Genomic DNA, 108,111 nt, shown 5'->3' on the forward strand with positions numbered 1-108,111 from the left:
GAAAGGGCAAATCCCCCCAGCTGGGCTGGCTGTGGGGAACCAGCACTGAGATGTGAGGGCTGGGGAGGGGGTCTGCAGAGAACTGGAGACACAGGGTATCCAGGATCAGGAGGATCTCGGGGTTTGGCCTCAGTGCCAAAACAGTGAAACTTGAATGGGCTCTTTAGGGTCACATCTGAGTCAGTTGTGAATGTCAGGGAATGGAGGTCACATAACTTCTCTTCTTTTTTTTTTAATTCTTTTTGTCTTTGAACACACTCAAGCTGATTTTTAAAAATCTAATTTCCCTTCCTTCCTCTTGTGTCTGTTGGCTCTCATGATTCCCAGTGCACCTTCAAGGAGAGTCACAGAATCACAGGGTGATGGAACAGTTTAGCTTGGGAGGGATTTCTGGAGGCCATCTGGTCCAAACCATGCTCAAGCAAGTCCTTGTCCAGTAAAGTCTTGAACACCCCTAAGAAGAGAAATCCCACAGCCTCTCTCTGGGCACCTGTCCCAGTATTTGATCAAGCTCATGTTGAAGAAAAGTTCTATTTCTAACTTGAATTTCCATGTTCCAACTCAGATCCATTGCTTCCCATCCCACCATCATGGACATCCTTGAAAAATCTCCATGTTCTTTGTGTGCTCCCATAAGGTGGTTGCTGTCAGCAATGGGACCCCTTCTGAGCCTGCTCTTCTCCAGGAGGAACAAGCCCAGTTCTCTCCAATTCTCCTGGTGTGTCCTGAGCTCCAGGGCTCCAGTCAGCCTGGTGGCCTTCAGTGGCCTCCAGACTTGCTCCAGTCTGTTTCTTGCAAGGGGGGTCCAAAGAGGACACAGTGCCATGAGGAGCCTGTCTCCACCTGCTCCTCACCTTCCACGAGGCAGCTCTAGGCAGCCACGAGATCCCATCTCAGCCTCTCTTCTCCAGGCTGGACAAACCCATCTTTCTCAGCATCCCCACAGATCTCCTGCCCTAACTGTCCTGGTGCTCTTAGCTGGATCCTTCTGGAGCTGAAGCTGCTGCTCTGCACAGGGACCCCACACAGCCCTGCAGCTGCTGTCTCCCTATGGAGGTGAAGAATCCCTTCCCTCACCCTCCTGGCTGCATTTTTCCAGATGCAGCCTGGAATGCAGCCACAAACAGAACTGTGGCTGTTCCAGAACCAAACATTGACCAAGGCCAGGCTGGACAGGGCTTGGGAGCAGCATGGTCTAGTGGAGGGTGTCCCTGCCCATGGCAGGGGGATGGAAGAAGATGGTCTTTGAAGAAAGATTTCTCATTCAGAGAAACACAGAATCCTGGAAAGGTTTGTAAAATGGTCTCACAGAAAATGCCAGACCTTTCTTTCAAATCTTTCTGGCTGCTGGGCTGCAGGAGCCCTCCTAACTCAGAACACTGCAGGCATTCATCCCAGGGAAAAGGGAGGTCTGGCATTTTCTGTACACATCCATGGTGTGAGTGCTCCTAGAGCAGAGAGGGGCTCCAAGTGAGACCATTTTACATCAGTGGCACTTCATGATGCCCAGAACTCCCTTGAGATTGCTGCAAGGGCCACCATGGTGCCAGGGGGGCCACAGTGGGTGTTGCACAAGGGCAGCGTGGCAGTGGCAGGGCAGGGGTGTCAGGAGGCACTGGAGTGGACCTTGGTGAAGTTCAGGGCTCAGTTTCCCAGAGCACTGGAGTACCTCTTCCCTGAAGGGTCTGTGGGGTTCCCAGGGGCTGCTGAGCTCAATGTCAGCTCTGAAGGGAATGATTTACACCTGATGTTTGATTTCCATCCAGGAGGTGAAAGTCACCTGGGTGTTTACTCACCAGTTGAGCTCTGTGGAGATGCCCCAAGAACGTCATTCCCTGGGGAAACACTGCACACTGAATTGTGGTCATTTCAAAGCATTTGCTTATTGGCACCAAATTATTTGCTTTGCCTCTGGAGAAGGCTCTTCACCTGTGTGACTTCATTGCCTGAGGACTGATCACTTGATGGTGGAGAGCAAATAAGCCCTGAGCCACTGGTCCTGCTGCCAAGCAGAGGACAAGTGCAGAGCTTTGGGTCTCATGCCTCCACCCCCTCACCTGCCCAACCCTATAACTTTCAGGCTGGACACCCCTCCAGCCAGGCCAAAACCACCCAGCTCTGTGCTCCACAGGTCCCCACAGAGACAGCATGGGTGAGTGTAGGGTGGGATGGATGGGATGGGATGGGATGGGATGGGATGGGATGGGATGGGATGGGATGGGATGGGATGGGATGGGACCTCTGTGTGTGCCTGCAGCTCACAGGGTGTCCCAGCACTCTGCTGTGGGGTCTGTCCTCCCCACACCCTGGATATCCTGGTGCTGAGCCCTTGTCTGTGCCTGCTCTGCCCTGTGCTGAGCCTGCATGCTCTGCCATTTCCAGGTAGTACCAGTGTAGCCCTGGAGCACCACACAGACCAATTTACAAGCTTTGTATTTACCATTCTTTGCAGTTTTCAGTTCTCCAAAGAAAGTGTTAAATACTCTAGTGTAGAAAAGGGATTTTTTAGATTTTCCTGCTGAACGTGTGATATTGAACAGGTACCCAGATCTGGAGGTCAGATGCTCAATGGCACATTGTTGTCCCCAGCACAGCACCCACAAGAGGCTGATCCTCCTTTGCATCTCCTTCCTATGCAGAGTTTTCATGACCAGTCCCAGGGGAAGGGCTGGAGTGGGGGGGAGCATTTCTTCCCTGGGGGCCTCAAGGAAAAATGTCTTTAAACATGTCCTTAAACACAAGTATATCAACACACCCAATGTTATGTAGGAGCTGAGAAGTGAATCAGTTGGAGTGAAGTGTGTTTAAAAGACTTGCTGTAAAACTGTAACCAGCACGATAGGCTGGGACATCTCTGAGCATCCCCAGAATGGGGTGTTTGTCTCTAGGGTGGCTGTGGTTCCACACAGTGGTTCCAGGCTGCCATCCATGATCATTTTCCTTCTCAGGCATCCCAGAGAATGGTGCCAAACCCAGGTACCCCTGGGAAATGCAATAGGTGTTGGCTCTGCTTGGTTTTGAAGAGTGAGGGGTTCACACTGGTAATCTGCCAGGTGAGCTGTGAGTGTCTTATCAGCAACAGAATTCCCCATGGGCAGGCAGCTCCACAGTGTCCCACTCCTTAGGAATCAGGACAAACTTTCTGCTATTTTACTTAGCTTGAATACTGCAAAAAGTGTGCTGGTTTTTCCTAGTGCTCTGACCAGCTGTCCTCATATGGAAACCTTGAAGCAGCCACACAACCAACATCACCACAGAAAGGGCATCATTTACCCCAGACCCACTCTGATCCTGGAGGGCTGTGCTGCCTTCATTTGCCATGCTGCTGCACACACACAGCCCTGCCTGGGGCTTGTTCTCACCCCAGGGTCCTGCTGCCCACAGCCCCAGGGCAGTCCCAGCTCAAACCACTGCTGAGGGCACACCTGGAGTGCTGTGTCCAGTTCTGGGCCCTCAGCTTGGGAAGGACATGGAGGGGCTGGAGCACATCCAGAGGCTGGAGAGGGGCAAGGAACACAAACCCTGTGAGGAGCCACTGAGGGAGCTGGGGGTGCTCAGCCTGGAGAAAAGGAGACTCAGGGGTGACCTCATCACTCTACAACTCCCTGAAAGGTGCCTGTGCTCAGCTGGGGCTGGGCTCTCTCTCCAGCAGCACTGACACAACCAGAGCACACAGCCTCAAGCTGCACCAAGGGAAATACAGGTTGGATATTAGGAAAAAAGTTTTTTACAGAAAGGTTGATAAAGTTCTGGAATGGCTGCCCAGGGAGGTGGTGGAGTCCCCATCCCTGGGGGTGTTTAACAAAGCCTGGATGTGGCACTGGGTGCCAGGGTTTAGCTGAGGTGCTGGGGCTGGGTTGGACTTGATGATCTTGAAGGTCTCTTCCATCCTGGTCATCCTGTGAATTCTGTGATTCTGTGAATTCTGTGCCATGGGAGCTGGGCAGAAAGGGGATTCCTCCCTCTGTGTTCACCCTGCTTGTTATGCCTAGTCCCAAGTCTTGAGTTTTATAGGGGTTTCTGATTGTGGACACTTTGAGTTTGGACAAGGTTTTGGCACTTCTTTGGTCTCAAATACCACTACAGCAGGTGCCACCACTAATGACTCCTGCTAATGTGTACAGGAGAGCTCATCTAAATGAACTCATCTACATGGGGCTCATGGCTCTGAGGGAGCTCTACACAGTTTAATTTTCCTGTTTTACTCTGAATGGGGTTAGTGGCTTTCCAATAGAAGAGTTCTGATCTCTTTCTTCCAATCCCTTCCCATTTCAGCTACCCAGGGCCTTTGTCTCCTGCTTTTGACCTGCCTGCTGGCCCTGGCAGCATCTTTTCCTGATGTTGACATAAGGAACTTGTACCTCCTCAATGGCACCATGGATGACATTATGAATGCTCCCCCAGAGCCCTCCCAGCTTGGTAAGTATGGCCCTGCAGCAGGGAGAGGCTAACAAGGTCCTGATCAGTCAGATCCTACGGAGCCTACATCCTCACCAGCCTGCCCACACGTCTGTCACACCAAGGAAGGACTAAATACTGATCTGAGTGTCCTACTGGAACAAGAGTAACCTTAGGGTGCCCCTCTGCTTGCTGCCTGTCTCACCTCCTGCATGGCATGAAGTTCTTCTGTCCATAAGGGACAGAAGAACAGCCCAAAGCTCAGAGCTCACAGCATCCCATGAGAAAGGACAAGTTGGCAGCAAGGCAAGCCCAGAGTCTTGTGGGCCATGTGCTCTACCTTGGAGAAGGGTTAAAGATGGTTCCAGTGTGTTTTGAGATCATGGAGGAGGTGAGACAGTGCCAGCTGAGACTGGAGGCAGGGAGCAGGTATTTGAGGATGTCACCTGAGCAGCTGCAGGGTGAATTGTCTGTTGTAGAGAGGGGACAGGAGTGGCTTTTGTGATTTCATAAGCCTGTGACTGATCCTTGTGTTTTACAGCCATCAGTGGATACAGAGATGTCCTTGCATTAACTCATTCTAAACCACCCTCTCTTCCAGCAACATCCTTCAAATTCCCTTTTGAGCAGACACCTCTCCCAACTCCTGGCACCTGAGCCAGTTTTCCTCTGTCTGCTCTCACATTTCTTCCCTCCCTCTTTAATCCCTCTTCTTCCCAAGTCCCAGCTGCTGCTGCTGCACTCTGACACCCATCTTCCCAGTGCTGCCACCACCTTTAGGGGTTTTCCCCTGCACAGTATGCCCAAATCCCTTCCACCATAAAAGCATCAGCCTGACTCTAAGAACCATGTAAATTCCCTTAAATTACCAACGTGCTGATACCTGAAATTGGTGAATTCCTCTGGAATTAACACCAGTAACAGAAAAATATCATCTGGAGAAGACTGAGCTCTCCTAGCAGGCTTCTGACATGTCTACTCCCCACACTCACTCTGTCACTGACATATTTTCTGAAAAATACTTTTGCCAGGATTTTTCTCTTGAGAAGCCGAAACCCTCAGAAAAGAAATGTAAACTATAACTATCTGATGGCTGTGGGATGTGGTCTGGAGATGGTTTACCAACATGTGCATCTTTGATTGGTCTCACGTAGATTGTTTCTACTTGATGACCAATCACAGGTCCAGCTGTGTTGGGACTCTGGTCAGTCACAAAATTTTATTATTCATTCTTTTCTAGCTTTCTGATGTCGCCTTTCTCTTTTCCTTAGTATAGTTTTAGTATATGATTTTCTTTTAATATAATGTAATCATAAAATAATAAATCAGCCTTCTGAAGAGTCAAGATTCCCATCTCTTCCCTCGTCCTGGGGACCCTCAAACACCACCACACTCACTCCTGTCTCCTGTGTTACTTTAGATGATGGTGATGGACACGTCCGGCAGGCCAGGGACATCGCCCACCACCCTCCAGTGAGCCATGGTGAGTCTCTGCATCTCCTGGGGGCTTCCACCATCACTGGGCTCACCAAGAGCTCTCAGACAACTCTCCCATGTCTTACACCTGCACTGCCAGGAATATGTTGATTTTCTGATGGGCTGCAGCTACAACCTCAGGGGACTCTGCTGCCAGCTGTGTCCTGGGCTCAGTACTTGATGAGGGGCTTTTGCATGGGGAATTTCCCACATAAAGGTCCAAACTGGAAAGTGATGCCTCATTACTGGGAATTGGTGATTAGTCACTTCCTATTTTCAGTACACAGTTGGATGTGACAGAATTACTGAGCTGGCTGGGTCAACATTAACCCCTAAGGCCAAAGACAGGTCCTACCTGGGTGGGGACAGCTGGTGACAGAGGTACTGAAGTGGAGCAAATTCCTTCCCAGCAGTGTGTAGGTACACTCAGCTGTTTGTTGTATGAGGTGCAGACACGCTGGGGCATGGAAAGGCCATAATCAAATCCAACAAGTCAGGAAGTCTCCAAAGAGCTACTTGGGTAGGGCCAAAGAACAACAATGGCTTTGCCCTGTTGAGGTCCCAAGGACTGATTTAATTGTTAGAGATGTGGATGTGACAGCCACCCTCTCTCTGGGGCAAAGCACTAAACCTCTTGTGCTGTACCAGCAAGTGACTTTGTCCCCCAGATTTGCATTTGTCTGTGGTGATGCATCATCTGCACGACACAGGCAAATCACTGAGGCTCAGCCCAGCCTGCATGGGGGTCCCTGGGTGACAGAGATCCTGGCTTGGTCTCACCAGACATTTTCACAGTGAGTCCCCATCAGTTTGAATCCTGTCTTAGGAAAATGTGAAGCTCAACTCTTGTGATATTCACATACTCTTTGAACAGAGAGAGACATAATTCTGTCTCCCAGGATTTTTCCTGGGGAAGGTAGTGAGAAAGCTCAGAGAGAGAAGGGAATTAACACAATCCTTATCTCTGCTTGCTGCTCCTGTTGTTTGGCACATGTGGGATGTGCTATGGAGATTGTTTACTGAAAGGGATTTGTTAATTAGACTTTGTGATGGTTGTTTGGACTGTGAGACCAATTGGATCAAAGCTGTGTCATAACTGAAAGGGTCATGGGTTTTTCTTTTGTATAGTATAGTGTAGTACAGAGTATAGTATAGTATAGAATAGTAATAATATAATATAGTAATATTATATTATATTACTATAATATAATATTACTATATTATATTATTACTATAATAATAGTAATATATTATATGTTAATATCATATCATATCATATGTATAATTATATACTATATTATATTAATTATAATATAATATATAATAATATAATATTATTATATATAATAACATCATATAGTGTAATATAATACAGCTTAATAAGGCATTTGTTCAACCTTCTGAATCATTGGAGTCAGAGCACATTACTCCTGCATTGAGGGTGCCCTGATTTGATAAAGTCTTACATTGACCATGCAAGAGTTTATCAAATCATTGATCATGTAATATCTTTATTTACTCCTGTGAGCACATGGCAGGAATACAGCCTAGGAATGTGTGTGCAAAAGGATTCAGACACAAAAGAAACCCCCCACTCTCAGGGGCATTTAATAACCAGCTCTTGTTTCCAGCGTCAGGGTGGCCCAAGGACTGCAGTGAGATCCCCCGGGGAAGCCACAGCGGCGTGTACATCATCCAGCCCAAAGGGCTGCACCACCTGGTGGTGTACTGCGAGATGAACGTGACCCACGGGGGCTGGACCGTCATCCAGAGGAACCAGAGGGACACCCCTGTCACCTGGGCCGAGGCCTGGAGCACCTACAAGTTCGGCTTCGGGAACGTGCGCACCGAGTACTGGCTGGGCACCGAGTACATCCACCAGATTGCCAAGCAGAAGGTCTACCAGGTCAGGTTTGTCATCCAGGACTCTGCAGACAACCTCAGCTTCGCAGACTACAACCTGTTCAGCGTGGAGGACGAGGAGCACGGCTACCGCCTGAGGCTGGGCTCCTACAACGGCACAGCCGGGGATGCCATGACCTCAGACAATCCCAACAACATGCATGACAACATGAAATTCTCCACAAAGGACCAGGACCAGGACACTTACAGTAAGAACTGTGCCTACAGCTATGAGGGAGGGTGGTGGTACTCATCCTGTTACTCCGTGCGGCTGAATTACAAGGGGGGCCTGACATGGGGCAACCTGTGCAAGGGGAACTGCAAATCCTCTCTTATCCTCATTAAACCAGCTTCTTATTGTTAGTGCTTCCTCCTCCTCCTCCTGTCCACAGTGGACACTCTGCAAAGGCTCTGCACGGCCAAAGAGTGTGAGCCTCTCTGGAGCAGAGCGAGGAGCACAAGGGTAGCAGGGCTTTAATGAAATGCCACTTTACAGTCCCCCTCTCCAACTGCAGACTCCCCTCTGCTCAGCTCCATTCCCTGTGCTTGCCAATGATTCCTTGTTATTATGGTCATAATCAAGAATTAAAAAAACACTGATGAAATTTGTGGATTCCACATGTACCTTCCCTGTAGGAGGAAAACACACAGCCCTGGAGTTACATCAGAGTTTCCTTGCTGTCTCCAGAACTCACAGAAAGCAATGCCCCACATTCCATGTACTCTGAGCCTCTCTGCAGTGTTTGATAAGGCATCCAATAAACATGCTTGCTTGAGCTCATTCTTCAGTAATGACATCTGTTCTGTACCTCTGATCTTCTCCCCTGAGACCCAAGAAATCCCATGTCAGGAGTCAGAACTGGAGTCTTGAGGTTTATCATAGAATCACAGCCTGGTTTGGGTTGGAAGGGACCTTAAAACCCATCTCACTCCAAACCCCCCGCCATGGGTAGGGGCACCTTCCACTAAACCAGGTTACTCAGCCTGGAGAGAGAAAGCCTTGAATGTTTCTCAGGGATGTAAGAAAATTAAACCCAGTTACACTGTGATAAAGGCCCTGTGATCTGCACAGCATAGGGAGGGGATCCACACAGCAGAGCAGCTCCAGGATGGATTTGTGTTGGCTGGAAGACCAGCTGTCGTGTGCCAGGGTCAGAAGCTGGAAGAGAAAGGAGACATGGCTGTTAAAGGGGTCCTGGAATTTTTCTTCTAGGTTTCTAAATACCTGCAAACATTTAGTGACCCTGTGGCAGCAGTTCCTGGTCCCAGTAGGGCAGCTTTCCTTAGGGGACAAAGGGGCTGCACAAACATGCCATGACAGGGTGACCCAGGGACAGGGTGATACCGTGACAGGGGGCCCCAGTGACAAGGGTGCCCCGGTGACAGGGTGTCCCAGGGACAGGGTGCCCCAGGGATAGGGTATCCCATTGACAGGGTGCCCTGGTAACAGGGTGCCCCGGTGACAGGGTGCCCCAGGGAGAGGGTGCCACAGGGAGAGGGTGTCTCACAGCTCCCACCTCTCCTGAGCCAGTGGCTAACAGGGCACCAGGCTGTCCCAGGCTGTCCCAGGCTGTCCCAGGCTGTCCCAGGGGGTGCAGGGCAGCGAGGAGTGAAACCGTGGTGGCGGCAGGAGGGACTCGGTGTGCGGGACGTGCCCAGAGGGCTGCGGGTACACAGCGGGGAGCACGGGGTGTGCACTGAGGGTGCAGGGTGCCCAGAGCAGGGCGCAGGGTGAACAGAGAGGGGAGCAGGATCCGTGCAGTGGGGAGCAGGGTGTGCACAGCGGTTGCAGGTTGCCCAGAACGGGCGCAGGATGTGCACAGCCGAGAGGGAGCAGGGTGCTCACAGGGGGTACAGGGTGCCCAGAATGGGGTGCAGGATCCGTGCAGTGGGGTGGAGGGTGTGCACAGCGGGATTGCAGGTTGCCCAGAACGGGCGCAGGATGTGCACAGCCGAGAGGGAGCAGGGTGCTCACAGGGGGTACAGGGTGCCCAGAATGGGGTGCAGGATCCGTGCAGCGGGGAGCAGGGTGCGCACAGAGGGCTCGGGTTGCGCGCAGCGAGTGCAGGGTGCGCGGAGCGAGAGCAGCGCCCGTGTCCCCGGCGGGAGCCCTGCGGGATCGGTGCGGGATCGGTGCGGGGCGGGAGCGGTGGGGGATCGGTGCGGGGCGGGATCGCTGCGGTACAGGAGCCCTGCGGGATCGCTGTGGTGCGGGATCTCTGCGGTGCAGGAGCCCTGCGGGAGCGGTGCGGGATCTCTGCGGTGCAGGAGCCCTGCGGGAGCGGTGCGGGATCGCTGCGGTGCAGGAGCGCTGCGGGATCGCTCCGCGCTCCGCTGCGGCTCCTTTAAGACCGGCGGGGGCGGCGGGCGCGGGGCGGCGCGCGCGGCTCCCGGCGGCGCGGGCGGGGGTCCCGGTGCCGGTGCCGGTGCCGGTGCCGATCCCGGCCCATGTCCCGGCCCGCGGCGCCGCCCGGCTCCCCGCGCCGCCTCGGGGCGCTGAGCACGGCGCAGCTCCGGGCGCTGCTGCAGGACGAGCCGCGGCTGCAGCGCGCCGCCCGCCTCTGCAGGAAGGTACGGCCGGGGCCGGGGGGCCGGGGGCCGCTGTCCCGCCGCCGGCGGGGTCCAGCCGTGCGCCACTCGCTCCTCCGGGGCTGGCCCGGTGCGCAGGGCGGAGCCGCCCGCGGCCCGGAGCTGGCACTGCGGGGCCGGGGACCTCCCGCCGGCCCCATCGCCCGCTGCCCTCATCCTGACACCCGTAATCCCGGGGCTCCGGAGGAGCCGCAGAGCCACCGGCGGGGCGGGGGAGCCTCCGCCCGGGCGTCCCGACCGCGGCTGCGCGGGGCTCCCGGTGCGAAACCTCGGGCCACCAAAGCCAGGGCCACCAAAGCCAGGGCCACCAAAGCCAGGGCCACCAAGGCCCGTCCGCTGCCCCCGCATCCCGAGATGTGCCGAGGCCCCGGTCCTTCGCCCGCCCTCCAGCCCGGTCTCGTTTTCCGCAGCCGGGATGAGCCCCGCGCCCTCCCGGCTGCGCTGCGGAATCGGGCGCGGGTTATTGTGGAATCGCCCTCGGCCCCATTCCAGCCCCTTCCCTGGGTGGCCCCGAGTGCGGGCGGGGTGTGCGCAGCCAGGGGAGGGTGCGTGTCCCTTCCGTGACATCCTTGTCCTCTGCCGAGCGCTTTCCCTGCGGAGATTGCCGCGGTCGGGTTTAGCCTGGAGGTTGCGTAGCCCGGCTGCAGCCGCTGCATTCCCCCGGGATGCGCCCCCTTCCCAGGCAAAGCAGAGGATGGAGACACTGCAGAAAAAGGGGGTTCAGCCCCGGACGGGCACTGTCCCCCGCCCAGCAAGGTGCTGGATCTGACTGGTTCTGCCCATTTCTCTCATTGCTGACACATACGGCCCCAATCCCATTCCCACAGTTCCAGAGTCTCCAGCTGGAGCGGGAAATGTGTTTGGCTTCAAATTGCACCCAGGCCAAGGTGAATCTGTCCCTGCGCCCACGGCTGGAGGATGGGAAGGCCTCCCTGGCCATCAAGTACCAGGAGCTGCAGGAGATCCGAGAGGCCTGCTGGGACAAGCAGCAGCGCCTGGGTGAGTGGGGAGCAGCCCATGGGCTGAGGCACATCCACAGCAACCCCTGTTACTATGAGGCTCCAGGTGGGCTCAGCATTCTTGACCCTACCCCAGGGAGATGGTTCAGCCGTGGTCAGGAGTGGTGGGGGATGATGCTCCCTGTGACACAGCACATCCTTAGCTGGGACCAGCCATGGAATCACAGAATCATTTGGGTTGGAAGGCACCTTAAAGATCATCTCATTCCATCCTCTGCTGTGGGCAGGGACACCTTCCCTAGAGCAGGGTGCTCCAAGTCCAACCTGGCCCTGAACAATTACAAGGATGAGGCATCCACAGATTCTCTGGGCAACCTGTGGGATGGAAGCCTTGGTGTGCAGGTGGCTCCAGGGGTGTGTTTGGGGGGGTTTCAGTGCAAGGAGGGGGGCAGTGGATGCTTGAGGATGGGAAATTCAGCACCCCCAGCAGAGGGGGTATCCAGGGGAAGGTTGGCAGCCCCATCCCCTTGTGACACACAGAGGTTTACCTGGAGAAGTGGAGCCCACAGAGCGCCCTGGGCCAGCTCCAAGCCAGGCTTGATGCCTCGGAAGCAGAGTCAGAGGTGAGTTATTGAGACCCCTGTGCTGTCATCCCTTCCTTACCAGGGCCACGGGGTCCTCTCCATGCCCTCCCATGTGCCAGGGCCTGCAGAAGAGCCCAGGCTCCAAGGGGTGCTGTCCCACTGCCCATCCCACAGGCCCAGATAAAGCAGTTCCTGGCCCAGGAGCTGCCCCTCGAGTCCTTCCTGGAGTCCTTCTGCCAGAGCCGCACACGCTCCCACGTCTGCCGGACCCAGCTGGAGAAGCTGCAGGAGCTGCTGCAGAAGGAGCAGGTGCAGAAGGAGCAGGTGGGCAGGAAGGACCCTGCGGGGTGCCCAGGTGCCCCAGCTAGCATGGCACCAGCCCGCCTTGCCCCCTTGCAGAGCGGAGCAGCCCCCAAAGCCTTTGATCTGTCCTACGGCTTTGTGCCTGCCGTCCTCACCCCCTCGGAGGCCGCCGCGCCCTTTCCCGTGCCGGCTGCACCTCCCAAGCACCATCTCCCAGCCCTGGCACAGCAGCCATCATCTCCCTGCTCCGAGGTGCCCGGCCTGGGCTCTCCCCTGCGCCCCGTCGGACCCGTGCCCGTGCTCAGCGCCCAGCCCCGGGAGCAGGAGCCGCCGCACCGGTAGCGGGGCACGGTGGGGATGGCCCCGCTCCTGCCCCTGCCGGGGCCGGGCAGCAGCACCGAGGGCAGGAACAGGAGGGCTGGGGGTGCTGTGGGCACAGCTCCGAAGGGGCTGTGGGGTGGCACAGGGGGGAGCTCACACAGGGATGAAGGTCGGGGTTGGGGCAGAGGGTCCAGCATTGGGGAGGTGCCGGGGGGAGGGCTCTGCATCCACAGCAGGAGGAATGGGACAGGAACTGGGGGTGGGTGGCTTGTAGGGGTGTCAGTGGGCTTAGCTGGGAGGGATAGCAGGGAAAAGGCACAGGAGCACTGGGTGTGCCACATGCTTCCTAAATAAAGCCTCTTTCCATGCTCTGTGTGTGCTCTTTCCGTGCTCTGCCCCTTGCTCTGGCTATGAACAGCAGGATGAGACAGGAAAGGGTTTCCAGGGGGCACTTGCCAGGCTTGGAGGTGACTGGCAGCCAAGGAGAGCCTCCAGCCTGAGGAGCCCCCAGAGCTTTCCTTGGCACTTGGCTCAGGACATCACTGCCCTGGGGCAGTTGAGAGCTCCTGCAAGGGGTGCAGAGCCTGCCATGAGTGTGTGCTTCCCTCAGGAGAGGTGCCAAGGACCAGTTTGGCCCTGCACATGGGGAAGGTGCCCAGAGATGCCTCGTGCCAGCAGCAAAGCCCTCACCCCATGGAGGGTTATACCCCGTGGCCAGCTTGGGCTTGCTTGTGGTGATGTTTGCAGGGGTCCCAGGATGAGGGAAGAGATGAGAATGTTGACTCCATGTTTCAGAAGGCTGATTTATTATTTTGTTATATATATTATATTAAAATAAAATTATATATTAAAACTACACTAAAAGAATAGAAGAAAGGATTTCATCAGAAGGCTAGCAAAGGAAGGAAAGGAATGGAATCTTGTGGCTGACCAGAGAGTCTGAGACAGCTGGACTGTGATTGGCCATTAATTACAAACAACCACATGAGATCAATCACAGATGCACCTATTGCATTCCACAGCAGCAAATAATTATTGTTTACATTTCGTTTCTGAGGCCTCCCAGCTTCTCAGGAGAAAAATCTTGTCAAAAGGATTTTTCATAAAGTATGTCCGTGACACTTGCTCACAGCTTGGCAGCCACTGCTCACATCAGCCTGAACTTGTGTGGGATCTCATCCCTTTCCCATCCCAGCTCAAGGGATGAGATGTGCCTTTCCCATCCCCTCAGGGGCCACTGTGCCCTTTGTCATTGCTCACCCACCTCCCACCAGCCCTCACTGCAAAGAGTGGCAGGAGGCCTGAGCTCTCAGCCTGCTCCACCCCAGGCCCTTCTGTTCCTTTCCTTGGGATCACACAGTGGATGGTGAGTGCAGGGCTGCTGTTCCCCATCCCCCAGGGTGTTCCCCATCCCTGGTTCCTTCAGCTGCAGCCTCCTGGTGTTTGTTTCCTGCTGTGGCATGTCCATTGTGCTGGATTTAGCTTTTGGGTTGGTTTCAGACTCTTCTTGTCTGGCTCTGTAGAATTCTTTTCCTCTTTCCCAGCTGCCTGCCCAAACTGCATCTTGCCCCTGCTATGCAGACTGCTTGGAAATCATCCCAAGCAGCAGAAGGCCCTGGCTCAGGCCACAAACCACCCCAAAATACAGGTCATTAGCTTGCAGTGTCTGATCACCCTCCCCTACTGAGGCTACCTGGCCTTATGCCAAACATCAGCCCTCATTTATGGCTAATATTTCATTATTACCAGTTAAAGCAGGTTTAAAACTGGGATAAATATGGGACCAGCCACTGTGCCTTTATTGGCATGTGAGGAGGTGGTAGTCACTGCAATATTTGGAGTTTCACAAAGCACCTGCTGCTTTCCTGAGTCCCACTTTGGGCTCAGCCTGGCAGTGAAAGGCCTGTTTGCCAGCCAGGCTCTGTGCTCACCAGGCAGTGCTGGTGGGCTGCCACTGCCCTGCCACAGGGGACCAGGCACAGCACTGAGGCAGGAGATGGTGCACGAGCAGCAAAACCACCCAAAAACTATCCAGGCCCTCCAGTGCATCTCCCCAGGCAGTGCCCCCAGGGCTGGGCAGCCCCAGGCTGCCAGGGTGGCTCTGCCACCAGCTCCAGGACAAACATCCCTGCTCCCTTGCAGCTCCTGAGTCACCCCAGTGGCCCCATGAGTGGGGACTCAGGGTGAGGAGCTGCCCCTGCAGCCTGGGCAAGGTGAGTGTGTCCATGAGAGCTGCAGCACAAGAAGTGACAGCCTGAGCCCCAAGGAAAGCTGTGCTGCCATGGTCTGTCTGTCTGTCTGTCAGTCCACAGGAGCCCTGCAGCACCTCAGGCAAGTTCAGGAAGCACTGGGCAGGCCCTCACTACCCCATGGTCCTGCTGGGCTGGCCACCACCCCACTCGAGGGTGGAGAGCCTTGGGAAGCTTTGGGAAGGGGCCAAGCCAGGTGAGCCCCTGCCCTGGGGAGGTTCCTGCCACCCTGCAGCTGGTCCTGTCCAGTTTGGGGCTGGCCACCCCAGCTGTGGATCCTGGCAGGGGGTGCACCCTGTACCCCTGGGGATTGAGAGGTTTCTGCCCACTGCCACCAACAGCTCCAGGCCTGCACAGCCAGCAGGGACTGGGGACACGGGGCAGACAGGGACACTGGCTCACAGGCAGGGGCTGGCACTGGACAGGGTGACCCCTCTGCCCCTCTGCCTGCCCTGTGCCTCTCCCTGCCCTGCAGGATGGAGTCAAGGAGGGTAAAGGTGCTGCTGCTCACCCTGGGTGGGGGGGAGGAGGAGGAGGAGTTGCCCCTGGGTGTGCTCCTGCATTCATTGCTGCTGGGCCAGCCCAGCCCAGCCCCCCTGGCAGCTGGGGTGCAGCCAGAGCTGGGCTGGGAGCTGGGGGTGCCCCCCACCCCTGGCTCCAGGCTGGATAAGGAGCAGCCCCAGCCCAGGAGAGCCAGAACAGCTGGGAGAAGAGGGGTGCCCCCCAGTGCCCCCTGAGCCACAGCCCCAGACTGAGGGGTGCCAAAAGGGTACAAACCTGGGCTAGGACAGCCAGGAAGGGGGTGGCAGGGTGCCCCAGCTGGGGCCCCTGGAGCAGGCACGGGGCTGTTAATTGTCTATTAACAATTAACTCTATTAACCGAGGAATGGCCTCAGGGGATGCTGCTGAAGGGAGGGGGAGCTGCCCCCATCCTCGGGTGCTGCCAACCATGGCAGCCCTTCCCTGGAGCCACCAGCAGCAGCCCTGGGCTGCAGAGCTCTGCCCACACAGAGGGCTGGGGCTGTCCCAGGGGCTGTCCCCTCACCCCCAGCCCTGCCAGGGGGTGGGAGGAGGCTGATGGCCTCCCCTCACTGCTGCTCAGGGCTCTGCTCCCCAGCCTGCAGCTCCCTGCTCCTGCCCCTCACCAGCAAAGATCTGCCAGCAGCCAGGTTTGACCCCTTCCTTCCCAAAGAGCAGCCCAGCTCCAGGAGGAGGCCCTGAGACCCCACACTCCCAAGCACCCAGCAGCTATGGGGGGCAGCCCAGCACCCCAAACCTGCAGTAATGGGGATGTCAGCCCTTGAAAAGGGGCTGGGGCAGCAGTGAGGAGTGGGGTCTGCACTGAGCTTGGAGGGCCTCAGCACTGGGACCATCAGGCTCAATCCAGCTTGTTTAGATTTCCCTGGAGCCTCTGATCTCCTTAGCTTATCACACATCCAATCCCCATCTGTTAACTACTCAGATTTTGGTGCTTCCCTTTGTCTGCTGTCAGTGATTTAAGGGTGGGAATGAGCAACAGCAAAACAAGCCCTGGGGTGAAGGTGCAGGGCAGAGCAGTCCAGGCCTGGGTGGGTGGGCATGGGATGATGGCTGAGGCCCCACCAGCAACTCACCCTGGGACAAATGTCACCCTTTTGGTGACACACAGCTGGCAAAACCTGGTGCAAAGGACAAGCATCCAACATGGATACATATATCACTTGCAGCAAGTGAAATGGGGAGCCACAGGGAGAGGAAGTGAGGGGTAGGATGTGCTAGAATATCTGTAAAAATGGCCCCAGTGAGCTGGAGACTGAGGAGGAAGAAATCCCTGCTGTGAACATCACACTCCTCCCAGCAAAAGCCTCGGGATGCTCGTGGTGAAGTCCCCAGCTGAAACTGCCACCTCACACGGGCCAGGAGGGGCTGTGGAGAGCTCAGCTGCTGCTGCAGCCTGGTCCTGAACTGTGCTGCAGGGACTGGACACATCCCCAAGGCAGGAAAAGGACCTTGGGGAGTTCACAGCTGCTCCCTGCCATGCCCCTGCTGATGGCTGCCTTGCCCCAGCTGCAGGAAGGGGGCTCCTGTTCTCACAGGAACAACCCTGTGTGTGTCAATGTCCCCAGGGATGCATCCTGGCTGCTGAGATGTAAAGGCCACTGAGCTTTATCCTCTGTTTTATCTTCCTTTATCCTTCCTTCCATCTTTATCCTATCCTTTATCTTCCAGCCCATTACAGCTCACAGCCCTGGCACCATCCACCCCTGGCACCCTCACAGGCTGTGCTCAGCTCTCCTGGCAGCTCTCCATCAAGGAAACAACTGGAGAACAGCAAGAATGCCATGACATTGTTGACACAAGGAGAAAAGAGGCAGAACAGTGGCATGCTGGGAGCTGGGAGGCAAGGCTGGGCATTTGGACCAGCTCCAGCCACTTGGTGCCCAAGCTGCTGAAATCCTTCCCAGAGCAGAGGAGCAGTCAGGCCTGACAGGGCAAAGGTGACACTGCAGAGTTCAGGGCACCCTCCTCTGTCCAGGCAGCAGAGCTCAGGGGATGTCACCAGGGCACAGCCACCCCTGGGTGTCACCCAGGCAGCACAGAACAGCACCTCCAGAAGGGCCACCCTGCCCTGCTGACTGCATGCCCACCCTTCCCAGCAAGGCAGACAGAGCTCCCCTCCCTGGCCTCTTCTTCACTGGCTGAAGTCAGGGTGTGAAACTCCTGCCTGCCCCTTGTCACAGACATCTTTTCATTAAAAATCCTTTCCTTAGGATTTTTTCCTCCTGAGAAGCTGAGAGGCCTCAGGAACAAAATGGAAACAAGGATTATCTGCTGCTGTGGAATGCAACAGGTGCATCTGGGATTGGGCTCATGTGGTTGTTTCTAATTAATGGCCAAGTCAGCTGGCTCAGACAGAGAGTCTGAGACACAAACCTTTGTTATCATTCCTTCTTATTCTATTCTTAGCCAGCCTTCTGATGAAATCCTTTCTTCTATTCTTTTAGTATAGTTTTAGTGTAATATATATCATAAAATAATAAATCAGCCTCCTGAAAATGGAGTCAGATCCTCATCTCTTCCCTCAACCTGAGACCCCTGTGAACACGGTCACAGCCCCTCACCCCTGCTTTCCAGCAAGTGCAAGGAGTATTTACCACCCAGGCCCACCACAAGAAAGATGTGTCATTTTGTCACCAATTTGTGGCTGGATATCTTTAATCTTCAAGATACATCACAGAGACCTGAGGAGGAAGAGAAGAGCCAGCAGCAGGAACTCTAAACCCCCTGTTTGGGAGGGAGCCAGAGGAGTGCCATGGACACTGCTGGCTTTTCCAGCCTGCAGAGTAATGCTTCCTGCCAAATGCTGCCCAAAAAGCTGCCTCTGATCTTTTGAGTGATTTGTTTACAGAATGAAGATGAGCATGAAAATGCATCAGCAGGTGCCAGAGCCCCAACTCCAGAGAGTTCCCTTTGGCAGGGCACACCAGGCTCCTGTGTCCCACTGTGACATCCCAGTGCTGTGATCCCAGTGAAGGGACAGACTGGCACCAGGGAGGACCCTGGAAAGCTTCACTCTGCCCCTGGGCTGAGCTTAGCCCCAGCATGCAGCAGCCACTAGTGAGCAGCTGGAGGGGGCACAAGCTGCTGAGAGCAGGCAGGGAGCAATGCTGAACAATCCTGCACAGGCTGGAGAGGGGCCAAGGGCCAGTTTGGCCCTGCACATGGGGAAGCTTCTGGTGCCTTGTGCCAGCAGCAAAGCCCTCACCCCATGGAGGGTTACACCCTGTGGCCAGCTGGGCTTGCTCACAGCTTGGCAGCCACTGCTCACATCAGCCTGAACCTGTGTGGGATCTCATCCCTTTCCCATCCCAGCTCAAGGGATGAGATGTGCCTTTCCCATCCCCTCAGGGGCCACTGTGCCCTTTGTCATTGCTCACCCACCTCCCCCATCCCACCAGCCCTCACTGCAAAGAGTGGCAGGAGGCCTGAGCTCTCAGCCTGCTCCACCCCAGGCCCTTCTGTTCCTTTCCTTGGGATCACACAGTGGATGGTGAGTGCAGGGCTGCTGCTCCCCATCCCCCAGGGTGTTCCCCATCCCCTGGTTCCTCCAGCTGCAGCCTCCTGGTGTTTGTTTCCTGCTGTGGCATGTCCATTGTGCTGGATTTAGCTTTTGGGTTGGTTTCAGACTCTTCTTGTCTGGCTCTGTAGGATTCTTTTCCTCCTTCCCCACTGCCTGCCCAACCTGCATCTTGCCCCTGGGTGTCCCTGCTGTGCCAGGGCCCCAGGCTCTGAGCAGGATCACAGAAATGCACACTGCAGACACAGGGCATTCATTCACTTGTGACATTCTTGTGCTGGGACAAAACACAACCCAGGCTCTGGACAAGGCTTGGGCTCCTGCTCACCCCACTGACAGCAAACCCAGTGTCCCACACAGTCCTTGACACACTAAGGCCATGGCTAGGAAGCTTCTCTCCCTCCAGGCAGCAGCAGCATAGCACAGGTGAACCTTCACCCAAGGAGAAAGAAAAGGTTCTGAGAAATACAATCTTCAGTTCTTAAAACACTTCAGTATTTAAATAGGCAAATACTCTTGTGCAAATGATGCTCAGACACGTGTAAGACACAGAGAACAGCACTGGGTGCTCTCAGGTGCACCACAGCCAAAATCCTCACAGGGAGGGGTGGTGTGAAGCTCCTGGCAGGCCCCAGACAGGACAGAGGACTGCAGACACCAAAGTGCTGTCACACAGCTCGAGGCAGTGTCACACACTGACCAGGGCATGGGCTCAGGTTTCATTTTTCAGGTCTGATCTCAGCCTCCTGTACCTGCCATTCTCACAGGGTGGTGCAGCTGGGCCATCAGGAGCTCCAGAGATGTGACACCAGCAGGTGTGACAGCACAGGCCTGGCAGCAGCAGGAACCAGAGGCACAGCTGAACACACACAGCACCTCTGACAGCCTTTAATCTCTGCAGGCACCCAGGGTCACACAGCTGTGCCAAGGAGGGGACACATCCCAGTCCAGAGTCCAGGACTGTGCTCACTTGCCAGGCACTGTGCAGGAGGTGTTGGCTGAGGGGGCACATCAAGAGCTCCTGCAAGGTCACCCTGAGTGGCCTGGCCCAGGCTGTGTCCCCAGAGGCATCCAGAGGGCACAGACTATGCCAGCCAGGGCACTGTGTGTCTGAAGGTCACGCTGGCACAGGGGCCAGCTCTTGGCCTGTGACGCTGCCGGCCATTCCCCGTGCCTGAAGGTCACTCTGGCAGGGTGCAATGTCACAGCCCGAACAGCAGATGCGGGGCGGGGCAGGGCCCACCCCCAGCCCGCTGCCAGCCCCTGGTGACACCGCACAGCTGGGGGGACACCCCGGGGGCCGCCCCGCCGTCACTTGAGGCCGTAGATGAGAGCCACCCCCAGGACGAAGAGGAGCCCGATGGAGAGATCCGAGAGGGCCCGGAGGCGTCCCTGTGCCGCGTACTCCTCCCGCTGGAGCCTCAGCTGCTCCCTCCGCGCCCGCAGCATCTGCTCCCGCTGCAGTTGCTCCCCGTAGTGCGCACGGTAGAAGGCGTCGAAGTCGAAGGGGGTCGGGCCGGGCCCCGGGCGGGCGGCGGGGGCGCGGGGCGGTGACGGGGCGGCGGCGGGAGCGCGGCCCGAGGGCCGGGGCGCGTCGCGCAGCTCGGCGGCGCTCAGCAGCCCGCGGTCGTACTTGCTGCGGAGCGCGGCGCTGCCCAGCACCCGGTAGGCCTCGCTGACGGCGGCGAAGCGAGCGGCCGCGGCCGCGCTGCCCGCGTTGCGGTCGGGGTGGTAGCGGAAGGACTGCTCGTAGTACGCCGTCTTGATCTGCGCCGCCGTGGCCGTGGACGGCACTCCCAGCACCTCGTAGAGATCGCGGCGCGGCCGCGGGGCTCCGGCACCGCCCGTCTGCGCGGCCCGGGAGGGCGGCGGGGCGAGGCCGGGCCGCGGGGCCGCGGGGAGGAGCGGCCGCAGCCGCCCGAGCACCGCCGGGCCCATGGCGGCCTCAGCGCCCGCCCGCCGCCATCACCAGCGCCGCGGCGCGGAACTGTGACGTCACAGGCGGAGGAATGACGTTACAGACCAGCGCCCACCGGGCGGGCATGGCGCTGTCGCTGGGCAGTGACGTCACGCAGTCGCAGCATGGCGGGCAGCGGCCGCCGGCCCGAGCACCGCGGGCCACCCGAGCTGGTGAGCGGCGGTGGGGGACCGGGACCGTCTGGGGGAACCGGGAATGTCTGGGGGGACACCGGGCATGCCTGAGGGGGGAATCGGGCACGTCTGCGGGGACTGGGCACGTCTGCGGGGACTGGGCACGTCTGCGGGGGGGAACCGGGCACGTCTGCGGGGGGGAACCGGGCTCCGCTGGGGGGTCCGGCCCTCACCGCGCCCGCCGCTCTCTCGTTGCAGTTCTACGATGAGGCCGAGGCGCGGAAATACACCCAGAAGTACGGCAGGACCGGCGCTGCGGGTGTCGTGGGGCGGGGAGGGGACTCGCCATGGGGCGGACACCGGGGGCACCCACCGGGGGTAGGGGTCGGTCCTGGGCCCTGCCGGGAGTCCTGGGGTCCGGGAGTGAGGGGCAGGGTCGGGTCCTGAGGGAGGCGAGGGGTGCTCGGGCCCTGCCGTGCGGGCCCTGCCGCGGGCGGTGCGGGTCCGCTCTCGCAGTGCTCGGGATGCCGCCCGTCCCTCACGCTGTGCTGTGCCGCAGCTCCCGCGTGGTGGAGATCCAGTCGCAGATGTCGGAGCGGGCTGTGGAGCTGCTGGGGCTGCCCGAGGACCGTGCCTGCCTCCTGCTGGATGTGGGGTGAGCGGGGCTCTGCCCAATTCCATGGCATATCTGGGGCTGCAGGGGTGCACGGGCAAGGGGGTGGCCATGTCCCAGTGCCTTTTGTGGGCTGGGGAGGAGGGACAGGCTGCTGTAACGTTGGTGTGTGTGGCCAGCAGAGCCTCAGAGCAGCCCCATGAGCTCAGCTCTTTCCCCTTTCCCCCCTCTAGCTGTGGCTCTGGGCTGAGTGGGGATTACATCTCTGAGGAGGGTCACTACTGGATTGGCATGGACATCAGCCCTGCCATGCTGGGTGAGCACAACCTTCCCTGAGACCCTCAGAGGCCCCAGGGCTGGGAGCTGAGTGCCTGAGCTGTGCTGTGTTCTGTGCAGATGTGGCCGTGGAGAGGGAGGTGGAAGGAGATCTCCTCCTTGCAGATGTGGGCCATGGCATTCCCTTCAGGCCTGGCATGTTTGATGGCTGTATCAGGTGAGTCTGTGCCTGTAGCTGAGCTCTCCTGACACCCCCAGAACTGCACAGTCCTCGTGGTGCACACCTGGTAGATCACAGCTGAGAGGGACTGGCCTTGTCAGCCTTGGCTCATCACTCCAGGACAAACCTCCAGAACTCTGGATGGTAGAAACACCTTGTGACAGCTGCTTTCCAGGTGATGCTTGTCCTTTGTGCTGCTGAGCTAGGAATTTTGTTGAAGGGAAGAAAGTAAAGCTGGGGATATTATCAGGATGGCTGAGACCTGCTCCAAGGAGGAGAACAAAGTATAAAGTGGCAGAGCTTAGAGAAGTCAGTCCCTGGATCAAGGTTTGGTGTTTGGCTTTGGGATCAGGGGGACAGAGGGACTTACCTGCTCAGAGAACAGCTGGGAGGAAGCAAGGGCTGTCCTTTGCTGAGCTAAAAGCTCTGGTGTAAATTGTTCTTTGGGAAAACCTGCTTGGCCAGGCAAGGGACACAGCTGAGCTCTCCAGTGCTGCTCAGGAGCTGTAATGCTTGGAGTAGGAGTAATGGGGGGAACATTTAGGTGAGATAAAGAGAGGAAATTCTTCCCTGTGAGGGTAGGGAGGCCTCCAGGTTGCCCAGGGCAGCTGTGGCTGCTCCATCCCTGGATGTGTCCAAGGCCAGGTTGGACAGAGCTTGGAGCAACCTGGGATAGTGGGAGGTGTTCCTGCCCATGGCAAGGGCTGGAACAAGCTGACCTTTAGGGTCCCTTCCAACCCAAACCATTCTGTCATTCTATGATTTGAGCACTTGGACTAAAGGGGATGCTTGATGATGCTTTTGTCCTTTAACTTATGCACCTTGTTAAGTTTTGTGAGTCTCCAGAGGGGTTTGTGTAGCTATGAAACAGAAGGCAGAGCAACACAGAGGAAATGAAATGATTTCCCTGAGGCCCAGCACATGCCTAGTGCAGGAATTCAGCTCAAGGGAGGTGACAAGCTCTGTGAAGGAAACAATAACTCTGTCCTGAGGGTCTCATTTTCCCTCTCAGTATTTCTGCAGTGCAGTGGCTCTGTAATGCTGACAAGAAGTCACACAGCCCCCCCAAACGCCTCTACAGATTCTTCTCCACTCTCTACACTGCCCTGGTAAGTGCCACCCTCCACCAGCCACATCTCTGCTGCTCTTATGGCTTAGCTCTTTAGAAGATACTTCAAGTCAGGTTGTTTTAAGTAAATTAAGTCCTGCTCTGAAGCAGGACTGGCAGGAGCAGCCACTGCCTGCCTTCCTGCCTGGTGCTGCTGCTCATCAAGGTTGGACTTGATGGTCTTGGTGGTCTTTCCCAAACCTAGCAGTTCATGATTCTGGGATAGCTGCTGTTCCCCTGTGCCTCACTGGCTCTGTGGGCTGAGCAGCTCTCCTGGGAGCTTTGTCCTGGAGGTTTTGAGGAGGAGGGAGCTCATGTTTGGGGCTGGGATGGTGACCCAGAGGGGTCAGGGGAGTGATCAGCTCTGTCTCCTGCAGGCCCGAGGATCCCGAGCTGTGCTGCAGCTGTACCCCGAGAACTCAGAGCAGGTATCAGTCAGCTGGGAGGGGTTCTGGCACAGAAATAAATCATTTACTGTTTGCATCCTGTTCTTCCACATCCAGGCAGTGTCTCTGTCCCCCCCTGCCACTTCTAGAGCTCTTCAGGAGCCCATAAAAATAACCTGTAAGGAGGATACCTTGTGCAGGTTCTGTTGTTTCATAGATTTACAGGAATTTATAGGATTTGTAGATTTATGTGCTCTTTGTTGAAGGAGTGACAAAACTATTTTTTTTGTCCCTTTAAAAAAGAAATAAGTTCAGAAGTTTTTCTTCTTAATTAAGTGAAAAAAAATTTCATAAGACTTAAAAGACTTCACCTCAAATTTAAAAATAGCTAATTAGACAAAAGCCAAAAAGTCCTGCCTAAGCAATTTACTAGAAAAAGAAGAGAAGAAACTAATTGCTTTTGTGAGGTGTTCTACCAGGGGCAGGAGGGCCTCTTGCACCTAGCTCAGTTTTTCTCTGTAAAAAGTTTTGTTATTTTGCCTTTTATTAAAACCTTTTTGTTTCCAACACGACCACAGAAGCCCTCCTGCTGATTTTATGCCTTCTAAGATAGCTGAGCTATCTTAGGTGTGAAATAGATCTCCAAAAGCTTATGAAGCTGGTTTGAGGAAACACATATTTCATAGATTGTCTTGGGCTGAGTCTTAAAATTAAAATAGCAAGGAATTGGTGTGTGGATGGGAGTGCAGAACCAGGAGATGGGTGCAGAGCTTAGCAGGAGGAGGAGCAGTCCCTCTTGGGAATGCCCAGCCTGGTGTGGTGCTCCCAGAGGTCTCTTGGGCTTTCCTGGGGGATGGCTGCTCATTAACTTTGCACCTGCTGCTTTTCCCAGCTGGAGCTCATCACTGCCCAGGCCATGAGAGCTGGATTTACAGGGGGAATGGTGGTGGATTACCCCAACAGTGCCAAAGCCAAGAAGTGAGTCCTGCATCTCTGTCTGTGTTTGGGGTGAAGCCTGGGTTTAGCAGTGTTTTTTTGTTTTTTTCTTTTTGTTTTTCCCTTCCCCTGAGCTGTTCTCTCTCCCATTATGCAGTTCTGGACAGAGGTTAAAGCTTAGATCTGACTCTGTTATAAACCATCTCAGTCTTGCCTGGGGACTGAGACTCACATGCTGAATCCCACATTCATGCTCCTTATTCTTGTTCTTCCAGGTTCTTCCTCTGTCTCTTTGTTGGGACATCTGGCACATTACCAAAGGTGAGGCCTCCATGAGGCAGCAGAGCTGCTGTCCTGGGTGATGTGGAGGAGCTGTGGGCAGTGTGGGAGCCAAACAGCTCTGAGAGTGCAGATGTGACTTCACTGATACATTTTCTGCCAGTCACCAAGCCCTGCTCTCATATAACCAGAGACTGGTTTGGGTTGGAAGGGACCTTACAGCTCCTCTTGTTCCAAACCCCTGCCATGGCCAGGGACACCTTCCACTGTCCCAGGCTGCTCCAAGCCCTGTCCAAGCTGGCCTTGGGCACTTGCAGGGATGGGGCAGCCACAGCTGCTCTGGGCACCCTGTGCCAGGGGCTCACCACCCTCAGAGGGGAGAATTTCTTCCCATATCCAATCTAACCCTTCCCTCTTTAAAGCTGTTCTGCCTCTTTTTTTGCCATGATTTCTGAAAGACCAGTTTGTCCCTGCTCTGGTCCTTTGCAGATCCCTGCATTCCCCTTAGTTTTGATGAGCTGTGCCTGCTCCAGAGGAGAACACAAGTTCCCAATTTTGCTTTCCAGGGCCTTGGTACCGAGTGTGCCAGTGAGGAGCCACACCAGGCAAAGTTCACCAATGAGAGGTATCGTGGGGGGGTGAGGCTGCAGGGTCTCCCTGCACAGTGGGGGCCCTGGAGGGCTGAGCTTTACTGGGGACCACACTCCCACAATGGGAGGGGAAGGACAGGGAGGACTCACAGCAGCCCAGGAGACAACTGCTTTATCTTCCCAAGGGACATGGGGAACAAAACTCGTTATTTCCCAGGGGCTGTAGGTGATTACCTAGAGCTGTAGGTGAGCAGTCAGGTGTGCTTTCTGTCCTGCACTGGGCTCTTCAGCTGATGCCAGGGTCTGGCAGAGGGAATGTTTACAGTGCTCATGATGGCCATGGAGGCAGGCTGCAGTGCCTGAGTCCTGGCATTCCCTTTTTTTCTCCTGTCCAGGTCCTAGCAGTGGCCTGGGGGGTTTCTGCTGCTGGCCCTGTCTCTTCCCACAGCAGTGGTGCAGGGAGGAGCCCCTCTTGCAGCCATTGGGAGAGACAGAACAAAAACCAGAGGAATGTTGTCATGGCTGCCAGGAGCTTGTGGCTGCCATGTTTTCCTGCCTCTTACATTGCTGTTCTCTGCTCACTCAGTGTAAGGGCTGTCTGGTCTTGGAGAGCAGTAGCAGAGCTGGGAACGTTGTAGGAACCCTGAATTTGTCTGCCTTGCTTGGAGTAGAGCAGACAAGGGGAAGGTGGTTGTGCACGAGCCTGTAATGCCCTGAGACCCCAGAGAGCAGCATGGTGCTGGTGTGACACAGGGTATGGCCTGGGGGAATTCATGGGTCAGGATCCCTGAGCCAGGGCTGGAATCAGCCTCCTCCAGTGCTGGCTCAGCCTCTTGGCCAGGGGTGGTGGGAGGGAAACTCACTACTTCTGTGACCCAGTTCTGGGTGACAATCCTCTGGGGCAGAGAAATGTGCCCCCACACCTCAGTTCCTCTCCAGCTGCTGCCCCTCTCCCCCAGGACACGGTTCAGGAATGTCAAGGGCAAGTCTGTGAAGAAAAGCCGGGACTGGATCCTGGAGAAGAAGGAGCGCAGACGGCGCCAGGGCAAGTGAGTCCAGCTGAGTCCTGCCTCAGAGGCTGTCACCTGCTGTCACTGCCCAGCCTCCTGCCACAAACCTGCTCCCTTCCCCTCCCGAGTGCCCTGCAGGTGGTGCTGAGCTGTTCCCTGCTCTTCCCACAGGGAGGTGCGGGCAGACACGAAATACACGGGGCGGAAACGCCGTCCTCGCTTCTGAACTGCTCTGGACGCTGCTGCCATGGAAGGTGGCACGTGGGTGCCTCCAGAGAGCCTCCTGTGGATGGCACAGATGGCACCCCACACCTGGGGACTTGATGGAACTGGTCATTGTGGCTCTTAAAGGTGCAAACTGGCGCAGGTGCTGCCGAACAGCAAAGCTTCCAGCCCTGTTGCCCTGGTGAAGGTGCAGACAGCGCTCTGGCACTGCTGCTGGGCAGTGCTCTACAGTGCCATCACTTCCCTTCCTGAGTGCAGTGAGCCAGCTGAGCTCCAGGTAAGCCAGGATGTGATACCCAGTTCCTCACTAAAGAGTCAAAGAGTTGCAAGTGTTTGCTGGTGTCCTGTGTCCTGCCCTTGGTGCTGGGAATATTGAGGTGGGAATGGGGTACCTCATTCCCTGCCAGCTTCGCCTCTGCCTGCAGAGGGTCCACACTGTCAGGGTGTAGTTCCATGAGGACAAAGTTGCTCCTGACTCCTCAAGTGTTATTCCAGTAGCCATTTACTCTTGTTGGTGCTTGGCACCAAGCCCACCCCGTTTGCTTTAATGCTTCCAAGGGGCTGGGACTGACTGAACCCCCCCATCACCTCTTCCCTTCCCCTGAAACAAGGAGAGGTTCCAACCAGAGCTTTACAGTTACAAATGTTTATTCTACATAAAAATTCCACAAAATGGGAAGCTGTTTTGCACCCAAAGCCTCAGGAGAAGAAAGGAATGCTAGCAGGAAGGGAAAGAGGGAAGGAGAAGAGAGGCAACATACAGTGTCATCCAGCCCAGTGAGACAGAGCAAGCCAGGGTCAAGATCCACATAGAAAACAAGGACACTTAGCTCACAGTACAGCAACAGTAGAACTCCACGGGGGGCTCGGAAAGCCTTCAAGTACATTAATTACAAAAAAAAAAAACAAAGAAAAAACCAAAACCCAAAAGAAAAAACCAATCCCCAGTTCGAGTGCAAGCTGTGCGTGCCCCACACTGCTCATGGAATACTGCATCAACACGCTCCCGGCGTGGGGAGGGCAGGTGGCACCTGGAACAGAGGTGGTGGAACCCAAAGGACAAGCGGGTGCAGGTCGGGGGCTGGAAAGAAAAGGTGAAACGTCTTCCCAAAGCACAACCACGCTTTTGGTGATTTGGTCTGTACATGCAACGACAGGTAGGTGAAAAGGAACTCAATGGGGCTTCCCGTAGTGCAGGGGTAATTATTGCACCAAAACACCCTCCCCTCACAGCGAGGACAGTGTGAGCCTGCCTGTGGGGCAGCAGTGGCTCCTCGTCTCCCTGCCTTTGGAGCCCAGCACTGCTGCTGCCCACAGGATCCCAGCAAAGTGCCAGTGGCCCTGACTGGCCCCATCTGACTCCTGCTGCTGTGGGGGCTGCTGGCAGGGGTGGTGCCAACAAGGAGCAAGGGCCAAGAACCCCCCTTGAGGCAGTGCCTGGCCTTGTGCCTTGACAGGGGTGCCACAGCCCTGATGTCAGGTGAGCTTGTGCCACTAAAGCCGCTGCCTGGAAGAGAAAAAAGTCACCTTGTGCTAGCAGTTGGCATGGCTGCAGGGCAGGAGCCTGGGAGGAGGGCTCTCCTGCCTGCCCAGTGTTATTGCTTCCTGGAGGGGCCCTGGGGCTCTTGCTGGCCTGGCAGAGCAAGCATGGAGGGCAGTGGCAGGGAGCTGCTGAGGGACAGAAGCATGGCCACTCCCTTTTCCTGCAGCCAGACGTGTCCCCCTGGAGCAGAGCCCCTGCCCTTGCCTGCCTCCTAGCCCTGCCTGCACGGTCCTGGTGCCCCAAGCCCTTCAGTGCCTGCAGGCTGCAGTGCTGGAGCTCACATCAGTGCTGTGGGACTGTGAAAGAAGGGGGCTCTGGGCTGGGCTGTTCCCATGGCTGCACCCCGAGGGGCTGGGACTGGGCAGAGTGGGGAACCAGGCTGGACCCCCTTGCCCACGGGAGCTGCAAGCAGCAGGGGGCTCTGTGTGGGGGGACCAAGGTGACAGTGGCAGAGAAGCCGTGTCAGGGCTGGCCCTGGGGCAGGCAGCACTCTGTGGCTGCAGCCTCTGCCTCTCCCCTGCACCCAGGGGCACCACACACAGCCAGTGCCTGAGCCACAGCACCCTGCCAGCTTGTGGAGCAGCCCTGCCCTGGTGCTGGTGGGAGCTAGGAGGTGACACTGCCCAAGGCTGGAATACTGGCTGCCATCAAGTGTCCCTTTTCTGCTACCAGCCCCTGTCCCAGAGTGGCAGTGAGTCCTACCTGGGGACACCTGTGGTGCTTTGGCATGTGCACAGGCCAGCCAGAGCCCTGGGGTCTGCAGAGGAAGGTGAGGGCAGAGCCCTGTCCCTAGCCTGAGGCAAACGGGCATTGGCAGTTGCCAGTGAGACCCCACAGCAGCTGTGCCATGGGCATGGCAGAGGGCACAGGGCACCCAGGCTGTCCCACAGCTCCCCACTGAGCAGGTGCCTCACTGGATGGCTGGGCAGGAGGGCACGGTGCCAGGAGGTGGCAAACAGGCAGGCAGGCACTGGCCTGTTCAGAGCCAGACTGGAGACAGGAGGAGGGAGGCTGCTGCTCCTGGCTGGCAGGGGGCTGGATGCAGCAAGGGCTGCTCCTGGCACCACAACAGGAGAGAGCCCAACTGCTTCTAACCCCCAGCCATAGGTATGGAAAAGCAAGGCTGGAGCAGCCCTGCTCGCAGCTGAGTGCTGCCAGGGGCTGTGGACATCAGCAACAGCCCCAAACCCTGGCAGGCAGAGTCCAGCCTGTGGGCAAGAGCAGCCAGGGCACCGTGTGCCAGGGCTGAGAGCACTGCCATGAGGCTGTGCTGCAGGATGAGCAGCCAGGGAAATTCACTGGCCTTGGACTCTCTGTGCCACCCTGCCCTGTCAAGCCAGCATCCAGGAGCAGCACTGGCCCCCACGTGCCCTATTCCTGTCCCCAGGCAGCTGTGATGGCCCCAAGCAGCAGCTCCTTATCCCACACTGCTCCATCAGGCACCTCCAGCCTTTGGCACCCTACTGGGGCGAGGGCTCATGTAGGGAGGGGAGGAGTGGCAGGGTTGGAGCCCCAGAGCCAGACACAGTCACTGGCCAGGCAGGGCTGGGCAGAGCACACCCCTGGGGAAGGGCCCCGGAGAGAAGCAGCCCGAGGGAAGGTGTTTGCAAGCACAGATGCGGCCGACAGACATGAGAGCTGGAGGTGATGGGCAAGCTGGGGAGGCTGACTGGGCACCACACTCCCGAGGACCCCTGACCCCATCATCCCTCCCTCCCTCCCTGCTCCTGTCACTAACACTGCCCAGCACAGGTTGAGCAGCAGCAGCCCCCCCGCCCACCCAGCCGGTCCCAGCCTCCCCCCAGCCTGCAGCAGTGATGAGAGCTCGGGTTTCCCCCCACCAGGGTCCCCCTCGCAGCCATCACCAGGGCCGGCCCCCGCCCGCCCCGGGGCCGGAGCTCCCTCCACACAGACGCACCGCACCGCACACACAGCGTCACAAACAACCATGCATGAAACTGAAATGCTGCTGGGAGGCTCCGGGGCTGCGCGGGGGGCTCCGGGCGGCTGCAGCCCCACGGCACGCGCGGCTCCATCCATCGCACACTGACAGTCCCGGGGGCAGCCTAGCCGAAAATGCCGCCGAAGGTGGAGGCGATGACGATGCCCAGGATCACACAGCAGATTATGATCATGATCTTCTTCTGCTCACGTGTCCCAGCAGCAGCAGGGAGAGAGGGGAGAGGGGATGGTGAGTGTTGAGGCAGGGTGGACCCAGGAGTTCAGAATGGCAGTCTGTCCTGCTCCCCTTTGCCCATGGTGGACCCAGGAGTTCAGAACGGCAGTCTGTCCTGCTCCCCTTTGCCCATGGTGGACCCAGGAGTTCAGAATGGCAGCCTGTCCTGCTCCCCTTTGCCCATGATGGGCTCTGAGCAGCATCTTGGGAGACAGAAGGGCCCTGGCAGTCCTGGGCAGGGAGTGACACTCCTGCTTCTGCCCTGAGCTGGCCTTCAGGTCCCCAAGCTGACACAGGAGCAGGACAGACAGCTGGCACTGTGCTCAGACTCTGAGCTGAACCATGACCTTTCCCTGTTTTTACTTTGCACGGGCTGTGGCTCTCACAGCATGTTGCTATCTTATTGCAAAAGCTCCATATTTTCTTGGTGATTCCTCATGGGCAGCTTTTCACAGCACTGACTCTTCTTCACAGCACAACTCACTCTTTTTCAGCATTGGACACAGCTGTGGCCTGTTTAAGGGCAGGCTTGCTCCTAATTGGTAATTAGTACAGCTGCAACTCCTCAGAGGTGAGATTACTTTCTGAACTATTTTCTTACATTCCATTTTCCCACAACAGCCTGCCTGGTCTAGGGGTCTCCTTGTCCGTTTTCCTCCCCCCAAGCCGCACCCCTGCCCTATGGTTCATTGTCAGCTTTCACACAGTCTGTGCTGGGAGCTCTGCAACCCTCAGGACCTGGGCTGCTCCCAGTGGTGTGGGGCAATGAGGTCCCTGGGCACCTGCAAAGCTGTGCCAGGCTGCCTGGGGCAGGCACAGAGCCAGCCAGGCCCTGTGGCTGGGATGGAGGTATCAGCAGTGCAGGCAGGGGCAGATGGGCCCCAGCCAGAGCTGTGACTTGTAGCATCCCATGAACTCTCCTCCCTTGGTCAATCCCCAAGCCCTCAGCCTGGAAACATTAACTACTTACCACAGAGTCATCCCTCCCAAAGGGAAAAACAGTCTCCCCATGGATTTGGTGTCACAACTTCCTCTGGTTTCCCCTGTGGGAACCTTCTTCCTTGGTATCCCTGGTGGCCAGGTCCCTACTCCTGGAGACCAGGCCCCTCTGCCCCCCATCCCTTCCCCTTTATAAGCTGCCTGCTCCACATGTTTTTTCTCTTTCCCCGGGTTTGTCCTTAGGTGACTGTGTTACTCTGCTGGAATAAACCTTGCTAAAGAGCCTTTCCTGCCTCTATTGCTGAGCCAGTGAGTTTTGAGTGGAGGTCTGACTGCATTGCCTGAATGTCAACTCAGCCCTGCCTTTGGACAGGAGAGGCTTGCTGGGGACAAGGGACAGGCAGCAGCATTTTTAGTGACTGTAACACCGCATTTTTAGTGACTCACCCGTCTGGCTTTGCTCTGGTACTTCACCGCCTTTTTGGTGTCGGACACAGCTCTCTCCACGTAGTCCACCGAGTGCTCCACGTTGTACTCGATGCGGTCAATCATCTCTCCCTGCAGGGGGACACAGCCCGCCCGGCCGCGCAGAGCTGAGCTCCCTCCTGCTCTGCCGCTCCCTGCCTCCGGGGGGACGCTGCCCTGCCCAGCAGCCCTGCACAGAGACGAGAACCATCAGCTGCCTGCAGCTACTGCGTGTCTCCTGCCCTGGACTGCAGGTTCCATGCCAGAGCATCTCTGTGCACATCCCAGCGGGGAGACGAGCAAGGGTGAGGGACAAGGGAGCTCCCAGCCCAGTCCTGCTGCTGACCTGCCCAATATCTCAGGTGACACCAAAGCCCCAGTGGGATCTACACCAGCACCACACCACATGCTGCTGGAACAGGAGGCATGGCAGGGAGCAACGACAGTGCCAGCAGCACCATGAGGGATGCCCAGGAAACCACACACGAGCAGGGACCAGGGACCACCACTCCCATCCACACATGCACCGCACCGAGGGCAGGAGGGTCTGCAGCAAGGCCAGCCAGGACTGAAGGGGTCTGGAGCAAGGCCAGCCAGGACTGAAGAGCCCTCCAGGGACCTCTGCCCCTGCTGCAGGGGTAGGCTGGGACTGGGGGCTCCTCTGGGTGTGGGGACACGGGTTGGAGTGAGCTCCTCCAGCCTTGTTCACCTCCTTTGGCCCCATCCTGACCGGGCAGGCAAACAGCCAGGTCTGCAGCAGCTGGACAGGGCTGGCAGGAGTGGGAGGTTTGAAGCCCTGTGTCCTCCTGCATGGCATGGAGGGAATTGAGGCCACAGAGCCATGGGCTCATAGCCAGCAACTCTGCAATGCCCATTTCTCACCCTAATGCTGGAGAGCACAGGGAGGACAAACCTTGGGGTGCTGAGCACTGAGCCCCACCAACTGCTCCCTGTCTTGTGTAAAACTGCTGCTGCTTCTTCCTAGCTGTGCCATGCCAGGGCAGAGCAGAGCTGCCAGCCCTGCTGCCTGCCTGGTGCCCCTCTATTCCCAGTGCCAGCAGCTCTGAGCTTCTCACCCACAGGACAAGGGTGCTGGCACCCTCTCACCCACAGGACAAGGGTGTGCTGGCACCCTCTCACCCGCAGGACAAGGGTGCTGGCACTGTCCAACCCTCAGAGCAGGGCATGGAATCATGAATTCCCCACATATGTCCCCCACTGCAGCCAGGACAGGCCACCAACACCACGGTGCCCTGGTGACCCTTGGTGTCCTGCCACTGGCCATCCCAGTGCCATGCAAGCAGCAGCCATGCAGGAGCAGCCATGCAGAGCAGAGCATGCAGCACCAGGGGGCCTTTACCTGCCACCGACGTCTCCTCGGGCCATGGCAGCATGGCAGGCAAGAAGGGGGGTGAGCAATGACACAGGAGCCCGTGCCTGGCTCTAGGGACTGGTGCCACGGGCTGGCAGCACAGCCCAGGGGCCACCCCCAGCTCACCCAGCTGGGCCTGGTGCTCCAGGGAAGGTGAAGGGATCTCCCCCTGCATGGCAGCCACCCACTGCCCTCCTCCTGAACCCCACACTGAGCCTCCCACCCCACACACACACACACAGCACCCCAGCCCTGGGGAGCCCAGCTCAGCCCCATGGGAGCCATGCTGCTCCTGGATGTGGTTTTTCCCTCCCAGCACCCACCCAGGCAGGGGAGCAATGTTGTCCAGCCTCCCCACCCACCACAGGGAGCCCCCATCACCCTCCAAGCCCTGCAGGTGAGCCCTGGGCTGCAGCTTTTCCCCACCTGGCTCTCCACCAGCATGGCCATGTCCATGAACATGTCGTGCAGCTCTCGGATGCTGTTCTCCAGCTTGATGATCTCGCTGTGCCGTGTCTCAATCTCGTTCAGAGCCTGCTTGGTGATGTTTGAATCCATGATGATCTGCAGAGAAAACAAGGCCACTGAGCACCATGCTCACACCCAGCTCCAGCTGGGCTGAGCACTAAGACTCAGTCTGGGACTGAGAGGGATGAGCAGGAGCTGCAGAGCCCCTCCAAGCACCCCAAGCCAGGGGTTTGCAGCAGGGGGCTGGGATTCAGGCTGCTCCAGCAGATCCTCAGGCCAGACCTGAGCCCCCAGGCCCCCTCCTGCATGGGCTGTGTTCATTTCTCTGCACTGTGGCAGCACGTCCAGCAGCCATCCCTGGTGCTGGGGGCTGGCTCAGCTGCAGCAGAGCTTACCCCAGAGGAGAAGATGGCTGGGTTGCCGCTCTCCAGCATGTCCTCCAGCTCCTCGCTGGTGGTGGTCCTGCCAGCTGCAACCACACAACAACACAGGTCAGCCAAGAGCCCCCTGAACCCACCACAAGTCCCACAGGCTCCATGGTAATTGTCCCACGAGTGGAACAGAGCAGAGCTTTCAGCCCCAGGAGCACACAGGGCAGTTTGGAGGCTGCCCTCTCACAGCCTGGCTCTGACACACCTCATGTTAAGGGCATCAAGCTGCCAGCTTGGCTGAGCTCACACAGGAACACCCTCCTGGGCACACTGAGCACTCCTGCAGAGCAGGGAGCCCAGTGTCTGTGAAAGAGGAGGGATGGGGAAGGAGCCACAGGCAGGGGTGCTCTGGACAAACCCTGTCCCCAATGCCACCAGGACACTGGGCTCAGCTGGACTGCCCAGGTTCTGGCCCTGCTGCTGTAACCATGGCACAACAAGCAAGGCACAACTTCCCAAGAATATTTCTGGGATTCACATTCTCTAAAGCTCAGAAAAAGAAGAAATGCTTTTCTCATACAACATCCTTAAAAAACCCCAGAAAATGAAGTATAAAACCATCACCTGAAAATTGTTTATACTTAACAAGTTATCACATCCTTACAACTCCCTAAAAGATCTCTCACAAGCTGCTGTGAGGAACACTTGCTGTTTCTCTCTCTCTGTCCCATGGCATCCACATCCAACCACCAGAAGCCAGGCTCTGTCCTGCCCCCTCCATGGCTCTGGGGCCCTCCAGCCCCATGGCTCCTCTAAAAACAATTCACCCACACCTGGAGAAAAATGTGCTTCCTTCCCTTCCCCACCCCATGCAGCAGAGAGAGATCCTGACCCCTCCATGGGTGGCACTGATCCCTGCACTGAGTGCAGTGAATTTCTTGGGCTAGCAGCCACGTAGGACACGTGGAATTACAGCCAGACAGATGGAGATGCTGGGCAGGACACTGGGGGCTGCCCAGTGGGATGGAGAGGGTGGGCAGCTCACCTGAGACAGGACAAGTGACACCCACTGGTGTGAGCAGGGCAGTCAGGCAGGAGCAGCTGATGAAGTGACTCCACCAAGGCTGATGGAAGCAAAACCTGCAGAGCAGGGCTGGGGGCTGCAGATGCTCCCTGTGACACGCTGCCTGCAGCCTGTGGCACTGAAAAGGACAACAGCATCCTCCAGGGCACTCAGAGTGGGGAAATGGGAAGAGCCCAGCACAGCTCTGACACATGGGCAGAGGCTGGGGCTCTGTGTGAGGCTGGTCTGGACAACCACGACCTGGTTGTGACCCCAAAGCCCTGAGCAGCTGCTGGTTTGAGTCCCAAAAACAACCTGAGGGGGTTCACAGATGCATGTGAGGCTGAGCTTTGCCACTGTGTACTCACAGATTTCAGGATCAGTCAAGCTCCCACCTTGCCCAGCTCCAAGAAGGGTCCTCAGAGGAGAAGGGTCCCCAGGAGGAGAAGGGTCCCCAGCCCATTTCCAGACACCATTCCATGTTTTAGAGTGACAGAGCATCACTCCCACCAAGGATGATCCACCACAAGCCTTGCCAGCTTTCCTTGCTGTTGGCTGCTTGCTCTGGGCTGACCCTGCCCTGCTCCCAGGAAGGGAGAACAAGGGATCAAACAGCACAAAATTCCAAAGCCTCCTGTGGATGTGCCCAGCTCTGAGCAGCCACTGGCCCGGGTGCTGTCCATGGAGAGCTGCTTGCTCTGCAAATGCCAGCCCTGAAGGGCTCCAGGAGATGCCACATCCATCATGGGCAGAGGTGGGGTGGGATGTGGGAATCATTCTCATCCTCTCCTTCCTGCTGCCTCACTGCCCTAATGCAGAGCACAGGGCTGGTAAAAGCTGCACTGAGGTGAAGGATGAGAGCAAAGGCATCCCATGGACTAACAGCTGGGCAGGCACTGCTGGCCTGGCACAGCTGCTCAGGAAGAACTTGCTACAATGCTGAGCCAAGCCTGGGGCATGGAGGCTGCATCTCACCCACACCACCTGCCCAACAATAACCAATTGTTCAATATAACCAACCTGCAGGACCTCAGAGCACTTCCCAGGAAAGCCACTGCCTCTTAACTGGGCTTCCTGGCCTGCCATCAGCTCCTCCACAGCACTAAAATCAGCTCAAAGTGTCCTGGTACCTGCCTGATCTGCTGCTCACATTCCCACAGGGCCATGGCACAGTGAATGGATGGAGCAGTGAAAGGATGGAGCCACTGTGAGGGAGAAGAGCCTGGAGGAACACTCCTGCCCCAAAATTTGGTTAAACACCAGAAAATCCTGAGCATTGGACCTGTGCCTCCCCAGAGAGCTCCAGAGTACATCTGCCTCTTACTTGGCATCTCCAGCAATTAAAGTTTCTTGGGGAGAAGCAGCTCTGCCAACAAGACAAGCCCAGAGTGTGGAGGAGCAAACTCTGCCCTAAGGTGGCAGGGAGAGAACAGAGGGAGACAGTGCCCAGGCCACTGCAGAGCCAAACTCTGGGACAGGTGAGTGTGAAACCACTGAGGAGACTTCAAGGCACAGTAATGGCCCTGTAATGGCCAGCTGGGCAGAGTGACCACCCCAGTGAGCATCTCCCAGGGCATGGGGCAGCCCTGCCAGGGTGTGGGGGAAGCTCCCAGGGAAGCCTCTGGTGGCACAGCTCAGTCCCACAGCCCAGCTGACACTGGATGGCAGTGTGGCCAACCCTGCATGCAGATGTCTATAAATAGGGAGGTAGCTCAGGGCTGAAGGAGTCCAATGGTCCATGGCCAAATGAGGGCTCAGCTGGGCTCTCCAGGCTGGCAGCACCCCTGGGCTGGCAGCATCCCTGCACAGGCACCTGCAGAGCCACAGCTGGGGCTCACACTGAGGACAGGGAACCTTCCCAAGGCTGGGATCCTCTGCCCAGAGCTGGCTTTTCAACTCTTACAGACACAAATCCATACAATTTATGGAGAGATGGGCAATGCTGTCCTGTCCAGCTGTGTGTGAGGTAACAGGTACAATCTGGCCTACCTGGCTGTCACCCAGCTCACACAGCTCTGGCCCTGCCCAGGCTGGTATCAGGATGAGGATTCAGCCACAGAACCTTGCACACTGAATGCTCTCAGAGCTGCTCCTGGGTGGGCAGGGTGATGCTGATGGTTGCACAGCACAACCTCTGGCACACACAGACACAGCAGTGCCCACACAAGGAGAAGGGAACAGATCCTGAGGGGGCTGTGGGGAGCCCCAGGGGGTGGCTGCAGCCCAGGGCACTGACTCCACATCACCAACTCTGCCACTGTGCTACTCGCAGAGCCAGGTGTGGTGAGGATGGAGAAACTTGCTGGTGCTGGGGAGCCTGCCCAGAGCACCTGAGAAGTTCCTGCTCTCACACTCAAAACCCAAGTGATTCACTGGCTTTGCTGTCAGAGCTCCCAGCACTTTCTATCTTTGGACTCCTCAGCAGAAAACGAGAGCTGAGGATGTTGTGGAGATCTGTGCAGTCACAGCCCAGCTGAGCTCTGTCCCAGAGAGCCTGTGCAGGAGCAGCTGGGGCTGAAGCCCTGCCTGGGACACCCCGGGCCAAGCAGAGCCCCTGGTAAAACACCCATAAGCTGTTCCTTGGTGTCCCCCTGATTTTTGAAGATTTTCTAAGTCTTCTGATGTTGACATTTTTATAACAAACTTTCTCACACACTTTCTGTAAATAACTCATTGTTTTGCATTCCTTCATGGAGGAGGAGAAAGCTGATGGACTGCTGGTCTGTCCAGTGTCATTGGAGAGGTGGCACTGTCACCCTCCAATCCACTGTCACTCTTGGAAAACTATAAATGTTGGAGTCAGAAAATAAACCTCCCTTTTTTCTTCACCTTGAGAACAGCGATGTGCGCTTGTGTTCTTTCATGTCCTACAGCAACACCTTTGGATGAGTCTTTTTGCCAGGAAATCTTTTCCATTTCCTGATGGGGGAATCCAGCTCTGGCAAAGGGCTGTGCCCTCCCCAGCCCAGCTCTGCACCTCTTCTGTAGCAATGAGAAATGCACTCATCTCCCACACTCCTCCACACCTCCATCCTGAGGGGAACAGGAGTCCCTTGCTCTCAGGAACAGGGACACCTCTCCTAGAGCACACTTTGCTTTATGGGGGCTCCTGAGCTGCCCTGTCCCTGCACCCCAGGCTCTGTCAGGCACTGACAACCTGGCAGGATGGACAGAGCAGACAAAACAACAATATATCTTCAGGACTTAAGCAGAGCAGCAGAGACCTCCCAAAATTCAGTAGGAAAACAAGCGGAAGGTTTCTTTCAGGTCTGCATCCAGTCAAGGACAAGGCTGAGCCCTTCCAAACCTCCTCTCTCAGAGAGAGGCACAGGGATACCTTAAATTGCTGTTCACATGACAAGGCACTCCTCAGCTGTCTCTGCAGGGTGAGTCAGGCAGCTGGAGCAGTGACACATCCTGCTTTACAGCAAACTGGCAAGCTCTTGTTGAGCCCCGTGTCAGTCAGCCTTCCCGTGCAGCCCTGGGAGTATCAGGCATCACAAAGACTAATCTGAACAAAGATTAAGGCTTGCAGAGCTGTGTCTCCCTCCAGCCCTCCACAGAAATTCCCACAGCACCCAGATTCCCAGCACATTCCCACAGGTGACCACCAAGGACACCAGGTTGACTCACAAATCTCCCATCATTATTCACAGTGAGTTGTTGGAGGAAAGAAAAAACATCCATTTGGTTCTTGGGGAAAAAAAATGACTAAGTTCAGAGCCTTCCATTCTGAGCACAAACCCCACAACATGTCTGAAAGTGAGATTATTTGCAAAAATCTCCTTTAATTTCTGCATGCCCTGCCTTCCCCTTCCCCCTTGATTATTCCCCTAATTACATGGTTCTTCTTTGCTGGGATATCACCCCTTTGCTCTAAACTGTCACTGCCTGCCCAGAAGGACCATCAGGAGAGTGTTTCTAGAGAGGCAGGACTGGACTGCTCCTAAGGGATGGGCTCTGGCTGACTCAGAGATCCAAGTGCCACAGCAGTGTCACCTGGGTGAGGTGCCACCAGCCTCAGAGGTGTCACCTGAGGTCCACCCTTGGCCACAACACAATGGCTGCTAAGAGCCATCAGTCCTGGCCCAAAGAGGCAGCACTGAGGCTCCTGCTCCTCCTGTGCAAGGGAGACCATCAGGAGCAGGGAGTGCTCCCATCTCAAGAATTCCCTTCCCTGATTCCATGTTTAGCTAAGTTCATGCATGTGGAGCACCCTGAGGAAGGACAAGCACCCACAGGAATCAGGAATTCCTGTGAGCTTCTTGGAATAAAATTAGCTGCAAACACAGAAGGAATCCCTCTCCTTGTGATCCCTGTGCTCTTTCTGCAGCATTTTAGGATCCAATTTGCTGGATGCAGTTGCCACTGGAACTCAAGGTCTCACCCCACAGGAGCCATGTTCCAGCTGCTCCCAGGGGCTCCTGTGCATCCCAGGAGCTCTGAGGGAGTGTTCCAGATTACAGCAAGGCAAGCTGTATTCTATTACCACCTGTATGGCAGCTGTCTTGTCAAGTGGGCAGTTTGCCTTATCTGTGTCTCTGAGTGCTCACAATCACTCCTCCCTCTGGGGAGACATCTGCTGATAACAGCCATTGAATGTCCCTGCATGGCTGATAAGAACTACAGCATCCCATTGGGAGATGTGAGCCCAGAGGGAGGAGCCAAGCATTCCTACCTGGATATAATCTGGAGATTCTGGAACACCAGCACAGCTTCTGCACTGGATTCCCCAGAGGAACAGCAGCTGCCTCTTCTTCCACTGCATCTTCAGAGGCAGAGACTGCACCTTTCTCCAGGATCCCTGCTCCAGCAGAACCAGCCCTGACACTGCAGGAGGGCTGAGCCACAATTCCAATGGCACTGCTGCCAACACCCTGACCCACAGGCTGTCAGGTTGGGTTCTGACTCTGTCAGTGTTGGTTTGGTTTACTGCATTGTTTATTTTATCCTTTTATTTTTTTTCCCTATTAAAGAACTGTTCTTTCCTGCTCCCATATTTTTGCCAGAGAGCCCCTTAATTTAAAATTTATAGCAATTCAGAGGGAGGGGGTTTACATTTTCCATTTCAGGGGAGGCTCCTGCCTTCCTTAGCAGACACCGGTCTTTCCAAACTGAGACAGGGAGCAGCTCTGCTCCATTGGGAGTGCTCAGGCCGTGGCCCAGAGAGCCCAGTGCCCCACAGCAGGGTGGGTTACTCACTGATCTCCAGCTGCCTCTGGATCCTGCCCTTGCAGCGCTCCCGGTAGTCGGTCTGCGTGGCGTTGTACTCCGACATCACCTCCACGAACTTGCGGGACAGCGTGGAGTGCTGGGGGGACACAAGGGGACAGCAGGCTGAGAGTGGCACAGACATAGTGCCATAACACAGGAGTGTTATGAAAACTCCTCTGGCTAGGATCTTTCTCCTGAGAAGCTGAGAGGCCTCAGAAACGAAATGGAACCAATGGTTATCTGCTGCTGTGGAATGCAACAGGTGCATCTGGGATTGGTCTCATGTAATTGTTTCTAATTAATGGCCAATCACAGCCCAGCTGGCTCAGACTTGGTCAGTCACAAGATTTTATTATCATTCCATTCCTTTCTAGCCTCTTGATGAAATCCTTTCTTCTATTATTTTATAATGTATCATTTCAATAGAACCAATTATATATTATTCTAATATCTTACATATTCTACTCTTTTATAATATATCATTCCAATAGAATTCTTCTATTCTTTTATAATCTTGGTGTTTCTCATGGGCAGCTCCTCAGAGCACTGACTCTTTCTTCTTCACAAAGCAGCCACCAACCCCAGTTCCCCTCTCACCCAGCCACCCCTTTTATAGCATCTTCCTCTCACTGGTCACAGCTGTGGCCTGTTAAAGTCAGGCCTGCTCCTAATCTTTGCTAATTGGCCCAGCTGCAGCTCCTTAGGAGTGATATTACTTTCTACACTATCTTTATTTTCTTACATTCTATCCCCCTACAGAGGCCTCCTCTCCAGCACTTCTAGGATCCCTGAGCTGCCCCTTGCCCCCCTCCCCTCCCTGTCAGAGGCTCACCTGAGTTTTCCTTATCCGCAGGTCGGCCGATGACCTGTTCAGCCCCTCCTCTTGTTCGATGCTCTGCTCAATGCCTGAAGGGCACAAGGACACATTAGTTTCCTGTTGTGCCGTGATTTCAGGGTTTACCTCAGAAACCTGGGTCCCTCCCCTGATAATTCCCTCCCAGGTGTGCCAGTCACCTCCTCTTTCCCTCCCAGCACTGTCTGTCAGTCCTGGCATTCCAGAAGGGCACTGAGTGATTGGCAGATCCAAATGATGCCCTCTACCCCTGGGGGGCATTGGGCCATCCAGGTGTCCTTTGTCCCTTTGTCCCTCCCCTCCTGTACCTGCTTGGTGGCTCCCTGCCCCTTCCCTGCCCCTCTCCCCGGGGTTAAAGGAGCAGCAGCCACGGGCTCAGGGAGTTCTGTTGGAGCTGGTGCTGCATTCAGAGGCCAGAATAAAGCTCTGGATCCAAACCCTCCATCAGAACCAACTCCTTTCCTTCACCATCGCCTTAAAGCTTCTCCAACAGAGGGAAACCTGAGGAGCAGCCCCTGTTATGGGGGAAGCTCCATCCCAGCACCACCAGAGCTCCTGCAGGCCTGGACTTGTCCCCAGTGCCCAGCTGCAGCACCCAGCCAGGAAAAAGTGTCTGTGGGGTGAAACACCACACACCCAGGCAGCCAAAAGTGTCTGTGGGGTGAAACACCACACACCCAGCCAGCCAAAGGTGTCTGTGAGTGAAACACCACACACCCAGGCAGCCAAAAGTGTCTGTGGGGTCAAACACCACACACCCAGCCAGCCAAAAGTGTCTGTGGGGTCAAACACCACACACCCAGCCAAAAGTGTCTGTGGGGTCAAACACCACAGTTGCTGCTATCTGGTTCAGCACCAAGGGCCAGACAAGCTCAGGCACATCCTGTCTGGCTAGATTGGTAATTATTCCAATAGTTTGTGCTCTTTGGAGAACAACCACTGAATCATTCAGGCTGTAAAAGACCTCCAAAATAATCAAATCCAACTTTCCACTGATTACCTCAAGCCCATGAAGCCACTGTGCCAAATGCCAATGTGCTCATTTTTGGAACACTTCCAGGGATGGTGACTCCACCACTTTGCCAGAGTGGCTGCTCCAGTGCTTAACCAAAGGGAGGGGATTGTTTGGCAAAGGGATTGTGAAACACTGGATCAAGGAGCAGCTGGTGCTGGGCACTTCCCAAACCCTGACTCCAGCATTGAGCCTGGCAGCAAAGCCCTGCAAAGCACCTGGTGCCTGGCCACTGGCTGTGATCTGGGGCTGAAAGGGCAGCACTGTCACCCCCAGGCTGGTGAGCCAGGATTTCCACACAAAATCAATGTGGTGCTTAGGTCTGATTGCCAGTATTCAAACAAATTGTAGAGCTGCTTCTACCAGAGAGGCAGGAGGAGAAAATGCAGAGCTGAAGTGTCTGCAAAATACCAAACCTCAAAACTCCTCCAGGGAACCAAAAACCAGCAGCTCCTCCATGTCCTGGAGTGGCACAGGGAGCACCCACCATGCTGGCAGGAGTGCTGAGCAGCCATGGAGCAGCACAGGGATCTGCCCCTTTAATTAGGAAAATAATTGACATGAAAGCCTCAGTGTCCAACGCCTGAGGGCCATGGCAGGGAGGAGCAGGGTCATGTCCCACGGTGCTGTGGGCTGCAGTGTCACAGACATCTTTTATGGAAAATCCTTTCCTTAGGATTTTTCCTCCTGAGAAGCCTCGAGGCCTCAGGAACAAAATGTAACCAATGGTTATCTGCTGCTGTGGAATGCAACAGGTGCATCTGGGATTGGTCTCATGTGGTTGTTTGTAATTAATGGCCAATCACAGCCCAGCTGGCTCAGACAGAGAGTCCAAGCCACAAACCTTTGTTATCATTCCTTCCTTTTCTATTCTTAGCCAGCCTTCTGATGAAATCCTTTCTTCTATTCTTTTAGTATAGTATAGTTTTAATATAATATATATCATAAAATAATAAATCAGCCTTCTGAAACATGGAGTCAGATCCTCGTCTCTTCCCTCACCCTAAGATCCCTGCAAACACGGTCACACTGCAGGGCTGGCACAGAGCAGGACCAGCAATCCTGCCCCATGCCTGGCAGTGCCCAAGCCTTGCAGCAGCCTGGAGTACTGGGAGGTGTCCCTGCCCATGGCAGGGGTGAAATAAGATTATCTTTAAGGCTTTTTCCAACTCAAACCATCCCATCATTCCAGGATTCTATGAAACCTGTTCCTCAAGGCCAGCTCAGGACATACTAACTCAAAGACTTAATTTCAGGGGATTATAAAACTTGGAAGAAAGCTGCCATCAGCAGGCTGGCCAGTGTGCAGGGACACACCTGAACCAGCCATGTGAGCTGGTGGCATGTCAGAACTCAGGACATCCTTCTGGGTGTCCAGAGGTGCCAGGACCCCTGCCAGGGGGCTCAGAGACCCTGGCACACAGCCCAGAGCACTGTGGGTTTGATTGTGACCCGTGGAGCAAATTAACAGCTTTGTATGAAGACCTGAAAGTCACAGAAGTTTAAGTAGTGTAATAATAAAATTATCACTGGGTGAAAAAGTAGATTTTGGGGTTTTTAGAATAGGGGTTTTGGGGACAAGATGGAAGGACTTGGGCGTGTCTCCAGCCTTTCTTCTTCATCTTCTCTACCTCCATCTTCTGCTGTGATGTTGGCACTTTGGGATTGGTTTAGAGTAGAAACTCACTGTTTAACACAGGTGATAGGTATTGGAAAGTAATTGTAAACATGTTATATGTAGTTTTTAGTATAAAGAGATAACACTGCCCTGGGGGCAGGTAGAGTGCCTGGAACTGTCCTCCTGAGCAGACCTTGGCAGGACAGCAGAAAAAATTTTATAGATAAGAAACAATAAACAACTCTGAGACCAAGAACTGAAGAACTCTGACTCCTTCTTTGAACGTGTGGACCAAAACAGAGACTGTTCATGTGTCTCAGGGCTGCAATAAACTGCAACCATCCGAGATCTTGGCGTGCCTGGGTGGGCACACTGATAAAGCTCTTGGCAAGCAGCCAGAGTGGCATCCCTGGAGCTGGGCTGAAGAGCCCATTCCCAACAGTGGTGTCTCACAGCTCTCAGAGCCCAGCTGTCCCCAGCACTTTCCATCCTGGATCAGTCCCTCAAGCCCAGCACAGGGCAGGTTCCTCCTGCAGCAGGGCTCACCCCCAGCACAGCTCAGTGCATTTCATCAGTCCCTGGGCCTCCTGCACACCCACACAGAGCACTCCCCATTCCCATGGAATGCTATTGGCAAACACTGGGCATTTCTGATAACTAATAAAATCCCATTTTCCCAAGAAGCTAGCAATCAGAATTATGCCCTGCATGAGTAATGTCTGGCCTGAAGAAGTCAGTTTGTTGTCAGCAGCTGTTGTTTTTGATCAGCCCTGACTGTTTTCTGTCATTGATCATGCTGGCCAGGAGGCAATTTGGGACACAGCACAAGCACCAGTCATCTGCTGCTCCAGGTTAATATGACAGCAGAGAGGCTTTTCTGGAAGCAGGGAACAGGAGCCTGTCCTGCAATCCTTCAGGCTCTCAAAGTCCCTTACAAAACACTGAACGAAACACTTATGGAAAAAGTTTTTTTTTTTTTTTTTTTAAGGCCAAACCTTATCACCAGGATATCCCAGCACAGGGATCCCAGTGTGTCCAGGGCTATAGGAATGGATCCCTTGGACTGTGGAATAGATAAGATATCCCTGGCTCTCCTTTCTGGTTCTAGTTGAGATCATGTGTTAGGACAGAGGGAGCATAGGAACAAGGGGTTCAGGTCTCCTGGCCCTCACATGGGACATGGCCACACCAGGGGTGACCAAATACAGGGCTCTGGGCATATCTGAGTGCTCATGACTGCCAGACTCCCACAAAACCCTGGGATTAGTGAGGACACTGCTGCCTTGGGGGAAGCTCCAGCTCCTCTCCTACCCTTCAGACACAGCCAGGTCTTCTGCAGCAAAGCCAACCAAACTGATGTCCATACCACCACAGGCAAATCCGAGGTGCCAGGGGTGACCTGGCTCCTGTCTCAAGATGCTGCCATCCTCTCAGACTCCCTCAGTCCCCTGGGGCCCAGTCTTGGAATTCTGGGTTGTCTGAGTGCTCCAGCACAACCCTGACCATCAGTGGGCAGACAGCCCCCTCAGAGAGTGACTGACTCCTCCAATAGTGGAAACTGAGGGTCACATCCTGCAGCACCTCCCACAGCAGCACCTCCTCACCCACCCAGACCTGAACAGAACTTTAGGCCAAGCTGGGGGTTTGCCTAGTGTCCAAGCCCTGCCAGAGGTGTGGCACAGGACTCACTCAGAGCCCACCAGCTGCTCCTGGCCCCATTCCCTCAATTCCATTCTGGGAATGAGGCACAAGGGGACAAAAAGGGCAAGCAAAAGCATCTGGAGGGTACAGCAGGGAGGGAAGGTGATGCTGATCCCTGGGAGTATTTCCAGCCTGGGACAGGAGTGCTCCAGACAGAGCCAGAGCTCCATGCCAGGCAGTTTAGTTTAGTTTAGTTTAGTTTAGTTTAGTTTAGTTTGTCACCACTCACTCTTTAGTTTGGAGCGCACTTTGTTCGCCGTCTTCTTGATGTCAGACATCAGCTCCTCCAGCTCCTCTTTCGTTTCTGGGGAGAGAGCAAAGAGCAAATATGGGTGTGCTGCAGACACCACTGAAATCTGCTGCCCTGCAGAGCGTAGAGACCAGAGCTGGGAGCCCCCCTTCAACCCCCTGTCCTGGTTTGAAAAGGAAGTAAGTTTTTGGGAGTTTGTGGTCAAACCAATCAGTGCTGAAATTTGAATATTAGCACCTGGTGTGGCCACTGAGGACATGGATACACCTCTGAGAACACAGGGGGTTAAAAGCAGAGAACTCCAGAACTCCCCTAACTGGAAGGATTTTCAACCCCTGATTGAAAACACTCCCAATTCCCAGACTGGGAGCACTCCCACAATCCAGACTGGAAGCACTCCCACATCCAGACTGGAAAAATTTCCACCCCCAGACTGGGAACACTTCCACCCCCAGACTGGGAACCCTCCCACCCCCAGACTGGGAGCACTCCCACAATCCAGACTGGGAAAATTTCCACCCCCAGACTGGGAGCACTTGCATCCCCAGAATGGGAGCACTCCCACATCCAGACTGGGAGCACTCTCACAATCTAGGTGGGAACACTCCCACCACCCCATGCTCCATGCTGGACTCTCCTCACATTCCTGGGACCTCCAGCTGCTTCCAGCTCTGGGGCCCCAACACAAGTGTTAAATAGAACAAGAATACAAAAATAAGGTCAGGTTAGACATGGGGAGGAAATGTCAGATCCTGAGGGTGGGCAGGCCCTGGCACAGGGTGCCCAGAGCAGCTGTGGCAGCCCCTGCATCCCTGGCAGTGCCCAAGGCCAGGCTGGACAGGGCTGGGAGCAGCCTGGGACAGTGGAAGGTGTCCCTGCCCATGGCAGGGGGTGGAACCTTTCAAATTCCCTTCAAACCCAAACCATCTTGTGACCCTGTGATCACATCCAGGTTCTTCTCCCAGAAACCAGTGTGTCCTGAAAGAAGCCAGGATTGCAGCTGTGCCCCTCAGCAATCTGTGCTTCAGGAACTGCCAGAGCCCCTGGAGCAGCAAACCCAGATCACTGAGACCCACCTGGGGTCTGCCAGTGCAGCTCTCCCTGCTGCCACCCCAACACTCCCTCTTGATTTTGATGAGATCAAGACTTAATTAAATAAAACTTAGTTTAATAGAGCTGAGGCATATTGACTGACTCATGTCAATGGTTCTGATGCCAGCTGCCAGTCATAGGCATAATTAGACAATCCTGATGATGGGAATGTTCTGGGGGAAGGTCCTATCATTCTGGCAGCTATAAACATCCCCATCCCTGAGCTACAAGCTTCAGCACTATTGGGAAAAGGAGAGAAGGAATACATCTGTGAAGTCCTTCACCCCAGGATATTTGCTGTAGAAGGGGCATAAATGCAGTGGCAGGAATAGGAGATTTTCAGTTTAAGTTCTCATTTAAGTGACTATTTTTTTTTTCCCATTCTTAAAAAAAAACTTGTAATAATAAGAAATAAAGAAATAATAAGAAACGGTAATGTGAAGAAATTTCTTTAAAGAATTTATAGGATATATAAAAATTTCCAATAATAGGAAAGTAATAAAAATAAGAAACTGTTATAATAAGAATTTAAAAACTGTAATAATAAGGAATTAAATTTATTTCTTAATAAAGAAATAAAGCAGCCTGGGCTCAGTAACTCCCTGCAGCCATCCAGGCTGGGTAAGCAGACAAGGACCAGGAGTACAGGAGACAAGAGGAGACAAGAGGCTGCCATGGCCACAGGGATGGGCTGGGAGCTGGGATTGTTCACCTGGGAAGGGGAAAGCCAAGGGGGTCCCTACTGCTGTCTGAGACCACCCTGCAGGAGGGTGCAGAGAACCTGGGCCAGGTGTCCTGCTGGTCCCTGGAGGTGACATTCAGCTTCCTACTGAAGCTTGGGGGAGCACAGGAAGAGGACAAGCAGTGCTGGGGCAAGCAAAATGCAAATTAGATATTAAGAAAAAGAGCATCCATGATGGTGGTCAAATACCAGATGCAGAGAGGCTGAGGGATGTCTGTGGGATGTCTGAGGGATGTCTGAGGGATGTCTGTGGGATGTCTGAGGGATGTCTGTGGGATGTCTGAGGGATGTCTGAGGGATGTCTGAGGGATGTCTGTGGGATGTCTGAGGGATGTCTGAGGGATGTCTGTGGGATGTCTGAGGGATGTCTGTGGGATGTCTGAGGGATGTCTGTGGGATGTCTGAGGGATGTCTGTCCTTATGGATGTTCTGCACAGGGCTGAGCACTGGACCTGCTGGAGGGGACTGGCCAAGGTCCCTTCCCACCCACGTCCACCTTCAATTCTCCTGAACAATTTCTCCTAACTCACTGCCATGTGCTTTCCCTTCCCCCTGTCAGTTCAGGCTGAGGGATCCCCCCTCTGTCCTGCTCTGAGACCTCACCTGCAGACCTGCTGCCAGCTCTGGAGTCCCCAGCCCAGGAAGGATGTGGAGCTACTGGAGCAAGTGCAGAGAAGCCCATGGAGATGCCCCAAGGGCTGGAGCCCCCTGTGGAGCCAGGCTGGGAGAGCTGGGGGTGCTCAGCCTGGACAAGAGAAGGTCTCAGAGTCCCTTCCAGTGCCTAAAGGGGCTCCAGAGAGAGGCTGGGGACCAGGGATGACCTGGGAGAATGGCTCCCACTGCCAGAGGGCAGGGATGGATGGGATGTTGGGAAGAGATTTCTCCCTGTAAGGGTGGGCCCAGAGCAGCTGTGGCTGCCCCTGGATCCCTGGAGTGTTCAAGGTCAGGTTGGACAGGGCTTGACCAACCTGGGATAGTGGAAGGTGTCCCTGCCCATGGCAGGGGGATGAGATGGGATGAGATATGAGAGGAGATATGAGATGGTCTTTAAGGTCCATTATGAGCTGTGACATGCTGCTGTGAAGCTGCCACTGAGGACACAAAGGACAAGTGCAGAGCACAGCCTGTGCTGGCCACTCAGGGAGCCAGCAAGGGCCACAGGACCCCACTGGTGGAAGGAGGGGACAGGGAACAGGACTGGATGCCTCCCCTCAAACCATTTCCAACTGAGCAGCATGAAGAACACTCCTTCTGGCTGGATTTGAGTCACAGGCCGTGTGAGGATTACTTGGCGGCCTGGCAGGCACAGGCTGCCCAGACAATTATTTTCACATGCACAGTGTCTGTTTAAGTGACTCACTGAGATTATTTAACCATTCCCAGCCAGGGACACACAGCCATGGGAAGCTGGAGTACCACAACACTGCTGTGCCAGGGCCAGCATCCCTTCATGCCAGAGGGGCACTGAGGGGCCACGTGGGATGTTCCAGAGCAAGAGCCAAGCTCCCCACATCCCATAGGATCTCCTCTCCATTGCCACTGGCACTGAGCACAGCAAGAGCAGAGATGTCCCTGCCCATGGCCACGTGTCCCCAGTCTCTGCTGGGAGGGAGAAGGAGTCTTTGGTCCAAGACCCCTGAGAAGTCTTTGGTCTTGACACCCCTGAGGAGCCCCAGGGCCTGCTGTGACCTGCCTGGGAGGGAGGCCAGGCAGTGCAGGGAGCAGGCAGGGGCACAAACTCCTCCTCCTCCCTCTGCCAACAGCTCATGAGGCCCCTGTCTGACAGAGAGCAGACACTCAGCCCAGGCTGGTGACACTGCAGGCAGGCAGGAACAGGAAGGCAAAAGCAGATAGGAACAGGCAGGAACAGGCAGGTACAGGCAGGAGCAGGTAGGAATAGACAGGAATAGGCAGGAATAGGCAGGAACAGGCAGGAATAGACAGGAATAGGCAGGAATAGGCAGGAACAGGCAGGAATAGGCAGGAATAGGCAGCAGCAGGCAGGAACAGGCAGAAGCAGATAGGAATAGGCAGGAATAGGCAGGAGCAGGCAGGAGCAGGCAGGAGCAGGCAGGCAGGAACAGGAAGGCAGGAAGGAACAGACAGGACCAAGAGCAAGCAGGCAGGAGTAGACAGAAGCAGAAGGGAGGAAGAGGCACACAGGCAGGAGCAGGCAGGAGAAGACAGGAACAGGTAGGAGCAGGCAGGAATGAGCAGGCAAGCAGGAAGGAGCAGACAGGACAAAGAGCGAGCAGGCAGGAGTAAGCAGAAGCAGAAGCAGGAGGGAGGAACAGCAGGCAGGAAGGAGCAGGCAGGAATAGGCAGGAATAGGCAGGAGCAGGAAGGAGCAGGAAGGAGCAGGCAGGAATAGGCAGGAGAGCAGGCAGGTGCTGGCAGGCACAGCCCTCCACCCTCCACAGGTACTGTCACTCTATCTCTCTGGACATCATGGTGACAGTGACTTTGCTTGCAAGGTGCTCAGCCCTTGACTCTTTGCTGGGACTAAGAAACTTCACCTCAGCAACCTTCGAGTCTTTACTGACAATAACCACTAAAACATCATCAAGAAAAGTGCAAGTCCAAGCTAATTCCCAGCTGAGTTACCTGGCAAAGCTGCAAGGATCTTTTTGGCAAAGATTTAGCTATTTCAATAAAAAATGAAAGAAGATTGTGGGAACAGTTCCTTAAAGAAAATTTTAAACAAATAAACCTTTCTTGTTTATCTAGGAACTTTCATTCATGGAAGATTGGGTACTTTTTAAAGGTGAATGCAAAGAGGAAGCCCCACAAGGATCTGACCTCTGGGAGCAAATAATAAGGAATCATTCCAAGGAACTGTAGGGATCTGGCAGAAACATCTTCCATAGTGTTTAATGGCCTTAAAGCAACTCAAAAGGTTTTAAAAGGTACCAGAGATGAGATTGGCTAGAAAGGTCCAGTACCTGAGTCAGGACAATCCTCAGGACCACCACAGACTGGGGAATGGATGGATGATGGATGGATGGATGGATGGATGGATGGATGGATGGATGATGGATGGATGGATGGATGGATGGATGATGGATGGATGGATGATGGATGGATGGATGGATGGATGGATGGATGGATGATGGATGGATGGATGATGGATGGATGGATGGATGGATGGATGATGGATGGATGGATGGATGGATGGATGATGGATGGATGGATGATGGATGGATGGATGGATGGATGGATGATGGATGGATGGATGATGGATGGATGGATGGATGATGGAGGATGGATGGATGGATGGATGGATGGATGATGGATGGATGGATGGATGGATGGATGATGGATGGATGGATGGATGGATGATGGATGGATGGATGGATGGATGGATGGATGGATGGATGGATGGATGGGGGATGGATGGATGGATGGATGGATGGATGGATGGATGGATGGAGAGCAGCTCTGTGGAGAAGGACTTTCTAGCTGAAGTCTCATTTGCCAAAAGAGATTTGGGACATCAGTGACCTCTGTGCAGTCCTTCAGTTCCCAAAGGCTGACATTTATTCTTGGAAACAGAGCTCAGAGTTTCACATTGCAACTTATTGATTCAAGCTGTGGGAAACAAGAACAAAAGCATCAGATGCTGACTCAACCCTTTCCTAATTTTCTGGAATTTTTTTTCAACTCTGGCCAACACAGCCATTTGCAGCAGGTATGACAGAATGGGGAGCAGGCAGAGGGGGACAGGAGAGAACTGCTCAGCCCCTGCATCCCACCCTCAGCTGGGGCACCCAAATAAAACAGCATAATTCATGCAAGAAAAGGGCTGTGGATGGCTGCTCCCACCTGCTGCAAACGTGCCCATCTGTCAGAGCTTCTCAGCCCTGCAGCATCATCCCCAAAGCTGCTCTCCTGGAGCAATCAGCTGCCTGATGAGCAAACACTCCTTCCCTGTCCATAGCCTTCTTCTGCCTTGCCTATGGCTCTCCTTCCATTCATCCTGTTAGCTCCAGGGCAGCACCAGAGAAACAAATCCCCCTACTGCCTGCTCCACTCTGCTTGGAGCCACACACAAACCCCTGGCAGCTCCAGGATGGACAGAGGGCACTTGAGATGCAGTGCTGGGGCTCACATGGACCAAATCTGCCCCAGCCCTCCCACACACACTGAGGGCACAGGTACCAACTAAAGCTCCTCGGCTCTATTTTTGCAACACTGACTGCACTCATTGTCTTTACCTTCTTTAGTTCTCCCAATCGAACCCCACCTTGAATACTCCATTATTTTACTCAGAAGCAAGGTCAGTTTAATCAGTCAATAATTACCCAGCTCATTCCCTCTCTCTTTAGAATCAATGCTCTTCTACCTCCCAAGCTCCCAGTGCCCACTAGGTATGCCAGAAATTATTGGAAATCAACACTAATGGCAAAGGCACCGTCTTACTCAGCTCCTGGAAAACTTCCCAATCAATACCTTCAGGCAGACTGAATCCAGCAGTGCCTATTTTTGGTATCAACTGTTTAGCAACAAACTGATTTACTGCTGGAATGTTGGAATTTATTCAGCATAAGATAAATAATGTATTTCCCAAAAAAAGGGAAGTGTTTCCCATATGTTTGTGTCCTTTCTGCATTATTATCTCATTTTCATTTATTAATGTACCAAAATGGTTGAGAGGTTCTGCTCTTCTTTAAGCATCTCAAGAAAACTTCAGCTTGTCCTTCAGGCCACTGCTGGTGGGTTTTCTGGCTCCCTGTGACTCCCAGCTCCAGTTTCTGTGGCACTGGGAGAAGGTGGGAAAATATTCTCCTCTTCACCACCCATGGGAGAACACAGGCGAATGTAAATCCATGGCAAGTGAAACTCCAGGGTAGGAGGTACAGAGAAGTGGTAAGAAACACTGAGGCCTTCAGGGAGGATAAAGTGCTTTAAATTTATTCTGTGAGCACTTGATATCAAGGAGCAGGACAGGACCATCCAGATGTTTGAGTGTCTCTGCTACTGAAGGGTCCTGCCCTTGAAGAGTCCTTCTCCCAGGCTGTGAAAAAGATATTTCACACTTCATCCAACCAAATCTTTCTTCCAGGTCTGAGGAACACAAGCTAGGCTGAATTTGGGATCACAGACAAGCAATTGCAGTTCTGTAGGGTTTTAACTGGTCTTGTAAACAGAGATGTCTAGAGCAATTTAATTCCTTTTTGTCCCCAGCTTTAATCACAGGATCATGGACTCACAGGGTGGTTTGGGCTGGAAGTGACCTGCAAAGATCATCCAGTCCAACCCACTGCCATGGGCAGGGACACCTTCCACTGGACCAGCTTCTCCAGGGCCAGTCCAATGTGGCCTTAAACACTTCCAGGTTGGATGGGGCAACCACAGCTGCTCTGGGCACCCTGTGCCAGCCCCTCTTGGTCTGACATTTTTCCCCCATGTCCAACCTGACTCCAGCCTCAGTTCAACACCACTGTCCTGTGCTGGGACCCCAGAGCTGGGGCAGCTCCAGGGTGTCTCAGAGCACAGGGGGAACATCCCCTCCCTGTCCTGCTGCCCTCACTGCTCAGGGTGAGCCCAGGAGACACTTGGCTTCCTGGGCTGCCAGTGCCCATGGATAGGTCAAGTCCCATTTGTCACCCACCAGAATCCTCCAGTCCTTTTCTGCATCCATCCATCCATCCATCCATCCATCCATCCATCCATCCATCCATCCCTCCCTCCCTCCCTCCCTCCCTCATCCATCCATGCATTGTCCGTCCATCCATCCATCCATCCATCCATCCCTCCCTCATCCATCCATGCATTGTCCATCCATCCATCCCCCAGTCTGTGCTGGCCCTGGGGATTGCCCCAGCCCAGGTGCAGGACCTTGCTTTGGACCCAGTTCACCTCCATGAGGCTCTCCTGCTTTTGGCAGCTTTACTCCTGTACTTCAGGATCCTGACACCCTTCACCCATCCCTCCCCAGCTCCTAGGACACCCCCAGCTCTTCCCAAAATCAGAGAGGATTGAATTGTTCCAGATCAGAGAGTGAGTCTGTGCCCATGAGGGGCCCCATGACTGAGCATCCCAAAGGATGGGATGGAGGGAGGGGCTGATGGAAGGACTCAGCAGGGAGGAAAGTCCTTCACCCCTGCACAAGGTGACACTCAGTGAGCCCACTTGGACGGACAGACAGACACAGGGCTTTGTGCAGGAAGGAAGCCAGCTGGGGAATTGTGGAAAGGTTATTTTTAGAGTTGCATATTTCCATGATAAAGAGCAAGTATTACCTCTGGCTGAAAACTTTTTATAGCACTGGCAGAAAAAAACTGACCAGAAGTAGTCCTACCTCCCAGAGCTTCAGCTGGGAGTGCCCTTGAGATGCTGCAGTTGGTACCCAAAGCACTGAGTGAGAAATAAAGACTCAAAATGCACCCACAAAGAATGCTGACAACTGAATGTGCTGAATCCAGAATTTTTTTCCTTAAAAAACAAAAAACAAAACAAAAAACCAACCAAACAAAAAACCCACCTAAAATAAAATAATTTAAAAAACCAACTTAAAAACCCCCAAAACAAAAAAGAGCATTATTTATGGTTTTAAACACTGACTGAAGTGCAGGGAATGTGTCATTTCATTGAAATTGTCAGGTCCCAGTAAGGACAACACACAGGCAGGTCACAGTAGCTAGGAAGGGCTTTAAGGACATCCTGCAGCCACTGTCACCTGCAGTCACTGTCAGCTGCAGCCACCATCCCTGCACAGTGCTTGTCTGGCAGCTTCTTTAGACTCCGCTAACTCAAGGAAATGGGATAGCCCAAAATTCCGAGTTGGAAGGAAGGTATAACCCTCAGGATGCCCTGTAAATTTGAGAGATCCTGTGGCTCATTGTCAGGGAAAGGTCAAAAAGGGGAAAAAATCCACCTCACAGTGCTGGGTACTTGTTTAAGGATCTTTTCATATATCCATGGACTTTTAGGGTGGTTTAGGTTGGAAGGGACCTTAAAGCTCATCTCATTGCAACCTCCGGCATGGCAGGGACACCTTCCCTTGTCCCAGGCTGCTCCAAGCCCTGTCCAGCCTGGCCTGGAGCATTTCCAAGGATGGGGCAGGCACAGCTGCTCTGGGCACCCTGTGCCAGGGCCTCAGCACCCTCATGGTACAACATTTCCTCCTGATGCCCAGCCCAACATTTTTTGAGGACAACAGCAGCAGCAAGGCAGGGTTTGGTCCATCCATCCCCACCTGCACACCCAGCTCCAAACACAGGAGTGAGCCAGCTCTGAGCCTGCATGGGAGTTAAATGTGCTGAGCCCTCTTCCATGATCCCCACCCCAAGGCTGACTCACTGCCTCCATCTTTTGCTTGTTAATTCACCAAAATCAGAAACAACTTATTCCTGATGCAGCTCTGGAGAGGGGAACACACCTGCCAATGGCTGGGGACCTCCCTCCCCCAGCAGGTTGGGCAGCCTCTGACCAGTCCCCCCAGCACAGAGCTCTGCCCAGAACCTCCCCATCCATCGACCCTGCACTCTCCAGGTGCTGCTTGGGGGCTGTGAGCCATGGCAGGCACATGCCACGTGTGCCACGGGAGCTGTGTGTCACAGGAGCTGTGTGGCATGGGAATCACATGCCATGTGGGATTGTGTGCTGTGAGAGCTGTGGGATAGGAGCTGTGTGCCATGGGAGATGTGAGCCAGAGGAGCTGTGTGCCATGGGAGCCACATGCACTGGGAGCTGTGTGCCACAGGAGCTGTGAGCCATGTGAGCCTTGTGCCATGGGAGCTGTGTGCCATGAAAGCCACATGCATTGGGAGCTGTGTGCCAGAGAAGCTGTGTGTCACAAGAGCTGTGTGTCACAGGAGCTGTGTGCCATGGGAGCCACGTGCCACAGGAGCTGTGTGCCATGGGAGTCACATGCCACGTGGGCTTGTGGGCTCTGGGAGCAGTGTGCCATGGGAGCTGTGTAGGAACTGTGTGCTCTGGGAGGTCTGTGCCACAGGAGCAGTGTGCCACAGGAGCAGTGTGCCATGGGAGATGTGTGCTGTGGGACCTGTGTGCCAGAGAAGCTGTGTGCCATGGGAACTGTGTGAAATCAGAGCCATATGCACTGGGAGCTGTGTGCCACAGGAGCTGTGTGCCATGGGAGATGTGTGCTGTGGGAGCTGTGTGCCACAGGAGCTGCATGCCATGAGAGCCCTGTGCCATGGAATCTGTGTGCCATGAAATGTGTGTGCCACGTGAGCCCCGTGCCAGGGCTCCCAGTGCTCTGGAGGGGTGTGGGAGCTCTGTGCCATGGGAATCCATGTGCCATGGGAGCCCTGTGCACCATTGTGAGCCCTGTGCCAGGGCTGCCCTCTGCTCTGGAGGTGTCTGGCAGCTGTGTGCCGTGTGAGCTGCCCCCCCAGCCATGCCAGTGCCTGGCAGTGCCCAGCAGCACCTGGCAGTGCCCAGGAGCGCCCAGCATTGCCCAGCAATGCCCAGCAATGCCGACGTGCTCCCTGGCACGCTCGCTGCAGCTCCCTCTCCTCCCCAGCCCGGCGGCAGGGCAGCGTCACTGCTGTGTCATCGTCACTGCTGTGTCATCATCAGTGCCTCCTCCCCAGCTCGGGAACTCACTGCAGGGAAATCTCAGGAATTCACTGCAGGGAAATCTCAGGAATTTGCTGCAGGGAAATCTCAGGAATTCGCTGCAGGGAAGTCTCAGGAATTCGCCGCAGGGAAATCTCCTCCATCCATGGGAGGAGGGGGCAGGGAATCCCAAAAGCAAGCACACCACCCAGCCTTGCTTTCTTCCCGCTCCCCCACCCCAATTTTCCCACAGTGTCCTTGCTCCTTGCAGGGCAGGTGACCTCTGACAGGGGGAGGGAGGAGGGAGAGAACCCAGGCACGTCTTTAACGAGAAAGATGAAATCACACAACTGGAGTGAACAGAAAATAACAGAGATGCTACAAATTCCTGCAGAGCAATGCAAGGATGGCCTGGGCTGGATGGGAGGGGGGAACAGGATGGATGCAGGGCTGGCACTGCACAGAACCACTGCCAAGGGCTCACTCACCCTGCCCAGCTCTTGCACAGGCAATATTTCTGTGTGCTGTCCCTGGTGCTCCCCTCAGCCTGCTCTCCCACTCTCCCCCAGCCCCACATCCCTGCAGCTCCCCCCAAACCCTCCTCCCCCCTCTCATGTGGGATCCTCTTGCTGTCTGTCTCCTTTAATTATGGCTCCTTCTTCACACTCTGCAATTCAATCTCCTCTGCCAAATCATTCTCCAGATTCCTTCCTTTGCCAGTTTTTGCCTTCCCCATTCCCTCCAATCCTGGGCTCAGTTTTAGGCATCTCATAACCAGAAAGATATTAAAGAGCTGGGGAAGGGTCTGGAGCACCAGGAGAGGATGAGGGAGCTGGAGGGGCTCAGCCTGGAGAAAAGGAGATTCAGGAGGGACCTTCTGCTTTCTCCAACTCCCTGACATGAGGATGGAGCCAGGTGAGGATCAGGCTCTGCTCACAGGGAACAAGGGACAGGACAAGAGGAAATGGCCTCAAGTTGTGCCAGGGGAGATTTAGGCAGGATATTGTGGAATATTTGTTCCTACAAGGCCTGTCAAGCCCTGGCACAGCTGCCCAGGACAGGGATGGAGCCACTGTCCCTGGATGGGTTTAACACAGCCATGGATGTGTGCCCCAGGCTCACGGCACTGTCCCACTGCACACACACAGCAGCACTGTGGCCCAGCTCTGCCTGCTCCAGCCTGACATTTCAGCAGCTCTGTGGGAGCTATTTTGGTCTCTGCCAAGGGCAGAGCTCTGACACAGGCAGCAGAGGAAGGGGGAGGCAGTGGGGATGCAGGAGGAGAAGGCTCCCACACAGACCAGCATCAGCACCCATGCTGTGGAGCCCACTGCCCCACACTGCCCACACAGGCTGCTGAGTGAAGGGGGGCTTTGCTTCCAGCCTGCCCCAGCCTGGGGAGGTGGGAAACTGCCCAGAGCTGTCCTGGAGGAGGACATGGAGCCACCCCACACAGGGAAAGCTGCCCTGCCAAGCCCCTTCCAGCAGACACAGCAGGATCTGCACATCCCAGCCTGGACAGGCAGAGGGGAGCCTGTGCCAGAGCAGGAGCAGCTCAGCAGAGCACCAGGAGCCTGCACAGCCCTTCAGGGAATCACAGCATCAGGGATGGGCTTGGGTTGGGAGGGACCTTCAAAGGTGATCCAGGTCCAACCCCCTGCCAGGGGCAGGGACACCTCCTGTCATGCCAGGGTGCCCCATCCAGCCTGGCCATGGACAATTCCAGGGATCCAGGGGCAGCCACAGCTCCTCTGGGCAACCTCTGCCAGGCCCTCACCTCCCTCACAGGCAAGAATTTCTTCCTAATATCTAATCTAATCTAATCTCCCCTCTTTTAGATTAAAACTGTTCCCCCTCGTTCTGTCACTATTTGCATGTAAAATGTGACTCTCTCCCTCTTTTTTGAAGCCCCCTTTAGGCTGGAAGGGGCTCTAGGCTCTCCCCAGAGCCTTCTCATCTCCAGGCTGAACACCCCCAGCTCTCCAGCCTATCTCCAGAGCAAGAGGGGCTGCAGGCCTTTGATCCCTCCACATTTCTCTGTGGAGGACCAGGTCAGAGAGCACATCTCACCCCCAGGAACATCTCCCCACCAGGAACATCTCCCCACCAGGAACATCTCCCCACCAGGAACATCTCCCCACCAGGAACATCTCCCCACCAGGAACATCTCCCCACCAGGAACATCTCCCCACCAGGAACATCTCCCCACCAGGAACATCTCCCCACCAGGAACATCCCACCAGTAGGAGCATCTCCCAGCCAGGAACACCTCAGCAGCAGGAACATCTCCCCATCAGGAGCACCTCACCACCACCAGGAGCATCTCCCCACCAGGAGCTGAGCCCAGAGCAGCCCAGGGCACAGGGGCTGTCCTCTCCAGCCCTGCTGGGTGCAATTTGCCTGCATGCAAATCAGGAAGGGATTTTCAATTTCCATTCATCCTGCAACGTTCATGAGGAGCCCCGAGCACACATAAGGAGGGAAAGTTTTCCAAGTCCCAGGTCCCACCAAGCCACAATTGCTGCACAAAACTCCAGGTGGGGCTTGAGACCAACCTGGGCAGTTCAGAACCTGGTGCCTTCAGGGACCCCAAGCTGGTCTCCTCCTGTATTGGAAATAGGAATACCAGTGCTGGGGGATCATGGGGTTATGGTCCTCCTGCCAGTGATGGAGCAAGGCAGCAGCAGCATTCCCCACAGCTGAGCTGCCAGAGCAGCTGACTGCAAGAGGACTCCACCAGGGGCTCAGAAAAACCTGCTTTCATCACAAGAATTTGGATTTTTCACATGACAAATTATTTCAATCATAAAAATATGGAATTTTTTTCCATTTTTCTGCTGCTCACAGCTGATAGGACATCATCCCCAGCTGCTGCATCCATATCAGTGACCACCTTCCCACCAGTGGGAGGTTCAGAGGCTGGTCCCCAGGGGAAGCCCTTCATTAGCAAAGGTAATGACTAATGTCTTCACTTCAGGCTTCTGGAAACAGCAGCTCAGAGCTTCTCTAGTGTGAGAGCAGAAGGGGCCTTGGGGCTGTGTCCAGCACCCTGCTCAGACATGGAAAGGGAGCTGCAAAGGCAAACATTGACAAGCCCTTTTATCAGCATTTCTTTCATGTGAAACTGAACAACAGGGCAAACAAAAAAGAATGAGATGAAGGGTTGAAATGTCACTTCATTTTCTTTTCAATTAAGAGCAAATATTACACATCCTTCCCCAGCTAAATCTTGAGAGCTCCATTTGCTGTGGCTCCACCACTGCAGAAGAGGAACAGCAGGAACTAAGCAGGATCTTAAAATTCAGAAGAAAATAAGGTGGGTGATGCTCTGCCTACATTCTCCAACTTGCTTTCCCACCAGGCTGCCTTCCTGTAGCACCAGAAGCTATTAAAAGCCCTTGCAGTAGTCTCAAGAGCACAGAATTATCTTCCAGATTGGGAGCTCCAGATTCCTTTTGGTCATGGTGAGATATATAATCCACACATGGTGCCATTACCCACTCTAAGCACTGTCTCTGCAAGAACCCAGATGGATGCCAAGAATAAGGCACTTCTTATAGCTGAGGCATTTTTTTAAGAGATGTTAACATGCCTTGCATAAACGTGTCCTACTTTCTGACTTGGGCTGAACACACATGAGTCACTCAGCTGCATCCTCCTAAAGCCCACACCTGCACAGAAAAATCCCACCTCCTCTCTCACACACCCAACCTGATCAGGAAGTGGTGTCAAAGACAGGGACATGCTGGTTTTATCATCATTATTCAAAACTTTTAAGCCCTCAATGGGAAAAAATGTTACTCCACTGTTGGGGAAGATGAAACAGGAAAGCCTTATGAATATGATTGTCTGGCAAAAAGATTTTGAGAATATGGAAACTATAAGCAAGACTGAAATGAAAGCAAGCTTTGAGATCCCTCAGTTACTGAACAACTGGAAAACAATGGTGTGGCCAGCTGAAGGTGATCCCCTTTTGATGGAACAACACCCTCTGCTTGCAGACAGGCCCAAGGGGCAGAGCAGACCCCACAGCTTGGCAGAAGGGGCCCAAAGAGGAGTTTTTAGGGTTTAAAATGTAACACAGTGTGGTAATGTAATGATTCTTATAGGCTGTATGGAAATGCTGTAGGATTTGTATCCTGTACTAGATTGGTCAGTGAGAATGAGAATATTCAGCACAGAGATTTACTGTGTTGTAATGGGAACTTCGCTCTCTTACCTTTTTACACTCTTACCCTTTTACTCTCTTACCCCCTTACTCTCCACCCTCTCATCCTCTCTCCCCCTCTCTTCTCTCAGGCCTGCTCTGAGCTGTGGCTGCAGCTCCCAGCAGGGCCCTGCACCCAGGCCCTTTGCAATAAACCCCAAGTTCCTGACCTGGCTGCAGAGATCTCTCATCTCCATCCCTCCCCACCATCCTGCCCCCGATGTTCCTACACTCCACATCATCACCCAATGCCCTGCACAGTCACCTTCCACCAGCAGCACAGGAGATGCTTTTACAGGAGACTCTGAGCTCACCTGGTCCCAAAAACAAGGCATCAGCATGAGGTTTGAATTGCTTTTCATCACAAAACAGTGGGTGGGGTGACAAGAAGGGACACAGAGATCGGTGTTCCTTCCAAGTGGGGTACAGAGGGGACAATGTTCTCTGCCACACAAGGAGGAGGCTCTGCTGCCCTCAGAGAGCAGAGGTAGCACCTGACTGGCTCTGCTGCTCCTCCCATGAAAGAGGAGCCTTTCAAGCCTTGACATTGCCACCTCTCCTCAAAGCCTTCCCACCAGGCTAAAAAGGACAGGAAAGGAAAGGGCTGGCAGAGGTCACTCCAGCCGTGGTTCTTCACCAGGGCCTTGGCTGACAGACAACTTTGGAATTTCAGCCTTGCTTCCTCAACAAAAAGCTTCAAAGACAACACCAGTCAGTCTGAGAGCAGCAGCTCCCTGCAGCTGAGAGGAGCAGGCAGCATCACAGCTTGTGTTCAACAAGCCAAAGGCAAAGGCAGCACAGAAAAACCCTTTCCAGCCAGTCTGCCCCTGCTCTGCTTTCAACCCAGAAACTTTTTAGGAGAAATCTGTGGGTTTCTATCCCCTGACTAATTGAAGTAACCACAGATACAAACTGCACTGTCTTCTCATCTCTGCTTTTGCTCTAGATAAATGCTAATGCACCTACTCTGCCTCAACTGCCCTCAGAGCTCCAAGACTCCTCAGGGCCAGCTCCTTCTTGAACCCAGGGGCTCTTTACCTGAGGTTAAGGTCCTCCTTCTCCTGAGCCTTTGTATGACCAATCTTTTAAGGCAAACCTTAATTTAAGAGACTAAAGACAAATAATTGTTGGTATTGGAAACCCTTTGACACAACCTGTCCACCTATAATATCCAACTGACTACTTTGGAGAGATGGACAGCTAGGACAAAACCAGCAACATGGGGGGAAAGGAACAATCCATCAGTAATAAAATCTGCTGTAACAGTACAAAATAGGAAAGATTATAAAACTGACTGCTAGAAATGCATTACCATCAAAAAACACACTGCCACATTCTCCTGAGCCTTTGCATGACCAATCTTCTAAGGCAACCCTTAATTTAAGAGACTAAAGACCAATAATTGTTGGTACTGGAAACCCTTTGACACAGCCTGTCCACCTGTAATATCCAACTGATTATTGCAAGTTTTAAAATATTGATGTAACTCAAAAACTTCTCACATTGCAATAAGAAATCAAACAGTGTTCAAACCATTGCCCACAGGCAGGGAATGAGGGATGGTTTCATGTCATGGCACTAGAGAAAGGCTGAATCTGACACAGGCTCACTCTGGTATGTGGGAATGTCAGGATTTGGTTATTTTCCATCATAACTTTCCCCTGAAGCTGTTCCCTTCATGGCTGCAGTTTGAAGGACAGAGGAGAAAGTTTCAAATCTGGTTTCAAAGCAGAGCAGATGGGGCTTGGAGCACTCTGGGATAGGGGACGGTGTCCCTGCCCATGGCAGGGGGTGGAACAAGAGGAGCTTTTAAGGTCCCTTCCAACCCAAACCACTCTGTGATATTATAATTCTGTCATACCCACCACTTTTGACCACACCTGAGAGCAAAAGGCTTCCCCCAGGTTCAGACTGGGACCATGGAGGTGACAGGAAACCAAAAAAGCAGCCCTTGGATTATGGGAGATGGCACAAACATCCGTGTGCACACACACACACCCCCAGTGGCTGACCTGGAGATGGTGCCCACCAAAACAGACAAAAACAGCACCAAGGGCATCTCACAGATCAGCACAATCACAGACCTGGAGTGGTCTGGATTGGAAGTGACCATAAAAGCTCCTCTTTCTCCAAACCCCTGCCATGGGCAGGGACACTTCCCACTGTCCCAGGCTGCTCCAAGCCTTACCCAGCCCAGCCTTGGGCAATTCCAGGGATTCAGGGGCAGCCCCAGCTGCTCTGGGCACCCTGTGCCAGGGTCTGCCCACCTTCACAGAGAAGAATTCCTCTCCAGTACCTGAAGTGCTGCCACCTGAGGGCTCCTTCCAGCCCTGGGCACCCTGGCAGTCACCAGAGGATGATGGATCACTCCGCTTGCTAAAAGTGCACAGGGAAGGGGTTCATAGGAGGCTGCTAATGAAGAATATCTGCACAAGATGCTCTTCAGCTGCACACACATCAGTATTTACAGATCACAAGCCAAGTCCTGACCTGCTGGATTCTATACCACTTGATTAATTATTTACCTCCAAGATAATTAATCATCCATTAACTCTTGGTGAGCTCTTCTACCAGTAAGGCACATTCATGGAGTGATTCAATAAATGCTTCCACCATTTAGAGCCTCATATGATTAAGAAGAAAAATCTCCTGTGAGAGAGCCCCAGACATCTGAGGCCACATCCCAGTTGCCTTTCACCTTCTTTACTGGACAATTCTTCAGCCTTGCCCTGATCCTATTATCCATACAAGCTCAGTTCTTCTCCAAACAGCACTTTTTTTTTTTTTAGTTGCATCCAAAGCAACTCTTTTATTTGCATTTTTGCTAATAAACTGATAACTTGATTAGGAAAACACAGTTCTGCTCCACCTCTGTGGGGCCTGGAAACTCATTAGGAGTGCTGAGAGATAAGATGCTTAAACCTATTAAGCAGGCTCTGCTGGCATTAAAAACAATTTCAAGATTTGTTGCCTGCTCTCAAAAAACATTTCTCTCTGACAGACCCCAGGGACTGAGGCAGGATCAGAGGAAAGGGCTCAGGGGACACAGGAGGAGACATGTCACCACAAGGGCAGTGACAGGGCCATTCTCAAGCCACACTGTCCTTCAAGAGTGCTTGGCCCTAGAGTTGCCCAGCCAGGGCCTTCACAGCCATCATGCACAAAACATCAATAATTCATCCCATTTCCCCAACCACAGAATCACAGAATCAACTAGGCTGGAAAAGCTCTCGGAGATGATGAAGTCCAACCATTCCCCCAGCACTGCCAAGGGCACTGCTACCAACCCATGTCCACAAGTGTCACACCCACACATCTGTTAAATCCACCCAGGAATGGGGACTCCAGCACTGCCCTGCACAGCCTGTGCCAAGGCTGGACAACCCTTTCCATGATGAAATTTTCCTCAATAGCCAATCTAAATATCCCCTAGTGCAACCTGAGGCTGTTTCCTCTTGTCCTGTCCCTTGTTCCCAGGGAGCAGAGCCCACAGAACCACAGAATGATGGGGTTGGAAGAGACCTCCAAGATCATCGAGTCCAACCTATGCCCCAACACCTCAGCTGTAGCACCCAGTGCCATGTCCAGGCTTTCTTTAAACACATCCAGAGATGGTGATTCCAGCACCTCCCTGGGAAGAGCATTCCAGTACTTTATTATTCTTTCAGTGAAAAATTTCTTCCTAATACCCAACCTATACCTTCCCTGCCGTAGCTTGAGACTGTGTCCTCCCACAGCCCAACTCCCACCTGGCTGTCCCCTCCTGTCAGGGAGCTGTGGGGAGTGAGAAGGTCCCTCGTGAGCCATGGCCTGTCACTGTCACTAACACAGTGCAGACTGAAGTGACAGATTAATTTTGTCCCTATCAGCCAGCATCTGTAAACATCTCCTGTTCAGGCTGCTGAGGCTGGAGTACCAACCCAAGCCCCATCTCTCATGTCTCAGTCACAAGCCAGGATTTATGGTAACACCTCCCCAGCCCACGTGTCCTCATGTCACCGTCTCCAGAGGAGACTGGTCCAAACACAGCACACCATCACCACTGGAGGGGAACTGGAGCGTGTTAACAACATGACAGGTCCCTGAAAGGGCAGCCCAGCACTCCACTGATGCAGGAATTGCATACACAAGCAGCTACCCTAGGTAGAAGGTCTCAGGTGTGAGAAAAATCATTCAGCATCACCACACCCTGTAAGAGCCTGAATGAGGGATGGGGGACTCCAGGCAGTCTCCAAAATGCAGTTTATTGGATCCAAGACTTTACAGCAGTCCAGGGTTGTGGGTGACAGAGCTGTGCCCACAGCTGTCAGCTCCAGCTGCAGGCAGGCCTGGAGACCCTGAGTTTAGGTTACAGTGCATTATAGACTTTTCTTTTGGTTACAATGCATTATAGACTTTTCTTTGCTGAGCATCTTCATACAGTAGAACCAATCTGTACCTTAACTTTTATCTACAGCCTATCATAACTACTGTAATTACCATATTCATGTTACTGTTCTCCAATCACTAACAGTCAGTACATTACAGTTTAAGCTAGAAGTTGTGTTTCAGTTTTCTCGCAGTGGAAAATTCTGAGATCTTTTTTTCTACTGGCAACATTTGCTGTTTTGTTTGCCTGTGCTCTCTTCCTGCTTGGTAAAAACATCTTCTTGTTTGGGGTGGGTTTATCCTTTGCTCTAAGCCATAAAAACCCTTCTAACTAACAGAACCTTTGCCTCCTTGGTTATCCAGCAAGACTGGCTCAGCAATTATTTTCTTCTATATCAAAACTTGCTTCCATCTCTATTCCTTCATCAGACTCTACATTTAAAAATCTTTCTGCTAAGCACACATATCTGTGAGACTTTCTTGTCAAACTTTCATCTTTCTCAACAACACCCCATGAACCCAGCCCCATCTCCAGGCCAGGGTATCCCTTTGGGGGCAGCCTCAGCAGGCTGAGTGCCCCAGCTAAGCAGGGGGGTATCCAGGGTGTGGGCAGCCCTGGGGTGCAGGCTCAGAGCTCCATCCCACCCTGTGCTCATGGAGCTCTGCAGCACCTGCAATGCACTGGTGAGCACCCATAGAGCACAGGCAGGGGGTCCCAGCACTGATAATTCAGCAGCAAATTGCCAGGGAAGAAGCCAAGTGACACATCAGGGAGAGTTCTTTCTCCTACTGAACCATCTCCAGCTCATGAGCAGCAGTGTCCCATTGGAATGGCAGCACTTTTCCATGATATTTCACTTTTCGGTTGCTCCCCATATCTATTATTTACACCTGCCTGCTAAATTCACTTGGGAATACCTCAGGGCCCTTTCCCACAGCTCTGCTCTAGTTGAAGGACCAAAATCCAGGTCTTGAACCCACAGAATCACCATCCAAGGAGGGGGGGAGCAGCCCAGTGATGGTGGCCACACAAACTCTGAGTCCCTTCCCTCCAGCCAGCACCCACCCAAGGGGGTCCCAGCAGAGCAGGGATGCAGGAGCCACAGCCCAGCCATGCAGACAGCAGCTCTGTCTGGGACTGGCTGACAGGCTAACTCTTCCCCTGGAGGATGGGGAAGCACTCTGCTCCTGATGGGAGCTGCTCCTCACTGCCTGCTGGAAGCTTGGCCATGCCCTTGGAGGCTCCAAGCAGCACAGAAATGAGACAGGCACTGGTGGGTGCAGGACAGCCCCAGCATGGCTGAACCACTGCTGCTCTGGGGAGGAGCTCCTGCCAGGGGGAAAGCTGGGGGCACTTGAGGAAACTGGAATTGCCAAGAGAGGGGTCTGAGGGATGGACTCTGGAGGGACAGGGAATCAGTGGGATGGTTGTGTCTGAAGTGCTGCAGTGAATGGCTCAGTGTGCAAGAGGAAACTGGTGACAAGAGGGGCCCAAGACCTCCATCAAGACACAGGCAAACCCCCAGCAAGTTTGTGAATGGCACTGAGCTGAGTGGTGGGGAAGGGGAAGGGACCTGGACAGGCTGGAGCAGTGGGTCCATGGGAACCCTGTGAGGTTCAACAAGGTCATGGACCTGGATCAGGACAAGCCCTGGAGCCAGCAAAGACCAGGGGATAGCTAGAGGTGGGTCAGTGGATGGATGGATGGATGGATGGATGGATGGATGGATGGATGGATGGAGAGCAGCTCTGTGGAGAAGGACTTTCTGGCTGAAGTCCCATTTGCCAAAAGAAATCTGGGACATCAGTGACCTCTGTGCAGTCCTTCAGTTCCCAAAGGCTGACATTTATTCTTGGAAACAGAGCTCAGAGTTTCACATTGCAACTTATTGATTCAAGCTGTGGGAAACAAGAACAAAAGCATCAGATGCTGACTCAACCCTTTCCTAATTTTCTGGAATTTTTTTCAACTCTGGCCAATAAAAGACTTTGCAGCAGGTATGACAGAACAAGCAAGGATGCAGAAGGGATGGATGGAGGACTGAAGGGCATGCTGTGGTAGCTAAAAGAGGAGAAATTTAGATTACATATAAGGAAGAAATTCTTCCCAGTGAGGGTGCTGAGGCCCTGGCACAGCTGTGGCTGCTCCTGGATCCCTGGCAGTGTCCAAGGCCAGGCTGGACAGGGCTTGGAGCAGCCTGGGACAGTGGAAAGTGTCCCTGCCATGGCAGGGGGTGAAACAAGATTAGCTCTTAAGTCCCTTGCAACCCAAACCCTTCTGCAGATCCATGATTTCATGAACTTCCAAACCCTGCTGGCACTTGCAGGGGGGAGCTACAGGGGTGTTCTCTGTCAGAAGTCCCTCACCAGGAGCTGCCCATCTAGGGCACAGCCAGTGCCAAAGGGCTGCAGGACAGTCTGGCCAAGCTGAGACCATCAGTGACAGCACCTCAGATAAAGGCTGCAAACAATGTCCAACAGCAGCTGTGAGCAAGAAAGGAGAACATGTGAGAGGAAAAGCCCTGCAGACCCTGAGGCAGTACAGAAGGAGGGGCTGGAGGAGCTCCAGGCACCAGAGCAGAGCTTTTCCTGCAGCCTGTGATGAGAACCATGGTGAGGCAGGATGTCCCCCTGCAGGCATGGAGGATGCCACACCAGAGCATGGGAATGTGTCCCTAAGGAAGCTGTGCCTTCACAGAGAGCCTCACTGGAGCATTCTCTCTCTTGTTTGCAGACTGAAGCTCTAACTGTGACCCTAACACCCAGAGCCATTGCCCACTCACACCATCCCCAGCCCTTGCCATTCAAGACCCTCAAAGTACCCACACAAGCTGTAATTCACCCCAAACTCTCTGAGCAAACAGCCTCACCAGGACCCTCAAAGTACCCACACAAGCTATAATTCACCCCAAACTCTCTGAGCAAACAGCCTCACCAGGATCTGAGATAAGCTAGGGAGTGCTCACAGTCATGGCGGGGAAGAAGCCAGGAGACAGACACTGGTCTGGGCTGTGGAAGCCAAGCCCTAAGTCCTCCCACTCCCTTTGCCAACAGCTCAAGCTGGACAGAGGGGATGGAGACAACCCAGGAGACACCAAAGGAGCCTTACAAGAGAAAACAAAAATAAATCCCAAGTCCTGACTGAGCTTTTGGGCAGCTCATGACACCAAACACTGCCCAGCTCAGGAAACTGAGCAGAAACTTCTGCCAGGGGAGGTGGTGGGGTCCCCATCCCTGGGTGTGTTTAACAAAGCCTGGATGTGGCACTGGGTGCCAGGGTTTAGTTGAGCTGTTAGGACTGGGTAGGACTCTGTGACCTTGAAGGTCTCTTCCAACCCTGTGAATTCTGAGATTCTGTGAATTCTGTGAATCAGGAGGTCCACGTGGCGCTCAAGAATGTCCCACAGATGCCCAGGCCATGTGTTTGTGTGGGTGGGCAGGTTGGTGAACACCAGTGTGCCAGCTCTGCCAGTGGGATTCCAAGCCCTTGGATGGCAGCAGGCAGCTCAGGGCAGGCAGGAAGGCTCAGCCTGGGCTGGCAGCTGCCCGAGCAGCTCCCGCTCCGGATCAGCGGCTCCCAGGCACTTCCAGGAGGCAGAGCCCTTCCAAGCAGCTCTCTGCAGGGTTTCCAGTAACAGCAAATGGGCAGCAGTGCCCCCACGGTGATTAATCATCTTCCTGGGATGCAGGGAATGGTTACTGCCAGCCCTGAGTGCAGCTGGTGCTGCACCCACGCCGCCGCAGCCTCGCCGCTGGCGCACCCTCGCATCAACCACGGCTGAGGAGGGGGCAGTGGGCACAGACCCTGAGAGAGTGGGCTGCAGCCTCATGCACAATGTGGGTGGTGCTGTGAGGCTATAAAATACAGGGATTTGGGGGGGAGTTCAAGGGGAAATGGGAGATAGTTGCTGTCTGAATGTTTTCTCCTAAAACAAGCGCTGCAAGGATTTAGAATGACAGTGAAACACTTGGTTACTGCAGGGATTCTGTCAAACACACAGCAGCACTCTATGCTCTGAAAATGAACAGGATTATCATGGAATCATTTAGGCTGGAGCAATCCTCCCAGAGAATGGAGTTAACCCAGCACTGCCACCACTCTCCCCAAGAGCCACATCCACACATCTGTTAAACCCCTGCAGGGATGGTGACTCCACCACTGCCCTTCACAGCCTATTCCACTGCCTGACCACAATTCCTGTGAATAAATTTTCTTCCATCTTGCCACATCCTTTCAGGGAGTTTAGAGAACAAGAAGGCCCTTCCTGAGCCTCTGTTTCTCCAGGCTCAGTGCTGTTTCTAGCACTGGGTAGAACACTGGATGCAGAACCACGTGCTGCACAGCACCACAGCCATGCCATGGGCCAGCAGCACCAGACTGCACATCCTATTGCAGGTGTCTTTGTTTTGTCACTATTCAGCAGGAAAAAGGTCCCATGTATCTCAGGAACACTCCAGAAGCACTGTTGGCTTGGCCTGAGCTCAAAGCAGCTGCAGCCCCACTCCTGAAGGAACCAGCCAGCTCACAGAGTGGTGGGGAGGGCAGGGACAGCAGGGCAGATGTGCCCAGTGCCAGGTTTGCCCTGGGCTGAGGCAGAACAGCTCATTCCACCAGTTCTGCCAATTCCCAGCCTGACCCCCTCAGACAGTGGTCACTCTGAGCTGGTTTTGTGAGGAGTTCTGCTCTGCACTCATCAGTCAGGGATGGGACAGGCACCCATTGCCACCCTGATGTCAGGGCTGGGCTCTCCTGGTTGCTTCCCAGGACTCTCAGGGCTCCAGGAGTGTCTTGCAGGTGGTCTCATCACCATCCAACCTGTTCTCCCAGAAGGCTGTCCAGTGTCCCACTGGGTATCCTGGCTGTCCACCCCTCCATTCCTCTTCCAGTTTCTCCTCAATGTCTTACCAGTTGATGCTGGCAAACCACGTGCAGCCAAACTGACTGCAGCACCTGCAGCTTCCACACCAGAGGACCCCACCATCAGTCCAGAGATCCCTCATATCCAGACACAACACAACCCAAGGGGTCAGAGGAGCCATTTCTGGCAGGCTCCAGCCCTGCCCAATGTGACCGTGTTCACAGGGGTTCTTGGATGAGGGAAGAGATGAGGATCTGACTCCATGTTTCAGAAGGCTGATTTATTATTTTATGATATATATTAAAACTATACTAAAAGAATAGAAGAAAGGATTTCATCAGAAGGCTAGCTGAGAATAGAATAGCAAGGAATGATAACAAAGGCTTGTGGCTCGGACTCTCTGTCCCAGCCAGCTGGGCTGTGATTGGCCATTAATTAGAAACAACCACATAAACCCAATCCCAGATGCACCTGTTGCATTCCACAGCAGCAGATAACCATTGGTTCCATTTTGTTCCTGAGGCCTCTCAGCGTCTCAGGAGGAAAAATCCTAAGGAAAGGATTTTTCAGAAAAGATGTCTGCAACAGTCCAACATGAGGGGCCCCACGCTGCAGCCATGGCCTGCCCTCCTTGGGACATGGCCACCCACCTCACCAGCCCAGCAACGTCCCCCCCCTCCACCAGACCCAATCCACCTCTGTGCACACCCCCGTGAGAGCTCCAGGCTCCTCAGCACTCAGATTTCCTGCTCTGGCCACCCCTTCCTCAGACTGCTTGCCTCAACTCCCCATTTTTAATTAACTTCTTCTCCTCCCACCTGAAGCACAGGCACACACACCTCCCTGCCACACATGAGTGCAGTCACCCAGGGGGACAGACAGACAGATGCTGCCTTTCCAAATCCAAATGGATTTTCATCAATAATTCCTCCTCAAGCTACTCCCAGCAATTTCCCCACTCACTATCCCTGAGTCTTTTCCCTCTCAATAATTTAGTGGTAGCTTTGTAGAGTCATTTCTTGGAATGTGCCCACGGCAGGAGCTCCTGGTGCACCCACAGTGGGACCTCCATGGGTGATGCTGAGGTCCCAGAGATCCCAGGAGTTGTGGCCACCCTCCTCCTCCTGCCTGTGCTGCTGCCCAGCTCCACTGAGCAGACCCTGCTGCTCCTGCTCTCAGCATGCCTAGAAAGCAGCAGCCTCCCACACGTCAGAATAATCTCAGGAAAGAGTAAAAGGATTTAGGGCTTGCTCAGCTCAGCCCTCCTAAACCCATTTCTGCAGAGAAGGGATTATCCCAGTGCCAGCACCAAGACAAGGGTTCAGCAGGAGCAGGCAGAGCTCCAGCTGCAGAAGGGCAGGGAGGGGGTTTGCTGCCCCTCTCTGCCTGCACAGGCAGCCCCCAGGGAGCCACAGAGCCGGGTGACACAGCCCTCCCAGGGGTGCCAGTGCTGTGCCAGCCGTGGTGACATTATAGTGCAAGAGTTCTATTGTCATTGCATTGCAAGGGTTCCATATTGCTAGAGTTTCATGTATTTCTTGTATGCTCCTCTAGGCACTGACTCTTCCTTGTCCTTGCAGCAGCCACCTGACTCCAATTCCCCCTCAACCAACCAATCCACTCTTTTATAACACTCTCCTTATTGGCTACAGCTGTGGCCTGTTAACATCAGGCCTGCTCCTAATCTTTAATAATTAACCCAGCTACAACTCTTTAGGGGGTAAGATCACGTTCTATACTACCTTTATTTACTTATGTTCTATCCCCCTACAGTGACACAGCTGCACAGGGCAGGGCTGGCCTCCTCACCTCCTGCCTGCTGGGCTGCCACTGCTGATTCCTGCTGTTTCCTTCCCCCAGCACTTTCCAGAGCAGCCCCATGTTTCTGTCCTTCACACTCCCCCCAACCCTGACAATGCCAAACCTGAGAGCCAAAAGCAGGAGGAATCCCAGGCATGGCCATGCCAGGAGGAAGACTGAAGGGACACAGAGGGGATGGGGGGCACAAGATGAGTTTCCCTCATCTTCTTCCTGGAACACGAGAGGAACTCAACCACAGACCAGTGTCTGTGACACCCAAGAGTGTCACAGACATCTTTTCATTAAAAATCCTTTCCTTGGGATTTTTCCTCCTGAGAAGCTGAGAGGCCTCAGGAACAAAATGTAACCAATGGTTATCTGCTGCTGTGGAATGCAACAGGGGCATCTGGGATTGGGCTCATGGGGTTGTTTCTAATTAATGGCCAATCACAGCCCAGCTGGCTCAGACAGAGAGTCCGAGACACAAAGCTTCGTTATCATTCCTTCTTTTTCTATTCTTAGCCAGCCTTCTGATGAAATCCTTTCTTCTACTCTTTTAGTATAGTTTTAATATAATATATATCATAAAATAATAAATCAGCCTTGTGAAACATGGAGTCAGATCCTCATCTCTTCCCTCATCCTAAGACCCCTGTGAGCACGGTCACCCAAAGCTGTGCCACTGATGCCACCAATGCCACCCAGCATCCCACCCATGGGGGACAATGCCACAGCCCAGCTCAGTGCCCACCAGAGCAGGGCTCCTGGCTGCTACACTGGGGTCTCTGGCTCTTCTCCCCTTGCTGTACAGCTGGGAACCACTCCAAATCCAGCAGGAAGAGGCAAGGAGAGCCTAAGGACACCCCATGCCACAGCCCATGCATCCAGTGATGGTTGGGAGAGCTGAGCTCTGCCAGACCAGACAGCAAGGGGCACAGCTACCATAGCCCCCCCACATTTTGGCTCCTTTCTTTCCTCCTTCTTCCTGGCCTCCCTGGATGCAAAGACTCAGGAGAGGGCCAAGAGACTCCCTGTGCAGCCAGCTCAGCTCACCCACCCACATGGATCCCAGCCAGGGCTCAAGGAGCAGCCAGGGCTGGAAACCATCACAGGAGTGGGAGCAAAGTTGTTGTCTTCTATACCAAGAGTTCCACTATCATTATAGTGCAAGGATTCCATATCACCAGAGTTTTGTACCTTCTCAATGTGTCTCACAGGCAGCTCCTCTAAGCACTGACTGTTCCTGATCTTTACAGTAACCACCTGACTCCAGATCCCACCAATCCACTCTTTTATACCATTGCTCTTATTGGCTGCAGGTGTGGCCTGTTAAAGTCAGGCCTGCTCCTAATCTTTAGTAATTGGTCCAGCTGCAACTCTTTGGGGGATAAGATTACATTCTATACCACCTTCATTTACCCATGCTGTATCCCCCTACACAAAGTCACACACACAGCATGCAGAGAGAGACAAGGGTGCCACAGGCTCAGGGCAGTGGTGGCCTCGTGTCCCCTCCCCTCCAGGGCTCCCTCTCCATCCCAGCACACAGAACAGGCGCTGGGCACTGTGACACTGCTGCTGTCACACACACAGAGCCAAGGAGCCACAGGTCCCCCTGCACTGAGATGGGAGCAGCAGCACCTCAGGCACTAAGGATGGGCTCCTGCTCCACGGTCACCTCCTCAGTGCCCATCACACCCCAGGCTCTGGGGTGCAACAGGGAGTGCTGCCCAAAGGAGATTAAAGTTTTCCAGCAGCAGCAGCAACACAGGTTCCAGGAGTGCCACTAAACCTTTGGGCTAAATTAAACCCAAAATGATTACAGAACTGCTGATTTTGATTCTTTTTTAACATGTTGCCATGAATCAGACTCCAGTTAATTGATATTAACTGCACTCAGAGTGGTGGATCAATGGTGCTGGTGATCATGGATATTGATGATCATGGAGCAGGAGAACTGCACAGGAAAAGGGAAAATCACCTGGGATAACACATTCAGGAGAAACAAAAGAAAAAGCCACAGGGGCACAGGAGGAGAGGACAGAGGTGTCCCAGGTAGCCTCACTCAGCACTGGGATGATGCATAGAAAGCAAATTGTTGGAAAAATCCCAGACTTACAGAGACAGGGCAACTGGGAGTGCTGGCTTAGGAAGGGCATGGAATAGAGATGACGTTGTTGAGAGAGAGATTGAACTAGAAACAAGTTTCAACAAATTTCAAACTATGGCCTTGCAAAAAGACCATATTTTAGACAATTAGAATTCTGAAAGATGCATTGCAGCAAGACCACATGGGGTGAAAATATAGGTGATTGGTGTTAGAAGAATTAGCAGCATTGTGTGGCAAAAGCTAAGAGGCTGAAAAAAATTTATAAGGTATTGTAACCAGGAAATTGGTTGGCTTCTGATAGAATGGTGGGGTTGTTACATCTCTTATGTCTCACCCTTCAACAAGACTGAAAATGGAATAAAATCTTTTAAAACACCTCTCAGTTGCCCCATCTCTGTAAAGCTGGGATTTTTCCAACAGCCCATGTGTCCAGTTCCTGTGGGCAGCACCCAAGGGCTGGCAGTGGGTGTCACCATGCTGGGCACGACCTGGCTGTGGGAGCCTCAGGCAGGGGGTGGCAAAGGGAAGGTGAGGAACAGCAGGTGCACTCCTGTTTCCATGGCCTGAGCATCCCTGGCACCATGGCCTGAGCATCCCTAAATTCACAGCCCAGGCATCCCTGGCACCACGCCCTGAGCATCCCTAAACTCACAGCCTGGGCATCCCTGGCACCTCCATGGCCTGAGCATCTCTAAATTCATGGCCCAGACTCCTCTGGCACCCATGGCATGAGATCCCCACACTCATGGCCTGAGCATCCCTAAATTCACAGCCCAGGCATCCCTGGCACCACGCCCTGGGCATTCCCAGCCCATGCTCACCCCTGCTCTCCCTGCACCCCATGGCACCCACTGGGCCAGTGCCAGGAGGAACTGGGCTGGTTCAGAGCTGAAGGGTGGCATTTTGCCAGCCTGTTCCCACAGACCAAGGAGGGGCTGCCTGGTCACTCCCAGGACAGCTGTGACCACAGGGTCACACACAGCTGAGTCACCGTGACCTGCCAGCCCTTGCTGTGCCCATGTCCCTCAAACACACATTGCCTGAGGCTACCCAAGCACAGCACCTACACCCAAACACAGGGAACCCCAGCCCATCCCACACAGACAGATCCCAGCTTCCACAGGGAAAGTGAAGGGAAACCCAGCCTGAAAAGCTCAAAAAACACTGAGCAGCAGCTGGCTCAAAACCTGGGGTAGCCACCTCACTAAAACCAGAGCTGGGGCAGGTGCAGGGGCCTGGGAAGGCTGGGGTTGTGCAAAGCCCACACAAAACACCTGAGCTGCTGTGGTGACCTGCCAGGATGAAGCCAGAAGGGCAAAGAGCTCTTTAAGCAAAGTGCATTTGTTCCTGGGCTGACATTGGTGTGTAAATCGATTGTAAACAGACTCAGGCTGGAAGTGAGAAGATCACTGGAGGGTATGTCCTAGACAGGCCCTTCAACAAGGATTACAGGCAGGAGAGACAAAACTCCTCCAAGAAGGAGCTGGAGCAGTGTCTGCAAGGGTGACAAAGCATCTGTGTGACACAGGGACAGGACAAAGCCACCTGAGGCAAGCCTAGCACAGTGTGGCACTGCCAGAAGGGCCAGGGGCAGCATTAGCACCACGCTGCTGGGGATGGCCAGGCCAAGTGAGGTGTGGCAGACAGTTTGGGAGATCCTGGACACCCCCAGTGGGCAGAGGAACCCCCATCCCTGCAGCAAACACCCCTCCAATCTCTACATCACACACCAGCCACAGCTGAGAACCCACTCCCTTGGGACTGCCTGGAGAGGGGAAGCAGGAATCAGAGATGCTGAGAGCCACAGGGCAGGTGGCACCTGCTCTCACTGTGCCCTTGGGTGCCTGCTCTGCTGCCACACCATGCCCTTCCCACCCTGCTGAGGAACAAGACATCACCAGTGCACTGCTGTGGCCTCAGGCCCACTGCAGAGGCTGTGGGAAGCAACCAGAACCATCCAGCCTCCCTGGGCCTCACAATTTAAGCCTCAAAAACTCACAATTTCACATCCATCAAAGGCACTCCACATCCTGACAGGCCAACCAGGCCAAGGGCAAAGTCCTGCATCTGGGTCAGGGCAATCCCCAGTGGCAGCACAGACTGGGGGAAGGCTGGAGAGATGGATGATGGATGGATGGATGGATGGATGGATGGATGGATGGATGGACGGTGGATGGATGGATGGATGGATGGATGGATGGATGGATGGATGGTGGATGATGGATGGATGGATGGATGGATGGATGGATGGATGGTGGATGGATGGATGGATGGTGGATGGAGGGATGGATGAATGGATGATGGATGGATGGATGGATGGATGATGGATGGATGGATGATGGATGGATGGATGATGGATGGATGGATGGATGATGGATGGATGGATGGATGGATGGATGGATGGATGGATGAATGGATGATGGATGGATGGATGGATGGATGGATGGATGATGGATGGATGGATGGATGGATGGATGGATGGTGGATGGAGGGATGGATGGATGGAAGTGAACCTCCCCTCCTGTGCTGGTGCAGCTGGAATGGACCTGCTTCCAGGTCTGAAATATTTACTGGGCCTCCCAAAGCCTGCAGAGATGGGCTGAGCTGACAGGCTGAGAGACACAAATTGGGATCTGAAGATTTCTGTTCCCAGAGGCAACTCATGAGCAGACAGCTGTGTTACATAACCCAGTGCTGGAGAGACAGGAGCACTGCCACTGGAGGGACGCCGCGCGCAGAGAGGAGGAACGGCACAGAACCCCTCCTGACCACTCCAGGGAAACTGCAAATGTGATTTCATTGCTTGCTGGCTGTGAGGTGTTGCAGTGTTCCTGCCTGGGAGTGTTCAGAGAGAAGCTGCTGTGGCATGGGGTCCACTTGGGGCTGCAAAGGCCACTCATGGCCTAAAAGCATAAGAATCTATTTAAAAGTCTGAGATCTGCAGTGAACAAGATGTGGTGACATTCCCGTGACTTCCAGAAGCATCCAGGACCTTGGAAGTGCTTCTGGTTTTGTTTTACAGCATTCCTTTGCCTTGGTATTGTAGAGAATTCAGTTTGTCTCATCAAGAATTGTTTGGACAGGAAGAGAGGAGCCACACATTGATCTGAAATCAGTTATCTGTGGCATTGGCCACCTCCTCTGAGATGTGGCCTGCACCAAGGACCAAGCAGGAGCAGCTGATTGCAGCACCAGGAGCAGCAACAGCCACAGCACTCACTGGGAAGGCTTTTAGGAATGAGTTTACCAGGAGCTGTGACTTAAACCTGATGTGATGGCTGTGAAAAATGCACGTATTTTATGACTGGCTTTTCACAAATATTAAAATGAATATTATATGTGTTGTGTTAGAAAGTGATGCTGTATTAGTTCTCTTAAGTACTGTGTTAAATATAGTTTTAGGTTATAAAAATTGTTAAAATAGAAACTGTGCTATGTAGGATACTTTTTTTAAAAGAAAGGACTGGCAGTGAGATAGCAGCCACAGGACACCTCAATCTTTCAGAGAAAAATAATTTATTGCCCTCTTATCAGAAGAAATGAACTTCTTCCCGCCTCAAAGGCGCTGTCAGGATTCAGAGGAAGAGGTTGATGATGACCAGACAGAATCCTGTGTTTGAATGGAACTTATGCATCATGTATGAGGTGTATGAATATGCAACAGGCTGTTGGTTTTAAGGGTTAATCCTTTGTTAACGTGGGTCCTTTTTCGGGCTCGTGCTGCCCAGAAAAAGGTACCTGGACATCCGTAACTCTTTGTATTTGTTGTCTCATATTGTCCTAATTTAAATTGTCCAAATTATTATTACTCTAATTGTATTACTATTTTTATAACCATTTTATTACTATTAAACTTTTAAAATTTTAAAACCAAGTGATTGGCGTTTTTCACAATGGCCCCAACCCAAGGAAGAACACGGCCCCTCAGCTTTTCCAAGCCCAGCCAGTCCCACCATGGCACTGCCACTGGGTGTGGAGACCCCCCTGAGCCCCTCAGCCAGACCAAACCTGCTGGAGCCAGGGGCTGTCACCTCCCTGCCTCAGAGGCACAGCCAGCCAGCTGCCCACCCACTGGGCTCCAAAATAAACCCAGGCAGCAGGGGCAAGGCAGATCCCAAACAGTCTGTGCAGCCAGAAGAGGGATCAGCAGGAAGGGAGGGATGAGCCCCTCCATGGATCCTGCAGCTCAGCACACCAGGCAAATCCAGGTCTCACACAGACACTGGACCTCACTTGATCCTGCAAACAGAGAACACCAAGGGGCTGCATCTGCCTGAGCACAGCCACTTAAAAAGGAGATTCCAGTGGGATTGTGCCCATGGAGTCCTGTCACAGACATCTTTTATGGAAAATCCTTTCCTTAGGATTTTTCCTCCTGAGAAGCTGAGAGGCCTCAGGAACAAAATGTAACCAATGGTTATCTGCTGCTGTGGAATGCAACAGGGGCATCTGGGATTGGTCTCATGTTGGTTGTTTCTAATTAATGGCCAATCACAGCCCAGCTGGCTCAGACTCTCTGTCTCAGACACAAGCTTTTGTTATCATTCTTTCCTATTCTATTCTTAACCAGCCTTCTGATGAAATCCTTTCTTCTATTCTTTTAGTATAGTTTTAATGTAATACATATCATAAAATAATAAATCAAGCCTTCTGAAACATGGAGTCAGATCCTCATCTCTTCCCTCAACCTGAGACCCCTGTGAACACTGTCACAGAGTCCCTCTCTTCCATCACTGCCCCTGAGAATGCAGCTATCCACCAGCAGCCACCACAACCTCTGCATCCATCCCTGCAACAGCAACCCCAACCACTGCCCAAACCTTTCCCAGACCACCAGCCCAGCTCTGTTCCATCTAAAGCCCCAGCCCAAAGTCCTCCAGCTCCAGGAGGGACTTGCTGGTGGTGTTTAAGGAGTTTGTATCTCTGATGGAGAAGCTACACCCACACCAAACCGAGCTGCACAGCACATGTGCCTCCAGACAAGGATGAGAACTCCGTGACATTCTCTTATTTCCTGGAGGAACATTTCCCCTCATCTAGCATCTTCCACATGATGCTAAAGTACTTGGAGAGCACTAAGAAATAAGCAGGATGCTGTTCCAGAGGGGATGAGCAGCATCCCAAATCCCTGCAGGGAGCAACATCTTGCCCTGATGGCCATCCCAGGTGTCGCTCCTTGCCCTGTTAAACAGCAAACCTCAGTGAGCACATCCCAAAATTAGCCTCTCACAACCCACATTTTAGTGTCCTTTGGCTCTGTGCCCCTGCCATGCCTCATGGGAACGTGCTTCTGAATTTCCAAATTAATCTTAATAAATTCACAGCCCTGGGTTACAAACTTGCATTAATGAGCAGGTTCTCTGTGGGTTCAGGAACACAGGAGGGTGGGGGTGAGGCTGCCAGCACAGACAATGCCCTGGCAGAGCAGGTCCAGAGGTGGCCACAGAATGGTCCAAGGGCTGGGACAAGGGGCAGTGGGGTCAGATTGGACATGGGGCAGAAATGTCAGACTGTGAGGGTGGTGAGGGGCTGGCAAAGGCTGCCTAGAGAAGTTGTGGCTGCCCCACCCCTGAAGTGTTCAAGGGCACATTGGACAAGGCTTGGAGCAAGTGGCCACTGGTGTAGATTTGAGGTGTCCCTGCCCATGGATGATCTTTGAAGGTCCCTTCCAACTCAAAGTACTCTGTGATTCTGAGTCTGTCCACTGCTGAGTCCTACCACACCTTCTGAGCACACCACAATGCCACAAATCACTGATTTCACATTCATGTGGCTCCTCTCTTCCTGTCCCAACAATTCTTGATGAGACAAACTGAATTCTCTACAATACCAAGGCAAAGGAACGCTGTAAAACAAAACCAGAAGCACTTCCAAGGTCCTGGATGCTTCTGGAAGTCATGGGAATGTCACCACATCTTGTTCACTGCAGATCTCAGACTTTTAAATAGATTCTTATGCTTTTAGGCCATGAGTGGCCTTTGCAGCCCCAAGTGGACCCCATGCCAGTGCAGCAGCCATTCCACCTGCAGACCCAGGGGATTGTGCCTGGTCCCAGTCACCCACTAGGGAAGCCACATGCCCACAGGACACACAGGACACATGGGGCTCACAGCAGCTTCTCTCTGAACACTCCCAGACAGGAACACTGCAACATCTCACAGTGAGAGCACAAGGGCCTGGAGGGTGATTGAGCAATAGCCTGAGACATGGGAACTCCCTTGAGAAAATCCCTCAATTCCAGGCTTGGCCAAGGAAATTTTAGCTGAGGAGCAGCTGCCAGGAGAGGGGAGCCTGGGACAATTTAGGATGGGCCATTCCTTTCAAGTAATTACAAAATCTACTGCTTTGACATGGATGCAGGGCAATGTGTATGTGGGCACCCTCCTGGGACCTCCAGGCACAATTCCACAAGCAGACATGGAATTGCACAGGGCAAATGAGAAATGGATGGGAAGAGGGTAGATGAGCAGAGAGAGGCCTGGTCTCACCTTTCCAACCTGTATAACTGGGAGCATGAGCAGTGCTCAGCCCATGGAAGCAACACCTCTGCCAAAATGAGGGCTGCAGTGGCCTGGAGCCATCCTGCAGGGTCAGACCTGCAGCATCCAACACCCCTGTGACAGCAGCATGATGATGGAGGGGGCAGAGGGGACCCACCTGGTCTCAGTGTCACCCTGAAGGTGGAGTTTGGGGCAGCAGAGCTGTTCCAGGGCTGTCCCTCAGCAGGTGAGCCTGGGCAGCTCCAGCCCCACCCTGCAGAGCTCAGCCCTCAGATCCACCCATTCCACAGCAAGGGCTTTGCAGACACCACTGCTGACCTCACCACCCCACAGCCAGCTCCTCTGGCTCACTTGGGAACAGGGACCACAGCATGCACAGTTCTAACTCTGCCAGATCCCCCAGACACCCAAATGCTGCCATCCTTTGGGTGCTCAAAGCCCTAACTCCAGCTCCTGGCAGCAAACCTTTTCTCTGGAAGAAAAAGGTCTGGAAGGGATAGACTCCTTGACCAGCCAGCAACAAATTGTCCCCAGGACAGAAATGGAAGGTCCCAGCTGCCACCTCTGGCTCAAAGAGGAGCTGTGACATTTCTGGGCCCAAGCAGGTGACACTTGGTCTGTTCTGCTTTATCCACTCCTTGGGACTTGCCCAGGCAGCCCAGGGCAAGACAACACCACCCACCACAGAAACAGGCACTTGCCCTTCCCAGCCTCCACACTGCCCCAGGCTTGCAGAAATCCCCTCGCTGGACTCTCACCACCTCTGCAGGTCTCAAAGCCACCAGTCAGTCACCAGGCCAGCCCAAGCCCTCCCTCAGCACCCAGCTGTGGCCACCTGCAGACCCAGGGGACTGTGCCTGGCCCCAGCCACCCACCAGGGGAGCCAAGGGCACACAGGACACACGGGACACACGGGGCTCACTCACTTTCATCAGGGTTGGGGGAAGCCAGAATGGCACTGTGCTTCCTTTTCACTTCTTCCACATTCTCCGAAATTTTATCAATGAAGCCTCGAATTTCTTCCACCTGTGAAGTGAGACAAGAAGACAGGTGGTCTGTGACAGACCTGGACTCTTGGAAAGTGAAGGGATTATTATACCCTATTCCAAAGCAACCATGACATGTCTGAACCACAGCAAACATCCTCCTGGATAAATATTTTCCAGTTTGGAACTGTGGAATCAGCCCTTCTCCATCCCACCAGCCAGCTCTGACTCACAGCAGTGTAATGCAGACTGTATGTCCTGGATTCTTTGTGATACACTGAGAAACTTCTGGGATTTATATAAATCAGCAGCAGATTGATCCCCAGACTCTGTGCCACTGGCAGAGCACTGCTGAGACCGCACAAGCCAGGCTGGTAGTGGCTCAGTCTCCCATGGCTCCTTGCTCCATAAAAAGCTCCAGAAATGCCCAATTTGATCCTCACCCCCCATTCCAGGGAGGCCACATTTTCCCAAAGATCCATTCTGGCATTTTCCCTGCCCTTCTGTGCTACAGGAAGACACCAGCACTGCTCAAAAGGGGAAACCTCTCCTGTGTTCTCCTGGCAGGCTGCTCACCCTCTAACTCAGCCTTCTCCTTCAGCTCACACCACTCCTTTGCTCATCTTCCTCCACCTGCACATCAGATTTATCCCAGTTCCCACTCCATTGCCTGCACAGATCCATTTTAACACCCCCCACACACATGCCATGCTAAGGGTGTGCTAAAAATCCGCAAGCAGATCTTACAGCCACCCACATGCCAGAAGACAACCTCTTGTTTGGGAACAGGAGGCACAAAATTAAATCCATGATCCATGCAGAGACTGCTGCTCTGCAGAGGTGCCCTGGGGAAAGGCCTGAGAGCTGGGTGTGAGGCTTCCCTGCTCTCATGGCCTGGGCAAGAGCCTGGCTGGGCTCTGGAGGAGCAGGGAAACGTCCACAGGGCAGCACAGCCTCAGGTTCCTGATGTTCAGCACTCAGCACAACCCTGAGCATCAGCTGAGCAGCACCAGCCAGGGCAGGACCTTCATCCTCATCCCCAGTGGCCACAGGGAGCCTGGAGCGTCCACAACCCACCCTGGTGCCAGCAGAAAGGTCTGAAGCAGCCTCAAAGCCACACTGGAGGAACAAAGCTCTCACCTGCTCAAAGAACTCATCCATGAAACGGTCCCGGTCCACACTGACGGTGACTTCATCATCATCATCACTGTCCTTGGCCTGCAACAACACAGAGAGAGAGAGAGGCATCAACCAGGGCTTCTGCAGAGTTCCCAGCCCTATTTCAGAGCTCCTGTGAGGAACTTTCCCCTTCTCCTGTGCTAACCTGCTCCAAGGAGCTGGGGCAAACACCAGCCAGAGTGGGGAACACCCCAGGCACTGCAACTCCGAGCCCCAGGGCTCTGGGAGAGCAGAGAACAGACACATCCAGCAGGGAAGGATGGCCAAAACACCACAGCAGCCATGGCACAGCATGGACACAGCTGAGGACACCCCACAGCCAGGGAGGGGGAGCTCCCAGGGCACCCTGTGTAAGCACACCAGCTCTGCAAGGAGCAGGAATGGGAAACACCAGGGTGCTACAGTGGGAAAGTGTGAGGCATGGAAATGATGGGAAACATGAGGGATGCTGGACTGGGAAACACAGGGAATGCTGTGATGGGAAACACAGGGAATGCTGTGATGGGAAAACATGAGGCATGCTGGAAAGCACAAAGGATGCTGGACTGGGAAAGCACAAGGAATGCTGTGATAGGAAAACATGAGGAATGCTGCCATGGGAAAACACGAGGGATGCTGCCATGGCAAACACAAGGAATGCTGGACTGGGAAAACACAAGGAATGCTGTGATAGGAAAACACAAGGGATGCTGGACTGGGAAAGCACAAGGGATGCTGGACTGGGAAAACATGAGGGGTGCTGTGATAGGAAAACACAAGGAATGCTGTGATGGGAAACACAGGGAATGCTGTGATGGGAAAACATGAGGGATGCTGGACTGGGAAAGCACAGGGAATGCTGTGATAGGAAAACACAAGGGATGTTGGACTAGGAAAGCATGAGGGATGCTGTGATGGGAAAACACAAGGAATGCTGTGATAGGAAAACACAAGGGATGTTGGACTAGGAAAGCATGAGGGATGCTGTGATGGGAAAACACAAGGAATGCTGTGATAGGAAAACATGAGGAATGCTGCCATGGGAAAACACGAGAGAAGCTGCCATGGCAAACACAAGGAATGCTGGACTGGGAAAACATGAGGGATGCTGGACTGGGAAAACATGAGGGGTGCCGTGACAGGAAAATACAAGGAATGCTGTGATGGGAAAACAAGAGGGATGCTGCCATGGGAAAGCACGAGGGATGCTGTGATAGGAAAACACAAGGGATGCTGCCATGGGAAACACAAGGAATGCTGCCACAGGAGAAAGCCTGGGCGATGCCATGATGGGAAAACACGAGGGATGCTGTAATGGGAAACATGAGGGATGCTGTCACAGGAAACACAAGGAATGCTGCCACGGGAAAGCAGGAGGGAAGCTGCAGTGGGAAACACAAGGAAAGCTGCAATAGGAAATGAGAGATGCTGCAATGGGCAAACATGAGGAATGCCACGTCAGGAAAACATAAGGGATGCCATGATGGTAAATAGAAGGGATGCTGCCATGGGAAACACAAGGGATGCTGTGATGGGAAAATAAAAGGAGTGCTGTAGAGTGCAGGAAAGGTGGGAGCAAACAGATAAGACAGCAGAACTAGTAAAGTCACAGCAGGCAAATGAGGGGTTGTCCTTGTCTGCAGAAGCATGTGTGTCATTGTCACCAGAGATGAAAACACCTCCTGTCCCAGCAAGGCGGGGGCTGCAAGCTCTCAAGGGAAGGAAAAATTACAGTCCTGCACATAAGGAGACATTTAAAAGATTATCATCCAAAGCAGTTACACGACGGAGGGAAATGGAAAATTAACACGTTGGAAAAGTTTCCTCTTACTCCATCTTTACAAGAGAGAAGAAGCCAGTGGAATGGAAATTTGAGACAGGATTGCCTCTGCTCATCTCATGATGATTGCAGTTACACATCACCCCATGGCCCCTCTGCACTCTGCAGAGAGACAGCCACTACAGCCACTGCTCTTACTCCAGTGATGGGTAAGAGGCCTCAGGGACAAAATGGAACCAATGGTTATCTGCTGCTGTGGAATGCAACAGGTGCATCTGGGATTGGGCTCATGTGGTTGTTTCTAATTAATGGCCAATCACAGCCCAGCTGGCTCAGACAGAGAGTCTGAGCCACAAACCTTTGTTATCATTCCTTCTTTTTCTATTCTTAGCCAGCCTTCTGATGAAATCCTTTCTTCTACTCTTTTAGTATAGTTTTAATATAATATATATCATAAAATAATAAATCAACCTTCTGAAACATGGAGTCAAATCCTCATCTCTTCCCTCAACTTGAGGCCCCTGTGAACACAGTCATGTTTTAAATCTTTCCTGCATGCCAGTGCCACCAGGCAGCCCAGTTCCTCCCCCTGTCCTGTGTCACCACTGCTCCAGCCTTGCTCCAAACTGTTGGGGAAGATGAAACAGGAAAGTCTTATAAATATGATTGTCTGGCAAAAAGATTTTGAGAATATGGAAACTATAAGTGAGATTGAAATGAAAGCAAGCTTTGAGATCCCTCAGTTACTGAACAACTGGAAAACAATGGCGTGGCCAGCTGAAGGTGATCCCCTTTTGATGGAACAACACCCTCTGCTTGCAGACAGGCCCAAGGGTCAGAGCAGACCCCACAGCTTGGCAGAAGGGGCCCAAAGAGGAGTTTTTAGGGTTTGAAATGTAACACAGTGTGGTAATGTAATGATTCTTATAGGCTGTATGTGAATGCTGTAGGATTTGTATATTGTATATATATTTGTATATTGTACTAGATTGGTTAGTGAGAATGAGAATATTCAACACAAAAGAAGATTTATTGTATTGGAACGAGAACTTCGCTCTTACCCTCTTACTCTCCACCCTCTCATCCTCTCTCCCCTCTCCTCTCTCAGTCCTGCTCTGAGCTGTGGCTGGCAGCTCCAGCAGGGCCCTGCACCCAGGCCCTTTGCAATAAACCCCAAGTTCCAGCCCTGGCTGCAGAGATCTCTCGTCTCCGTCCATCCCCACTGTCCTGCCCCTGACACTCCTACACAAACCATCTGAGCACAGTGACAGCTGTCACTGTCCCAGCCCCAGTGCCACCCCTTCAGCCAGCAGCAAGCCTGGCTGTAAGCTCAGCTCCACCTGGGGCCAACAGCTGCTTCCAGAGCAGTGCCCACATGTGCTCCATGGATCCCAGAGCATCCCAAGCATTCCCCCAGCACATGGCAGGAGGGCTCACCATCAAGGAGGTCACAAAGAACCATGTCCTAAAGCCAGGAATGCATGGACAGAGCTTTGCTACAGGGACACAAGTATTACCCATGTTCACATTCCACTTACATATCACACATGCCTGCTAGGTTGGTGCTGTGCTTGATTTCAAGCACCAACAGCTTTGAAGCATCACACACTTCGGTGGGTGGTACTGGGAGCCCAGTGCATGGGCAGTAACACACAGACCCCCACCTACACCCCCCAGGACCCTGGAAAATGCCAACAGACCCTGGGGACACACACTGGGAGTGATGGAAGATGCACCTGCCAATGCAAACACCACCCTGGATGAGTGTTTACAGGACAGGGGATCTTTCTTCCCCCACCCTGCTAAACTCTCCCTGTCAGGGACAAGGACATCCACACCACCCACAGATGGAGGGGGTGTCCTGCCTGCAGCTCCTGCCACCTCACCATGCCCCAACAGGATGGGCATCTACAGGAAGGAGTAAAGGAAAGGAGCTGAGAGCCCCCTGTGAGGATGGATCAGGGGATTCTGCTGGGTGATAAATGGGGTTTGACCTGGCCATGGGCACTGGCAGCACAGAAACACAAAGACTGGCTCATCCTCAGCAGTATGGGCAAGAGGAGAGGGTGTTCCCCCTGTGCTCTGAGACACCCTGGAGCTGCCTCCAGCTCTGTCCCAGCACAGGACAATGGTGTTGGACTGAGGCTGGAGTCAGGTTGGACATGGGGGAAAATGTCAGACCAAGAGGGGCTGGCACAGGGTGCCCAGAGCAGCTGTGGTTTCCCTATCCCTGGAGGTGTCCAAGGCCAGGCTGGACAGGGTTTGGAGCACCCTGGACTAGTGAAAGGTGTCCCTGCCCATGGCAGGGGGTGGAATGGATGGGAAGCACCAGCCAGCCCCTGCAGCCCTGTACAGAAAAACCTTCAACACAATCTCCCCACAAGCCTATCCAGCATTTTTTTTTTGCCACCATCCTGACAGGATCTCAATTTGCCAGCATTCTGAGCCCCTTTTTGAAGCCTGTGAGCAGAGTATTCCCACTGTTAATTTTAAATGAAGATTTGTACAGGAACCAGGAAGGCCAGGGACTGGCAGCAGAGGAAGAGCAGCAGGAGAGCAGGGTACCTGCCAAGATGTTATTGTCCTCATCACCTCTTGCTTGTCCCTTCCACATCCAAAACAGGCCTGCCTCATTGCACAAAGGATGCCACATCCCTGCCTAGTCCTATCTGGACCCTGCCATACCCAGAAATCCTGCAGGAAGGGGACCCAAGCCACACACAGTCTTGCCAGAGGTACTCATGCTTGAGGGCACAGCACTCCTGGGAGCACAGAGGCTGATGGACAGGCACAGAGATGTTATTTAGGGCAGGCACTGGACAGGGGGAATGGCACAGAGCCCGGCCAGAAGCCCCATGAAGAGGAAATTACACAGATGGAGCCTGCTGGTCAGGAGGGCACATGTCACTTGTCACTCCGGGCTGGAGAAGGGCACCATCTGTCCAACCCACGTCACTGGGAACACCCTCAGTGCCATCCTCACCCCCTGTGGCAGGCAGACCACCCCACCCCACCACCCCAGCCCTGGGCCAGGCAGAGCAGCCACATCCACTAATGGGTGCCTTGGACTGCAGCCAGAGGGGAAGCCAGGGAGAGCAGCTCAGGGCAGGCACTGATGGATCAGCTGCTCCCTGCATCTCCCTCCAGCCTGGCCCTCACTGCTCTACCCCAAGAGGTGACCCCCATGATTAATTCTAGCACAAAAGTAGGAACAAGGCCAAAACTTTCAAAAAAGAAACATAAAAAAAAAAAAAGAAACATGTTTCAAAAGGAAACATAACTGTGTTTTGGCTTCATGCATCCCAATTGTGAGCATCCCAGGTTTCCAAAGTCACATGGAAAGCTCCTGTCTCAGTCAAAACTACCTGCAGGGGCTGCTCAGCACAAGCAGCAAACAATTCCCCAGCCTGGTGTGATGGTGCTCACAGGGGTCTCAGGTTGAGGGAGGAGATGAGGATCTGACTCCATGTTTCAGAAGGTTGATTTATTATTTTATGATATATATTACATTAAAACTATACTAAAAGAATAGAAGAAAGGATTTCATCAGAAGGCTGGCTAAGAATAGAATAAGAAGGATTGATAACAAAGGTTTGTGTCTCGGACTCTCTGTCTGAGCCAGCTGGGCTGTGATTGGCCATTAATTAGAAACAACCACATGAGCCCAATCCCAGATGCACCTGTTGCATTCCACAGCAGCAGATAACCATTGGTTCCATTTTGTTCCTGAGGCCTCTCAGCTTCTCAGGAGGAAAAATCCTAAGGAAAGGATTTTCCATAAAAGATGCCTGTGACAGCCTGGGAACTCAATGTCAGGCACAGCATCCTCCCAGTGCCCCTCACTTCTGCCTCAGGCCCTGTCAGGCAGCACCAAGGACCCAGGGCTTCCAGGCTTTGTCCCCACATAGGGTGGGTGAGGATAACCCTTCTTTTGCAAGGTTTTTATTTCTCCAGTCCACCAGAGGCTGGGCAGTGGCACCATGTGGGCCCTGACCTGGGCTGGGATGGCTCTGGGAGCTGCTGCCCTTCAGTGGCACTGAGCAGCAGGGCTGGGTGGGGAGGGCAGGGCACTCAGAGCTCCTCCAGTATTGCCAGCTGGGGTCTCTGTACAAATCACCAACGGGACAGGACTGCTGGGAACTGCCTTGAGTTGTTTGATTTTTCAGCATCAGTCTCATTACATGGTGTAGGGGGGTACAGTATGGGTAAATGAAGGTGGTATAGAATGTAATCTTATCCCCCAACGAGTTGCAGCTGGACCAATTACTAAAGATTAGGAGCAGGCCTAATGTTAACAGGCCACACCTGTAGCCAATAAGAGCAATGGTATAAAAGAGGGGATTGGTGGGATTTGGAATCAGATGATGACTACTGTAAGGACCAGGAACAGCCAGTGCTTAGAGGAGCTCCCTGTGAGAAACACTGAGGAGGTATGAGACTCTGGCAATATGGAATCCTTGCACTATAATGATAATAGAACTCTTGGTATATAAGACAACAACATGGTTATGACAATGGGAAGATGCCATCAGCTCACATCCCAGGCAGCAGACCAAGAACTCAATGTTACAACTCACTTTATAAGTTTTTTGACCAATCACCCAAAGCAAAAGCACATTGACAGTAGTTCTATCCAATCACTATAAGCACAGGTACCTTTGGTTAAACAATGCTTGCTTATTCCAAATACAATACCTGCTTGTAAGCCTTAAAACACAGAGCTCCATTACTAAGCTTCAAACTTCCTAATATCTCACTAGATAAACTTTTCTGTAGCTTAGGGAGTTATTCTAGACAAGCGTTAATACACAGACCATTGTTCTATTTGTCCTTGCTTTTCTACTTTTTAATATTTTTTTCTGCTGACTAATCTCATGGCTACTGCTTAGCTCTAATCACAATTCTGCTGTCTCTGGGGCCTGCCTTTTGCAGCTTTCCCAAAACCCTCTGATTTTGTGGATTCCCACACTCCAGCAGCTTTTGGCGCCTCACAGGCTTCACAGTGCCCTCCACAAGGGCCAAAATCCCAAGTGGAGGCAGAAGCAAACTGTGATACCACCCCTGACAAAAAGGAGCAGCACATGAGAAGACATCCAGAGCCCCGGAGCATCCCGGCTCTATTTTGAGGTTTTGTAACCAGCACATGCTGACAAATTCATTCCAGCACATTCCCTCTCCAAGCGCTTTCTGAAAGAGGCAAAGGAGCACAGAACACCTGGAAAGACTGGATGCTTTCTGTCCTCCAAAGAGCAGGGCTGGCAGGGTGAGCAGTGAGGGGCACAGCCAGCTCTGTGTCACCCTAGCAGTGCCACACACAGCCCCAGGTTCCTGTCAGGGTGGGCAGTGAGGGGCACAGCCAGCTCTGTGTCACCCCAGGAGTGACACACACAGTTCCTGGCAGGGTGGGCAGTGAGGGGCACAACCAGGTCTCTGTCACCCCAGCAGTGCCACACACAGCCCCAGGCTCCTGTCCTCTCCTGGGAGTGCTGCAGATGGATCTGACCATGCCCAGGGAGCTGGTGCAGGTAGCAGAGGCAGGGCAGAGGACCAGTGGGGCTCAGTCCCTGCTGGCACACCTGAACCCAGGCACAGCCCTCTGCCAAGCCCTGCTGGCACATTTTCCTGGGAATCATCTGTGTCCAAAGAATCAGTGAGCCCCTGCCTGCCTCCCACCCTAGCAGAGCCTCACAAAAGCACAAGGGACAGGAAAAGCCACACCAGCTGCCATCCCCCTCCTAGGGACCACTCAGGAAGCACAGAAAGGCCTCATCCCTGAATGAGGAGGCTGCTCCACGGCTTCACTCCCAGGCTGCATCTGTTTGTTTGTATTTACCAACACCTCCGTGCTGCTCTGCCCAGCTGAAGAGATCCCAGCCATCTGGGCTTGACTTGCTTTGTGAAATTATGTTCTTTTTGTACCATGGCAGGGTGCACAGGCTGCTCTGGGACTGCCTCTGAGCAGCTGTGGGTCATGTCTGGGATTGTGTCCCCACACAGAGTGGCACACGGGTGTCACTGTCATATTTTCTGAAAAATCTTCTTTGCCCACGATTCTTCTGGGAAGCTGAGAAGCCTCAGAGAAAAAAGAAAATAATTATCTGATTTTGCTTCTCCTGTGTTTTGCTGCTTTAGAATGTGCTTGGAGATTGTTTATCCAACATGTGGATTGTTTTTACTTAATGACCAATCACAGCCAGCTGTGTCAGGACTCTGGAGAGTCACGAGTTTTCATTATCATTCTTTTTATGCCTTCTGATGCATCCTTTCTCTATTCTTTTGTATAGTTTTAGTATAGTATAATACAGCATAATATAATATCATACTGTATAATAATATAATATAATATAATAATATAATAATATAGTATAAATATATAATATGATGATATAGTATAATATATTATAAAAATAATGTAATATTATAATAATATAATATAATTAAAATATAATAGTATAATATAATATAATGATATAATATAAATATAATAATAAATTAGCCTTCTAAGAACATGGAGTCAGACTCATCAATTCCTCCCTCATCCTGGGGACCCTGCAAACTCAATACAGAGGGGTCCAACACCAACAGCAGTCACCTTGTCCCCTGTATCCAAACTCCCAAGGCCAGGGCACTGACACTGAGAGCTCCCAGGGCAGCTCATTCTGGCATGCAGCTGTGCAAGGAAGGACAAGGTCACAACAACTGAGCAGCACTGACATCTCAGCCATCTCACCGAGCCCAAAGGACACACAGGAGAATGTACAGATGCCCAAATCTCTGGGAACATCCCAGCCTGGCTCTAAAATGCTTGGCAGCACAAGGGCAGCTCAGCACAGCCCTACCTGGACAAGGTGCAGGGCACCCATGGATCTCCCACCCACCAAGTGAATCCCTCACCCTGGGGCTGCCCTAGAACAGAGGCTAGACAGAGCCAAAGAATAAAGTAGGGATTTCTGAAGAGGCCTCAATGGATCCAGCTTGGGCAGCACAAGAGCCCAGCCAGGGCTGCACCCAAGATGAACCAAAATGGCCACAAAATGGACACCTGGTCACGGGGTCTCTAACTTTTATAAGTTCTGCTCCATTTGCATATTGGAGTTCATTGTCCAATTCCAGCTTTATGTAGCCCATGCAGTCCCATCCCTCTTGTTTTTCTCTCTTCAGCCCACCTTATTTATGGTCCTGGGCCTGAGATTTGAATCATTTGTCCTTGGTGCCCAGCTAGAGAAGGAATTGCTGTGTCTTCCTGCTCTCTGCAGACAGCTCACCATCCCCTAATATGAAACCCAGACTCACACATTAAAGCAGCACAGAATCTGGAAAATAGAAAATCTAAACCTGAGGCATCACCCTGACCTCCCCACACTTCAGGGTTTGCTTTAGGCATCTCCAGCAGCCAAAAAAAAGCCCTTCAAGCAGGGCTGAAGTCCTGTCACTGAAGGTTTCCAGGGAGGTGGTGCCAAGGCTGAGGATAAGGATAAGCACAGCCAGAGGGTGGGCTCCCAGGAGAGAGCCCTGAAGAGCTGAACCACCCAAAACCATGCCTTGAAATACCTATGGTCCCAGGCCTTTCTGCAGACCACATAATAGAGCTGTGCACCACGATAAATTGGCCACTTCATGGCACACAGGCCCCAAGCTCAGCTGTGCCCTATTCCAGCACTAAATGCAGCTGGCAGCCTGCCACCAGTGGTGTTCTCCAGGGATCAGTGCTGGGGCCAATCCTTTATCAACGACATGGACAAGGGGATCGAGGCACCCTCAGCAGAAGACACCAAGCTGGGTGTGATGCTGACCTGCTGGAGGGCAGGAGGGATCTGGACAGGCTGAATCAATGGGCAAAGGGCAATTCTGTGACATTCAATGAGGCCAAATTCAACACTAGGGTATCAACAACCCCATGGAGTGCTCCAGGCTGGGGGCAGAGCCACTGAAAAGCTGGGAAAGACCTTGGGGTGCTGGCCAGCAGTAGCTGAACATAAGCCCATGTAGGGGGATAGAATGTAAGAAAATAAAGATAGTGTAGAAAGTAATATCACCCCTAAGGAGCTGCAGCTGGGCCAATTAGCAAAGATCAGGAGCAGGCTGACTTTAACAGGCCACAGCTGTGACCAGTGAGAGGAAGATGCTATAAAAGAGTGGGGTGGCTGGGTGAGAGGGGAACTGGGGTTGGTGGCTGCTTTGTGAAGAAGAGTCAGTGCTCTGAGGAGCTGCCCATGAGCAACACCACAAAGGTGTGAAACTATTGTGATAGGAGACAGCAGCATGGAACCCCTGCAATAAGATGACAACAAGTCCAGGTGGGCAAGAGGCCAATGGCACTTGTCTTGTGTCAGAAATAAAGTGTCCACAGGACCAGGGCAGGGATTGTCCCCCTGTGCTGGACACTGCTGGGGCACCACAAATCTTGGGTCAGTCTGGGCCCCTCACAACAAGAAGGTCATGGAGATGCTGGAGTGTGTCCAGGGAAAGGAATGGAGCTGGGGAAGGGTCTGGAGCACCAGGAGCAGCTGGGGGGCTCAGCCTGGAGAAAAGGAGGCTCAGGGGGGACCTCACTGTCTACAGTGCCCTGCAGGAGGGTGGAACCAGGTGGGGATCAGGCTCTGCTCCCAGAGAACAAGGGACAGGACAAGAGGAAATGGCCTCAAGTTGTGCCAGGGCAAATTCAGTTGGATTCTGGGGAAAATTTCTCCATGGAAAGGGCTGTCCAGCCCAGGTACCAAGGCACAGGCTGTGCAGGGCAGAGATGGAGTCACCACCCCTGAATGGGTTTAACAGATGTGTAGCTGTGGCACTTGGGGTTAGTGCTGGGGAAACAGTTGGATCTTAGAGGGGTTTTCTAACCTAAGCAATTCTGTAATTCTAATATTCACCAAAACCAGCCCATACCTTCCCAGTAAAAGTCCAAGGCACAGATGACTTCAGCATTCAGCAACACCTGCATGAGTCAGGTGGTGTTTCCAATTTCCAACACTAGCAGTGCAAGGGAGAACATGGTTTCCAAGAGTTTTGTCCTTAGGTGCTTGCTTGCATTCCTGCAAAATAATTCCCAGCCTTTGGGACAAAGTCCAAGCCTTTCAGCAGAGCCATAATCATTCTTAAGCTCAGTTTTAAAAGCAAACAGGTAAAATTCTCCTTAGCTCTGAAGAGCAAGTGCCAGAGGTGACACCAGTCCTGGAGAGGGCAATGAGCTGAACTCTGAACTCACTGACCTCCTCCTGTAACATGGACAGCACTATCACATACTGGAAAAGCACCCAGACTTTACAGCCAGTACTTTATCAATTTACAGTCATAGCTGGAGAATGATTTGCTTAAAAACAGACTTAAATAATCTGACATTAATTTTTTAACACCCTCTAAGTGGCATCATCATGGTTACAGCTCCTGTGCAGACCAGAGCTACCAGAGAAAAAATAAGGGAAGCCTCAGGCAGAGAAGGTGACAGGGGCAGCACCACAACTCTCATGGCTGTGGGATCAAAACAGTCCATACAATGGTTATGCTGCAAACCCCATCACCTCACCTACAAACAGGCACTCATGGAATATTGATCTGGAATGGACATTCAAGGATGCTCCAGTCCAACCCCCTGCCTGGGCAGGGACACCTTCACCAAACCAGGCTGCTCACATGGTCATGGAAGCTCAATGACATTTCTTTGGTGCTCTTGCCTAGACCCTGTAAAAGAACCTCAGCACCATCCCAGTGAGCCACTGATCCTCCCAAAAGGCAAAGGTCCTCTGGAAAACCAAAACAGTCCATTTCATACACAAACCCAGAACCTAATGGAAGACCAGCAATGGCAGGGGAAAAGGCAGAGCTCATACTGGAAAACCTGCAGCACACATCTGCACAAGTACAGCAGCATGGAAGTGGCCACAGTGGCAGCAGTCTCCTGAAAATTCACAGAACAGTGAGCAGAAAACTTCATTTTTAGTTATTTCCCATGAAAAGAAACATGGGTTTGCAAGTATTCATTAGAATCTGGAAAACTGCACTGTTAACACAAAGTTCAGTCCCACCCTGCAGCAATATTTGATGCTGCACAGCCAGGTCTGTCCCCTGTGCTGGGGTGTATCCTGAGGTGCCTGAGGAGGAGGAGGAACCTCCTCCTGTAGAAAGAACATGCTGGCCTAGGAGCAAATGAACACAATTTGGGCAGGAGATTTGGAATTCTACAACCAGGAGCTGGTCTAGTGGAAGATGCTCCAACCCAAGACAGTAGGATTGGATGATACAGTTCTTTGCAGGTTCCTTGGCAACTGAGGGGAATCTTTTCCTGAGCCTGAGCTCTCCAGGGCTGATGGAGCAAAGAACTTCCTGATCTCCTCTGGATGTCCCCAAGCTTTTGGCCAGCAGATGTCCTGGGCTGCACTCACTACTTCCATCACTCCTGCAAGGGGAGAGCACCTGCATCACTATGGAAAATACTCAGAGTATCACTGAAAAAGGGTGAAAGATGTTTCAGAACATCTCTCATGCAGGAATTGAGCATCCTGAAATCTGTCTGCTGTGTCAGCCTCATCCCTGGAAGTGTTCAAGGTCAGACTGGAAGAAGGCTCAGAGCAATCTGGTCTAGTGAAGGTGTTCCTGCCCACAGCACCACATGGTCTGTGAAGGTCCTTTCCAAGCCAAGCCACTCTGTGAGGCCATGACACACCACATGCCACAGCCTGTCCCCTGTTCACAGCCCTAAGTCTGCTCCCTGATCTGGGGGGCAAAAGCAGTGCCCACATTCCCAAGAGCAGCCCTGGTTCTGGCCACTGCAGGCAGAGGTGCAGAGGTGCAAGCAGCCTGTGACAAGTCCCCCCTGCTCTCTCCCCTCCTTTCAGTTCAGCAAAACTTTCTACTCCTTGTGCTTCCACAGTTGCCTGGTTTTTCCCTGAGCAAAGAGCCTCTCTGGCTTTGTGCCTGCTCTGGTCCTGACACAGCACTGCTCCATCTCCATTTCCCCTGCTGTCCTCTGCTTGCCCTCCCCTCCCCACACCTCCTGCAGGATCATCCCATGGTGCAAGGACACTCCCCTGAGGCAGGTGTGCCCGGGTCACCTGGAGCCACAACAATCCCACACACTCTGTCTTCCTGCCCTTCCACCTGGGCTCACTCTCCTCCTTTTTTGCTAATATACATAATTTTCTGGAAGAAGCAATTTATCACAGTACTTAGCTTAATGAGCCTTACTGTACATGTTCTGCCTGTAGTGATAATTTTGCATATTTCCTGAGAAATCTTGTTAATGGGGAGATACATGGCAAAACAAACATTTGTACAGCTTCCGAGCAGCTCACACACAAAGACACTTCTATTAAAACAGCAGGGATGAGACTGAACCCTTTTGGCTCCATCCTCTCAGACACCCAGCTGATGTATCTGGCTGCACTTATCATCACTCTTATCACTCTCTGATACCCAGACTGACACCAGGTCTCAGTGGGTCAAGAGTATTCCTGTGTTTAAGTTGATTTCAGTGGGACTACCAGATCCCCATGCAGCAGACCTGAAGCTCCCCAAACACATCCAAGGGACGCTGGGGCTCAGTGTCCCCTCTGAGCTCTGTCTGTCCCTCAAACCCTGTCCATCACCCCACCAGGCCCCTCCCAGGCTGGGGACAAGACACACCACCCAGAGTGACCTAGAGTCTGGGCTTTGCCTGCAGCCATGTCTAGAGCACAGAAAAAGGTTTTCCCAGTTTTTGGCTTGCCCTGCCACAGTGTGCACCCACTGCTGAGAACAGTGTCCCTGTGGCACAGGGACACCCAGGACCCCTCAGTGCTGGGAAACTCAAGAATATCCCATACAGGAGCATGTAGGAACACAAGAGCACGGAGGAACACAAGAAGATCTCACAGAGGAGCATGTAGGAGCACAAAAACATCTCACACAGACAGGAGCATGTAGGAACACAAGAATATCTCAACATCTCACACAGGAGTGTGTAGGAACACAGGATCCCACACAGGAGCATGCAGGAACACAAGAAGATCTCACACAGGAGCATGTAGGAACACAAGATCCCACACAGGAGCATGTAGGAACACAAGAACACTCCTCCCCACATAGGAGCTTGTAGGAACATGAGCATGTCAGAACACAAGAACACCCCACAGAGGAGAATGTAGAACACAAGAACATCTCAACATCTCACAGAGGAGCATGCAGGAAAACAAGAACACCCCACACAGGAGCATGTAGGGCTCATCTGCATCACTCCTGTCACCTTCCTCCTTGCCCAGCTGCCCAGCAGAGCCCAGCAGTGAAGGTTCAGCAGTGTCTCACCCCTCCTGCTCCAGGACCCCACGGGAGCAGGCAAAGCAGCTTCCCTGCCACAGCGCTTGTGGGATCAGGACTGCTCTAAGGGCAGCCATGTCTGACCTGCCAGGGCAGCTCTGCTCCTCCCCAGCCCCAAAATCCAGCATTTCAGTGATGCTAAAACCCCTCAAGCCGAGGCAGAGCTGTGGACACCGGCTGTCACCTGCCATGTGACAGCCCCACTCCCCACTGGCAGGGACACAGGACAGCTGAATTATTCACGTGTGACCCTTCTGGATGAACAGAAGAGCTCAAAAGCACTTATGGCAATGAAAAGGGTTAACAAGGGAAAGGAAGATGGCATCTGAACAAGTGAATGTATTCATCTGCAAGGTCTGTAGGGACTTCTGCAGCCGGGGGGTCCTGGAAAAGATGGAGACACACAAGACCTGACCTCTGCAAACTGTGCTCGACTTCACATTCGTGCCCCCAGGAGAGAAAGCCTCAGTAGGAACAGGATGGAATTAAGAGGAAGGGATGGAGAGAGGTCAGGCTGTGAGTCCTGGGGCACTGCTGCAGATTTCACTGCCACAGGAGGGGACAGGGGGCACCCACAGAGCCCGACCTGGAGCCCACCTCGCTTCCTCTCCCCTTTTATTTTTAACTCTCATCTCCCACTACTCCCACTGGCAGGAGGCAGCGCTGGGAGCAGGGACTTGGCTGTCAGGAGTGAGGATTCAGCCAGCTGGAGAGGGCAGTGGCACGGCACAAACACACAAACATCACTGGAGAAATGCACACAAAAACAGCTGTGGAGGTGAATAACAGGCACAGGGGGAAAGTGCACCCCAAAAAATGGGCCCTGCCCATGGCTGGGGGTTGGAACTGGATGGTTCCTTCCAACCTAAACCACTCTGTGATCCTATAACACTGGCACATCTCCCTTGCTTCCTCCCACTCTCCAAACACCATTCATAATTATTTTACCATTTGGACCTGTGTCACATCCTGGAAATCCCAATGCCCCACTCAAGCTGAGCTGTCAGCTCTATGGCACGATGGAGCATTCACAACCCTGCATGTACACACCATGTCACCAGGGCTGCTCCTGGGGGTGCTGGGGAACAGGACCAGCTCCAGACCCACTCCAGATGGGCAGGAAACACCAGTGACAGCCAGAGCTGGGACACCTGCACAGAAGCAGCTGTAAACAAAGCTCTGCTCAGCCTCATCCAAGGCATCCTGTACAGCCCATCCTCAGCAGCTCTCCTTCCACAACAAGGGGACATGTTTTATCTGTTAGTTAAATTTCCTATCCCTGGTCCAGAGCAGACCTGGGGGCACTACTCCCACAAGGGCACTGAATAAGCTCCAGCAAGTCTGATCCAAACCAGAGCCGAGGTTCAGAAAAGAACTGGGATTAGCATTTTGAATATCAAGTACCATTTAAAAAATCCCATTAAGACATGGAGCTCCTGTTCTGTAGAGCAGTGACTGCCCTGCATCCCCTCCTCTGCTCCAACAATGCCAGCTCTTTTTTTATTAATCCTTCCTTTTTATCATCCCTGGCAGATTTTAAGCACTGTATTAACATGGGAGGAACCAACCCAGGCTATTAATGAGGCAGCAGAGAGGATACAAGTTCAAACGCTCCTGACTCTGTGTCCACTGCAGCATCTCGCTCCTCCCTAGTGTCTGCCAGCACCAAGGGTGTAAATCCACACTGCCTCACTCACTGCAGTCCTGCCAGGGGGCACCCACTCACATTCGGGGCAACTGGATGCTCAAAAGCATTCCTCCATCCCCAGGAGTCCCCGGGAAGAATGCTGCACCCTCAGCATGAGGCTGATGAATAAGGAGCAGCAGCAGGAGTGAGGCGAAAACACATTTTATTTTTCTTAAGGCGTATTTAAAGGAACAGAGAAATTTTAAAATACTCCATGGCATCACTTCTCAGCCAGCAACGGCTGCCAAAAGGACATTCATGAGGCTTCTTTTTACTATTATTATTAAAAAGCCTGCTTTCCAATCCCATTTCACAGCCTGTGCTGGTGGTGGAGACAGAGCCCCATGTTTGGGTGTTTTCCAGGCAGAGTGGGGAGGCAGCTCTTGCAGGAGCCTCTTCCTTCCCCGGAATCCACAGCCACCCACAGTGAGCCCTGGGCGTTCAGAGCTGCCCATCACCTCCTCAGCCCCTCGCTGCCATCACCCCAGCCCCATCCTCCGGGGGTTTTTTCAGACCAAACCAAACTCGCAGCCAAGCGATGCTGGTGGCAGCTCTGATGCCCGACCAGACTGGACACCACGCTGGTCCCCAGTGCCCCTCGCTCTGTGGCAGAGTCCTCCCCACGGGACAGAACCCCCTGCAATCCCACGCGGCTCTGCAGCGCCAACCGTGAAGTAATTTAAAAAAAATAATGCACCAAAATTAAAAAGGAAAAAAAAAAAGGAAAAATAGGAAAAAAAACCCGAAACAAGAAAAAGCACTGGAAGGGAGGACCGGGGTGGTACAGGGCGGGGGCTGGAGCAGCACTCCGGGATTTCGGGCTCTGTCCCTCCGGCCACTGCCGCTGTGCCCAGGGCTCGGCCCCAGCGTGGGCAGCAGCACCGCGGCGGCCCCGAGGGTGCCGCAGGGGCCCGGGCATGGGCAGCGGGGGCAGCGGGGGCAGCGGGGGCTCCTTCCACCGATGCTCCGTGCGCGCAGCCGCCGCCGCCTCCCACCGCCCGCGCCCCGGGCTGGGGGTTCGGGGCCTCCGCGGGACACAGGGCCGGCCACGGCCGCACACGGAGCCCGAGGCCTCCCCGACAGGCCGGGTCACGGAGCCGGGGTCAGCGCGGTGCAGCGGCCGCAGGCGCCCCCCGGCCCCGCCGCAGCGGCTGCGCCGGAGGATGAGCACGCAAAACGGGAGGGGAGCGGGCGCGTCACGGTCCTGGGGAGCACGGCACGGCACGGCACGGCCCCGGGGAGCACGGCACGGCGCGGCACGGCCCCGCGGGCAGCCCCCGCCCGCACCGCTACAAACACACGTCCGTATCTGCTCCTCCCAGCGGCGATGCTGCTCCGCCGCCGCGGCCCCGGCACCGCGCAGATCGCCGCTCGCACCGCCCGAACCCGGCAGAACGCAGCGGTGCGCGGTGTGCGGACGGCGCAGCCCGGGGAACCCCCCCACCCCTCTAATCCCGGCATCCCGGCCGTGTCCGGGGGGCTCATCCCCTGCTGCCAGCCCCCGCCCAACCCCCTCGCCGCCGCCGTTCAGGGCAGGGCAGCCCCTGCGCAGGGAGGGGGGCCCAGCCGGCTTCGGGCGGTCCCCGATGGGGCAGAGGGCTGCCCGCATCCCCCGCAGCCCCCGCGGCGCCCCGCACTCACAGCGCGCAGCTCCCCGGTCCGGTCCTTCATCCTTGCCCCGCTGCCGCTGGGAACGGGCAGAGCGCGGGGAGGGGCGGGCGCCGAGCATGCGTGCGGCGCTGCGGAGAGGGGCGGGGGGACACCGCGGGGACCCGGCCATGGCGCGGGGGACCGGCAGGGGGACACTGCCACGGGGACACTCACATCTCGGATCAGACTGCGGGGAGGCGGCACGCGGGGTCTCGCATCGCGGGGAGGCCACCGAAGGAGGGGATGGCACAGCTGAGAAGGTCACAGCTGTGACAAGGGGATGTCACCGGGGGGGTGGGGGTCGCGCCCGGCGGAAAATGAGGTGTCACGGCTGCGGGTCACACCCAGGGGACCTCACATGTGGGGGCGTCTCATCTACGGGAAGGGGTCTCGCTGGGAGGGGTCCACGCGAGAAGGTCGCAGCTGCGGGTCACACCCAAGGGACATCACATTTGGGGAGGCCACAGGAGGCAGTCACATCTGAGGATAACATCGGGAGGGATCACACCTGGGGAGGTCATACCTGTGGGCCATCACATCACGGTGCTCTTAAGCGTGTGGAGGGACGCACAGCAGGGCAGCCCCAAGAGCAGGGTCACCCCTGGGTGTCCCTGGGGCGGTGGCAGTGGTGCTGGGGCTCCTGCAGACGGCGAGGTTTGGTGGCACCAACAGGACCGGCTGGCTCTGCCCCCCAGCCTGGGGACAAGCAGGGCATGTTGGGGGATCCACCCTGAGGACCCCAAAACCAGGCCCGCAGGGAGCAGAGAAGTGCCAACAGGGGACAGACGCTGCCAGTTTGTGGAATCTCCCACAGCCGGGGCCTGCAGGTTCCTGCAGATCCTGGGGCCATCGCATCCAACCGCAGGGCCACGGGTCACGGTTCCGCAGTCCGGCAGTGTCCAGCATCCCTGGGGTGCCCGGGGCTGGGGTACTGGGGTACCCTGGTGAAAAGGCTGGGGGGTCTCCCCCATGGGTGTTATGGCCAAATTCAACACAGCTCACCCTGTGTCCAGCCCCACTCATGCCTCACTGACCTGCACACCCCACACACCACTCCACTCATCACCCCACACATCACCCCACACAACACTCCACACACCACTCCACTCATCACCTCACTCACGTCCCCACACACCACCCCACTCACCACTCCACACATCACCCCACACAACACTCCACTCACCCCTTTCACTGCGCACTGTCCCACATACCACGCACGGCACCCCTCGCCCCGCACAGCTCCACTCTACCCTGTTTACCCCGCACTGTCCCGCACAGCCCCGCTTGCCCCACAGAACCCCACTTCCCCCGCACTGCCCCGATTACCCCGCAGAGGCGCTTTTACCCCGCACAGCCCCGGTTACTCCTCACAGCCCTGGTTACCCCTCACAGCCCCGGTTACCCCTCACAGCCCCGTTTTCCCCTCACAGCTCCGTTTTCCCCGCACTGCCCCTCTCTCCCCACAAAGGTGAACCTGGCCCGGGCTCCGAGCGCGCCTCTGGGGCGCGGCGCCCCCTGGCGGCCCCAGCCAGAACCTGCGGAGTCGGTCTCCGGTACCCCCGGTACCTCCGGCACGCCCGGTACCCCCGGTACACCCGGGGCGGAGTTCGGGCTCCCTTCCCGCTCCTCCGGGAGACCTCATCCCCCTGGGGCAGCCCCACCGGATTACACCAGGGCCACCCCAATATTCCCATATTATCCCATGCGTGTTTTTCCCCTAATTACCCATATCCATCCCTTTAACACCTTTGCTTCCTCTCTAAAATATCCCATAATAAACGCTGTTCCCTTGGGCTTTCCTGGAGAGCTGTAACCATCAGGGTCAAGGCTTCCTGCAGGGGAAGGGCCCATCTCCCTCCCAGAGATCTGAAACTCCTGCTCCCAGCCATACATGTATTAGCATGAATACCAGCTCCGTGCATGCCAAGAAGTGAAATAGGAACAGGATTTTTGGCCACCACCATCCAGGTGCCTTTAAAGAGCTCTGATGTCAAGGGACACCTGTGGGCACTTCAGCTGGGAGTGCAGGAGCAGGATCCCATTGTGCTGAGAGGTCTCATTGGTACTTTAGCAGAACTTTAGCACTGGGCATGGTTTAGGTGCTGGGCACAGCTCAGGTGAAGGCACAGCTCAGGTGATGGCACAGCATTTCTCCTGCTGGTGCTGCACTTATTTACTGACCCAGACCTTGTTGCTATGAATCACTCCAGTGCCAGGGATGGTCTCACTCATGGAAGGATGTACAAAGCCACCATCACACTGCAAGGGAAAGACCTTGTCTGGTGTCAGAGCAGCCCACCAGCGCCCACCATGAGGTTTCATCTCCCCAAACATCTCTCAGCACCCTGTGGAGGGAAGAGGCTGTTCCCAAGATGGTTCCATGTGTTCCACACTCTCCGTGCTCTGGCTCCTTGTGTCACATGCTCTCCAAGCTCAGCCTTCTGCAAGGCAGGTGAGAAGGATGAAGGTTCTAGACACAGCTCTGTCCTTGTCACTCCACAGAGCCAGGACACCATGCTCTGGCTGCCCCAGCTGAGACTGGGCATGAGTCCAGCCATGCTTTTGGCTATTGCCAAACTGGAGCACCTTCCCATACTGGAGCTAAGGCTGGCAGCTCATCCTACCTGTCCCCTTGTGTCACTGCTGTGGCCCCACACTTGGCTCTCTCCCAGCTGCCACAGATCAGCAGGCTGGGCAGATCTCTGGCACTAACACTGGCTACCAGAACAGGACAGGTCCACAGCCTGCTCCACCCCAGACCTTGAGCATGACCACCCCACCTCCACATGAAGGACCTTTTTAGCCAGATTTCATCTCAAGAGGCTCATGAATAAACATTTTCCTCCTCTTCTGAGCTCTGTGGAATGCTATGGAAGCCAACATTCACACTTTGAAAACTTCTCTGCCTGCTACACAACAGCATTTTCCATTTCCAGACCCCACAGCTTCCCACCTCCAGGAAGGCCTGCAGGTCCCCTCTGTGCTGGCTGCCACCACCCACTTCAGGGCTCTTCTGTGTGGCAGGGTCTGACCCAAAGAGTTGAGACATGGCTGTGGGGTGATTGGTCTGCCAAGAGTCCTGGGCATGCAGGGGCTCATGGAGAGGATCACACAGCTCCTCACTTGTGCTACAGGCAACAGAGGCTTGCAAATCCAGGGAGCCAGAGGCACAGCTCACTGGAACAGTGCCTGTGCCTGCAGCACTCGGGGTATGGATGGACTTTCAGGTGTTAAGCAGCCCAAAATGCAGCACAGAAACCCAAAGACACACGAGGAATTACAGAGGTGCTTTGAGCAGAGGCTGCAGATGGCTGGTGCAGCTGCAGCAGATCCAGGATCAATCCTGTCATTCTCAAGGACTTGCCTTTATCAGGAGACAGAACCACAACTGCCAATGGAGGAGTTCAGACACACACAAGGGGGTGCAGAATAAATCCTCAACAGAAACACAGAGAAAAGCAAGTGCTGGGCTCGGGGTGAGGCTGACAGTGCAAACGTGATGGAAATCCAGAGTGCAGCCCTGAGCTGCAGCTTGGCTGTGAATCAGAAACCACCTGAAGCTGCTCATTCATTCATTTTCAGTCACTGCTGTCACTTCAGGGACACTATTCACTTCGGAGGGACAGGACAGAGATCCTGGAAGAGCTGCTGGAAGTTATTTGTCGAGGATTAGGCTGGAAAGCTGTTCATGGAGGAACAGACCAGAGTCACAGAGCACATCAGTGCTGAGGGAGCCAGGGAGGCATTCTCTGTGCCAAGAACACAGGCCAAGTCCTGTGGCATAGGAGAGACAGGATCTCAGAGGCAGGGAAGGGATGAGGTGGATGGGCCACTCCACACCACCTCTCTGCAAGGGAGACTCACCCCTCATCCCACTCAATGCCCACAGGGAGATGCCAGGGAGGGCAGGAACAGCACAGGGGAAGGTCCATATGACCACAGTCCATATGACCAAGTGGATCCAGCTGGAGGTTCTGTCTCCCTGCTCAAGGGAAGCAGGTATGTCAGTGCCAATTGCTCAAATGCTTGTCTCCATGCCAACAGACATTAAAAGTTGCTTTTGGACAGCTAGCACAGGCTGCAATCCCATTTGTCCAAGGATGGGAAGATGCTGCACCAGGGTCTTTCCAGGGACAGGACTCCTGTCCCCACTCAGCAAACAGGGAGATGATGTTGCAAGGAAGGGGAACTGTGCCATGACTTGGAGAAGCTGAGGCAGGACACTCAGAAAGGCATTGGATGGGGGTGGAAAATTGGGAAGAACTGCGTGCTGTCAAAAAGTCAAAATGGGACAGGACATGGGAAACAAAGGAAAAAGAGAGGTGACCAAGGAGAGGCAATTCAGCCTTTTGAACACATCTGTGGTGAAAAAAAACCAGACATTATAAGGGCTCATTATTTCCAGCAGCAGTAGGAAAAGTAGAAATTCTTCTCTACAGCTTGTCTCATCTCTCATTCCCAATCCCATGTCCAGAGCCATAAGAGCATCATGGCATTCACAAGAACATGAGCAGAGGGAACAAGATTTCCCAGGGAGTGGCAGAGTGGGACAGGAATACCCCAGAGAAACAAGTATCACCTAAAAGGAATCACAGGCTCCCTCCACCTCCTCATGCCTCCAGCAGCAGCCTGACAACACACTCAGGTGCAAGCTGCCACTGCCAGTGCCCTGCACAGGAAAATTTCCTACAGAAAAAAGAAAACATGTGATAGGGATGATCTGTATTCTCTGTCTTTATGTAAGGAACAAGTTGAAAAACATTTCTCAGGTTTTTCACAGATGAGCATCTGTCATCTGTTACACTGCCTGAAGAAATTCGTGCATTGTACCTTGATATTCAGCCTGACCTTCCTGGATTTCTAAGGTCACACTAAGCCATGGGAAACTCACCTTCCCCACCTTCACAAAAGCTGATTCTCTCATTCTCAGATCTGGAAATCTCGAAACAACCTGGAATCACACACCTCCAAGACAAGTTTCACTTTCGCGCATTGTAGAAATCCTGCCAACTGTTGTGAAAGTCAGATGATTTTTAGTACAAGAACTTGTGAATAAATTATAGAGAAGTCTGATTCTGTCAGTCCCTTCTGATATTCTGTGTTACTCTAGAAAATGATTTTGACAGATGAGAGAGAAAGGGAAGCATCTTCAGCCTGCACGGCACTAGGGTTCACTTAAAAACCTCCTCAAACCAAAGCAGTGAGGGATATTCAATCAAACCAAAGCAATCATTTCAGTGCAGGAACAGGGCACATGGACATTTATTTCTTGACTGATCCAATGAAGTGGGATTTTGCTCAGGTCAGCTCTACTCTGCCGTGCATTGAAATATTGGCATTAACTGCAGAGAATGTGGGCTGCACCTTGGGAGAACAGTGAGCATTAATAAAACAGCAGCAGGGGGTGAGAGGCAAACCAGCCCAGAACTTCCCTTTGCTGCTGGAAGCCTTCCTCTGCTACTCCAACCCCGTGGCTAAAATTAAAACATATTGATCCAACAATCAACCTCCAGTAGGGATTTAATAACGAGCACTTAAACCCTGTGGTGCAAATAAAATACTCCTCCCCTCCCCACACACCAGCCAGGGGCAGGACAGGTCTCTGTAGCACATGGTCCTGCTGCAGCTCCACACATCCCAAACCCCCCATCTTGGTGCCCATCCCAACATCCTTCCCAAATACCTGTCCTGGTGCACCTTCCCACCATCCTTCCCAAATACCCCTCTTGATGCACACCCCAGGGTCCTTCCCAGGCACCCCTCCTGGTGCACATTCCAGTGATGTCCCCAAAATCCCCTCTTGGTGCACATCCCAACAGCCTTCTCCAACATTCCTCCTTGTGCACATCCCAGTGTCCTTCCCGAACACCCTCCTGGTGCACATCCCTACACCCCAGCATCCTTCACAAAGGAAGGGTGACACTCCTGGTGCATATCCCCAGCCCTGGGACAGGGCCAAGCCTAATGCACCATTTGAGATTTCCTGGCAAGTCCCCAGTTTGGAGTTATCACAGCCCAAACCTTCCTCCACTGAGACCAAAACCCATTCCTGCAGTCTGACTTTGGTGGGAAGCTGTTCCAATCATGTGAATGACTCATCTCTAGATTTTTTTTTCTGTTACATTTACACTGGAATTTCTAATGGATGTTGATTTGCATCATCCAGGCTCTGTCAACTGCCCACATCCTTTTCCTCCATCAAGCTATCATTCCTGCCATTCCCTTTTGTTTGCACAGCTCATTCAATTCGACCTTGGAAGGCCCTGAGGGCCTTTGGGCTGAGTCCTGCCCCCAGGCAGCCCAAAGCACCGGTGAGGCTGCTGGATTCAGCCTTGGACAGATGCCCATTCAGCTGGAAGTTCAGTTGGCTCTCAAAAACCCATCCTAGCTCCAGTCTGCTCAAAGGAAGAAGCAGACAAAGCCCCAGAGAATCCAGCTATGCTGCTGCAGCTGGTGTAGCCAGAGCTGGGGAGCTGCCAGCCATGCACAGACCCCCGAGTCTCACTGCTAGACCCACTGTGGGACCCCCAAGGATCTGCAGCAATTCCTGGCCTGTCCCTGCTGCAGGCTCCTCCTGCCTTCCCCTTGCAGTTCAGGGGTCCCCTGTCTCGTTACCTTGTGCCCACCCATCCCAAGCTCTTGTGCACCCACAACTTCCTCTCACTTCTCCTGTTGAGTTTCCCTGTATGGGCACCCCTCTGGTGAGAACTGTAGGGACACTCCCAGCAGTGACTTCCTCATGGCTCCAGGGAGGACATTGGTCTCCCCTCCTGCCTGTCCCCAGGGCCCATCTCCTCTTCAGTCTCCGTGTGCACACCTGGGAAATGCACAACCCCACTCCAGTCATAGAATCATAGATCCATGGAACAGTTTAGGTTGGAAGAGATCCTAAAACTCACTTCATTGCAATCCCCTGCCATGGGCAGGGACACCTTCCACTAGACCAGGTTGCTCCAAGTCCTGTCCAACCTGAACCTGTCCTTGAACACTTGCAGGGATGGAGCAGCCACATCTTCCCCACCCTCACAGGGAAGAATTTCTTCCCAATATCTCACCTAACCCAGCCCTCTGCCAGTGGGAAGCCATTCTCCCTTGTCTTGTCACTCCAGGCCCATGTAGATGGTTTGTCTCCATCTTCTTGTCAGCTCCACTCAGGAATTGGAAGGCCACAATTAGGTAACACCAATTAAACAAACACAGCTCTTCTTTTTTCCAGGCTGACCAATCCCAATTCTCATAGCCTTTCCTCATAGGAAAGGTGTTCCATCCATCACTCTAATCAACTTGGTGATCTCCAGTTCCAGCTGTGCACCCCTCCTCTCCAAGCCAGATTCCTTGGCAGGCTCAGAGCACAAATGCCAGCTGTGACTAAAAGACCAGTGACATTTTCATATGTGTACATGTATATGGAAATTTGCTAGTTTAATTTATAAAAGTGCAAATTCAAAGAGCATTTGCTGAGGGGCCTCTTCAAACCAGCTTTTACCAGCACCACTTTATTCTGCCAGGCCAAGGAGGCTGCAAGCATGACAGTCAAGATCTGCAGTTTCTTATTTTGGAAGAACTGCTTGCTTGGTTCTAGTAATTTTTAATTTTAAAATTTTCCTCTCAAGTTTCTCTATCCAGAGTTCTGAGTAGCAAAATAATATAATTATGTAAATCTTAGGACACTAAATTCTGCCATAATAACTGGGCAATGAGTCAGGAACCCAACCTCATCAGAAAATTCCACTCTAACAGGATCTGCCATTGGCATCATCTCGATTAAAAAGGTGTTTTGTTACTTTATTGATAAAAAATTTATTCTTGTAACCTTTTAACTCCATCCTGAGAAGCATTTCAGAGAAATGCAGTTCAGCTGTTGGTGAGAAGCACCACAAAAACACCCAGAAGAGTGTGATAAACACACAAGGCCACAACATGAATAATGATTAAAATGAAAAGATAACAAGTGCTACATACTCATGGAATGCTTTTCCTCCTGTGTCAGTCACCACAAACCATGACAGAACACAGAGATCAGTTCTGCTGCTCCAGCACCACATGTGGTACCTCCAAAGTGCTCACATCAGCAGCAGGCACATCACCCAGCTCCAGGCCAAGGACACTGCTCTGCTGCACAGGCCAGCATCATCCAACACATCCTGGTAGCCTCCTCCATCAAAATGAGGGGCAACAGGCAAGGAAGGTGAACAAAAGTCCACTTATGATTGCAACTGCCAGATAGATTCAAGCTGCCAGACAGATCTAGGAATTACAGCAAAGGCCAAGCAAGAACAAACTCTGAGAGTTGCTGATTCCTTTTTAGGGTTTGTTTTCTCACTGAAGACTGGGACAACCTCAAAAGGGTATGAAAGGAGTGAGGAAAATAATGGAGCACCAGGGAATAAGGGGATGTTCCAATAACCACACATGGCTGCAACCACGAGTCTCTTGTTCCCTGTGAAGGAGGAATGTGCAGAGCAAAAGTAGAATGGCCAATTCATATTTCATATCCTGCCTCTGCATCCTAAATTCACAAGACACATTCAAACCTGCATGGTCTGAGCCTGAGATTTCTCTTCCCATCCTTTGTTTGGAACAGAAAACACATGGAAATGTGACTTGTGCACAAACCAGCACAGTACTGTCAGTCTGCAGGGAGCAATGTTCCTCTGAACTTGAGACAGAAATAAAAACAGGGGAAAGAAAAAGAGAAAATAACAGAAGAAACTGGTAAAGAGTGGGTAAACACAAGCTTT

At 53.6% G+C, this 108,111-nt stretch overlaps 5 protein-coding genes and 1 non-coding gene across 11 annotated transcripts; 4 read left to right on the plus strand and 2 right to left on the minus strand.

Moving 5' to 3' along the window:
• Nucleotides 1-2,148: 2,148 nt before the first annotated feature.
• On the plus strand, nucleotides 2,149-8,140 carry LOC139599850 (fibrinogen-like protein 1-like protein). The gene is made up of 4 exons (XM_071447521.1): nucleotides 2,149-2,152; nucleotides 4,276-4,419; nucleotides 5,819-5,881; nucleotides 7,506-8,140. The coding sequence occupies exons 1-4, from the start codon at nucleotides 2,149-2,151 to the stop codon at nucleotides 8,138-8,140; spliced, it is 846 nt and encodes a 281-aa protein (XP_071303622.1).
• Nucleotides 8,141-10,129: 1,989 nt separating this feature from the next.
• On the plus strand, nucleotides 10,130-12,901 carry VPS37D (VPS37D subunit of ESCRT-I). 4 transcript variants are annotated; one of them, XM_071447973.1, is made up of 5 exons: nucleotides 10,131-10,347; nucleotides 11,193-11,364; nucleotides 11,865-11,947; nucleotides 12,083-12,217; nucleotides 12,308-12,901. In XM_071447973.1, exons 1-5 carry the CDS (start codon nucleotides 10,225-10,227, stop codon nucleotides 12,551-12,553), a joined length of 759 nt encoding a protein of 252 aa, XP_071304074.1. In that variant the 5' UTR covers nucleotides 10,131-10,224; the 3' UTR covers nucleotides 12,554-12,901. The 4 variants fall into 4 exon arrangements, with proteins under 4 accessions (XP_071304072.1, XP_071304074.1, XP_071304073.1 ...); XM_071447972.1 differs by having other exon boundaries at nucleotides 10,133-10,347; nucleotides 12,083-12,232; XM_071447971.1 differs by having other exon boundaries at nucleotides 10,130-10,347; nucleotides 11,247-11,364; nucleotides 12,083-12,901.
• Nucleotides 12,902-17,958: 5,057 nt separating this feature from the next.
• On the minus strand, nucleotides 17,959-20,848 carry DNAJC30 (DnaJ heat shock protein family (Hsp40) member C30). The gene has a single exon (XM_071447976.1). The coding sequence runs from the start codon at nucleotides 20,774-20,776 to the stop codon at nucleotides 20,150-20,152; it is 627 nt and encodes a 208-aa protein (XP_071304077.1). The 5' UTR covers nucleotides 20,777-20,848; the 3' UTR covers nucleotides 17,959-20,149.
• BUD23 (BUD23 rRNA methyltransferase and ribosome maturation factor) lies at nucleotides 20,811-26,906 on the plus strand. Of its 3 annotated transcripts, XM_071447968.1 has the most exons (12): nucleotides 20,813-20,968; nucleotides 21,188-21,225; nucleotides 21,489-21,584; nucleotides 21,776-21,858; nucleotides 21,939-22,035; nucleotides 23,051-23,147; nucleotides 23,524-23,574; nucleotides 24,425-24,510; nucleotides 24,744-24,789; nucleotides 25,314-25,372; nucleotides 26,297-26,386; nucleotides 26,519-26,906. In XM_071447968.1, the coding sequence occupies exons 1-12, from the start codon at nucleotides 20,921-20,923 to the stop codon at nucleotides 26,571-26,573; spliced, it is 846 nt and encodes a 281-aa protein (XP_071304069.1). In that variant the 5' UTR covers nucleotides 20,813-20,920; the 3' UTR covers nucleotides 26,574-26,906. The 3 variants fall into 3 exon arrangements, with proteins under 3 accessions (XP_071304070.1, XP_071304069.1, XP_071304071.1); XM_071447969.1 differs by lacking the exon at nucleotides 23,524-23,574 and having other exon boundaries at nucleotides 20,811-20,968; XM_071447970.1 differs by lacking the exon at nucleotides 21,188-21,225 and having other exon boundaries at nucleotides 20,849-20,968.
• LOC139600232 (small Cajal body-specific RNA 20) lies at nucleotides 25,772-25,904 on the plus strand. Its single transcript, XR_011682457.1, has one exon. It is a non-coding gene; the product is annotated as a small Cajal body-specific RNA 20 (non-coding RNA).
• Nucleotides 26,907-27,202: 296 nt separating the features above from the next.
• STX1A (syntaxin 1A) lies at nucleotides 27,203-99,471 on the minus strand. Its single transcript, XM_071447967.1, has 10 exons — nucleotides 99,362-99,471; nucleotides 81,948-82,025; nucleotides 80,748-80,847; nucleotides 45,597-45,671; nucleotides 41,016-41,089; nucleotides 40,172-40,280; nucleotides 33,931-34,004; nucleotides 33,494-33,631; nucleotides 31,678-31,788; nucleotides 27,203-30,259 (listed from the first exon to the last, which is right to left on the minus strand). Exons 1-10 carry the CDS (start codon nucleotides 99,389-99,391, stop codon nucleotides 30,182-30,184), a joined length of 867 nt encoding a protein of 288 aa, XP_071304068.1. The 5' UTR covers nucleotides 99,392-99,471; the 3' UTR covers nucleotides 27,203-30,181.
• Between the last annotated feature and the right edge of the window lie 8,640 nt (nucleotides 99,472-108,111).

The sequence above is a fragment of the Agelaius tricolor genome, unplaced genomic scaffold (assembly GCF_023055355.1).
Source record: "Agelaius tricolor isolate 1412-34295 unplaced genomic scaffold, bAgeTri1.0.p SCAF_25, whole genome shotgun sequence".
Lineage (NCBI taxonomy): Eukaryota > Metazoa > Chordata > Aves > Passeriformes > Icteridae > Agelaius > Agelaius tricolor.

Coding starts and splice junctions, on each gene's coding strand:
- LOC139599850 (XM_071447521.1), top strand. Junction 4,420..5,818: donor CCCAGAGCCCTCCCAGCTTG/GTAAGTATGGCC, acceptor GTGTTACTTTAG/ATGATGGTGATGGACACGTC. Junction 5,882..7,505: donor CCACCCTCCAGTGAGCCATG/GTGAGTCTCTGC, acceptor TCTTGTTTCCAG/CGTCAGGGTGGCCCAAGGAC.
- VPS37D (XM_071447975.1), top strand. CDS start 10,225: ATGTCCCGGCCCGCGGCGCCGCCCGGCTCCCCGCGCCGCCTCGGGGCG. Junction 10,348..11,192: donor CCGCCCGCCTCTGCAGGAAG/GTACGGCCGGGG, acceptor CCATTCCCACAG/TTCCAGAGTCTCCAGCTGGA. Junction 11,948..12,082: donor CCTCGGAAGCAGAGTCAGAG/GTGAGTTATTGA, acceptor CCCATCCCACAG/GCCCAGATAAAGCAGTTCCT.
- DNAJC30 (XM_071447976.1), bottom strand. CDS start 20,776: ATGGGCCCGGCGGTGCTCGGGCGGCTGCGGCCGCTCCTCCCCGCGGCC.
- BUD23 (XM_071447968.1), top strand. CDS start 20,921: ATGGCGGGCAGCGGCCGCCGGCCCGAGCACCGCGGGCCACCCGAGCTG. Junction 21,226..21,488: donor GCGCGGAAATACACCCAGAA/GTACGGCAGGAC, acceptor GCTGTGCCGCAG/CTCCCGCGTGGTGGAGATCC. Junction 25,373..26,296: donor GCAAAGTTCACCAATGAGAG/GTATCGTGGGGG, acceptor CCTCTCCCCCAG/GACACGGTTCAGGAATGTCA.
- STX1A (XM_071447967.1), bottom strand. CDS start 99,391: ATGAAGGACCGGACCGGGGAGCTGCGCGCT. Junction 45,672..80,747: donor TTCCCCCAACCCTGATGAAA/GTGAGTGAGCCC, acceptor CTCTCTCCCCAG/AAACGAAAGAGGAGCTGGAG. Junction 31,789..33,493: donor CCATGCTGGTGGAGAGCCAG/GTGGGGAAAAGC, acceptor GTCCCCCTGCAG/GGAGAGATGATTGACCGCAT.